The sequence below is a fragment of the Rhinatrema bivittatum genome, chromosome 5, assembly GCF_901001135.1.
Source record: "Rhinatrema bivittatum chromosome 5, aRhiBiv1.1, whole genome shotgun sequence".
Taxonomy (NCBI): domain Eukaryota; kingdom Metazoa; phylum Chordata; class Amphibia; order Gymnophiona; family Rhinatrematidae; genus Rhinatrema; species Rhinatrema bivittatum.
Window position 1 is genome coordinate 97828780 of NC_042619.1, and position 144179 is coordinate 97972958.

The 144179-nt window shown below is 43.9% G+C and overlaps 1 protein-coding gene across 2 annotated transcripts; it reads right to left on the minus strand.

Moving 5' to 3' along the window:
• Positions 1–219: 219 nt before the first annotated feature.
• HMGB1 (high mobility group box 1) lies at positions 220–60681 on the minus strand. Of its 2 annotated transcripts, none has more exons than XM_029602630.1 (5): positions 60556–60681; positions 57596–57758; positions 54774–54919; positions 19437–19611; positions 220–4950 (listed from the first exon to the last, which is right to left on the minus strand). In XM_029602630.1, exons 2-5 carry the CDS (start codon positions 57743–57745, stop codon positions 4783–4785), a joined length of 639 nt encoding a protein of 212 aa, XP_029458490.1. In that variant the 5' UTR covers positions 57746–57758; positions 60556–60681; the 3' UTR covers positions 220–4782. The 2 variants fall into 2 exon arrangements, with proteins under 2 accessions (XP_029458490.1, XP_029458488.1); XM_029602628.1 differs by having other exon boundaries at positions 60522–60648.
• Positions 60682–144179: the final 83498 nt, after the last annotated feature.

A 144179-nucleotide genomic window follows, 5' to 3' on the forward strand; every position in this document is an offset into this window, starting at 1 on the left:
AACTGTTCTACCCTTTCCTTTTTCATAAGGAACTTAACTTTACTCCCTAAACCCTGGGAAGCTAAAACAACACAAAGCTTCTGAGAAAAATTACCAAGCTGGGATACTCTCAAAGGGGTCCAGACAAAGTAAGTCAAATCATCACAGGACATTAAAAAAAAAAAAAAAAAAAAAGGCTTAGAGCCAAAATATAAACAAAACCATATTGAAAAGCAGTCCTTGGTGTTGCTGTTTATTTATTTATTTATTTTTTACACATTATAGGTATGAAGCAATTTTGAAATGCCAGTGTTGAATGGCTGTTGAAAACTAACATGCTTAGGGGGTCATTTTTCAAATCATGATGGTCCATTATTGTGGGCGTTAAGGCATTATTGCATGCGATAATACCCCAACGCACTCTATAACTACATCGCGAGTTGAAAATTCAAATTAGAGAAAGGGGAGGCGTTTGGGTGGGGTTTAGGCAGGGATAAGGAAAGTTAGGGGCTTGTAGCGCTGCAGGTGATGTGTCGCATGTTATTGCCCGCATTAGCGCATGCTATTTCATTGGCCCTGCGGGGGGGTGTTTGCGGGCGATAGTGTGCAGCGTGGCTGCAACCATGGTGGGTGAAAACGCATCGCCGGGATGCGGACACCTGCTCACTATCAACCCCCCGTTCCTTTTTTTCCCTTGGGAGATCATTTCGCTATTATAGCAAAATGATAAATCCTCCAGTTAGTTTGGATAGTGCATGGACACATTTGTTTATAAACTGGTATTGTACTAGTGACCCTACCTACCTGCTCCCATCTAAACTGATAAGGCCCAAAATGTTCCCTATTCAATTACATTTTTCCAAGATAAGAAATCTGCTTTTTAAATAAGACCCTTTATGTTTTTGTTAATATTCCCATCCTTATATAAAAGGGGTCATTTCTTTTTAAGGGGTAATGACTGTGATGTTTTCACTACTCATTTTCTTGCTTTATTTTAAACTGATATGAAAGACAGCATATGGGGTGAAAGAATACACATGGTTCAGTTAAAGAAACAGGCAGATGTTAAAATGAACATATTGGATATTTGTTTACAACCGTGGTGCAACAGTAAATATATGAAAGCTGAAGACTTGGCTACAATTTATCAAGAATTGGCTCAGCCTATTGCTTCAGTCTGAAAATCTTTGCTGTGGCACCAGTAAGGAAAATGAGAATGAAACAGAAAATGCAAGAAGCATAAAACAGTAAATTCCTTTTTTTTTCTTTTCTTTTCTTTTTTTTTTTTTAAAGAACATGCATAGAAATTTAATAAAACTGAATTTGTAATTCTAAGCTTTTACAGTGAATGGACCATTCTGAAAACCTTTTTTTGTTTTAACTTTCATCTTATGAGGTGCAGCAAAAATAGTATACAAACTGAAACAGGATTCTACCATCCTGTTGAGCACCATTGACACTAAATGGTAAATCATTGTGGTGAAGCACACCACAGCTTAATGTCTTTACATTTATACCAAAAACAAAACAAAAAAATCTCCAAAAAATAATGAAAGACATCACTAAAATGATATAGACCATAATATTTGCCTTTAGCAAATCAAGTAACTGCAATGGAATACAAAACACTGAATGATTCTTCCATCATCAGAAGACATTATCGAATTATGACAGGTTCTGAAAGAATTATCCTAAGACCCATTACATTTTTACTGAGCAGTAAATGAATGTGAAAGTGATTTAAAAAACAAACAAAAAAAAAAAAAAACCTGGACAATATAATCTGCAAATACAAAGTGATTTTTTGTTGCTGGAGACTTGCTTTGAAATACAAAGGGTCAGATTTAAAAACTGAGGTAACGGTGCTAAAAGCCCAGGTCAGTTTTGCCAAAGGCTCTCAGTTGCTATTACTTCTGTAAGGAAAGAAAATCCACAGCAAAAAAATTGCGGAAGCAAGATCTTCGGAAAAAGCGAAGGCACACTTACCCTCAAGAATTAAATTTAAGGATCGATCAACAATTTTAATTGCATTTTGCACCAATTTTGTTTGCACAATGGGAACCTAAAATCTGGAACAAAAGTTTACTTTTCTAATTTTAAAACAGAATATTAATATATAGGCTTTTTGCACTTTCATGCCTTGTTTGCCCAATCTTTAAATCTGATTTAAAGACTCTTTGTAACATTCATTTTTCTATTAGGCTAAACCTGATGATGTCCCTTTTAACCTTACATATTTTAACTTTGTAAACTTAAAAAAACTGTCTTTGTAAGTATATGACTTCCAAAAATCTAATTCTAAACACAATTGTATTATTAATTTCAATTGGATACAAGAATTCTTAAAATTTGGAAGTATAAAATCTTGAGCTCCTAAAATGTAAATTTAACTGGATTCCCCAATACAAAAAGAAAATATTACAAGACTTTTTGCAGTGCATATAGTAAAAATAGCAATTCAAATGATCAGATTGGATGGAGCCTTTCTTCCAAGGTACCAGCTTATCATTACAGCAGCACAGAGAAATGTATACTGCTATTTATGGGATGCAAGTCACAACAGCTTTTTCAGTGCAAGAACTCTTAAGTACAGTTCCCAACACACAGAAGCAATGAGTTGGATTTATAAGTTTTTCTCATGAACTCAGAATAGGACAAAACTCATATAAATCTGATCCAATGTTCCATTAAAAAAATGGATGCCTTTTTAAAATTCTAGTAACTGTGGTTTCAAAGTACAACAATTTCTGGCTGCAAAATTACAAGCATCTGTTGCATTCATGTCAAAACAAAACTGCAGAGCATTTTTAAGACCTAGTTTTTTTCATTAAAATGTTTTGAGGTTGTTCATTGTGAAAATCTTACATGCTTACAGATTAGTCCTGCTATGACTACAATTCCTTTACACATTTGACTTCAAATATGGGGTCAGGTACAATTTAATACTTTTATTCTGTTAGATTAAATGTTTTTTGTAATTACTAAGGATGTGCATTCATTTTTTTTTTCCATTTTTAGTGAGCACTAATTTTTTAGTAAACTACATTTAATTACTGCACACTACTGTGATTTAGTGCGCACTAAAATGAATAATAAAAATAAAATGAAAAATATTTTCCAGCTGCACACCATTGTAATTACTGTGTTTCTAGCCATTTTGATCCCTTTTGTTGTTCTCTCTATATATTTTTACTGGCATTTTATCCATCTTGGCACTATTCTGCTCTTTTCCTAAATCATGATTGTCTATTTCAGGAAGAACACCTGCTTCCCAGGGCACTGCTGCCTCTGATGATATCACTGTATATGAAGTGTTTGTTTTCTATTATTGCAGGGGAATCATTATTTCACGATGGACAGAAGCATTAACCTTATCCTTGTCTGAGGTCATGGTATTCCCCAATCTTGTAGCCCATTTCCTGTTTCAGCAGGCAGCTAATGCCATCCATTTCCAATATTATCATCTTTGTCAACTAGCATGCCAATATAGTCTAGATCTGCAATAATCTCTTGTTCCTTGCCTAATCTCCAAATAAGCATTTTCTTGCTGTGAAGTGCCATCTTCACATGCAAATAGGCCTTTGCCTCTCTGGAAAATCTGATACCGTGAACATTTTAATTCAAAAAAGGCATCACAAAAATAAAAATTACTCAAACCCTCTAAAACAGGATGATTCATGTTTTAAAGTTTGAAAGAGCTCTCCTTTAAACTCTAGGAAAGGCAGTTCAAACAGGACATATCACCACAACCTGCATACTGACCCTTACTGATGCCATGTTTTAGAAGCCTACAAAAAACTAAGGCAAAAAACAGGGTTATAGTTTTAGGATTTACAAAATGAATGTTCAGTAGATGTTTGCATAATTTGGGCTAAAAACCTGGTTAATTTGCATAGCTTGGTGATCGAGTAGCTGTTTTTTCACTGATGAATAAAATTTGAACCGATTCTATACCATTACAGAGATTTGAATCAGATCTCTCTCTCCCACCCAGATTTTATTATAAAATTTCAAAATTTTCTACAAGAAAATAATGGACTATGAGTTAGAATTAACAATTGTAGACTAGTCAGTATGTTTTTAGGGTCCCATATTGTTTTTTAAACACCTAGTTATGACAAGAAGTAAAATTTGTTTTCACCATGACTGTGCACATCTCTTTTCTTACCATAACTTTATTATGTTTGGATGTAGACCATAGATTTTGTTTGCTAATCATATAAAACATGAAATCTGTTAAATGAGATTCTAAATGGCATACAGATAATGCAAAGCTGAGAAATTCTCTCCACACACCCCCCCTCTGTTTCTAGCATTTACCCATTTTAAAAGGACAATAGTAAAAAAAAAAAAAAAAATTATATATATATATTTACTTAGAAGCATTCAGAATGTCAACAAAACAGCTGCAACTTGCATTTGCAATTACAGAGTGGTATTCAGTTAGACAACATTTGTTTTTTTAATGATGCAAATACAACTGAAGATGGAAACTTAACTATATTCTCATAACTAATTTGTGCTGTGCACCAACAAGAACCTGCTTAAACTTCCAAGCCAATTTACAACCCCCTTACTGTACCAGGCAAGTTTAGTGGCTACTGAAATACCACTAAAGAACAGGGCTACCTAAAGACACATTTGGTAGTGTGTTAACTATACAAAAAAAAAAATAAAAGACACTGTACAGTTTAAAAACAAATCTTACACAGCCTTACATTTCAAATTGTTTCTTTAAAAGGAGTGAATTGTGTACAGGGGGGTTAAATGCTTTATAGACAAGAAAAAAATGCTCTGAAAGACTTATTCATCATCTTCATCATCCTCATCTTCCTCTTCCTCTTCATCTTCCTCCTCCTCATCTTCTTCCTCTTCATCTTCCTCCTCTTCTTTCTTCTTGCTCTTCTCAGCCTTGGCAGCAACTTTTTTCACTGCATCAGGTTTTCCTTTTCCTCGGTATGCAGCAATATCCTAGAAAGCCAGAGAAGGATAATTTAAAGAGCTCTTCCTGATCTCTTGAGCATATCTATCACATGTATCCACTTTGGTTTTTAAATTACACTTTACATATGGAAGACCTTAAACTTGACCTGAAACTAAATAATATACAAGTTATTGGGTGCCAACATAATTCATATTTCATATTTTGAGGCATATTAACTATAAATAGAGCAGAGTAACATAAAGCCATGGGCTATTTGTAAGCTTATGCATTGTGGAACTAAAATTTTAATAAACCAGATTAACTTCAGCATTACAAGGAAAGTAAAGTAATATGTATTATAGGGTAGACAGTGCCACCTTCTGAATGAAATCTATGTTAGTTCTAGGGTCTCACTATTGAAGTATGTATTCAGATATGAAAAAAGAAGACTCAAGCAAGAATGCCCATGAACCAGATTCACTAGCCTTCCTTGAAGGATTGCTATTCAAAGAATTAAATGCTGACAGCTTTATATTACACTATTGTAATTCAATTCACAAAGTAATATTAAACATAAGAAGACATTTCCTTACCATTAGTCCTGCTACACCAGTCCAGCCATGACAAGTGGGTTATTGCCCCCTATCAGCAGATGGAATCAGACAACACTGATTTCTCCTATGACATCACAGCCCCTTCTTAGGAGGTGATGCTAGCAGTGAGCATGCAGTATCCTTCTGTCAAAGCTTAGGATGTGACCCCATCTATCAACAAGTAAATACAAATTCAGTTTCAACTATAAAACGGAGACATTTCTCTGTGACCTAACCAAAAAAAGGAAGAAATAAAAGAAATAATGAAAGAATAAAATAAATAAAAACTCAATAAGGACCAAGGTCCTCAACCAGCTGTCCAAAACAGAACAGTCTGAAATACAGACTCGTTTCCCAGGTCCTGGACTGGTATAGCAGAACTAATGGAAAGGAAATTAACAGGTAAGGAAATTTCTCCTTCCAGCTAATCCTGCTACACCAGCCCAGCCATGACAAGTGGGAAGTACCAAAGCTTCATCTTCCTGGGCAGTAGGAAGCGAGAGCTGCCCGAAGGACCCCTGCACCATGAGCCATATCTTCCTGTGCCAGTAATCCAGCTAATAATGCCTCACATAAGTGTGTAGGGAAGACCAAGTGACGATCCTTCGAATATTGGCCATCCACGCAAGAAAGCCGAATCAATCGTCTTTTATCCAGTGAGCCAGAGTTATCTTGGAGGCCTTATCACCTTTATGCGGGCCCCCGAAAAGGACAAACAATATGTCCGATTTGCAGAAGGCATTAGTGACCTCCAAGAACCTTAGGACAATCTTCTGCACGTCCAAACATCAGATCTCCGCTCCACACTTCTCCCGAGAGAAAGACCGCTATGAAATTGGCTGATTAATACAAAAAAGGTGGAATTCACCTTCGGGAGAAAGGATGGCACTAGCCTGAAAAACCACCACCTCCACCGAAATTGCTAGAAAAGCATCCTGGCAAAATAAAGCTTGAAGCTCCGAGACTCACCATGTGGAACACGCCACAACCAGAAAGGCAGTCTTCATTGACAAATCCTTCAAAGATCTCTGTTTCAAAGGCTCAAAGGGAGCCCCTGTGAGGGCTCTCAGCACTAGATTGAGGTCCTATAGGGGAACAATGGGCCGGAAGGGTGACAGTTACCATTTTATGCCCCTCAAGAAGCAGGGCACGTCGGGATAAGCTGCTATCGAGACACCCCCTATGGGACCCCGTTACCAAGAAATAGCTGCCACCTGCACCTTTAGAGAGTTCAGGGCCAGCCCTTTATCCAGACCAACTAGAAGAACAGCCAAAATACATGAAATATCAGCCCGCCGGGGAATCACTGACCTAGAAACGCAGAACTGCTTGAGCAAACGCCAAACTTGAATGTAAGCCAAGGAAGTGGACTATTTCCATGACTTCAACAGTGTAAATATCACCACCAAATAATACCCTTTTCTTGCTGAATTATCTCCATTCAAGGGTCAGGCTGTAAGAAAGAATGGAGCCGGATCCTCCATGACAACGGATCCCTGAGCCATGAGACCCCTCATCTTGGGAAGCCCTATGGGCCTCTCCACCTGAAGCTTCAATAGACTGATGTACCAAGGTCTACACAGCCAGAATGACCCAGTTGCTCACCACCTCTATGCATTGTAGCAGTATGCCCACAAGTGCTCACAGAAGGAAAATGTACAGGAACACCCCCTCTGGCCAGGGTTATACTAGGGTATTGATCCCCATCAACCCTTGCTCCCTTTGGCAGTTGAAGAAACAATCAGTCTTTGCCTTCTGTTGAGTTGCCATCAATTCCATCTGGGCACGGCCCTAACTGCCACAAATCCTGCAAAAGGCCCCTGAGCTCTGCTCCCATTCGCCAGGATCTAGCAGATTTCTACTGAGAAAATCATCCTTTACATAGTACTGGCCAGCTATATGAGCCGCTGAAAGTAGCTGTTTGTTCTTTTCCTCCATGGAAACAGTAATGAAGTCTCCGCAGAAACCCTACAACTCCTGGATTCCCCCCCCCCGGTTGATTCACCTACTCTACTGCAGTGGCATTGTCTGAAAGGATCCCCTGAAGCAGTGGGAGGAGCTGGAGAAGAACCAGGAAGATAGCCCTGGATTTCCAACTGACTGATGGACCACAAGGCTTCCTCTGGAGACCAACTCCCCTAGGCCACTTGATCCTGACAATGAACCCCCCCAACCCAAGAGACTCATGTCAGTCATGACCAAAACCCAGGACAGAGTGACTAGACTGACTCCCCTTCAACAAATTTGAGGGGACCATCCATCAGCAAAGTGACTGGCGCACTGCCTGACACAAGAGGCAAGCGAACCCTGTAGTCCTGCAACTGCAAGGACCAACACATCAGGAATGACACCTGGAGGGGATGCATATGGGCTCTGGCCCACGGCACCTTATCTACGGTTGCCACCATCAGAGCAAGCATGAGACACATGACTCCAGAAAAGATCAGATCTGACTGAGGATCTTGTGCACCTTCTCATCCATGTGAAACACCTTTACCTTCTGTTTGTCGAACCATGATCCAGATATTCCAGGGACTGCGTGGGCTGTAGCGTACTTTTGGCAAAACCGACAACCCAGTCCAAGTCTTCCAACAGTTGTACCACATATGTTGCGCACTCCATTTCCTTGTGAGACAGCACCTGTATTAACCAATCGTCGAAATATGGGTGGACCGCGATTCCCTCGTGCCATAGGGTCATCACCATCACTTTGGTAAATGTGTGCAGTGCAGTTGCCAGACTAAACAGTGAAGCTTAGAACTGAAAATGCTACTGCAACACAACGAACACAGGTATTCTCTCCCTGATGAACTGCACAAGAAAGGAACGCAGCGTTTCCATAAGAAAAAATGGTACCCACAGACTGTGGTTCATGCTTTCAGATATGTACAGGACAAAAGGACTGTCCTTCTTGGGCACAACGAAATGAATGGACTAAAATCGCAGCTCCGCTATAACGGAGGCACAGGTACCACTGTCCGCAAGAGCTGTAGCTTCAGCCACATCTCACATACTGCTTGCTGCTTGGCTGCAGTGAAACAAGGAGAAACCATAAAGATGTCTCATGCTGGACAATGCAAATCCAGAGCGTAACCTAAGCAAACAATCTCCAACACTCACTGGTCGGACATAATGTGGATTCACTCCCTGAAGAATTCCCGTAGGCATCCCCCAACAGGAGTAGGGAGAGCTTGAACCCACTGGACCTGAGGAAGAGGCTCTATCAGCTCCCACTGAAAAACCAGAGTTGCCCTTCTGTCTTCACGAAAGGACTGCCCCTGGCCTCTCGAACCAGAAAAGGCAGCTGAAGAGGCATGAAAAAACTGCCTATGTGGCAGGTATTGCCTTGAAACTCAAAAATGTCCCCAGTTTCTGCTGGTCCTATAAAAAGAGCAACCTCTGCAAATGCTGGGGCTTAGGATCTCCCAGACTCTTAACCAACTGGTCCAAATCCTCCCCAAACAATAGGAAACTTGCCGCGATGCGTTTGGACCAAGAGTCAGCTGCCCAATTACGCAAACCCAGGAGCTGGTGCACTGCAACTGACAGCCAAAAAGGTTGCGGCGGATTCCATCCTGGCCACCTCTTTTCTCTCTGGGAGTGTTGGATCCATCGCAAAAAGGTCCAGACCACCAGGGACAAATATATAGACATCTGAACTGCCATCACCAATGAAATAAACTTCTCAGAGGCAACTTCATCTTCCTATCCTATAGATCCTTGGGCGATGCGCCCCCTTCCACAGAATAGTGTCAGCCCCTGGTCAAGCTGTGACCAGAACATCCACGACCGGGATCTGGAAAAACTTCTGCACAGAGACTGAAGGAGTGGGTACAGCTGCTGCAGGAGATTAACCTGCCCTCAAGCCAGACTCAGACTCCCATACCGGAGTGTCCTGTGGCTTGGTCTCTTCCAGCAGGAGACAAGAAACCACTTGATCAAACAGGTAACAACTCAACCCAGTGAAACTTCCAGATCACAGAATCGTCTTCAGGACCAGAAGAAATCTCCCTTTCCTCCACAGATGCTGAACTATCGGCTTCCCCGGGCTCCTCAACCATCCCAGGATCCTCCTACGAGGACGCCGGTGCCTCAATACCCGGATACATCCTCTTAGCTGGCATGTGAGGAGACCCGGTGAAATTACTCCAGGCAACAGATACCCCCACAGGGCCCTGCCCCATCTTGGAGAAGGCACAAAAGGCCTAGTAGAAGCAAAGAAAACAAAATTTCTCTCCTGGGCACAAACCAGAGGCACTTTCTATCAGGGCCCCCCTCCTTTGGGTCCCCCCACAAGAACAAGCAAGGGGGTGAATCAAACTCCCCTCTGCTCCCTGTCCTCTCGCTGATATCCAGTACTGAACACTAGTGTGAATTCAAAATGGCCACTGACTCTGGTGCCTTCATAGTGGACCGTGTATCAGGGCCCTCCAGAGTCGGCGTGTCAAAAAGTCCAGTGGGCAACAAAGGGGGAACCACTCCTTCCCACCAAGGCCTCACACTGCCTCTCTCTTAACTGTGCACAGGCAAGCTTGGATATGCCAATAGGAACACTAAGCCTGTGCCTAGGGTGGCAAAATTCTAGGGGGCAGCAGACCACCTGAAAAAATTGTTGCCTACTAGTTCTGCTGAATATCACTCAGCAGGGAATGGCCTGCTTCCTGCTCCAAACCCTCCCCTTCCAGTGCAGAGAACAGAAAGGAAGAGATGAGGTTGGTAGGGACAAAGCAAAGAAAAACACTCTTCTCTCTTTTCCAGCCTTTCCTCTCCTGTACTATGCAGGAAACAAGAGGAGGGAGGTGAGGCCACAGTACATAGCAGGAAGCCAAGAAGATTCACTCTGCTCCCTAATCCTGCCCCTTTCCTTCCTGTCATTTATAGTCTTCAGAGGGGGTGGTGAGCTGGAGCAGAATGAGCTGAACAAAGAAGGCTGTGCCTTCTTTTTTCTGCTCTGTTGTCTGAAGAGGGAGTGGAAAGAGGGGGAGAACAATGCCTAGGGCAGCAAAATTCTAACTCTGTCATGGTGCAGCTCGGTGCACTGCAGGCCTCAGAGGCGAAACGCATGGCCCGGCCTCTCCATTGCACCATGTGGCTCTAAAGGCAGCGGCATGCACACAGAGCCCCTCCTTCCACAGTTGAAATACCAACCCCCGGTAGCTGTACTCTCTCTCCTGCTGGCTCCTGCTGACAGTCTGCACACACCAGCAGACTACTACTGACTACCATGAGCTTCTTTTTTATATTTCTTTTTTAAACCAGCAAGACCAAGCAGATGGGGGGGGGGGGGGGGGGGGGGGTTTGAGGAGGAGATACAAGCCCAAGACCAAATAAGGAGAAATTACTACTTATCAGATAATTTCTTTCCCTCTAATGAAAGCAGGCCAATCCTCACCAGTGGGTTATGAACCTCTGCCAGCAGATGGAGATGAAGTAAGAAGCTGACGTCACAGATATATAGTCCTGCCTGGATATCAGCCCGCCAGTATCCTCTGGAAAAGCCAAACTGTGGACAAACTAATTAAACTCAAATATGATTATTAAAAATCAACTACTCATGCTTCCAACCAATAGGGAACACTGAGGTCAGCCAAAAGAATAAACTTATTCACTAAATTGAGGGACTGAATAAGCCACTGAATAAGCCACTAAATTGAGCCACTGAATAAGCCACTAAATTGAGGGACTGAATAAGCCACTAAGATAAAAATGCAGCAGCCAAGGGTTGGTTGGGGATTGGCCTGCTCTCAGAGGGAAGGAAATTATCAGGTAAGTAGTAATTTCTACTCCCTCTACATTCAGGCAGACCAATCCCCACCAGAGGGATGTACCAAAGATTCTACCGAACAGGGTTGGAGGCTGCCTGTGGTCCAGTCAACACTGCCCATGCAAAACACTGTATCCTCTTGAGTCCGAACATCCAAGCAGTAATGCTTGGAAAGATGTGCACTGATGACCATGTCGCCGCTTGGCAAATCTTGACAGGAGACAATAATCAAAATTCCGCCCACGATAATGCCCGAGCCCTCGTGGAATGCAGTCTAACCTGCTTTGGCAAAGGAATCTCTACAGCCACATAGGTGGCCACAATGACCTCCTTAACCCAACAGGCTATAGTAGCCCACATCGCAGGAACACCTGGTTTGCTGCCACCATGGAGAACAAACAGGTGATCAGACTTCCGGACAGATATAGTAACTTCTAAGTACCCCAGCAAATGTCGATTGACATCCAAGGTATGCAATGGACGATATGATACTTTCATCTCTGTTCCCCTGTCCATGGTAAGCAGGGAAATGGACTGATCCAAATGAAACAAACTACTTTTGGCAAAAAAAAAAAAAAAAGAGAGGGCACAGTCCAAAGCTGTACCGATCCCGGAGTCATACGCAAAAAGGGTTCATGGCAAAAAAAGGGCCTGCAGTTCGAAAACCCGATGTGCAGAACAGATTGCCACCAGAAAAACTGTCTTCAAGGTAAGCAGCTGCAAGGGAAGACCACGCAGCAGCCGAAAAGTTGGACCTGCCAAGAATTCCAGAACTAGATTAAGGTCCCACAGAGGCAACGGAAGATGCAAAGGAAGGCGAAGAACTCCCTTCAAGAACTGGGACACATCGGGATAGGAAGAACAAGGCCCACCATTGACTCACTCCCTATAACAAGTGAGGGCTGGCACTTGAACCTTCAAGGTGTTAAAAGCCAGACCTTTACGCAATCCATTCTGTAAGAATTCCAAAACTAAAGGGAATAGCCAACTTGAGAGGCTGAGAACCTCACACTCAGTACCACACCAGGCCTCAAACTCTAACATATGCCAGACACAAAGAAAATTTCCTGGCCTTAAGCAAAGTGGAAATCATGGCAGGTAAATAACATTTCAACAACCTAGCCCTCTCAATGGCCAAACTGTAAGTCAAAATAGAGTCAGATCTTCGTGTAGAATGGGTCCCTGCCGCAACAGATCCTTCCGCGGTGGTAATCTGAGAAAACTACCTCTAGCAGTCTCTGCAGATTGGCATACCACAGCCTCTGGAGCCAATCCGGAACCACCAAAAGGATGGTGTCAGCTTGACTTGCAATCTTCCAAACAATCCTGCCTATTGGAAACTAGGGCGGGAAGGCATACAACAGGCTGCCCTTTGGCCACACCTGAAGGAGAGCTTTGATGCCCAGCGCTTTCGAGTCCCATCTGCGACTGAAAAACCGCAGAATTTTTGCATTGTCTGAGGCAGCCAGCAAGTCTTACGGATGGCCCCAAAGTTCCACAACAAGCTGAAAGGCTTCATCCACTAGTTCTCACTCTCCTTAGTCCGTGTTCCTCCTGCTGAGAAAGTTGGCTCTGACATTGTCCTTTCCAGTATGTGAAAGGCGGATATGCCTAGCAGATTTTGAAACTGGTAATGGCAACCCAGAATGGCAAACCATAGGAACAGTTGATGTTCCTGACGAATGGGAATATGCAGATATGCCTCCATCAGATCCAGAGTCGTGGCGTATTCCTCTGATTTGTACTATCATTATGACAGAGCGCAGTTTCCATTCAAAAATGAGTGACCCGCAAATGCAGATTAACTCCCTTGAAATCCAGGATGGGTCAAAAGGACCCCTCATTCTTGGGGTACAACAAACTAGAGAGAATAGTAGTCTGTATTTTGCTGCAATTCTGGAACAGGAATCACAGCCGTCAGGGCTAACAGTCTTCTCATTAAGCAGATTGAGAGGCTCCACTCCCAGAACCCGCATCTTTCTGAAGTCTTTTGGGGCGAAGGGGCTGAGACCTACTGAAGGGATGGGATCTCTGAGAAGAAGCTTCCCTATAAGGAAGAAATAGCCTATAGTCAAAGGAATGGCCACTTTCACAAAAGGGCCGAGAAGCTGGCTTCTTATTCTCTGGCAAAATGAGGGATCTGGGCTTCCTTCCATCTATTTGCCATCTTTTCCAACTCACTGCCCAACAAAAGGGAACCCTTGAAGGGCAACTCCTCAGGAGGCTGTGTGAACCAGGTCACATCCTGCATCAGCCAAGAAGGCAGCCCCAGGTTCTATCACTGAAAGGGCACCGCCAGTCTTGCAAAAGACACAAGGTAGCTTGAGCCACCAAGGCACAACAAGAAGTAATCTGCAAATTCATCGCCATAGCCTCAAAGGCTTGCTTAAAGATAGCCTCAATCATCCTATCCTGAGCATCCTTTAGAGCTGCCCCTCCTTCCACTGGGATGGCAGTTCACTTAGTAACCGAACACACTAATGCATCAACTTTTGGGAAACGCAACTGTTCTCTAGCCTGCGGATCCAAGGAGTATAAACCCGCCAAGGCGCGCCTCTCTTTAAAGGTCACCTCTGGGGCAATCCAGTCAAGGTCAATCAACTCTTGAATAGCCACTCCAAATGTCTTCAGAGTCTGAGAGATCAGACTCAGTAACTCATCTCTATGAAAGAAACAGAGAAGAGGTCTCTGTGACTCTAAATATGGGGGAATCTCCCCTTCCTTATCATCAGAATCATCCTGATCCACATCAACTTGAACATGGTAAGGATGTGCAGTGCCACGGCCTTTGCCCGTAGTGACAGATGCAGGGGAACTTCAAGCATGTGATCCTGATTTAGATGGTATTGCCAACTAAGGATGCCCCTGTAGAAAGGACTGTAATCCCTGGAAGAATTTGACCCAGGAAAAGGAAATGGCTCCATACCAGGTCCAACCACAACTAGTGCAGAGAAATGTGACATAGTCCAGTTTTAAATGTTCAAAATCAATCTTTGTATTTATAAATGAATGGCAACTCCACTGTTATATCTATACTTCAAGGGGTCGTATAGACATGACAACATTCATTTATAAATAAAAAGATTGATTTTGAACATTTAAAACTGGACTATGTCACATTTCTCTGCACTCGTTGTGGTTGAACTGTAATTGCTGAGTGCAGCTTTTGCTCTGTTTGCTCTTTTGGATTTGCCTCCATACCAGGTCCCACAAGCCCAAAACTGACATCTTGAGGGTGAGCCTCCCCTGAAGATGACTCAGTCAGTGGATCAACCAAAGAAAGGGACAACTTTGTCGTGTTGCCCTCAGTCCAATTCCCCTCGGACCAAGGGGATAGACCATCGTTGGCAAAATCAGGAGGCGGCAAATCTCCTTAAGCATCTAGGCAGTGCTGACAGAGGCTTGTAGAAAGCTCCAGCTATATCACCCTTATATAGCATGCAGCACAAATAGCTAGACGCTTTGATCTCTTTGCGCCTGCACAATGGTTAGTATGCGCTCCATACACAAGCATGCGGCAGGTACGCACTTAACTATGCCCAGTTATGTGTGTAGTAAAACACACAAAATGCGCTGAAATATGTGCACAGAAAATGCACAGGTAGGGACGCGCATAGAAAACACACAAGTACATGCATGCAAAATGAGCTCAGTGAAACGCCTAACTACGCGCACAATATATATACAAAGTACACACACAACAGGGGATACAGATTTAGGAGCACAGGCACGCACTGACGTCACACATAAAAACGTGCGAAGGAACTGCCACGGGTTACCATACGGCCCAGGAAGGAAACTCGAGAACAGGGCCTAGCCAAAAAGCTGCTCAACCCTTAATGTCTGAGCTTCCCCCACACTCACAAAACTCCCCAGAGGCGTGAGCGGGAGAAGCTGAATGCCAAGGAAAAAGGTGAAGCTACTTCCTACTGGGTCTAACTCCACTCTTCTTTTTTTTTTTTGAAATGGAACTTTACCTGAGCTCAACCCTCCCTGGCTGAAAGCAGGAATGGGTTTCCGGCTATGGGGGTAGAGGGCAAAAGCCTTCACCACTGAGCCTCTCTCGGTCTGCAACCGCTAATTATTTTATTTATTTATTTGTAAGTCCACACCAGAACAGGGCTACTGGACTAAGGCTCTCAACTGAGGGAAGAACCCGACAGTATCACCTTAGGGGGTAAGCGGTACTATATAAATCGGCCCGGTCTTCCGTTTTCTTCTATGTCTTTTTTTTTTTTTTTTAATAGGCAATCCCCAGTAAGGAAATGCATGTTCACCAGCTGCTAGAGACGGAGAATACTGGCAGACTCATGTCGGAGCACGATTATATATTCGTGATGTCAGCTTCTTACTCCGTCTCCATCTGCTGGCAGAGGTACATAACCCACTGGTGGGGCCTGGCCTGCATGAATGCAGAGGAAGAGAAAGTGATGAGAGGCAGTAGCAAAAAAAAAAAAAAAAAAAAAAAAGACTCTGGAGCAGGGAGAAACTTCCTCTGAGCCACGGAAACAAGGAAGTAACTTAGTTTTGGAGTAGGATCCTGAGACCCTGTCGTTCCTTTCCTTAAAATCAGTTGTTCCCGGTCCAAGTTCAACCCAACATCCTAACAAAGGGCTGGGAGCTGGTCAATGGGCTCACACTGCTGACGGGAACATTAGTGGCCTACCCTTGGGGTCTGGTCACAAATTTGTCATTTAGCTACTGTACCAACTCAGTCCTACCATCTCCTGGAGGCAGAAAATACTGGATTCTCACTGCTAGCACCACCTCCTAAGTAGTGGCTGTGATGTCACAGGAGAAATCAGTGTTTACCTCCATCTGCTGGATGGATTGGTATAGCAGGATAAGATGGAAACTTCAATTTAAGAGGCAACAGGATTTCCAAAACTTTTTTAAAGAATATTGGGAGAAGTAAATAGGTGGCATTTAAAAATGAGCATCCCAGTGATATTTTACTAAGATTATGAAGACTTGATATAATGTTAAACTTGAACTACTGGGTTTTGCTCCATGGCACAGAAAGCTTTGATTCAAGAATTTTGGAAAGGTTTTCCATTTAAGCATAGGTGTACTATGGATGCCATCAGCAGCTATGGTAATTTGTTTCCTTCTTGGGATCTGCCAGCACCTATAAAGGAATTTTTTAGGGGATGCAGCTCCTAGTCCCCTGACATAAGAAATATAGTTTTCCTCATGATACCGAGGCAAAACTTCACCATTGCTTCTACAGGAAAATATGCCAAATTGCCATTGAACATTATGTTCCTCACACTCCAGGGACCAAGCTGGGAAAACAATTTAACACACACAGGGTATTTTTAAAACATTATGTTTTAACGTTGTTCTGCTGGCTCTTGGTCTCTAGGCCGTGACATAAGGAACAATCTGCTATGGAGCTTTTTTAATGCTATTTTCATTGTAGGCACTATGGAGAAAACTGTCCCAAGTGTAGCAGACTTCTGCACATCTTAGTCAATAAATCAAGAACCAGCTTTTTGTGGTACACCTTGGCCCACTCTGCCTTTTCTGAAGATAGACACACTAACTCTACAGACTACTTGCAAAAAATACACTGCAACAATGTTGTATTACTATCCTATAATTAAATAGGCTATTTCATTTTTTCCTCCACAAGGCATAATATGAACCATGGAAAGGTTGCTATGATCAAAAGCCTTAAGATGGAAGTCATTTAATATTAATAAAAAGATTTACATTCACTCTTCTGGAGAGCTAAAACAGTATGACAAACACTAAGTTGTAAACCAACAATAGTCAAATTATGGTTAAACATGAAATCTGATGCAGCTAATTCTGTTTTCTTATTCACCTGTATAACTGAATTTTAAAAAACCTTTTTCTTTGTATATTTCATAAGTACACAAGTGTTAGCATGTATCCTGTATTAACTGAAATGTTTCAAAAACTAGCAAAGCTACAGTAATGTTTTCACTACTACTCAGCAATGTCACAAAATCCCTCACACTCAATCGAACTGATCCTTATTGGATATGTTGTCATAACTGATATCCTGAAAGTGGAATATAAATCAAATAAAAAGATACCCCACACACAGCAAGAAAAAAAACCTAGAAACCATGCTATAAAATATCATTTGTAGCACTGTTACAAAGTTAGCTTTCTCTGATATTTAGAGAATTGCAGATGACTTGCTCAAGTAATTTCAAGCATAAAATGTAAATAACTTTTTTTTTTTTTTTAACTGGTACAGAGTTGATCTTACTACTTGCAGCATGGGCTTTTGAAATGTTACACAGTGCATGTGCTGAAGTTACTGAAATCAAATAAAAAGCACAGGAAGATTCTTTCAGAAGCTAACAGACAGAACAATCTTATTCTTAATATTAGCTCCTGAAAAAAATTGAGCCTCACAATGCAATTTGCTGGTCAGGAATTGAACATTTAAAAAAAAAAAAAAAAAAAAAAAAAGAATAAGAATGTAACTAAAACTAACCAGACATGACCTTAAATTCATAGATGTTAACTTTTAAACTGGCACACATGTGAGCACGTTCATCAGCCCTCACCCAGGGACACGGCCATTTTGTAATACACATGCATATATGCACACATGTTATAAAAACTTGAACACGCACACATGTTCGTGGTTCTCCTAGTTTACCCAGGTAAGTGATAGGACTTCCAAACCATTCTTCTCCTGTTAGCTCTGACCCTTAAAACCCTGCTGATCTATTTATCTTTATTACTTACACATCCTCCTTAGCAGAAGTAAAGTCACGAGGCAGGGGACACCAGCACATGCCTGTGCGCTGAGTATCTGTGTGTTAATTTGAAGTTGAAATCCAGGAACACCCGTGCCCCTTTTTAGAACTTTTTATTTGTGTGCGCAGTGGGAGATAGGCACATACTCGGGCAGCTTTTAAAATCCACTCAGCGTGCGTCTGCCCAACATATTCGCATATCTCCCAGTTCTGATGAGTGTCGGACTTTTAAAATTTAACTTTTAGAGTAGCTAATTACAGGCAAACCAAACATCTCAAATTTTTTCAAAGTGACTCAATTTTAGAGGATCCATTTACAAGAAGCAAATTAAATCCAAATTTTAAATGGTCACATTTCTTATGGGACATTAATGAGAATGAAAGAAGGAAGAATTTAGCACAAAGTATAAACTTTAAAATACAACTGTGTACCCTGAAGAAGTGTGGCCACCAGCTCGATCACATGTGCTATTGACTTCTCTCAACAGGTTGTATAATCAGAGAAGCAAATGTTTCATTCCACTACGAATGTGCTGGGATACTGAGAAAAAAAGATTACTGTCACTTTGGGCTGGCCTGGTGGCTCAAGTGGCAGCACTGTGCAGCATCATATAGTGGGTCACTGACTCAATCCCCAAGTCAGGCTTTTCACTTTTGAAGTTGGCTGGAGATCCTGCACAGGCAGCATTTACAACTGCTGAAGGGAGAGGGTGTCATGGTCATCGCTCAAGGGTAATACCTGGAGGATGGATTCAGGGAGTATGATGGTAGGGTTCTGAAGGAACCCTGGTGGATGGTCTCCAGCCTTGGATTGTCACAATATAAAAACAAAGAAATGACAGCAGAAAAAGACCAAATAGTCCATCCAGTTTGCCCAGCAAGCTTAAGGTAGTAATTGCCAGTCTGTGCAGGTTACATTTCTCTTAAGGGTAGTAACTAGGGATGTGCACTTGTTTCATACGTTTCCCATTACATGTCAATTAGATGTGCATTCGTTTCATATGTGTCATACGTTTCAATTATATGCTTGTTTAGGAAACGTATGAAACGAATGCACATCCCTAGTAGCAACTGCCCTGCGCAGTTATCCCCAAGCATTATGATAACATAAAAATTGCAATGACCAGACTAAGTATGTTGGGGAGAAGGGAGTAAGTTAAAATAGGGAAAACATCCTGGTTAGTTGCAACTGAAGGCTTGTGGCGTCAGAGTGCAGCCCTTGTTCCGACTGAGCTGGATGTACAAAAGGAACAAAAGAAAACCAAACCTATCAGGACCACCCACTCCCCCACCCCCCAAAAAACCACCACTTTATGTCTATTCTAAAAAGTGCAAGGAGAAAAGAAGCCATTGTGAAAAAAAGACTCCATTACATAACAATATTCCTTGTGAATTTTATGATAGCATTATGCTGGACATTTTTTTTTTTTTACCTTTTCATATTTTTCTTTCAGTTTGGCAGCCTTCCTTTCATAAGGCAGTTTATCCTCTGAAGCAGTATTATTCCACATCTCACCTAGTTTCTTTGCAACATCACCAATAGTCAAACCAGGATGCTCTCCTTTGATTTTTGGACGAAAATCAGAGCAGAACAAGAAAAATGCAGAACTGAAAAGAAAAGTTGTAGTTATAAATTAAGACTCTACAATTTCAAAGCAGGTTTTTTGTGCACTCTATTAAAATAGTGAAAACACTGAACTCTCGGAAAGTTGTTTGTAAAATCATCAATTATTACAGTTGAGATGAACCAACATACATATGTAAAGAAATTATTATGGTCACTCAGTGTTATAGTACAGAATAGTTAATTCAATAGTGTAGAGATCAAATGCTTACTATAAGAATCTTTAACAGTAAATGGAATGGGGGGCCAGCCCAGTCACTTAAGTGGCAAGTGCTGCACATTGCCATGCAGAAAACCTGATTTGATTCCCAGGCCGACTGGGACTGCTGATCAGAGCTGGCATGAACTTTGTAGTGACAACAGGACTGTGAGCCAATACAAACTCAGACTGGTGGCCCCGTCCCCATACTAATTACAACACTCCTGCTGGTTCTGATCAGCAGCACCCCACACAACTCACATCTCAAGAATACCACTTGCAATTTATGACCTGTAGATTGAACTCCAGCCTGAAGTCAAAACAAAATATGGCATGTAAATACAAATCAAAAGATTCACAAGCATCAAAAAACTCAGTCTTAGACTATTGATACTCATGCAATCAACAGAGCATGAAAGGGCCTTCAGTACCCAAGAAGTGCACTGATATTTTGCATAGACCCTAAAATGACTTATAACAGGTTCTGTAATGAAACTCCATCCTGCAGAAAATGTACTTTCAAAATAAAAATTAGTTCAGTTTTTTTTGCTTATTCAACAAAGGAGCAAATTTTTATTTTGAAAGCAAATTTTCTGCAGGATGGAGTTTCATCACAGAATCTGTTGTAAGCCTGTTTCATGGAGGCTAGAGTCATTCAATCTCATCAGCCAGTGCCTCATACAAATAATTTTCATATGGTTAAATACTGTCTGAAATTGCAATGCTTGATTGTTCCTTCACTATTTGGTAAGTTACTTTATGAGTTTTCAGGATGTACTCCCTGTTCTGTGAATCTGAAGGACAAGTACAAGGACTGAAGTGGCCAAATCTTACATACTTTGAGTCATTTTATTTTGAACAAAAAAGTTAGAATGAACATATTTTTAGATGATACATTCAAAATTACAAAATATGTAAAGTGGAGCTGGGCCGGTGAATTAGTGACAAGTACTATGCACTACCATGCAGAGGGTCAGGCTTCTGCTCTCCAGGGGATGCTGTTTCAGGCAAAAGGTCTCCCAAAATAGCCACTGCCATTAGCAATGGTTACATGGAATAGACTTAGTTTTTGGGTACTTGCCAGGTTCTTATGGCCTGGATTGGCCACTGTTGGAAACAGGATGCTGGGCTTGATGGACCCTTGGTCTGACCCAGTATGGCATTTTCTTATGTTCTTAAAACACTGGCTTCAATTCTACAAAATTCCTGAGCTATGTAAATGGCCTAACTGGGCATATTTAACCTGCAGTATGTTTTTTTTTTTCCAGCATGAATAAAATTATTTAGGCTGGCTTAGGAGATCATTGGTTCTGTCCCATAGAAATTTACTCACAATATTTTACACTCCTCCATATTTTGCAGAATAAAAGCTATGAGTATGTGCAAAGCTATAAACCCTCAAAATAAAAATTAGTAAAGCTCTTTATGCCCCAATTTCAGGGCTTGATTCTGATGCTATCTGCCAAGCTGTTTTATATCCCAGTGTGAACTGTATCAGAGAGCACATAAAACTATCCAGTGGGTGCTGCAGGAGTTCTGAGCATTTCCAGAGAAGGAACAATTGTTCTCTTTCTGCATACTAAAGCACTAATCAGAGATCAAGTTTAACCTCTTTACTGCAAAGGTATTCGTTATCCCTATGGTCAATGTAATACAATAAATTTTATTGCAAAAAGTCACAACAACATTTTTATTCACATTTAGCTAGGTTCATTATATAGTGGAGTACCTTTTTATCCTGAAAGGTTAGGACTAAGGTCATTTTGGATAATGACAGTTTTCCTCTTTGCCAGGAACTATATCTCCTCAATGGACCCATTCTGATATGCCCTGTTTGGTATTTCTATAGCTCGCTCTACTGAAGCCCAGCTCCTCTCCCTCCTGTATGGCTCAATGTCTCAGACCAGCTATCTGAATTATGCTGGACTGGATCAGGCCATTAAAGAGGGAGGTGTGTACAGAGATTAGAACATAAGAAATTGCCATGCTGAGTCAGACCGAGGGTCCATCAAGCCTAGCATCCTGTTTCCAACATAGGCCAAACCAGGCCACTAGAAATCTGGCAAGTACCCAAACACCAAGAAGATCCCATACTACTGATGCCAGTAATAGCAGAGGCCATTCCCTAAGTCAACTTGATTCATAGCAGGTAATGGACTTCTCCTCCAAGAACTTATCCAAACCTTTTTTAAACCCAGTTACACTAACTGCACTAACCACATCCTCTGGCAACAAACTCCAGAGCTTAATTGTGCATTGAATGAAAAAGAATTTTCTCCGATTAGTCTTAAATGTGCTACTTGCTAACTTCATGGGAGTGCCCCCTAGTCCTATTATCCAAAAGTGTAAATAACCAATTCACATCTACTCATCCAGGACCTCTCAATATTTTAAAGACCTCTATCATAACCCCCTCTCCGCCCCACTCATCTCTTCTCCAAGCTAAACAGCCCTAACCTCTTCAGCCTTTCTTCACAGGGGAACTGTTCCATCCCCTTTATCATTTTGGGTGCCCTTCTCTGTACCTTCTCCATTGCAACTATATCTTTTTTGGGATGCGAAGACCAGAATTGTACACAGTATTCAAAGTGCGGTCTCACCATGGAGTGATGCAGAGACCTTATGACATTTTCTGTCTTATTAACCATTCCCTTCCTAAAAATTCCTAACATTGTTTGCTTTTTTGACTGCTGCAGCACAATGAGCCAGCGATTTCAAAGTATTATATACTATGATGCCTAGATCTTTTTCTTGGGTGGTAGTTCCTAATATGAAACCTAACATTGTGTAACTACAGCAAGGGTTACTTTTCCCTATATGCAACACCTTGCACTTGTCCACATTAAATTTCATCTGTCACTTGGATGCCCAATCTTCCAGTCTCGCAAGGTTCTCCTGTAATGTATCACAATCCGCTTGCGATTTAACTACTCTGAATAATTTTGTAACATCCGCAAATTTGATAACCTCATTCGTCGTATTCCTTTCCATGTCATTTATAAATATATTGAAAAGCACCAGTTCAAGTACAGATCCCTGAGGCACTCCACTGTTTACCTTTTCCACTGAGAAAATTGACCATTTAATCCTATTCTCCGTTTCCTGTCTTTTAACCAGTTTGTAATCCATGAAAGGACATCACCTCCTATCCCATGACTTTTTAGTTTTCTTAGAAGCCTCTCAAGGGGGACTTTGTCAAACGCCTTCTGAAAATCCAAATATACTGCATCTACCGGTTCACCTTTATCCACATATTAACCCCTTCAAAAAAATGAAGCAGATTTGTTATGCAAGACTTCCCTTGGGTAAATCCATGTTGCTTGTGTTCCAATAAACCATGTCTTTCTATATGCTCTATGATTTTGATCTTCAGAATAGTTTCCACTATTTTTCCCGGCATTGAAGTCAGGCTCACTGGTCTATAGTTTCCCGAATCGCCCCTGGAGCCCTTTTTAAATATTGGGATTACACTGGCCACCTTCCAGTCTTCAGGTATAATGGATGATTTTAATGATAAAATTTGTAACCTAACTAATAGATCAGAAATTCATTTTTTAGTTCTTTCAGTACCTTAGGATGCATACCATCCGGTCCAGATGAATTGCTACTCTTTAGTTTGTCAATCTGGCCTACCTCATCTTCCAGGTTCACAGTGATTTGTTTCAGTTCATCTAACTCATCAACCTTGAAAACCATCTCCGGAACTGGTATCTCCCCAACATCCTCATTAGTAAATACAGAAGGAACAAATTCGTTTAGTCTTTCTGCAATGGTGTTATCTTCCCTAAGAGCCCCTTTAATCCCATGGTCATCATATTCTTTTTTCGCCTCTCTTATCAATGTTTTACCCTTAACTTGACAATGCTATGCTTTTTCCTATTTTCTTCAGATGGATCCTTCTTCTAATTTTTTAAGGATTTTTTTGGGCTCTTTCACCTCACCTTTTAACCATGACAGTAATCGTTTTGCCTTCCTTCCACCTTTCTTAATGCATGGAATACATCTGAACTGCGCCCCTAGGATTGTATTTTTAAACAAACAACGTCCATGCCTGTTGAACACTTTTAACCTTTGCAGCTGCACCTTTCAGTTTTTTTCTATTTTCCTCATTTTATCAAAGTTTCCCTTTTTAAAGTTTAGTGTTAGAGCTGTAGATTTACTTATTTTCCCCCTTCCAGTTACTAGTTTAAATTTGATCATGTTATGATCACTATTGCCAAGTGGCCCCACCACCGTTACCACTCTCACCAAATCCTGTGTTCCACTAAGAATTAAATCTAAAATAGCTCCCTTTCTTGTTGGTTCTTGAACCAATTGCTCCATGAATCAGTCATTTATTACATCCAGGAACTTTTACCCTTAACTTGACAATGCTTATGCTTTTTCCTATTTTCTTTGTCTCTAGCAAGTCCTAATGTTACATTTACCCAGTCAATATTGGGTTAATTGAGAACTCCCATTATTATTGCACTGCCAAATTGATTAGCTTCCTTGATTTCTCTTAGCATTTCTTCATCTGTCTGACCATTTTGCCCAGGTGGACTAGTATACTCCTATCACTATATTCTTACCCAACACACATGGGATTTCTACCCATACAGATTCTACTGAGCATTTACTCTGTTGGATGATCTTTAACCTGTTGGACTCTATACCTCCCAGACATAAAGTGCAACACCCTCACCAAGTTGATCCTCCCTATTATTGCGATATAATTTGTACCCTGATATAGCACTGTCCCATTGGTTATCCTCCTTCCAAGTCTCTGTGATGCCAGTTATGTCAATCTCATCATTTACTGCTATACACTCTAACTCTCCCATCTTAGACTTCTGGCATTAGCATACAGATATTTCAAAGTGTGTTTTTTGTTTGTATTAACAACCTGCTTTTCATCCTCTGTGGCTGGCTCACTTGCAAGGGTTTCTTCGCCAAGGACCCATATTTTCGGATCAGGCGGATCACTTTTATCTCGCGGCGTGGCTTTTGAGTGACGGTGGTTGTGCCTGAAGGGTTATTCGGAGCCAGTTATTGTTACTCTTCTTCAGGCTAGACATCCTGTTACTTCCATTGCTTATTCCAGGGTGTGGAAGGTGTTTGAGTCCTGGTGTGGTCAGCAGAATTTAGATCCGCTGCTGATTTCTGTCCTGCACATTTTGTCCTTTTTACAGCAGGGCTTGTCTAAAGGTTTGGCTTATAGCTCACTTCGGGTCCAGGTCTCCGCCATGGGTTGCTCAGAGGGGAAGGTACAGGGCCGGCCTTTGGCCTCCCATTCTGATGTCATGCGTTTCTTGAAGGGCGTTAAGCATCTGCGTCCCCCTCTACGGAACGTGCGTCCAGAGTGGAATCTCAATTTTGTGTTGTGGGTTCTCTGTGAGGCTCCCTTTGAACCGTTGGGTGGTGCATCTTTAAAGGTCCTTACCTCGAAGACTGTCTTTTTGGTGGCTATTTGCTCGGCCAAGCAAATTTCAGAAGTACAAGCCCTGTCTTGTCATGACCCTTTCCTGCGGATCTCTACAGTCATGGTTTCTTTACACACGGTACCTTCGTTCCTTCCTAAAATGGTCTCTGCCTTTCATATTAATCAGACGGTGGAGTTGCCAGGGTTTCCGGACAGGTCTCGTGATCCTTCGAAGGGTAGGGATCTCCATCTCTTGGATGTTCTGTGCGCCCTGTTGCGCTATTTGAAGGTCACCAATTCTTTCAGATGGTCTGATCCTCTGTTTTGTTCGGTGGAGCTAAGAAGGGAAAAAGAAAGTGTCCACAGCTTCTTTGGCCCATTGGTTGAAGGAAACTATTACCTTGGTATATGTTTCTAAGGGCCGTGGGGTTCCTGTGGGTCTTAAAGCTCGTTCCACTTAGGTGTCATCATGGGTAGAGTGTCAGCTGGTGTCTCCCCAGGAGATATGTAGGGCTACAGTTTGGTCCTCACCTCACACTTTCACTAAGCATTACCGATTGGATGTACGCGCGCTGGGGCAGTGTCCTTTGAGAGTGTACTGAGAGAGGGTCTTTCAGGTCCCCGCCCAGTATAGGGGGGCTTTGGTACATACTACTTGTCTGGACTGATCTGGGTATGTTCAGCAAAGGAAAATTGGTTACCTGCTAATTTTCGTTCCTGTAATACCACAGATCATTCCAGAAGCCCACCTCAGTATTTATGCCGAAAGACTGCTTGTTCTGCTGATGGGCCTATGTACCCATTAGAAAGTGTTTCAAATTGTTTGTTTTTGTGGAGTTTTTAAAGTTTATTGGAGGTTGTATTTACTTCAGTTGGTGGCTATCCAGTTTAGGGGTATCCATCTCAGGGGATTTAGTGCGACCTGTTGTTAAATTATCTTGGCTTGTGTAGAGATCAATATTGAGGGACTGCAGTTGGCACTCTCGGATAATTAGTAGTGTCCCAAAGTTTTGTCCTCTGCCTCCATCTGCTGGTAGGGATGAATAAAGCAGAGCTGCTTACCTGTACTGCTTACCTGTAACAGGTGTTCTCCCAGGACAATAGGATGTAGTCCTCACATATGGGTGATGTCACTGGATGAAGCCCTATCACAGAAAACTTTTCTGTCACGGTTTCTAGAAAGCTTTGACTGGCACACTGAGCATGCCATTATCCCTGTGTCCACAGGGGTCTCTCTTCAGTCTCGTTTATAGCAAAAAGCGCGAGTGAAAAATAAAATAAGAAACGTTAGTGGACCCAACTCCTGCTGTCCTGGGAGAACACCTGTTACAGGTAAGCAACTCTGCTTTCTCCCAGGACAAGCAAGATGGTAGTCCTCACATATGGGTGATTAGCAAGCTACAGGCTGACTCGTATTATAACAAGCCAATAGTAGACAACTTGTGCGGAGACACAATAATTGGGGTGCTATTGGCAATGATGAGGCAGCCTGACTTCACAGCAGGTGGTTGTGGAAAGAGTTGGGGATTATCGTGGAAGAAAGCTTTTCAAGACAGGTTGGCCAAAGGCATAGTCCTGACAGATTTTCATTGCTAAGTAGTAGGGGGCTGCGAATGTGTGACAAGAGCTACAAGTCGCAGCCTAGGAAATAGTGGCAATTGGTACTGAACGATAGTGTGGTACCAATGTGGTCATGGCTGTTATAGAATATGCCTGCACTCACAGCTAGAGAGGAAGGCCTGGTGCATCATAGCCCACTAACTTTCAAAAAAAACAAAAACAAACCAACTTAAAACTTGGCTTTTCAAACAAGCCTTTCCTCATCCAAATGATCCCCCCGGAAATCAGGAAGATCCATCCCGGAACACTAATCGATACTGCTTCACGCTCACAAGGAAGTACGTGCTCCCTCAGTTCTATGTCATTCGTGCTCCATTCTCGCCCAGAATGGACTCTGCCATCTGGCTTGGTCTAGACTGAACATACTTTCTGACTTCCTCAATGCCTTATTATCATCGTATATTTATTCTCATTGCTTTAGTATATAATTTAATCTTACTATTTGTTTATCTTATAGGCTTTTTATCATTGCGTCTTTATTATCATATATGTTTTTCTCTTGATTTGATATTGTTTGAGTCATTCTAATCCTCACGTGGCTCACACCTTTTCAGTTGTCACTATTTACATTTATTTTTGATCCCTTATTCCCAGTTCCATGTCACCCTGTTCTATGTAATGCTATTAGCAACTTTTGTGTTTTCACGGTAAACCAATATGATATGTAAATTTTCTACATGAATGTCGGTATATAAAAGTCCAAAATAAATAAATAAATAATTTGATACAGTCTGCAAGTCAGCTGGAAAGAGTCTGTTTGCCCACTTGAACTCGCAGCTTGTCTTTTGTCAAAGAAGGAAAGAGTTAGGTGTAATTCCTATGGAGTGTAGTGCGGTCTAGATAGAATGCAAGTGCACTCTTACAGTCCAAGGAGTGGAAAACCCTCTTGCCCTGATGAGAGAGAGGCATTGGGAAAAAGTGGGCAGAGTATATTCTGAGTAAGGTGAGAGTCTGTGTCTACCTTAAGAAGAATATGGGGGTGAGTACGGACGACTACTCTGTCATGGAGGAATGCAGTGTCGGTTGAGTATGCAACAGGGCCTTGTAACTCAATGACTATGTTAGCAGAAGTGATGGCTACGAGGGAAAGAATTTCCCATGTTAAATGGTTAAAGTTATAAGAATGCAAAGGCTCAAACGGGGAACGTATGAGTTTGTAAGCATGAAATGTAGGCCCCATTCTGTAACCAGTGAACATAGAGGCGGCTTAATCAGTGGGTAACCCCTGGTAAGCCAACTCATAAGAGGTTGAACCGTTATTCGGGCATCCCCACTCCCAGGTGGTATGCTGAATTGGAACTGAGGTGTACCCATGCAGAGGATGTCTGAGAACCAGAATCCGAGGGTATGTTAGTTAGCATAAGAGAAAAGGAGTGGTGTAGAAAAAAGGGGCTAATACCCTTTTGTATGCGCCATGTGGTAAATCATGCCATTTCGAATGGTAGGATTTACGGGTGGAAGGCTATTGTGACACTACCAGTACCTGAGAACATCAGTGAGTCTGTGATATGAGACTGACCTGTGAGCAGGCGAATTGGGTACTGGAGTGATAGGTTGAGAAGTATGGGAAAGCATACCTGTCGCGCTCAGGACGTGGGTCTGAGAAACAGTGAACCCCGTCCTGTTGTAGCATAATGAGAGTTTTGGCTACAAGAGGCATCGAAAGAGACACATATAAGAGGCCTTTGTTGCATAGCGAGCAAAGGCGCCCATGGGAGTGCATTCTGATATATGTGTAGAGAGTACAATCTGTCCACCATATGGTTCGATTCGGACGCAGAGGGCAAGGTCGGTTGACCTCAGTGCTAGAAGATTTTGCTGGCTATACATGAAGTCAGAGACCATTCGAGAGGGTGGAAACATCTATGGAGAAGGTCTGCTAGTGCGTTTGATAAGTCTGTTAGATAAGTGGCCCGGGAATGCATGGAGTGTGCAAGGGCCAAAGGCTAGAGCTGCGCAGCTCCCTGACAGAGCAGCTAAGAGTTTGTGCGTGCTTGTGTGTTGGAATACCACATTGTCGCTATGCTGTTTGTCTGTATGCACAAAGTTTGTGTCAGAGGCAGTATTTTAAGGCATAAAAGGCATAACTAATGGCTCGAAGCTCCAGGAAGTTGAAGTGAAACTCTGTATGGAGCGGAATAGACGCATATTGGGTTGGGAAGATGTGGTTTCGAACTCTTCAACCCTAAGTGAATGCGACCATGACCAGAATCATCTGAGGATTTGGTTCTGGATTGGTAATATGGATCAGGGACGAAAGCAGTTGAACAGCTTAGAGCCACTGATATTTGAAAATCCACTGAATCTTACTCATAGCTAGTCTGGGCATATGAGTGAAGTGGATAGTGAAAAACCCCGTGGCCATCAATGAAAGAATTGAGGGGCTGAGGCTATGTTGCATGCATGCAGAGATGTGTAGGAATTTGACAGGATGTCTGCACGGTTGTTGGGCAGGAAGTTCGTTGCGACTGTAGTGCCCAGAACTGCTCCATATGGGATTTATGGTAGTTAAACAGAAATCCCAGGCAAATGTAGATTTATAGTGAGTCTTGGAGAATGTAGAGCTCCTTGCTTGGATGGACTCCTATTAGGCAGTTGTCCATGCAAGGAAAAGCATGAATGATGTTTTGCTCCGTAGAGAAACAGCAGTCACTGCTAGGCATTTGGTGAAATACACAAGTTGTCGAAGCTAGTGCGAACGGCAGAAAAGAAAATTGGTTCTTACCTATAATTTTCGTTCCTGTATACCACTCCTGGGTTTTGCCCACCCTCTAGCAGATGGAGACAGATGTTTACCAAATAAACTCCACCTTATCTAGGATGGTGCCACCTACAGTCTGGCAGTATTACTTAATGTCAAAGCAGAATGGATCAAAAAACCCCAAACTATATACAGTAACCTAAAACCTTAAACTGGCTCATTAACCCCCAAATGAGAACAGAACCCGTGCTACTCAGGAAAAAAATCAGATTGATCTGCCGATAAAAGAAAACAAATACTGAAAACGGAGCGGACTCTCCATTTTCTTCAAGTGCCAAGTGGGCGGGACTCTGGACTGATCTGTGGTACTATAGGAACGAAAATTATCAGGTAAGAACCAATTTTCTTTTCCCTGGATGTACCCGGATCAGTCCAGACTTCTGGGACGTACCAGAGCTTCACTTACTTGGGATAGGATCTGGAGAGGCCCGCTCTCAGCACACCTTCCCCAAATTCTCCTGTCCCTGATGCCCGAACATCCAGCCGGTAATGTCTGGCAAAGGTACGTAATGACTTCCATGTAGCCGCTCTGCAAATCTCCTCTGGAGAAATCTGTTGACATTCCGCCCAGGATGCGGCTTGAGAACGAGTAGAATGAGCCCGAAGACCCACTGGCAAGGACCGACCGCCCAATAAATAAGCAGAATTTATGGTCTCTTTTAGCCAATGAGCTATTGTGGTCTTAAGAAGCCATGTTACCCCTTTTTGGCCCACTCCATAGCACAAAGATGATCCGAGACCCAAAAAAAGTTGGTAATTTCGAGGTAGCGCATCAAAGCCCTACGAACATCCAGCTTCCGTAGATCCTTATAAAAAGGATCCGACCTAACCAGGTCGGAGAAGGACGGAAGTTCTACCGACTGATTTAAATGGAAGGATGACACCACCTTGGGAAGAAAGGAAGGAACCGTTCGCAAAGAAACTCCAGAATCCGAAATTCTCAAAAAAGGCTCCCTACATGATAAGGCCTGAATCTCCGACAGCCTACGCGCGGACGCAATCGCCACCAGAAACACCACTTTCAACATGAGGTCCTTCAAAGTTGCGCTTCGCAAAGGTTCAAAGGGCGCCGCACTCAAGGCTTTAAGAACCAAGTTCAGATTCCAAGATGGACACGATTGTCTCACCGGCGGACGCAAATGCTTCGCCCCCCCCCCCGAAGAAAACGAGACACATCTGGTTGTGCCGCCAAAGCCACACCTTAAATGTTATCGTGTAAACAATCGAGCGCTGCCACCTGCACTCTCAAGGAACTAAACGATAACCTCTTTGCCAACCCAACCTGAAGGAAACTCAAACTATCTGGTACGCCCGCTCGAGTAGGAACAATTTCCCTGGCAAGATACCAAGCCTCAAAGACCTTCCAGATTCATACATAAGACAAAGAAGTAGAAACTTTATGTGACCGCAATAACGTAGCCACCACAGCATCAGAGTACCCTCTGGACTTCAGCCGCTTCCTCTCAAAAGTCATGCTGCTAGACAAAAGCGCTCGACCTGGTCGAAACAAACAGGCCTCTGATGAAGCAAGTTCGGCAGGTCTGGAAACCTTAAGGGACCCTTGATGGCTAGATTGACCAGATCCGCAAACCATGGATGACGTGGCCACTCAGGAGCTATCAGAACCACCTCCATCGGATTTAATTCTATTCGGCGAAGAACCCTGCCTATTAGAGGCCAAGGTGGAAACACATAAAGCAGAACATCTGTCGGCCAGAGGAGTACCAGGGCATCTATGCCCTCCGCTCCCGTGTCTCTGTGACAAGCAAAGAAACGGGGAGCCTTGGAATTCTTGAACGTCGCCATCAGATCCATGCAAGGCGTGCTCCATTGGGCACAGATTTGAAAGGCTTCATCCGCGAGTTCCCACTCCCCCGGATCTAGACAATGTCGACTGAGGAAGTCCGCATGGACGTTGTCCACCCTGGCAATGTGAGAAGCCGCTATGCTAAGTTCTGCTCCGTCCATGTGATCAACAGACGAGCTTCCAAAGCCACTGGTTGACTCCTGGTTCTGCCCTGACGGTTGATGTAAGCCATCATGGTCGCATTGTCGGAGAAGACTCTGACCAACTTGCCTCTGAGAAGCGGAAGAAAAGCCTGCAGTGCCAATCTCACCGCTCTGGTCTCCATTGATGGACCATCAGGCCTCCTCCTGGGACCACTGCCCCTGCACAGACTTCCACAGACAAACCACCCCCCACCTGGACAGGCTGGAATCCGTAGTCACCACCATCCAGTCCAGGACTACCAAGGGGACTCCACGTTGTAAGTTGTCCGGGAGTAGCCACCAATCCAGGCTGGACCGAGCAGACTCCATCAGAGGTAAAGGGAGCTGAAACTGCTCGGAAACCGGATTCCATCAGGATTTGTAAGGGCCGCATATGAGTGAAGGCCCATGGAACCAATTCCAGGGTTGAGGTCATGGATCCCAGGACTTGCAAGTAATCCCAGTCCTTCGGAGGATTCTTGGACAACAAGGCTCGTACCTAACCCTGTAGTTTGACCATACATTCCTCCGTTAGGGACACTTTTTCCTGTCGAGTGTCGAACAAAGCTCCCAAAAATTCCAATGTCTGGGAAGGTACTAGCCGACTTTTGGACATGTTGACTACCCAGTCGAGGGTTCTCAACAATTGACATACTCGGTTTATCGCCTCCTGGCAAAGCACCTCCAATTTCGCTCGAATCAGCCAATCGTCCAGGTATGGATGTACTAAGAACCCTTCCTTTCATAGTTGCACTGCCACCACCACCACCATAATCTTGGTGAACGTCCTGGGTGCGGTGGCAAGACCGAACGGCAGAGCCTGAAATTGGTAGTGATGCCCCAATACGGAGAACCTAAGGAACCTCTGATGATCAGTTCGGATCCCGATGTGTAAATACGTCTCAGTGAGATCTAGGGATGCAAGAAATTCCCCCTGTCGGACCGACGCAATGACGGATCATAAGGTCTCCATGCGGAAGTGGGGAATCCGAAGGCACCTGTTGACCCGCTTTAAGTCGAGAATGGGTCGGAAAGTTCCCTCTTTCTTGGGCACCATGAAGTAAATGGAGTAGCAGCCCCTTCGAAGCTCCGCCAGAGGGACCGGAACAATGGTGCAGAAGTCGAGAAGATGCTGCAGCATCTCCTTTACTGCATGGCACTTTGTTGCATAACTGCATGGAGAGACCAGAAATCGATGGCGGGGCCGGCATGCAAAATCTAACGCGTAACCGTGTCTTATCACTGAGAGCACCCAATGATCCAAAGTGATTTTGGCCCACTCCTCATAAAACAGAGACAATCTGCCTCCCACCACGGGAACAGAGGAATGGACTGACACCATATCATTGTGAAGGCTTTCCACCCTGCGTGTTCTGGCAGTTGCCAGGTCTACCGAAACATTGCCCCCGAAAGAACAGAGTACGCCTACTGCCTGTTGGCATTGTGTCGAAAGGAAGAAACAGACCCCTGAGAAGTCCGACCTCCTCTAAATCGAGACCTTGCAGAAAAAGAACCTCTCGACTTTGGCCTATCTTCTGGCAAACGATGCAGCTTATTCTCACCCAGGGACTGAATCAGGTCCTCCAGCTCTTTCCCAAAGAGCAGCTTGCCCTTGAATGGCAAAGAGCCCAGTTGAGATTTAGATGAAACATCTGCCGCCCAGTTTCAAAACCACAACAGACACCGCGCTGACTCGGCCATACCATGGTTCTGGCAGACGTGCAAAGTAAATCGTAAAAGGCATCCGCACTATAGGCAATCACCGCCTCAAGTCGCCCCGCCTGGAGAGCTTCCTCCTGAGATAGCGACTCGTTAGCCAGCAGTTGCTGTACCCAACGAAGACCTGCCCTCAAAGAAAAATTGCTACACATCGCAGCACGGATCCCAAGCATGGAGACTTCGAAGATCTTCTTAAGCTGAATCTCCAGCTTGCGATCCTGCAAGTCCTTAAGGGTCGTCCCACCGGTGACCGGAATGGTGGTCTTCTTCATGACAGCAGAGACCGCTGCATCCACTTTGGGGACTCTTAAAAGATCCAAAGCCTCCTCTGGCAGAGGATATAGCTTATCCATCGCCTTAGCCAACTTAAGGCCCAAGTCCAGAGTGTTCCATTCCTCGAAGAGCAAATCCGTGGCCGAAAAATGAAACTGGAAGGAAGGAGGTGGTCCCCGCAGGCCCAACACCACAGGGTCCGTAGACCCTAGTCAAGACTCTTCCTAGGGAAGCTGAATACCTAATTCCCCTAGAATAACTGGAATGAGAGGACCCAGTTCTTCTCTCCGAAAGAAACGGGCCACCTTCGGGTCGTCTCCATCTGCCCCATGGGACCCCCCGCAGACCTCCCTGCAGCTGGTCGGCCTGCCCCTCACTCCCCCCCCCCCCCTCGGGGGCTGGGAAGGCACTCCCGATCTTCCTGATCCTCCAACTCGGAGGGGGAATCCGGACCAGCCAGAGGTGTCCGCAGACTGAAAGGCCGCTGTCCAGACGAATGCCCCGGGGCCTGGGTGGCCTTAGCCCGCTTCTTAGGCCTGGGCTGGGAGTCCATGATGAGGGGCCTCTTATTACCCGCCTTCTGGGCCTTAAAGGCCCTATGCATCAAAGCAATAAAATCTAAAGAAAAAGAAGACTGAGGATGAATCCTCCGAATCCCCTCCGGGGACCTCCCCAGCACCATGTGATCCAAGCCCCGAGGGTCTGTCCCCCTCAGGGACCTTCCGTTGCGGCGATAAATTCGGCGGGAGATCCTCCTCCCCATGCACTGCCCACGCTGCCGAAGTCTCTGACACCAGCGGATCCAAAATGGTGCCCGCTCCCGACACTGCTGACCCCAGCAAATCCAAAATGGTGCCCGTTCCCATGTTTCACGGGAACGGGTCGGGAGATTGGGGCTGCAGCTCCCCGAAAGCTCCGGTGACCGTCTGGACCCGAACAACGACCCTCCCCAGGTCGTGGAGGCTCCCTCTCCCTCTGAGAGGCAACTAGAACAAAGACCGTCTCGTGCGCAGCAGGCCCGACATGTGGACCACTGCGGCACTGCCAACGAAAAACTACAAAACTTCTAAAATACTGTTCAAACCCTCTGAAAATGCGGCAAAGCGGCGCAAGAGTACCCCCAACGCGATCGGAAGGGAAAGGAGAGTCGAGTCAGAAAAAGGAAATTACCACTTAAAATCAGAAAACAAAACTTGCCCGATAGCCTCCGGGTCCTGGACCTACTGGGGGGAGTGAGCCGGGCTCCCTGGTGTCACCCCCAGTACCTGTTTGAGCTGGCAATCGGGTCCTCTACCCTGTACATAGCTGCCTCTGAAACCATAGGGGATGGTCCCCTCAGGACCTAACAACCCCCTGGGAGGCGGAAGACTGTCACCTGCAGGAAAACTCTGCGGTCGCAGATAGCCTTCTTTCCTTTTGTCTCTATATATATATATTTTTTTTTTTTTTTTTAAAGTACCTGATTAAACTAACACTGTCTTGAAATCTAAACTAGGCCCTAGCACAGACTGTAGGTTTTGCACCTCCACCATCTGCTGGAGACAGAAGAATACTGCCAGACTGTAGGTGGCACCATCCTAGATAAGGCGGAGTTTGTTTGGTAAAATTCTGTCTCCATCTGCTCAAGAGTCTGGACTGATCCGGGTACGTACAGGGAACTTGGTATTGGAATGTTGTGACTTACTATGAAGCACATAGAAAGACTAGAGGAGAGAGGTAACCCACTTACTGCTGTAAGGGAAGCACGGTGACAAGAGACACCTTTTTACTTGTCCCTTCTGAAGAAAGTTGTTGACATTTCTGAGGTCCAGGCTGGGCAGAGAGCATCTGCTTTCTGTTGAAAGAAGGAATAGTGGGATTAAACACCCCCCCCCCCCCCGCCTTGTAGCGTCCAGGAAACTGTACCCCGAGCTCTGGTATTAAGTGCGATGACTACTCTGATATCTGGCAAGATTGAGAGACCAGGAGGCTGTCCAACTGGCGGAACTGATGTAATCTGGATATCAGTTGGCTTCACGCGGGAGAGTGAGCGGTAAAAGTCTTACCCGCATCTCTGTCTGCTATGCAAGAAAACATCGAGAGCTGTTTCCAGGTCTCAAGGTGGACTTGCAATTGAGGTAGTGACTGCTGGATCTTGTGTCTAGCAGATTAGCTAATGTGTCTGAGACTTCGGGCTGTAATTAGGAACCAGAAGCCAGAGTATTATCGAGTACGGAGTCCCGTTTCTGGCAACGGGAGGACATCTCGATGCAATCCCAAATTATTGGTAGAGAGGTTCTCTTGGTGTTGTGTCAAACATAGCTGGCAATAGCGATATGTGACACCAATACGGTTCTTGGAGGAGAATACAACCTAGAACCTTCCGAAACCATGTGGCCCGAGTTAGCGACCAGGTCTCTATGGGATTGTTGCTGAAGCGGGATTAGAGTACTTACCGTCCTTCATGGTGGAGCGCAGAAGGACGAGTCAGTGAATATCGATGGCTTCGGTGTTAGTGGATTTCGGGAGGCATCGAGGATGGCCTGAGGGACGTAAACGTCCAGCTCAACTCTGTAAGCTGGTATGGTAGCACAGCAACAGAGGAGACAGGCTAGGCGTTACTGGCAGTTCCACATTATTTTGTGGTGGCTCAGTACCCGGCACCGTTATCGGTGGGGAACGCCTCGGGTGCAGAGGAGCACAGGACTCGTGCACAGCTGGGCCCGCTTCGCAACTGGCACAATGGATACTGATGCCAGTGCAGAATACGTATCCCTCGGAGCTCGGCCCGGTCATTCTCCAGCACAGAGTAAGATGCCACTGATGTCCTGGATTGCGTCAGTGGCAGACGGTCATCATGCCGGTGACGATGATTGCCACGGTGCTTGGTCTAGTCTTTCCCCAGCGCCGAGGTGGATGCCCTCGCTGTCTCCGATAGCGACGGATTGTCCCCATGCCAGCACTGCTCCTGGTAATGTCTAGTGCCCTAGGATTATACTGGGCTTTGGTTAAGAACCCGAAGTATAGAGCGTTTTGTTTAGTCGAGGGCATTGGGTTTAGGTGCTCCGGTAGTATTGATGGTATCTATGGCGGCATTGAAGGTGGCATCAAGGGTATTGTCAATGGCACGGACAAAGCACCGATAACATTTACGGAATCACCGATGGTGTCGACAAAATAGATGGTGGCATCAACGGAATTCATGGAGGAATCAGTGGCATCAATGAAAACACGATGGCATCGACAGAATCGATGTGGACATCGATGGAACTGAACGGAGCATCGATGGAATCGATAGAGGCATGGATGGCCTCGACAGCGGCCTTTGCGGCAACAGTAACTGTGGACATCCCTATCCCTCTAGCCCCAATAACCCGGTGGAGGATCGCAGAGGGACACTCGCAGGCTTTGTGGGGCTAAGGATGAAAAACATAGGGAGAAGGGAGGCCGCAATTCGGTTGGTAAGCTGGGGAAACCGTTAGTGAGGTGACAGGAACCGACCGAAAAACAGGGCATAGTACTCACCGAGCATCGATTAAATGTACGCAAAGGGAGACCCGTGTAGGGAAAAATTATTTGTGAAGTAAAACTTCAAGTATTTCCGTGAGGAAAAGTTGTGAGAAATCTCTCACAGAGCTCCTGAATGTGACGCAAACTGCAGCACGGAAAAAAACAGACTGAAGGGAGACCCATGTGGCCACAGGGTCAATGGCATTTATTTATTTAGTGTTTTTATTATACCGGCATTCATGACAGGTATCACATCATGCCGGTTTACATTTAACAGGGTGTGAAAAATACAGAGAAATAGAAATAACTATAACAAGTGCATGGTTAGAAAAATTGCAGTTACAATAAAACAGGGAAGTGCACAAATGGGAGCAGAAGAGAAAGTAGGAGTTTAACTGAGAGCAAATTATTTACAATGTTGCAAATTATTTACAATGTAGTAGAAATTAATGTAGTGAAGGAGATTGTTAACAGTGTGTTGGTAATGTCTGATAGTAAATGGCTGGTAAGGTAAGGATCAGTTGAGGTCTGGAAACGCTTTCTTAAAAAGCCATGTTTTCAGCCTTTTCCTGAACGTCGGTAGGCACGGTTCCTGTCGCAGTTCGGATGGGATGGAGTTCCATAATGGTGGTCCTGCTGTTGAGAAGGCTCTGTCTTTGAGGGATTTGTGTTGAAAGGTTTTGGCATGTGGAACACGAAGTGATTCTTTATAAGACTCTCTGATGGGTCTGGAGGAGGTATGTTTTTTGAAAGGAATTTTTTAAGTTGAGCGGCGCGTGGTGATGGATGACTTTGTAAATGGTAGTGATGGACTTGTAAATGATTCTGTAGTGAATTGGCAACCAATGTAGGTCTTTGAGGATTGGGGAGATGTGGTCAATTCTCCTAGAGTTAGTCAGAATTCTGGCTGCTGTATTCTGCACCATCTGTAGAGGTTTGGTATGAGATGCAGGGAGACCTAATAAAATAGAGTTACAATAATCTATTTTAGAGAAGATTATTGCTTGTAAAATTATTCTGAAGTCCTGAGAGTGAAAGAGTGGCTTAATTCTTTTAAGGACATGTAATTTGTGAAAGCAATCCTTGGTAGTTCGGTTGATGAATGCTTTTAGGTTAAGACGGTTATCAATGATAGCTCCTAAGTCTCTTACGTGAGAGGTTTGAAGGTTGGCTGGTGGGTTTGAGGTAATGTTGTTGTTTTCCGGGGATATAAGCAGGAATTCAGTTTTTGAAGCATTGAGAATTAAGTTTAGACTGGTAAGGAGGTGTTATTAATGGATTCTTTTACAGGGATCACGATCTGTACATCGTCTGCGTATAGGAAGTGTTTCAGGTTCAGTTTAGTTAGCAGAGTGGGAGAAGGTAAACATTAAAGAGCGTGAGTGAAAGGGAGGAGCCCTGCGGAACCCCTAGAGAGGATGGATAATAGTGAGATTCTTTATTGTGAATTTTGACCTTGTATCCTCTGTTCCCCAGGAAGATTTTGAACCAAGCCAGTGCTGTGCCTGTAACGCCGATGTTTGCCAGCTGATTTAGGAGGATGGGCATGCTCAGTGCTGGGCATGCTCAGTGTTGCCAGTCAAAGCTTTCTAGAAACTTTGACAGAAAGGTTTTCCGTGACAGGGCTCTGTCCAGTGAAGTCACCCATATGTGAGGACTTCCATCCTGCTTGTCCTGTGAGAATCTCCACTTGTCTGGACTGATCTGTGGTATTACAGGAACGAAAATTAGCAGGTAAGAACCAATTTTCTTCTATCTTCTGCCTAAGAGCGGTGGTTGTTGAGCCCGCAGTTTTGGGGGCTACCAGATGGTATGCATCCTAGGGTACTGAAGAAACTCAAAAATGAAATTTCTGATCTATTAGTTAAAATTTGTAAACTATTATTAAAATCATCCATTGTACCTGAAGACTGGAGGGTGGCCAATGTAACCCCAATATTTAAAAAGGGATCCAAGGGCGATCCTGGTAACTATAGACCAGTGAGCCTGACTTCAGTGCAGGGAAAAATAATGGAAACTATTCTAAAAGATCAAAATCATACAGCATATAGAAAGACATGGTTTAATGGAACATAAGCAACATGGATTTACCCAAGGGAAGTCTTGCCTAATAAATCTGCTTCATTTTTTTTGAAGGGGTTAATAAACATGTGGATAAAGGCGAACCGGTAGATATAGTGTATATGGATTTTCAGAAGGCGTTTGACAAAGGTCCCTCATGATAGGCTTCTAAGAAAATTAAAAAGTCATGGGATAGGAGGCGATGTCCTTTCGTGGATTACAAACTGGTTAAAAGACAGGAAACAGAGAGTAGGATTAAATGGTCAATTTTCTCAGTGGAAAAGGGTAAACAGTGGAGTGCCTCGGGGATCTATACTTGGACCATATATATATGATCTGGAAAGGAATACGACGAAATGGTTAATAAAACGGAAAATGTCATAATGCCTCTGTATCGCTCCATGGTGAGACCACACCTTGAATACTGTGTACAATTCTGGTCTCCGCATCTCAAAAAAAGATTAGTTGCGATGGAGAAGGTACAGAGAAGGGCAACCAAAATGATAAAGGGGATGGAACACCCCCCAAATGAGGAAAGGCTGAAGAGGTTAGGGCTGTTCAGCTTGGAGAAGAGACGGCTGAGGGAGGATATGATAGAGGTCTTTAAGATTATGAGAGGTCTTGATTGAGTAAATGTGAATCGGTTATTTACACTTTCGATTAATAGGAGGACTAGGGAGTTTCCATGAAGTTAGCAAATAGCACATTTAAGACTAATTGGAGAAAATTCTTTTTTACTCAACGCACAATTAAGCTCTGGAATTTGTTGCCAGAGGATGTGGTTAGTGCAGTTAGTGTAACTGGGTTCAAAAAAGGTTTGGATAAGTTCTTGGAGGAGAAGACCATTAACTGCTATTATCAGTAACATGGGATCTTCTCCGTGTTTGGGTAATTGCCAGGTTCTTGTGGCCTGGTTTGGCCTCTGTTGGAAATAGGATGCTGGGCTTGATGGACCCTTGGTCTGACCCAGCATGGCAATTTCTCATGTTCTTAGTTTCTTGGTGTATTTTTTAAAAAGTTACTCTCTTTTACATGTTACGTTGCTTACGGCCTTCAAAAATACGACATGAATTTTAAAAATCATAAAAACTACTGTCCAGCATGAAAGCTGAGTTTCTTACCTGTAACAGGTGTTCTCCCAGGACAGCAGGATGTAGTCCTCACATATGGGTGACATCATCAGGCCCTATTATCAGGAGCCCTATTACGGAACATTTTTGTCAAAGTTTCTAGAAACTTTGACTGGCATACTGAGCATGCCCAGCATGCCATGATCCCTGAGTCCACAGGGGTCTCCCTTCAGTCTCGTTTGTAGCAAAAAGCGCAAGCACAAAAATAAAATAATAAAAGTAAGCAAACCCAACTCCGTGGGATGGTGGGTGGGTTTCGTGTGAATTACATCCTGCTGTCGTGGGAGAACACCTGTTACAGGTAAGCAACTCTGCTTTCTTCCAGGACAAGCAGGTTGGTAGTCCTCACATATGGGTGATTAGCAAGCTACAGGCCCAACTCATATTACAACAGGCCAATAGCAGACAACTCGTGCAGCAGGCACAATAATTGGGGTGCTATTGGCAATGAGGCAGCCTGAAATCACAGCAGGTGGTTGTGCAAGGAGTTGGGAATTATACTGGAACAAAGTTTTTCAAGACAGATTGGCCAAAGGCAGAGTCTTGACGGACTTCCTTATCTAAGCAGTAGAGGGCTGCGAATGTGTGAAGAGAGCTCCATGTCGCAGCCTAGCAAATGTCAACAATTGGTACTGAACGATAGTGTGCTACCGATGTTGCCATGGCCCTTACAAAATGTGCCTGCACTCACCCCTGGAGAGGAAGGCCTGCTTCCTCATAGCAGAATTCGATACAGTCTGCTAGCCAGTTGGAGAGAGTTTGTTTGCCCACTGGAACTCGCAGCTTGTCTTTGTCAAAGAAGCAAAGAGTTGGGTGGATTTCCTGTGGCGTGCAGTGCGGTCTAGATAGAATGCAAGTGTACGCTTACAGTCCAAGGTGTGCAAAATCTCTCTCACCCTGGTGAGAGAGATGTCTTGAGAAAGAGTGGGCAGACTATAGTGAGAGGCTGTGTCCACCTTAAGAAGAAATTTAGGGTGAGTACGAAGGACCACTCGATCACGGAGGAACCTAGTGTCAGGTGAGTATGCAACAAGGGCTTATAACTCACTGACCCTTTTAGCAGAGGTGATGGCTACGAGGAAAATAATTTTCCATGTTAGAATTTTAATGTTATAGGAATGTGAAGGCTCGAACGGGGAACGCATGAGCCTTGTAAGCACTACATTTAGGCCCCATTCCGTAATCGGTGATCGTAGAGGAGGCTTAAGTTGTAGAAAACCCATGATAAGCCGACTCATAAAGGGTTGAGCCGGTAACAAAGCATCCCCTACTCCCTGGTGGTACGCTGAGATGGAACTGAAGTGTACCCATGCGGAGGATGACTGGGGACCAGGATCCAAAAGGTATCCTAGATAGCCTAAAGAGATGGAGTGAGGAAGGAAAAAGGGGCTAATACCTTTTTGTACACGCCATTTGGTAAATCTTGCCGATTTCTAATGGTAAGATTTATATGTGGAAGGTTTTCGTGAAGCTACAAGTACCTGAGAATATCAGTGAGTCTGTGTTATGAGGTTGACCTGTGGGCAGGCGAATTGGTTTCTGGAGTAATAGGTTGAGAAGTATGGGGAAACATACTTGTCAAGGCCAGTACGGAGTTATGAGAATCACTGAAAACCTGTCATGCTGTAGGTTCACGAGAATTTTGGTTATGAGCGGTATCGGAAGAGACACATATAGGAGGCCTTTGTTGCAAGGGTGAGCAAAGGTGTCCATGGCTAACGCATTTCGAAGCCTGTGTAGGGAGCAGAATCTGTCCATTCTGTGGTTCGACTCGGACGCAAGAGGTCGATAGTTGGTTGTCCTCAGCGCTAGAAGATTTTACTCACTACACATGGATTCAGAGACCACTTGTGGGGATAGAGACAGCGATTGAGATGGTTTGTTAGTATGTTCGGTATGCCTGTTAGATAAGTGGCCCAGAGATGCATGGAGTGTGGAAGGGCCCAGGCCCTGAACTGCGCGGCTTCCTGGCAGAGCAGATAAGAGCCTGTGCGTCCCTGTTTGTTCAAGTTCCACATTGCCACTATGTTGTCTGTCTGCATCCATAACGTTTTGTTTGAGAGGCAGTGTTTGAAGGCATAAAGGGCATAACGCATGGCTCGAAGCTCCAGGAAGTTGAACTGAGACTTTTCATGGAGTGGCGTTGACACCTTTTGGGTTTGGAGGGTGTTGATACGAGCTCTCCAACCCAAGTTGGATGCGACCATGGCTAAGTTCATCTGAGGATTTGGTTACTGGATCGTTGATATGGATCAGGGACGAAAGCGGTTGAATGGCTTAGAGCCAACTGAAATCTTAAAATCCACTGAGTTTTGCTCATGGCTAGTCTGGCCATAGGAGTGATGTGGATCATGGAAACCATGTGGCCCAGCAATGGAAGAATTGATGGGCTGAGGCTATGTTGCATACGCACAGAGATGTGGACAATTTGATAGGATGTCTGTGCGGTCGTTGGGCAGGAAGGCCGTTGCGACTGTAGTGCCCAGATCTGCTCCATATGGGATTTATGGTAGTTGATCAGAATTCCCAGCCAAATGTAGTAGATTTATAGTGAGTCTTAGAGAATTTAGAGCTCCTTGTTTGGATTGACTCCTTATTGGGCAGTCATCCAGGTAAGGAAACGCGTGAATGCTGCCGTTCTTTGTAGATGAGCGGTAGTCACTGCTAGGCATTTGGTGAAAAACACAAGCTTTCGATACTAGTTCGAATGGCAGAACTTAGTATTGAAAATGTTATTGACACACTATGAAGTGAATAGAAAGCCCAGAGAATAGAGGCAACCCCCTTGTAGTAAGGAAAGCATGGTACCGAGAGACACCATTTTGAACTTTTCTTTCTGAAGAAATTTGTTGAGACTTCTGAGGTCCAGGATGGGCAGAAGTCACCTGTTTTCTTTGAAAGTAGGAAATAGCGGATTAAAATCCTCTGCTTTGTTGCATCTGGGGAACGGTATCCCAAGTCCTGGTCCTCAGTGGGATGGACCATTCTGTTCTCTGGCAAGGTTGAAAAATCCAGGAGCCTGCACGACTGGCAGAGCTGGTGTGATCTGGATATCAGTTGGTCTCACGCGGGAGCGGTAAAAGGTCCTTCTAGCATCCCTCTTTGCTGTGCAAGAAACATAGAGAGCTGTCGCAGGGTCTCGCGTTGGTCTTGCAATTGAGCCACTGTCTGCTGGACCTTGTACACGAAGAGATTATCTACGGTGTATGGCAGATCACCTAGTTTATCTTTGACGTCGGGCGATAAATCAGGGGCCATAAGCCAGGTTCATCATCTAGCACTGAGGCCTGTTGCTGGCAACGGGAGGACGTTTCGAAGCAATCACATGTTGCTCGAATTTCATGTGGATGGCAGAGAGGTTCCCTTGGAGTTGTGTCAAATATAGCTGGTAAATAGCAATATAGTTCTTGGAAGAAGTTACGACCTAGACCCTCCCGAAAACTTCTGGTCCTTTTTATTGACCAGGTCGAAAGGGATGGTTTACTTAGGTCTCAATGGGATCGGTGCCGAAGCGGGATTAGAGTGCCCATAGCCGTTCGAGGATCCTGGGATAGGTATAGGGGTCTGTGGAGGACCAGAAGGACGAGTCAGCGTCGGTGCCACAACGGTGTGAATATCGACAGCTCCGGTGTTAGTAGATTCCGGAAGGCATCGAGGACAGCCTGATGGAAGAGGACTTCCAGCTCCTCCCTGGAAGCTGGTATAAGAAGCGCAGCTATAGCGGGAGACACGCTAGGCGTTACTGGCACTTTCACATGAATCTGTAGTGGCTCAGTACCCGACACCGATGTCTGTAGGGAATGCCTCAGTGCAGAGGAGCATGGAGACTCTTGTACCCAGGCCCGCTTCACAACTGGCTCAATGGACATTGATGCCGGTGTGGTATCAGTGCCGGCACCAAACGTGGAACCATGTCGGTGCCTGCGACGATGATTCCCTCGATGCTCGGCCCGGTCATTCTCCAGCACCAAGGAAAATGCCCTCACTGTCCCAGGTGGCATTGGTGACGGACGGTCACCATGCCTCTACTACTCCTGGCATTGTTTCTCGCCAAAGAACTGCACGGGGCTCTGGTTTGAGAACCCGAAGTATGGAGCATTTTCTTTAGTCGATGGCATCGACAGCCTGGCGGCATCGACGGCGACCGCACCGGGAACCGTGGATGTCCCAATCCCTCTAGCCCCGATGAACCTGGTGGGAGATCACAGTAAGGATACTCGCAGGCATCGTGGGGCGGACCGAGGGTGATAGACATAGGGAGAAAGAGGACCGCAATTCGGTTGGTAACCCGGGGGAACAGATAGTGAGGTGACAGGAACCAACCGAAGAACAGGGCATAGTACTCACCGAGTGTCGATGAAATGTACACGAAGGGAGACCCGTGTAGGGAAATTATTTGTGAAGTAAAACTTCAAGTGTTTCCGTGAGGAAAAGTTGTGAGAAAAATCTCAGAGCTCCTAAACACGAGGCAAACTGCAGCGTAGAAAAAAAAAGACTGAAGGGAGACCCCTGTGGACACAGGGATCATGGCATGCTGGGCATGCTCAGTGTGCCAGTTAAAGTGGTCCGTAATAGGGCTCCGCCTGATGACATCACCCATATGTGAGGACTACCATCCTGCTTGTCCTGGGAGAAAATATATGTAAGCGAGATTATGTTTTAAAATTTCACAATTATTGTAACACAAAATTGTCCGTTTCTCAAAAACCTTACGTGATGTACAAATTTCGAAGTAATATCTGTGATCAGCATAAAAAAAATCTATTTGGAACACCAAAAAGCCTGAAAGAAACAAAAACTTTGTTTACCAGTGAATAGAAGGAAGTGCAAAGTGGCATTGTAAGACTCAGAGGTAAAGGGGGGGGGGGGGGAGGAATATGCAGAGGCGGATGAGGAAAACGTGAAATTGTTTAACAAATATTTCTGTTCAGTGTTCACTGCCTAGTGCAGGACCACATTAAACGAACACAAATAAGATAAACCTCAATCGATTTTCAGAACAGTGTGTTCATGAGGAGCTATCTAATAAGACGATGGGGCCAGATGAATACATAAGAGGGTACTGAAGGAGCTTAGAGAAGTCCTTGCAACTCCGTTGGCTTATCTTTTCAAAGCTTCAGGAGTAGTTCCAGAGGACTAGAGGGAGCGGATGTGGTTCCTATTCATTAAAATGGAAGTAAAGGAGAGGCTGGGAACTACAGGCTGGTTAGTCTGACTTTTGTGATGAGCAAACTAAAGGAATCACTGCTAAACAGAGGATAGTGCAATTTTTCAAATCCAATGGATTGCAAGATCCAAGGCATCATGGTTTTACCAGAGATAAATCTTGCCAGACAAATCTGATCAATTTCTTTGATTAGGTGACCAGAGAACTGGATCAATTAAGAGCCCTAGATGTAGTGAACTTGGATTTCAACAAGGCCTTTGACACGGTTCCGCACAGAAGACATATACTGAGTGCCTTTGGTATGGATCTTAGAGTGACTGATTGGGAGGTGACAAAGGGTAATGATAAATGGAGTTCTCTCTGAGAAGGGGATTGTTACTAGTGGTGTGCCTCAGGAATCGATCCTTTTCAACATTTGTGAGCAACACAATGGAAGGATTGTCAGGAAAGGTTTGTTTTTTTGCCGATGATACCAAAATCTGTAACAGGGTGGACAGCTATGAAGGTGTAGAAAACAAAGAGGGATCTAGCGAAGTTCAAGAAATAGTCTAAGGTCTGGCAGCTAAGATTTAATGCTAAAAAATGTAGAGTGATACATTTAAGATGAAAAACCCCAAGGGAAAGATACTGTATTGGAGATGAAATTCTTAGTACAAAGGAAGAGCGGGATCTGGGGGTAATTGTATCTGATGATCTTAAGGTGACCAAACAGGTGGATAAAGTGAAGGTAAAAGCCAAAAAAAAAAAAAAAAAGATGCTTGACTGCATAGGGAAAGGAATGGTCAGCAGAAAAAGGGAGGCGATATTGTCCTTGTATAGTTCCCTGATGAGACCTCACTTGGAATACTATGTACAATTCTGGAGACCGCACCTTCACAATGATAGAAGGTGGTTACTAAAATGGTCAGTGGGCTTCGTCTAAAGCATATGGAGATAGAGTTAAAGATCTAAACATTTATACCCTAGAGGAAAAGCAAGATAGGGGAGATATTTTAGAGATATTCAAATATTTCAAAGATTTCCATGCACAGGAGGTGAGCCTTTTTCAACAGAAGGGAGACTCTAGAATGAGGGGTCATGTGATAAAGTTCAAATGGGATAGACTCAGGAGTAATCTTAGGAAATATTTCTTTACAGAGATGGTGGTGGATGCAAGAAACAGCCTCCCAGTGGAAGTAGCGGAGACAAAAACAGTTTCTGAATTCAAGAAAGCATGGGATAAATACAAGAGATCTCTAAAGTGATGAGAATTATATCGCTAAATTAACTGGATGGATGGCCAGACTAACCAGCCTGTAGTTCTGTTTCTTCCATCATGTTTCTATTATAAACTTACTATATGAAAATTGGTTCTTACCTGCTAATTTTCATTCCTGTAATACCACAGATCAGTCCAGAAAAGCGGGTTGTGTATCCCTACCAGCAGGTGCAGTCAGAGAACAATTAGAACTTTGGGCACTGCTACATAACGAGAGGGTCACCTGCAGTCACACAGTATTGACCTATACCCAAGCCCATGCTAACAGAACTAAGTAACGAAGGGTAGCACCCAACCAAATTTCCGGACTACCACTTCGTCACTGGCAAAAAACCAGATCAATCAACTGCTAAAAACTGCTCTATGAATCATGTCTGCAAAAAAGGAGCTTCAACAATTAAAAAAAAAAAAAAAAAAACTTAAGCAGGTTCTGACCAAGACAGTCTTTCAGTATCTGAAGAAAGGGGTGGGCCTCTGGACCGATCTGTGGTATTACAGGAATGAAAATTAGCAGGTAAGAACCAATTTTCATTTCCTGAACATACCCAGATCAGTCCAGAAAAGTGGGATGTACCCAAGCCACCCTACACTGGGCGAGAACCCGAAAGACCCGCACGAAGAACACTCTCCCCAAAGCATGGTTCATCAGAAGCCTTGACGTCCAATCGGTAATGTTTCGTAAAAGTGTGAATAGACGACCACACCGCCACCCTACAGATCTCCTGAGGCAACAGTAACTGACACTCTGCACAGGAGAAAGCCTGAGCCCTAGTGGAATGAGCTCTGAGACCCAAAGGCCCCTGACGCCCTCAGGCTATGTATGCCGCACAAATGGCTTCCTTAATCCACCGAGATATGGTCGCCTTTGACGTTATGTCCCCCTTCTTTGGGCCACCAAAGAGAATGAACAAATGATCAGAACGTCTGAAGTCATTAGTAACCTCCAGATAATGTAATAAGGCTTGCCGCACATCCAAAAGATGAAGGTCTCTATTCTGAGAAGACTCCCGGGACCAGTTAGGGAACCCCAGAAGCTCCACAGTTTGATTGACTTGAAAGGCTGAAACCACCTTAGGGACAAAGGACAGAACCGTACGTAACGATACCCGATAGTCGTAAATCTGAAGAAAAGGATCCCGACAAGACAGTGCCTGCAACTCTGAGATCAGACGGGCCGAGCAAATGGCCACCAAAAACACCGTTTTCAAAGTCAGATCTTTCAGGGAAACTCCACGAAGAGGCTCGAAAGGAGTGCCACATAGAACTCGCAGGTCTAAATTCAAACTCCAATCCGGACACACCGAACGGATGGGAGGGCGCAAATGTTTGACCCCCTTAAGAAAGAGCAATATCCGGATGCACTGCCAGCGAACAGCCATCAAAATTTCCCCGCAAGGCACCTAGAGCTGCAACTTGTACACGAAGGGAATTGAACGCCAAGCCCTTAGAGAGGCCCTGTTGCAGAAAATCAAGCACCTGAGAAACAAGCACCACTAAAAGGGTCGCAGGAACGCTGATGACACCACGTCTCAAACTCTAACATAGGCCACAGAGGTGGCTGGACGGATCACCTGTAAGAGGGTGGAAATGACTTGTTCTGAATAACCCCACAAGTGTAAACGTCACCTCTCAAAAGCAAGGCCGCGAGAGAGAAGCGATCCTGCCGATCCGAAAATATGGGCCCCTGATGGAGCAGAAGCGTTAGATGAGCCAGCTGAAGTGGAATCTCTAGAGCCATGCGTACCAGATCCGCAAACTACGGACGACGTGGCCACTCCAGCGCCATCAGAATCACTCTTTCTGGGTGCCACTCTATGCGACGGAGAAGCTAACCTATGAGGGGCCAGGGCGGGAAGGCATACAGCAGAATCCCCGTGGGCCAAAGAACACACGAGAGTGTCTATGCCCACCGAGCCCTGTTCTCGGCGACGGCTGAAAAAACAAACTGTTTTTGCGTTCGCCTGAGTTGCCATCAGATCCAGCTCTGGCGCAAATGAGATTCCAACCTCGAGAGATAGTTCCCATTCCCCTGGGTCTAGTTGCTGATGGCTGAGATAATCGGCTTGCACATTCTCTACTCCGGCAATATGGGATAAAGAAATAAAGAAATTGCCATGCTGGGTCAGACCAAGGGTCCATCAAGCCCAGCATCCTGTTTCCAAGAGGCCAAACCAGGCCACAAGAACCTGGCAATTACCCAAACACTAAGAAGATCGCATGCTACGGATGCAATTAATAGCAGTGGCTATTCCCTAAGTATATTTGATTAATAGCAGTTAATGGACTTCTCCTCCAAGAACTTATCCAAACCTTTTTTGAACCCAGCTACACTAACTGCACTAACCACATCTTCTGGCAACAAATTCCAGAGCTTTATTGTGCATTGAGTGAAAAAGAATTTTCTCCGATTAGACTTAAATGTGCTACTTGCTAACTTCATGGAATGCCCCCTAATCCTTCTATTATTCGCAAGTGTAAATAACCGATTCACATCTACTCGTTCAAGACCTCGATCATATCCCCCCTCAACCATCTTTTCCAAGCTGAACAGCCCTAACCTCTTCAGCCTTTCCTCATAGGTGAGTTGTTCCATCCCCTTTATCATTTTGGTTGCCCTTCTCTGTACCTTCTCCATCGCAACTATATCTTTTTTGAGATGCGGCGACCAGAATTGTACACAGTATTCTAGGTGTGGTCTCACCATGGAGAGATATAGAGGCATTATGACATTTTCCGTTTTATTAACCATTCCCTTCCTAATAATTCCTAACATTCTGTTTGCGGCAATGCCCTCGAGATGGCGCTCCGCCCAGGCGAACAGAAGACTTGCCTCCAGTGCTACGGTGAGACTTCGAGTCCTGCCTTGCCGGTTGATGTACACCACCATTGTCGCATTATCCAAGAAGACTCGCACCATTCTGCCCTGAATCCAGGGAAGAAATGCCCGCAGGGCCAGACGTACAGCCCTGGTCTTGAGCCGGTTTATGGACCAGGATCTTTCCATCGCCGACCAGAGCCCTTGGGCGGACCTGTCTGCACACACCACCCCCCAACCTGAGAGGCAGGCATCGGTGGAGATTATCAGCCAATTCGGAGTGTCCAAATCCACCCTCCGTTCCAGATTGTCCAGTGACAGCCACCATGACAGACTGGCTCTGGATTCCGGAAGTAGAGGCATTGGTAGATGGAATTGCTCCGACACCGGGTTTCAGCGAGACAAAAGCGCACACTGTAAAGGTCTTAAGTGAGCAAATGCCCAAGGAACCAAGTCCAAGGTTGAAGCCATGGAGCCCAGGACCTGAAGATGATGCCACACTGTGGGATTGTTCCTTTGAAGAAGGGAATGTATTTGTTCCTGCAACTTCCCTATTCGGTCTGCCGCTGGAAACACTTTGCCCAGCAAGGTATGGAATTGTGCTCCGAGATAAATCAACTTCTGAGTGGATTCCAAGTGACTCTTCTGCACATTGATTACCCAACCTAGGGATGGCAATGTGAATATCACCATGTGCACTGATCTCTCGCAGTCCCCCCGAGACTTCGCACGAATCAACCAGTCGTCCAAGATTCCCTCCTGAAGAAGGCAGGTCGCCGCCACCACACCACCACCTTGGTGAACGTGCGAGGAGCTGTTGAGAGATCAAATGGGAGAGCTCGAAATTGGAAGTGTCGTCCCAAGACCTTGAACTGCAGAAACCTCTGGTGATTCAGCTGAATCGGAATGTGTAAATACGCCTCCGTGAGGTCCAGAGAAGCAAGCAACTCCCCTTTTTGAACCGCGGCCATCACTGTCCTCAGGGTTTCCATACGAAAGCGAGGAACCCGAAGGCAACGGTTCACCTTCTGCAGATCGAGGATGGGCCCTTCTTCTTGGGGACCACAAAGTACACAGAGTACCAACCTCGTCCCTGTTGAGCCTCTGGAACTGGGATAATAGTTTTGAGCTCGAGAAGTCGTTGTACAGTCACCCAGACCGCCTCTCGCTTGACACTTGAGGCCACTCGGGATTCCACAAAAATCTCCCGGACCGGGCGCGAGAACTCCAGTGCATACCCGCTTTGATCACTTCTAAGACCCAGTGGTTTGATGTAATTTTTGCCCATTCCATGGGTGCTCGTGGCTTCATTTTTATTACTTCCTGCACCAAGATGTCCCGAATCTCTTCCAGGCCGGCGACCCCCTCGAAAGGACTGCTGGCGCCCCGAAGCAGGTTGAGAAGCAGGAGGTGCAGAGTATCTACCCGCTCTGAAGCGGCGAGAGTCCCGAAACCTAGCTCAAGGAGGGAAGACTTTCTTAGAAGATCTTTTATCTTCCGGCAACTGATTGCCCTTGGATTCGGCAAGAGCTTTACTAGCTTATCCAGATCCTCTCCAAACAGGAGCTTGCCCTTAAAGGGTAGATTACAAAGCTGGGACTTGGAGGACAAATCCGCTGCCCAATTTCGCAGCCAGAGAAGACGCCGCGCTGACACCAAGGACACCATACCTCTTGCCGAGGTCCTCACCAGATCTTACAAAGCATCTGCAACATAAGCGATGCCTGCTTCTAGGCGGGCGGACTGCAGAGCCCCCCTGTCACCCGTACCGGCCCCAGCAGCTGACTCCTGGACCCAACACAGACAGACCCTCTGCATGAGGCTACACCGCCCGAAGGCTTAGCGCGGCAACCTCGAATGCTCGCTTCAATTGGATCTTCAGCTTGCGGTCCTGCATATCCTTAAGGGCAGCTGCCCCAGCAACTGGGATAGTGGTCTTTTTCATGACTGCCGAGACCGCAGCGTCCACCTTTGGAATCTTCAGTAAATCCAGAACATCAGACAATAACGGGTACAGTTTCGCAATAGCTCTGCCCAACTTCAAGTCGAAATCCGGAGTCTCCCACTCCCAGGTCACTAGTTTGCGATCCTTCTTAGGCAGAGGAAAAGATGTTGTGGGACCCCTATTGCTGTCGAGGATTGGACTGACGCCCTCATTGTCACACTCCAGAACTTCAAGGACCTGGGGAATAAGGGGTCTTAACGCATCCCGCTTGAACAAATGCACCACGCTGGGGTCATCCCCCTCCGCAGGAGGGTTATTGGCTCATCCGGGTCATCAGTATCCACATCAGCCGGATCCGGCCGCGGATCCGGGTCTGCCACCCCTACTACCCCAGAAGCCGGTGTCGCCCCAGACCCCGGGATCAGATCTCGTGTACCTTGGGGAGAATCCCCTGTGGGGTGAGCCTGATCAGAGAGGCGCTGACGAGGGTCCGTACCCAGACCTCTTTTCTCAGGCAGGTCCGAACCTGCCCCTAGGAGACCGGGACGCTTTACCGCCGATCAAGCCTGGTGCATAAGGAGTACAAAATCTGGGGAAAACCCCTCCGGGTCCCCCTCCCTCACTGGAGAGTCAGCTGGGGTGGTATCATCAGTTCCCCCGGTGAGGTCTTCCTTCACCGGGGGGTAGAACAGGCAGAGAATCCTTTTCCCGCAAAGCCGAAGGCGAGACAGACGTTCCCTCCCCGAGGGAGGAGGCAAGAAACCCTGAAGAGCCATCTAACCCCGGGGAACACGCTGTGCATAAGGAGGCTGCATCTAACGCCTGGCCGCATAAACCACACGCGCGGCAGGCCTGCAATTCTGTTTTCGGTCCCATCCGCAGCAGCGCGCCAATAGTCTGAAGTGAAATAGAAAAGGGCGAGAATAAAAAAAAGAAACGCTCAGAGCCACGACACGGAGAAAATTTCAGTCAGGCAGGACCAGAAAAACAAACTTTTCGTGCTGCGGGCTAAGAGACTACCGGCTGAGGAGAAAAAAATGCGCGCAGCCATGCCGCGGGAAAGGAGCCTGTCTATACTGAAATCGCAAGGCCCCCAGCAGGGAAGCGGCAAGTAAATGAGGCACAAGGAGAAAAACTCACCCTTGACCTCAGAAAATGACCCGGAGCCCCGGGAGCTGAGGGGAACACTGCCGAGAGCTTCCCCAGCCGGCCTTAAAAGACCCGGTTCCTCCTGCACCTCTCCTTACCTCAGCACTGAAGACTGTCAGTCAGCCACAGTGAAAACTGCTTTTTTTTTTTTTTTTAATTAAACTTTACCAAGACACAGAGAAAAGCTGTTGCAGGAGACAAGGGAGCAGCTGTAGCAGAGACAGTGGCGAGTATCCAGGAGTCCCCTGGTCATCAGACACCAAACTGTGGCGCGCGAAACCCTGATAGGAATATCAATTCCCCGGACACCTGACTTCTACTGAGGGATGGCCCACGAAGGTGCCTAACACCTCAAGAAGCGACCGTAAACTAAAATATTAAATTCAAACTAACTAAATAAAAAATATAACTAAAGACTGCAGGAGTGCATCTGTACCACCTGCTGGAGTCAGAAAAATACTGAGTGACTGCATGTGGCACTCTTGTTATGTAGCAGTGCCCAAAGTTCTAATTGTTCTCTGACTCCACCTGCTGGAAGGGATACACAACCCACTTTTCTGGACTGATCTGGGTATGTTCAGGAACTACCACATCCCTAGGAATCCTGTCCTATATTTCCCCTTTTCGCAGCATTTCAAAAAAGTCCAAATATATTGCTCTCCCCTTCCCGTAGTCAGCAAACTGCAGAGGACTCCTCCATCCTCATTCAGCAGGCAAACCCCAAAGGGGGATCCTCCAGCCCTCAGAGTGATTTGCAGTGTCTTATGTGGCCCTTCCCTTGAAAGGTTTGGGGACTCCTGTGTCCTAGGGCAGCACTCTCAATGAAAAGTGACTGAACAGCAAAGCACTGAGATACAAGCAATATTTTCTGAAACTAGACCAAATGACATACAGAAATGTATGGAAACTTTCTTGCACAAAATAAGGTATCAAGCTCCATGTTACTGAAATCACATCTATATAATCAGCATATATGGATAGATAATCATGTTTCCATAGAGTTCTTAAGTTAATGATATTAAACAAAAATATATACTTACCAAGATCTTGTATTTTCTGCTTTAAGTTCCTTTACTCGGTTTGGCTTCATCTGTTTGATCATCTTGCTTCTTTACTTACTTTCTTCTCTTCTGGCCACTGTTCAGTTCCCTGGCATGCCCTTATTTCCTTTTTTTTCAGTTCTCCCTTTTTGATCTCTCTCTCGCTGCTATTTTTCTTCTCTCCATTCCTAAATCTATCACCCTTACCCTTACAATCCCTTCCTGGGGTTCCTCAGAGAATCCTCCTTCTACCCATTCGCATCTTTCTATTTGTCCCCTTCCTAGGATCCTGTGTGTCCTCCCTCCCATCCCTTGCATTTTTTCCCTCTGCTTCCCAGGGACCTCTCCCTAAAACCACAGAGTTAAGAAACTGAATTTTTGCATAGCCATAACAATCCTGCCTACCCCGTCCTCCCTTCTCTGTGCTCATCTCCCTCCTTTGGCCTGATTGCTCAGCTAGCACTCCAGCAAAAAAATGCTAGCTTTTAAAATTTCTGTCATTGCTGTGATAATCAAGGTAGCATGGAGAAGCACAGGAAATGAGCAGGACACACTCTGAACATATAATGCCAGCCACAAGGACGGAAATGTATATTACATGATAGTCTAAGGGCCAGTTTAAAAATTTAAGTGTATAAGAGTAGGAGCTTCTTTTAATTATAATTATATACCTCAGAGTATTTCAACCTAGCCCTTTTCTGGATTCTGTTTTTAAGATGTCTCCTTAAATTTAACAAAAATTAAAAAAAGCAAAAAAAAAAACCAAACAAACCACCATCTGAATCTGTGTCATGGTATTCTGAATATTAGATATGTTTAGATCTTTACTTAAATTGTGGGATGTATTTTGTCTGCTGCTCAGCTGCAACTATTTAAGACAGACAAAACTGCAGAAAACTAATCATTTTTATATCCTATTAATAAACATCTACTTTTCTGCAATTTTCTCTGCTGCTACACAGCCACCAATATTTGACGTTCATCCTGCAATTTAGGAAGGATCCTAGGCTTTTCACAGTCATTTTTCTGAGCATGTATACACCTAAGTGTGGTTTAAGGACGCCAAATCAGAACTTGTGTCATTTTACTAAAAAATAAAATAAACAAATAAATAAACAAACTGTACTTACGGTGGCCTCTTTGGAGCATTGGGATCCTTAAACTTCTTTTTTGTTTCCCCTTTGGGTGGTATATAAGACTTCATTTCTCTCTCATAACGCAATTTGTCAGCCTTTGCCATATCCTCAAATTTCCCTTTCTCTTTAGCAGACATGGTCTAAAAAAAACATAAGCAGAGGGATGGTAACTTTCAAACTGACATGCATGCGCACATGGATGCATCTATTTTATAACATGCACGCATATTATAAAGTCCGCTACCCGCGCGCATGATTTTATATCGATACGTGCATGTGAATGCTGTCTTGCATGCATAAATGGAGGAACTTAGATGTACGTGGTGACTCATTAGGGCCAGTTTCCCTCTTCTTTCCCAGTTCGCCCCTGTAAAGGAGCGGACTTCCTAAGTCCCCTATCTAACCTGCCTCCCTTTTACCCTACTAGCCCCGACCCCTAAAACTTCACTGACTACCCTAATTTTTTTTTATTTTACTACTTACCCGCAGTCCATAGCAGCATCAACTTATGGGGTCGTCGGATCCCAGCGCATGCTTGTGTGCGACCGATTTAATGGCGCTGTCCCAGCCCATCTATGCCCCCACCCCACCCCTTTTTATGAAATGCTTTCTGATGCGCGTACCAGGAGATATGCGCATAACTGCGGGCTTCTTAAAATCCGCACTGCCCAGTCATGCGCATAGTGCTTTTAAAATTCACCCAAAAATGTTTACTATTCTTAAAATTTGTATGTGTTTTCATCATATGCAAGAGTTTCTGAGGTTTATTATAACTTTTGCACGTCAGCATTTTAAAATATACGAATCCAGTGTATGGATTTAGACCTGCTTTTATTAAAAAAACAGGACCCAAGTCACAGAAAACTAAAACCAATGATGTGTGGTCTGCCTTGTGAGGCTGTCAGATGGCATGAGCAGGCAAGCAACTAAAGTCTGATACAATGCAAATTAAGTGTAAAAAATATCAAGTGGAGAATCTGGGAATATTCGAACTTCAACACGGGAAAGCATCAGAATCTGAAAAGGTTAAAACCCATAAAATATCTCAACCTGGTAAACTCAAGAGTCATCCAAGTTAAAACAGCTATCACCGAACATGGATATTTAGCACTAAATCAGTATTTCCCAACCAGAGTGTCATGGTACACTGGTGTACTTTCAGACTTGAGCAGGTATGCCATGGAAAAGCCACCACTGCATGATGCTAGGATATAGGCCAGCACCTGAGCTCTGCTCTCAGTATTTCCAGCAACAAGAGTCACTAGCTGTGGCTCAAACATGGAAAAGCTTCTTTCTGAGAATATATGTAATCATGCATGCCTCTTCTTCCTATCTACAAGAGCTTGAGTGTGGTAATTAATGGGCAGCATTCAAGGCATGAACAGTCAGGCCCCACTTTGTGCAGCTCACACTGCACCTCATCTTTCCTCCTCCTGAGCTTACTCCTTTGAGTCCTTCCAGCCTCTGCCTTATCCCAAGGCTGAAAAAGGGAGAGTGTGCACCAAGTGCTGAATGTGACTCATTCCAAGTGTTGGAAGTGGCAGCAATGGAAAAGCTCTGGCAGCCACATGCAACAGCCAAGGTAACTGAGCTCACTGCTTGTATCACACAGACTTCTCCCTTTTTCTGCACTTTATATTGGGTGGAGCTGGTCCACTGTGACAGGTTCATATATGTCTCAGCTGCCTCTCCTTTTGTTTTAAAATTCGGAAGACTGGTGGGGCATTCTAGCTCTTCTTTTGATCATGAGTCTTCTCCAGTTCTGCCCTGCTTGCTCTATGGAGATTAGTGTGCCACATGTGTTTGTAAATGTGGTGAGCCTTGGATTTGAAAAGTTTGGGATACACTGGAATAAACCCTGACAAAATTTATGAATCTTGAGTATAGAATGCATAGTGCTATACTTGAATGCCATTCACTTGCAGAGAATGGTGAGTGCCCATGCAAGTGTTTTTAGAATGAAAAGGGAGTTGCCAATCTGAGTTGTACTACTGTAGGGGCAGAGGTAACACTCCCATAGTTGATACAATTGAATTGTTAAAAAAGCCATATGAGGCCATGATAATTATTGGCATTCTTGCCAATAGCATTAATACAATCAAAACAGATATTTTCAATATAGCTAAATAGTTTAGACTGTGCAGTATATCTGTTCAAATTTTTACCATGTACTACATATATGTTTATTATTTTAGGGTAACTGAACATGCATGCAGTAATGCTAGACCTATTTAGTCCACATAAGTTGATATTTTTAACCAGAATAAAAATAAATTCATATGTTGCCTACCTGCCAAAAGACTTACTTGCTTAACCACAGGTTGTTTATTGGGACTGGAGCTTTGTAACAGTTCCCACTCACCCAAAATCACATGGGAGATATGTATTTTTTTAGAATAGCAATACTAGTTAAAATGATTCTTCAAATTATCAGCATGTTAATTTCTTGGCTCTTATTGCTCAATTTGAATCTTGTACCTATGTTTCCTTATTTTGTCCAATGTTTTAATACAAGTACCTTTGTTTGGAATAAAAAAAAAGTCTTGACTGATCATAGCAATTTTAAGAAATCATCTTGATATATTCCACCCTTGACTTGTATGTAATAGTGATGCCTGCATACCATTCTGAGAAGAATTAGCACAGCACCTATCCATTTTACTTGTATTCATAATGGTGGGAGTGGCTGTAGTGAAGCCTTCAAAATCTTCATACTTATGTCCTTAGAAATAAAAATCTGAAGGGTTTTTTAGGCAACAGTTAATACTGCTATTTAACTGCAATTGATATTTAAAGTTAATAAAACCAAATCTTACCTTCCATCTTTCTGAACATTTTTTGGAGAACTCTGAGAAGTTCACAGAAGCATCAGGGTGTTTCTTTTTGTGCTCCTCTCTACAGGTTTGCACAAAGTAGGCATATGAGGACATTTTACCTCTTGGCTTCTTAGGATCACCTTTACCCATCTTGGATGACTTTCTAAATGTACAAAAAGAAAGTATGTCTAGTTGTTTAATAAAAAATGTTCCCTACAATCACCTTAATCTATAGATTAGCATTTGATATGTCTTTGAAAAAGCCATCCAATTTACAGAAGGATAAACACTGCAACAGCAGCCCTCAACTGGATGCAGTGAGTCAGAGGGTAAACAGACAAAAGGGAAGGACATTAAAGATTAAGAAACATTTCTGTCTGGATAGCATTTAATCAGACTATATTGAAAATCTACAAACTGATACAAGGGACTTAAAGAAAAATAATATAATTATGTGAAAGTGATAATTATTCATGCCATTCTCTCACCAAAGTACCTCTAATTTAATATGTAGCGTGGACAGGGCCTAAATTATGCTATCAGTTTCACATATTTAAAAAAATGACTGAAACTAGTGAGGAGACCGCATAAAAAAGGGCTTAGTTTGTATAAAAGGTTGTTGACACGGGCAGGGTTTCTGGGATGGATAGTTAGAAATCACTCGCAAACTTTGCTTCTGCACGTTGAAGGACAGCAAATTCTGTCAGAGACGGATTGCCAAAGCTCAGGGCTTCTTATCGCCTGGCTTTTGAACAAAAAAAAAAAAAGACAGACAGACCACATAGGATTTCTGCTTTCTGACTAAACACGTCCGCTTTTATTTTTATTTTGTAATAAACAGCACTGGGATAAGCACGCAAAACCCCTCTTACTCCCGAAGTGACTTTTCAGTGGGGAGCGGAGATGTTCCCGAGTTTTGGCATTGCTCAAGTCAGCACTTCGTGCAAGTTCCACACTCCAACCTAAATCGTTATCCCCCAGGAGATAAAGAAGCCTCTTTGACAATCAAGATTTATTTTATTGAATGTTAATTTAAATCAGAAGCCTGCTGCAGTTTGACCAGTTTCCTTTAATTTGTACTTTCAATTCAAAAAAGTTCCCAAAAATCAAATTCGAGACGAACATACGCCTTGACAAATGTCATTTTTATGATTAAATTTGCTTACTGAAACTTGTCACTAAAATGTTTCATCCAGAAAAATACAGAACTTCATTTCTGTCATAAATCCTCCCTCAAAAAAAACTTTCTGGCAACATTTTTTAAAGTTGGATTGTTTCCTAACGTAGTACAAATTCACCATCCAAAAAATTAATAAAGCTTTAAAATGGCACTTATAACTTATGCCATATTCGTAATCTTCATTAAAACAAATGTTATTTAAAAAAAAAAAGGAGGAAAAAGAGCCTGATAAGTCTTTATTGCGCTCCCCTTCTAACAACAGACAGGATTGCTATTGGGTTTAATGTAGCAATGGCGCAGATCCTTGCCAGAAAGGAGGTCAACAACAACGGCGATATTTCTTCTTCCATTTTGTGAAGAATGGCTTCCTGATGAAAGAAAGTCCCTCTGAAATGGGTCTCGCCGCCGCTGTGTGTCGGTGCGAAGCGGCGGGCGGGAGCAGGAGACCAGCGGCCCGCAGCTCCGGACCTTGCACTGTGCGGCACATATATTGTGGAGCGGGGTTTGCTATAATACAGAGGAGAGGACTTCGGTGGAAATGTGCTGTTAGACATAGTCACATAGAGGAGAAGGGAGCGCGGCACCGACGCACACAGCAGTAGCTTGGAATGGCCGCTGCTCGTCTTCCTTGCCGCGCGCGCGCGCTCCCCAGTCAAGCTCAGAACATGGCTCCTCTCCCTTTGTGTTGGCTGAGCGCGCGCCCGGGCCCGCGTGCCCGCCACAGCCATTAAAGCACACACCAGGCGCCGGACAGAGGCAAAACGACGGCGGATAGGGCGAAGGCGCGTGCTTGCTCGCGCGCGCACTGGCACCACTTCCCCCCCCCTCCTCTGTCCGCCACCAGCACAGCCATTACACACACAGCTAACAGAACAGACTATGGGAGCCTTACCCGCCGCTCTCCCAACCGCCACTCCGACTCGGGAGGAAGCCGCAGCCGCGAAAAAACCCCACCATTCAGTCGCCGGGAGGTGGGACCACCGCCCCGCGCTCTTAAAAAAGCCACCCGGGGCCGATAAAGCGGGGAAAAGGCGGTTTGAAAAAGTTGCGGGGAACTGCGCGCTCCCTGTAAATGTCTCAGCGCTTGCCTTGTTTTCTCCATAGACTCCCATAGTCAGCCATATTACAGCAAGCGCAGCTTCTGAGGTAATTTATGTTTCCTCCACCAACACGCCCTAAATTTTCACCTAAACCTCCAAAGAGCTCTGTTTCGGAAGGGATATTTCATATTTTACAGACATACTTTTTTTCCCCCTATTTTTCATCCGGAATCTGCTGCTCTCAGTCTTCTCCCGCACCTGAAGTGTGAGAGCCGCTCAGATGCGAATCCAATGGCTTTTCCCCGCAGCAGCGGCAGCAGCAATGTATTGTAATGTAGGCAGCTTATTTATAACGCGATTTCCCCACTCACACACATTTTCTATCACATACAGAATAAAATCACCCAAGGTCCAGAACCGTATTGTAGAGGCATTTCCCGTTCAAAATATCTGTTTTTATTTTTAAATTCGACGAGTTTAAAAACTAATGTTCATCCCGGTTTTCTCTCTTCTATCCATGTATAACGATGGCTTTAGTAATTGAAGAGATTTTTTTTATATGTCTATACACGCAATTTTCTCGCCGTCCCTAATTTGCTTTTGTGTAAATTAGTTTCTTCCTCGCTATTTCTTTCCTTATTATTGTTAATATTTCTTTTTGAAAATTGTTTTATGCCTTTTCACTTTCTGTCTGCTCAATACTTACCCACTTTCAGGCACGCTACCGTGTTGAGACTTACCCAATGCTGTCTCTATGTAGCTCAATGTACTGCAATGGCTGAGAGCGGGATCGATACGCAGCCTCTTCACTCTCCCGAGCTGTAACATTACTCTCAACGGAGCTTGCCCCCCATTGGCTACCGCCGTCTCATTTGCCGTTCCGATTCGAGAACTGAGTTCCATTGTCCTGACCAGAGGCTGCCCCAGATTGGCTTTCATTTGGCAAACGTCATCCCAGATTAAAATAGCGCGTAAATATAAAAACATTCTGAAAGGAAGGTTGAAGCGGGATGCAGCTGTAAGGCAGAGTTATAGTGTTTGCAAGTGAAGTCTATTATAGGCTATACAAGGCAGAATTGGAAGCTCTGAAATGTGGGCTTTGCCTTCTCCAATGGTTTTAACGTTTAGATGCGTAACCTACAGTCTCACTGTTTACAACCATTGACAAACTTGATGCCCCCCCACTCCCAAGTTTATGGGCATCTGACTACAAAGTCGTTTGGATAGTCATTGCAATTCGTTATATCCATCTATTTGCGGAACTATGTTTATTAAGCTTGTCTTTTAATTGAATAGTCATTTCATGTAAAGTATAATTAGTTTCTCCTCTATTCTGTAGCTTCAGAATGTAGCTGTAACTTGTCTTCAATTATTTGTCACTGACAAAACAGGCGATGATAAACACTAGAAGAGAAGACATATAGTTTCATACGGTGGTATAGCCAGATCCCACAAGTCAACACCTGCATCCTGAGACGTCCCCTTTCCCCCGCTCCCCCTCCCCTTCGTGATAAGCATCTGAAAGGGCTTATTAAAAAAAAAAAAACAAAACCGAGTCTCCAGCAAAATCTGCAGCTTTGCTGAAACTCCGGTTTAGTTCCGAAAGCTACTTGCAAGCGGAGAGAGTGCTGAACTATGTTAATTTTAACTGCGTTATTTGAGTCAGGGCAGAACGATAGTGAAAGGAATATTTGTTACATAGTAACTGTCCATTTTCTGCTATCTCGAAAATAATAAGCCCGTCCCTCGGACTTAGTCTAAGAATTGTATTGTACAAGTGACGCTGCATATTACGCGTTTCATAGTAGATATATTCAGACAGTATTAAAATCAGCATTTTGTAAAATATCTTCTAAATTAGTGCCTTATCTGTCAGTCTGACTGAAACTATCTCAAGTTTGAATTAATAGCTTTCTAAAACACTGCTGCTCCTGGTATGCTGGCGTATCAGTGATTACCATCCCCGGACACTGGCCGCTTGACATATTTTCATTTCTATTAATCCCCTATACATCTCCCGAGTCAAAATAGAAAGAGACCTAATTTTTCTGATAAGTCTAACCTGTCAAGTTTATTCAGTACCCTACACTCAACGTATGAGTACTTTTCTCTATAAGTATCCTGCATTAAAACAGACTGCCCTGCTTTCGTAATTGAGTTCATTTTTGGACATTCTTGTTTGGCAAATAGCATGCTAATTTTTTTTTCAAGGTTTTCATATTTCTTAAGGTTTTCATATATTTTAGACTATAGGTCCTAATTGATTGCCTAGTTCCAAAACCAAATGGAAACAGCTTATGTTAAAGATTGGCGCTTGACACACACAACCAGCAACTTTATTAAATCTAACGAAAGCAACAATGCAGTTAATGTATTTAATATCGAGTTTTCTGGAATAATACTTTTAAAGTTCACTACATTTGCCTAATTTCAGATATATCTGCAAGTTCGATTTTTTTTTTCGTTTTTACTCCAGCATATGCAAATAATAGGAAAAGTACAGTACTGGAGAAACAACTTAAATGCTATATAAGAATGTCATTTGTTTGTGTATAATCTTTTCTTTTAAAAAAATGACAATGTTTGTATTTAATAACTAGCTCAGTTTTTCGAGGCTCTTACTTCTTTGCACCTTATCTTGCACAAATACAACTCCGTACACCTTTTTTCTTTTCTCATTTTGGCCGGCCACCTAAGACATCCATAGCTCCATACTAGCTTCCCATAAACTTTCCTTGAAGAGGAGCTTATAAAAGCAGTGGCAGTGAGAGTAGGTGCACGTCCCGAGCTGGCATTTAATTTTCTTCCTTGCCATACCTGTTTAAGGATCACGTGACTTAGAGTTGCCATGAGCTGTGCATTTCTGAGACCTCATTGGGCAAGTTAAGTCATCAGTTTCCTTCATCTGGTCCTCCAAGATTCATCGTGAGGTACATGTTGCTGAGAGAGCAGTACCGTCTCTATTTTTGCCATGACAGGGAAAGAAAATTGCTCCTATATATTATAATAGGAATTGTGCTGCTGTGGCAAGGGTCCTTACCAGAGATACTCCTACTCTGGGCAGGAATAAATATATTTATGATTTGGGATCTGAGCAGCAAAAAGAAATTACAAAGTGTATGCACCACCCCAAATATCTTTTTTAAGCTGCAATACATTTTTTCTCTACCTCGCATATTTTTAAAATAGACTCTTTTATGATAATTGTTAGTTGGCATAACCCAAATTTCTTTAAATACCCTTCAGAAAGTCTGGGTTGAATCAACCCCCACTATTTTTCAATTAATAGGCCTGATAATGTAGAGATTTGTGCAGAGAGGAAAACTTTGAAACCACATTTTGATTCTCCTATCCATTATTCACTGTGCAATCTTGAGTTTGTCAAGCATCTTAGAGCTTAAAAATAAATTGTAAGCTTTAGGGTTCAGGGCATTTTAACCACATAGATTATCTTGTGCAGTGCTGAGTACACTGGTAGCACTATGTAAATATATTATTTTAATTACAATACATTCAGTAGGGATGGATACTTACCAAACAATTTTTTTCAGGGACTGAATTTTACAAACATCTTAATATAGTAATATTGTAATGATGAGAGATAAAGATCAAATGGTCCATTTAGTCTGCCCAGCAATTTGCTTATGGTAATAACTGCCACTCTGTACAGGTTACCCCATTCATTCTATTAAGGATAGTAACTGTAACTCCACAGAGGTTACCGCCATGCATTCTGTTACGGGTAGTAACTACTGCTTTGAGTTAGTTACCCCCGTGTATTCTGTTAAAGTTAGTAATTGCCACTCCATACAGGTTACCCCCATGCATTCTGTAAAGGATAGTAGCTGCCGCTCTGTGCAAGTTACCCCAATGCAGAAACATTTTACCATCCCTTTCTTTAAGTCTTTAAGGATCTGCAGTGTTTGTCCCTTGCCCTTTTGAATTCATTAAGAGGTGAATCTTAAGACCCATGTATGGGCGCACAAATGCACACATTTTCCAGCTCACGCACATGGATGCAGTGATTTTGTAAGATACGCACTTGTATATATATGCCTGTTATAAAATCGGCTGTATGCGCATACATGTGTGCACGATTTTATATTGGCACATGCAAATGTCACCTCGCTTATGTAAGCGGGGGGGATTTTAGTAGGTACGCACACCAACACAATTACCTGTTTCCCCAATAAACGAGAGGACTTCCTAAACCCTCTAGCTAACTTGCCTCCCTTTTACCCTATTAGCCCTGACCCTTAAAATCCTGCTGAATAGCCTAGTTTTTTTGTTGCACAATTTACACGCCGTCCATAGCAGAAGTAAAGTTACGCGGTAGGGGACCATGGCTCGCGCTGACTTCATTTTACAAACTCGGCCTGCCCATGCCCCACCCCTTTTTTTATATTTTGTGATTTGTGTGCAGGTTTTAAAATCCGTGCTGCGCATCCCAGGCTGAGTCACGCGTAGGGGTTTTAAAATGTACCAGTAAGTGTTCTTGTCTTCACTACCTCTTCTGGGAAGGCATTCCAGGCATCCACCACCCTCTCCTTGAAGAAATATTTCCTGGTATTGGTTTTGAGTTGTTCCCCCTGGAATTTCATATTGAGACCCCTAATTCTTAGAGATGTGAATCGTGTGATCGATCGTCTTAACGATCGATTTTGGCTGGGGGGGGAGGGAATCGGATCGTTGCGGTTTTGTTTTTTTAAATATCGTGTAAATCGTAAATCGGGGGAGGGCGGGAAAACCGGCACACTAAAACAACCCTAAAACCCACCCGACCCTTTAAAATAAATCCCCCACCCTCCCGAACCCCCCCAAAATGTCTTAAATTACCTGGGGTCCAATGGGGGGGTCCCGGTGTGATCTTCCACTCTCGGGCCACGGGTGCGTTGATAGAAATGGCGCCGGCGCTACCTTTCATATGACAGGGCAAAGGTAACACCGGCGCCATTTTGGTTCCTGTCCCCCGACGTCACGAGCGTAGGAGATCGCTCCCGGACCCCCCCTCTGGACTCCCAGGGACTTTTGGCCAGCGGGGGTCCGGGAACGACCTCCTGCACTCGAATCGTGTTGCCGTATTGCAAAATGGCGCCGGCCATATGGCCGGCACCATTTTGCAATACGGCAATATGGCCATACGGCCGGCACCATTTTGCAATATGGCCCGAGTATTGCAAAATGGCGCCGACCGTATGGCCATTTTGCAATACGGCAACACGATTTGAGTGCAGGTTGTTCCCGGACCCCCGCTGGACTTTTGGCAAGTCTTGTGGGGGTCAGGAGGCCCCCCAAGCTGGCCAAAAGTCCCTGGGGGTCCAGCGTAGGAGATCGCTCCCGGACCCCCGCTGGACCCCCAGGGACTTTTGGCCAGCTTGGGGGGCCTCCTGACCCCCACAAGACTTGCCAAAAGTCCAGCGGGGGTCCGGGAACAACCTGCACTCAAATCGTGTTGCCGTATTGCAAAATGGCCATACGGTCGGCGCCATTTTGCAATACTCAGGCCATATTGCAAAATGGTGCCGGCCGTATGGCCATATTGCCGTATTGCAAAATGGTGCCGGCCATATGGCCGGCGCCATTTTGCAATACGGCAACACGATTCGAGTGCAGGAGGTCGTTCCCGGACCCCCGCTGGCCAAAAGTCCCTGGGAGTCCAGAGGGGGGGTCCGGGAACGACCTCCTGCACTCGAATCGTGTTGCCGTATTGCAAAATGGCGCCGGCCATATGGCCGGCGCCATTTTGCAATACGGCAATATGGCCATACGGCCGGCACCATTTTGCAATATGGCCCGAGTATTGCAAAATGGCGCCGACCGTATGGCCATTTTGCAATACGGCAACACGATTTGAGTGCAGGTTGTTCCCGGACCCCCGCTGGACTTTTGGCAAGTCTTGTGGGGGTCAGGAGGCCCCCCAAGCTGGCCAAAAGTCCCTGGGGGTCCAGCGGGGGTCCGGGAGCGATCTCCTACGCTCCTGACGTCGGGGGACAGGAACCAAAATGGCGCCGGCGCTACCTTTGCCCTGTCATATGACAGGGCAAAGGTAGCGCTGGCGCCATTTCTATCAATGCACCCGTGGCCCGAGAGTGGAAGATCACACCGGGACCCCCCCACTGGACCCCAGGTAATTTAAGACATTTTGGGGGGGTTCGGGAGGGTGGGGGATTTATTTTAAAGGGTCGGGGTGGGTTTTAGTGTGCCGGTTTCCTGCCCTCCCCCTTCCCCTCCCCCTTCCCCCGATTTACGATTTTTGACGATAAATCGGGGGAATTCCTAGTATATATCGCCTCTAATGATTTTTGACGATTTAAAATATATCGGACAATATTTTAAATCATCAAAAAACGATTCACATCCCTACTAATTCTACTGTTTCATTTCAAGCAGAAAAGGTTTGATGTTTGTGCATTGTTAATACCTGTCAGGAATCTGGAAGTCTGTATCATATCTCCCCTGCACCTCCTCTCTTCCAGGGTATACATATTTAGATCCTTCAGCCTCTCCTCGTAGGTCTTCTGAAATAGACCCCCACTCCATTTTGGCTACCTTACTTTCGACTGCTTTCATCCTGTCTGTACTCTTTTTGCAATATGGTCTCCAGAACTGAACACAGTACTCCAGGTGAGGCCTCACCAAGGATCTGTACAAGGGCATTATCACTTCCCTTTTCCTGCTAGTTATACCTCTCTCTATGCAACCCAGCATCTTTCTGGCTTTAACTACTGCTTTGCCACATTACTTCACCACCTTTTGGTCACCAGACATAATCATCCCCAAGGTCCCTCTCCTGGTTCATGCATGTTAATCTTTCACCCCTCATCAGATACAGCTCTTTTCGGTTACTGCATGCCGATGTATTTCTTGGCATTGAAACCCAGCTACCAAGACTTCAACCACTCTTCAAGCTTTCTTAAACCACTTTTCATTTTCTCTTCTCTTTCAGATGTGTCCACTCTGTTGCAGATCTTAGCATCAGCCACAAAAAGGCACATTTTTCCTTCTGACCCCTCTGCAAGGTTGTTCACAAAGATATTGAACAGAACTAGTCCTAAAACCAATCCTTGAGGCACTCCACTTAACACCATTCTTTCATCAGAGCGGGTTCCATTTACCATTACATGTTGTTTCCTGTCAGTTAACCAGTTAGTAATCCACTCCACCACCTTAGTGCTAGGGTTGCCAACTTACTCCAGATTTTCAGGAAAGGTTGATCCAGTCCTGGTTTTACCCCATTGCATGCTGGGACTTATTCTGATTTCCCTATTACATTTCCTAAAAAAAAAAAAAAGCAAGACTTGCATGCAGGGGAGTAAAACCAGGACTGGATCAAACTGCCCTGAAAATTTGGAGCCAGTTGGTAACCCTACTTGGCACCCACACCCAAGCTTCTCATTGTATTCACGAGCTTCCTATGTGGGACCATATATAAAAAAAAAGCTTTGTTGAAATCCAAGTAAATCACATCGAGCGCTCTTCCTTGGAAATTGGAGTGAGATGACAACCAACACTGGGCCCCAACTTTTACAGTCCGGGGGAACGGATACGCAGACATTAGGGGAAAAGCATAGGATTGCTTCTACGGCCAAGTCCTAAAGCAAAGCATGTTCAAGCAGCATTGTCTGAATTATCAAGAAGACTGCTCACCCCATAAAAATGCTGCTAGCAGTAATTTTGTTATAGGTTTGACAGTTGCTTGGTTTTGACTGTAAATATTACTACCATTAATATAAAATTTGAGGTAACCTGCACAGACCTGGATTGGCCACTGTTAGAAACAGGATACTGGGCTTGATGGTCCTTTCATCTGACCCAGTATGGCAAATCTTATATTCAGCCGTGGGCAGGACCAAAAGGTATGAGTTAGTGTGCCCTCTGCAACTTTATTTATATTCAGTCTTTTGTGACACTTCACAGCAGATTACATTCAAATACTCTACATATTCCCTGTCCTCAGAAGTCTTACAATTCAGGTTTGTACCAGAAGCAATGGAAGGTGAAGTGACTTGCCCAAGGTCACAAGGAGTATCAGCCGGATTTGATCCCTGGCTTTACATTTTATGCACCTGTCTGATTGTGTCATTTTAGCTTTCTAGGCTCTACTTTGAGATGTAAATGCTCTGCACAAAACTTGTACTGTGTGTCCCTTAAAGACATAGTCTCTGTTAACTCATTCTGGTGAAACATTTCTCCATCTTAAATTCTGTAAGGTTAATGTCCAGTTCACTTTTCCACTTGGTTAGCAGTTCCTCATATAAATTACTCCGGGCCAAAGCCTGCAGAGCTTTATGTATTCCAGAGAGAGTGGATCTTTCTATTTATTCTAATGTGAAAAATTGCTCTGACCATCTAGGGATTCAACAGAATGTCTTAGCTGCAGGTACGTATGGAAATCCTTATTCTAAAAGTTGTTCTGGTCTCTTAGGTTTTGAAAGGGTTTATTGTAATCCACTGAGATCTGTCGATTGGTGGGCTATAAATTTAATAAATAAATAAATAGATAAAATGACTCTCTCCTCCTTAAGGGCCGTCCATAAATTACTTCACACTATTTAGGCAAGAAATCAACCACACCCCACCCCCCTCTCGTCACACTTCATCACAAATCTCCAAACCTTTCTATTATTATGTCATAAATTTAGACACACACCTTCCCCCATTATAGTAAGCTGCAATACTAAACTGCAAATTATCAATCCATGTTTTACTCAAGCAAAATAGCATTAGTACTGTACACAGTTTAGGCATTCATCACACACTGCAGTCAGTTTGTATAATAATTAAATCTCTTCAGTGTTGCAAAATCAAATAGCTAAGACACTGAACTGTTTTGTTGCAAGAATTATTCAACCTGCCATGGCAATGAAAAGTGATCTGCCATTGTAGAAACAGGGATGCTGCTGACAGAAACATCGTTTCCTAGAACAGATAGTCCATGTAGATCTAGATCGTCTTCATCTTGCCAATCCACACTCTCTACATTCTCTGCATGTGCAATGATCACCATCAGCTCATGTTGTTGATGGGCAGCCACTCTCAGTGGTCTGACAATTTTGATTGGCCTTGCCTGATGTTTGGCTTCACAGCATCACCATAGAAGCAAAATATTGATGACATGCCTTGCATATCCTATCACTCTATATTCTATTCATGTAATTGGGGTGCACAAATGCATTGGCCCCCAGGCACCAGAGACCTTTGCACCATGATAGCAAAGTAATCTTATGACTTTTACTTTTTGACGACACAATATGTTCACTCCCCCTACCTCCTCGTCACAAAAGTAGTAACCCCTTCCCCCCCATCGGAGCATGACATCATTTATAGACGGCCTCTTAGTTATACGTAAGGTCTGACTTATTCCTTTCTGTAATCATGTTTCAAAAGCTTTGCCTTGATCTCCCCAGTATGAAATCTGGGTTTCCACTGATTGAAAGATATAGGGTGATGTTTTGTTTCCTCTGGAAAACCTTAGTTGTATTTTTGAGAAAATCTCAGTGGTGAGATAGGAGCGTGCAGTCTTTTCCATGAAGCCTTCAACTAGTTTGTTACAGTGGGTCTTAGCTGTGAGGGCGGAGAGAAGGAAGGAAGTGGATCCCAGCAGTTTGTTGATGATCTTATGAAGTTTTCTAGGTGAGTTCTCAGCTTGATCGATAGTTCTTGAATAATAGGCTCTCTTTGCTTCCATAGTAGCCTTGCAGTAGGTAATCTGATGCTGTTTACATTTGATCGTCTGGATGGGATTTTGATTTGTGCCACCTCCGTTCCAGCTTCCTGCTGGTTCTTTTTAGTACTTTTATGTTACGATTCTGCTTGTGAGCTAGTCTCACAAGCAGCCTCTTACCTCTCCATTGCCGACACTACTGAAGTTCTCTCACGGCCTGGAGGCCGCCGCCGCCTGCTTTCCCGCGGCCTGGAGGCCACCGCCTTCATCGCTGCCCTCGTCAGCCCGAGTGACATTCCTTCGCAACCCGAAGGCCGCCGCTAGTTCCGCCGCTGCCCGTGGCAGGGAACCACCACTGTTCAGGCCTCTATGTGGCCTAGAGATCACCGACCGTCTTCCTCCATGCGGCGGGCCAGCCGTCGCTGATGTCCTTCTTCACGGCCTGGAGGCTGCTGCAGTCTCTGCCGCTTACCTTGCGTCCTGGGCGCTGCCTCCTCTGGCTCTTTGCGGCTAGGCCACCGACTGCTCTTCTCTTCAGCGGCCTGGAGGCCGCCCCGAAGCTCCTCGCCACGTGGCCAGGAGGCCGCCATTGCCGGGCCCTCCTCCACGGCCTGGAGGCCGCTTCTGACATCCTCTTCTGTGGCCAGGAGGCCGCCCTGAAGCTCCTCTTCATGCGACCTGGAGGCCACTATCATCTTCCTGCTTCGTGGAAGGAAGCTGCCGTCATCAAGCCTTGCTTCTCCTTCACTGCAGGTTGCTAGTCTCTCTCTCTCAGTGTTGCCAGGTTTTCACGAAAGAACAAGCCCAAAAAAAGCCCAAAACATGTGAGATTGAAACTTTTTATTTTTTATAGCATTTAACGCCCTCACATACTCATTCCCCTCTCCCCTCCCTCCAAGCACATCTCTGGCCCCCCCACACTCTCATTCCCCCCTCCCTACCCCCTCTGAGCACATCTCTGGCCCCCACATACTCATTCCCCCCCTCCCTACCCCCTCCGAGCACATCTCTGGCCCCCACATTCTCATTCCCCCCTCCCTAACCCCTCCAAGCACATCTCTGGCCCCCACATACTCATTCCCCCCCTCCCTACCCCCTCCGAGCACATCTCTGGCCCCCACATACTCATTCCCCCCCTCCCTACCCCCTCCGAGCACATCTCTGGCCCCTACATTCTCATTCCCCCCTCCCTAACCCCTCCAAGCACATCTCTGGCCCCCCCACACTCTCATTCCCCCCCTCCCTACCCCCTCCGAGCACATCTCTGGCCCCCACATACTCATTCCCCCCCCCCCCCCACCCCCTCCGAGCACATCTCTGGCCCCTACATTCTCATTCCCCCCTCCCTAACCCCTCCCAGCACATCTCTGGCCCCCCCACACTCTCATTCCCCCCTCCCTACCCCCTCCGAGCACATCTCTGGCCCCCACATTCTCATTCCCCACTCCCATCATACTAATTCCTCCCCTCCTGATACCTGGCTGTAGCTGCACAGTCTGAAGATCCCTTTGCTGTTGCTTGCTGCTGCACTGCTGTGCTGCTGTGCTGCTGGCCTTCCCATTCCAGGTCTGCCCACATGCGATGCTGTGCTGGCTGGGTCTGCCCACAAAATGTGTCATGTGCATCAACAAGACTTGCAGCTCTGCTCTGATTGGCTTACTGCTGCAATATAGAGCTAGGGTGCGCCTGCTATGGACAGGCTTCATCGCAGCAGCAGCCAATCACTGTACCATGATTCAGAGCACAAGTCCCGCCCAACAAGCCCAAAAATATGCGACAGGCAGAAAAAATAGCCCAATTAAAAGCAACCCGCAAATCAGAAAAAAACCCCGCGAATGACTACAAAAAGAAGCCCAATCTCGCGGTAAATAAGCGAGGTTGGCAACACTGCTCTCTCTCTCTTACAATCCAGGCATTAGTTTGTAAGCCCTCTGGGGATAGGGAAAATACCTACAGTACTTGAATGTAAACCGATGTGATGTGTCAAATCGAATGTCGGTATATAAAAATAAATAAATAAATGTTAATCGGACTATTCTTGTCCTCTCTTCTGGCATGGCTTTCTGGGATGGTAGGAGTGGGTGTATTTATAAATGCACAAGAAGGTGGTCTTAACTGTTGTGGAAAGGTCGAGCGTTCAGGAGTAGTATCAGTATCTTGTGAGGATTGACTTATATGTGGGGTGCGCTGTCCTGGTTTTAGTTATTCCCTGGTAGGTGAATGAGAGATCTTTGGTGATTTGTTATCTGTGTGGTTTAGGCTCACAATCTGGAGAGTATTCGCCTTGTCCAGTGATTCTGATATTTGGTGATATTGTGGTGGATACTGGGGTAACTTATGGTGAGTGGTACATGTTGGTGCTATGGAAGGGTCTGGCAGGGTGCAGATAGTGTGAAGCAGATTATGTGAAGCAGGAGAGAGGCGGTCAGGTCAAGTGTTTATCCCAATGCCAGCCTGCTGAGTGGTAGGTAGAGTTTAGGCCTTATCTTCTGTTCTGAGCGAGGGTGAAGGTTTATTTGTCAGATCCCAAAGGAGAGTTAGATAATCATGGAGCATCTAGGTTTCAAAGGTGACAAGGCTTCTCCGCTGGTGGGGAAACACCCGAGGGGTGAGGAGATGAAGCCCTGGCCTGGCCCCAGTCCTGGAGCTGCTGCATTTAGTCCTCTTTGTCATGGACTGGGCTTGACTTCCACGTAGCTCTGGTGCAGCTGAGCACCCCAGGAGATGATTTCCCTCAGAAGGGATGCAAAGATGGAACCCTGGCCTGGTCCTAGTCCTGGTACCACTGCACTCATCCTTCGTCATTCTGGTCTGTGCTCTGCCTACCCATAGCTCTGGTACATTCTTTAAGAAGCTGGGCATCCTGGGGGGATAACATCCCTCAGAGGATACAGGGAGATGAAGCCCTGGCTTGGTCCCAGAGCCACTGCACTCACCCCTCTTTGTCTCAGGCTGGGCTCTGTAAAAAAGGGAGGTGCTATTACTAGGTGATTTCAGTCCGCTGGATGTTGATTGGAACATCCTGGCTATGGTGTCATATGGAAGCAGGGAGATCCTGGATTGTATGCAGGAAGAACTGTTCCTGCAACTGGTCACAGATCCTGTATGTGAGGGGGGTGATACTGAACCATGTGCATACAAATGGGGAGCATATTTCTGATGTCTTAGTGCACAGGTAGCCAGCTCCAATCCTCAAGAGCCACAAACAGGCCAGGTTTTCAGCATATCCACAATTAATATGTATGAGATATATTTGCATACAGTAGAGGCAGTACATGTAAATCTATCTCATTAATATTCATTTTGGATTTCCTGAAAACAAAGCTTGTTTGTGGCTCTCGAGGGCTGCAGCTGGCCACTCCTGTCAAAACGGGTGATCACTTGAGATCTAGTGATCACCAGATGATGTGGCTCAGTATCAGAATACAGGCAGTGATGGTTTATTCAAAAGGAAGGTCCTGAACTTCAGGAAAACTAACTTTGTTAACATGAGAGTGTTATGACTGTCGGCCGGCTGTGGCTATCGCCGCGTACCTCCGGGCTCTCAAGATTCCTCATGGCGGCTGGGATGCCGCTGACCCACACGCCGTCTCCGGGCTTTCCTAGGCGCGTACGTGTGCCTCCAAGCCTCCCTTTAATGTCCCAATGGCGGGAACCTCAGGGACGTCCCCGACTGATGTCATCACAAATTTGGGATTTATAAGCACCTCCCTTGGCCTACACTAACCGACTTGGCAACGAGTTCCTTCGCCTCACTGGTGCTTGTTCCTGTTTCTCCAGACCCATGGGTCCTGCCTTGGATCTCCGTCTGCTGATCTGGACTCTGGCTCAAGTACCCGCTCCTCGGGGGCCTGCTTGTGCTTCCTACAGGATACCTGGTCTCCAGGCTTCCCCACTCCACAGGGTAGCTCCTGCACTCCTCACCAGAGGTCCTGCCTGCTCGCTTCTCCGCTCCTCAAGGTTGCCTCAAGCACTGCCTATCAGAGATATCATCTCTATGCTTTCCTGCTCCTCGGGGCAGTCTCTACGTCACTTTATCTGAGACTTGATTCTACACTTCCCCGCTCCTCGGGGCAGTATCGACATCTTGCACCAGTGGCTTACTCTACGCTTCCCCGCTCCTCGGAGCAGCCTACGTCACTACATCAGAGACTTGTCTCTGCACTTCCCCGCTCCTGGGGGCAGCCTCTATGTCATCACACCAGAGACTCTGTTGCTACGCTGTCCCGCCCCTCGGAACAGTCTCTGCATCACTCCTCCAGAAGTTCCTGTCTTCGCGCTCCCCACTCCTCGGGGCCTGCCTAGCGCTCCTCTGACTTGGAGGTTCCTGCTCTGGTATACTGTCTCTTCAGTCCTGCCTAAGTACTGTGACTACTCTGAACTGTGCCTCTTCGCCCCACTCCTCGGGACGCCTCACAGTATATCTCAGCGCAGGTACCTGCGATCACGTGGCAGTGATGCAGGACGTTCTCACTCTACTGAACTACAGTCGTGTCCCCTGCTGCAGCTGACCTCGTCTCCTGATGGTGAGGACCTGTGGGGCTCCACCCCTCAGGTAGTATCAACCTCCACCTCGGGCCAAGGGTCCACGAAGCCCACAAATCCTAATAGAGAGAGTATCTCAAAACATCATTAACTGGATGGGATACCGTAAGCTAGAGGAAGCAGAAGAGCTGCAGACAAATTTGAAAGGAGATAATAGTGTTGTAAGGGCAACAAACCATTTTTAAGGTAAATAAATAAAAGTAAGAGGAAAAAGAGGCCACTATGGTTTTTTTTAAAGACGTGTCTGATAAGGTAAGGGAAAAAAAGGATAGTGTTCCTAAACTATGAATGATTGCAGAAGGAAGACAGGTAAAAATCTAAAGAGGCTAAGAGAAACTGGGAAAATAATCAGGAGGTGCAAATGAAAGAAAAAATAGTTAATATGGTAAAAGAGGGTAACAAGGCTGTCTATTACTGATATATTAGTGACAGGAGGAAGTTAAAAAAATTGGATTATAAGATTCAGAAGTGAAGTGGGGGAATATGTAGAGGCTGACGAGGAGAAAGCAGAATTGCTCAACAAATATTTCTGTTCGCTATTCACTGAGGATGGGCTTGGAACAGGATCACAGAAAACTGCCACAAATAGGAAGAGTTTTCCGAAGACCATTAGCAAGGAGCTAGCAAAACTAAAAGTAAATAAAGCAATCGGGCTGGATGAGATACATCTAAGGATATCAAGGGAAGTTAGAGGGCTTCTGGCAGCTATGCCATTTTAACATTTTTACCGATTTAGAATCAGGAGGGGTTCTAAAGGACTGGAGACAAGCAGGTGTGATTCTTCACAAACGTGGAAGTAAGGAGGACACTGAGAACTGCAGGCTGGTTAGTCTGATCTCGGTGTTAAGAAAATTAATGGAATTGCTGCTAAGATTGAGGATAGTGCAATTTCTGGAATCCAGTGGATTATAGGATCCAAGATAGCATAGTTTCATCAGAGGCAGATCTTGTCAGATTAATCCAATCAGTTTCTTTGACTGGGTGACCAGAGAGTTAGGTCAGCATGGAACGCTAGATTTGTAGGTACATTTTAAAAGTCCAGTGTGCACCAAATCTGGGAGATACGCACCTAAGTTGGGCTGGCGTGCGCCGAACAGATTTTATAAGCCGCCCGTGTACGCACGCATCTCCCACGGTGCACACAAAAAGTTTACAAAAAGGGGGTGAGGCGTGATCTGGGCGGGGCATGGGTGTGTTGGGGCCTGGCCAAGAGATGAGCACATAAATACATATGCACACTGGTGTGTGCCGTGGTCCCCTGCCGCGTAACTTTACTTCTGCTATGGAGGTGTGTAAGTTTTAAAATAAAAAAATGTAGGCAAGTCACTGTGGTTTTAAGGGTCAGGGCTAACAGGGGGGGAAGGGAGGCTAATAAAATAGTGGGGTTTGGAAGTCCTAACTGGGAAAATGGGGAATGGTGACGGCCCGCATCTCAAAAAAGATATAATTGCGATGGAGAAGGTACAGAGAAGGGCTACCAAAATGATAAGGAGAATGGAACAACTCCCCTATGAGGAAAGACTAAAGAGGTTAGGACTTTTCAGCTTGGAGAAGAGACGACTGAGGGGGGATATGATAGAGGTGTTTAAAATCATGAGAGGTCTAGAACGGGTAGATGTGAATCGGTTATTTACTCTTTCGGATAGTAGAAGGACTAGGGGACACTCCATGAAGTTAGCATGGGGCACATTTAAAACTAATCCGAGAAAGTTCTTTTTTACTCAACGCACAATTAAACTCTGGAATTTGTTGCCAGAGAATGTGGTTCGTGCAGTTAGTATAGCTGTGTTTAAAAAAGGATTGGATAAGTTCTTGGAGGAGAAGTCCATTACCTGCTATTAAGTTCACTTAGAGAATAGCCACTGCCATTAGCAATGGTTACATGGAATAGACTTAGTTTTTGGGTACTTGCCAGGTTCTTATGGCCTGGATTGGCCACTGTTGGAAACAGGATGCTGGGCTTGATGGACCCTTGGTCTGACCCAGTATGGCATTTTCTTATGTTCTTATGTTCTTGTAAAATTTCCCCACTTACGCAGTAGTAGATACAGGATTTGTGTGCACACATGCACATCCATTTAAAAATGAGCGCACATGTACGCACATCCAGGCTTTTTTATAACATGCGGTACATATGCATGAATGTTATAGAATGACCATGCCCCTGAGCGTGGGCCGACGAACTTGTGCGCTCATGCATCTGTTTAAAAGTTACCGTCATAGTGTATTTGGATTTCACCAACTCTTTCGATATACTGAGTGCCAGTATGGGCCAGTATGGGCCCTAAAATGACTGACTGGGTTAGAAACTGGTTGAGTGGGAGGAGACAGAGCAGTAGCATATAGAGTTCACTTCGAGGAAAGGGGATTACCAGAAGCATGCCACAGGAATTTGTATTTAGTTCCGGTTCTTTTCAACATTTTTGTCAGTAATATTGCAAAATATTGCCTGTTTACAAAATATTTCCTTTTGCATTATGATACCAAAATCTGCAACATGGTAGATACCATGGAAAGTTTGGAAAATACTAGGAAGGATCTAGTGAAGTTTGGGGAATGGTCTAGAGCAGGGGGGAGGTACCAACCAATCTGATTTTTAGGGTACACACAATGAATATGCATGAGAGCTATTTGTATGCACCGACTTCTCATGCATATTTATTGTCGATATCCTGAAAACCAGAGAGGTTAGAAAACAGCTATTTTTATAAAGTTAAAATATTATATTTATTTAATACCCAAATCCATGCAAATATGTCACAGCATTTCAGAAACTTTGCCCCAGAATTATCTAATGTTTACTGCAGGATACTGCCGCAGGAAACTGTGGGACTATGATTATATAACACAACTCATTGACGATTACTAGCTGCTGTCCTAAATCAGTAATTAAGTTTCTAAGGATGCACTAATTTTTTAGTGCAGAAAATTTTGAGTTTGAAGTTTAGAGGATATTCTAAGGATGGCCAACTCCAGTCCTCAAGAGCCACAAATAGTTCTGATTTTCAGGATATCCACAATGAAAATGCATCAGATAGATTTGCATACACGGTCTCTGTTTTTTGCAAATTATCTTATGTATATTCATTGTAGATATACTGAAAACCAGTCCTTTTTGTGACTTTTGAGGACTGGAGTTAGCCACCCCTGTTCTAAGTCCATTAGCTGAGGGATAGAGTACGACAAGTAGAGCAAAATGATTTTAAAGAAAAACTAATTTCTGTTCCAAGGTGTAGAGAACCTTGTGTAGGAACAAGGGGAGATTCCCACAGCCTGGAGGCAGAAATTCAGTCTGACTCCAGCCTTTCTTCAAACATAATCTTTATTGACAGTTTCAATCATATACACAACAGTTGACTGCCTTTACCTTCAGACAGTTTGTACTACTTCGTGTCAGCTCAGTGTTTGGACAGTGTTACGTTACAGGAGCTGCCTGCCTTTAGGAGACCTGGACCTAGTCTGGTTATCCCTGCCTGGATTCCAGCTCTTATTTCCCAGTCTCTGGTTATGCCCGGTGAGCCCCACTTGCCCTGCAGAATCTCGCCCATAGAGCATACTCTCATTAAGGCATTTAAGGTGGACCAGGTGTCTAGCCTGGTCCTACACAGGTAAATAAGGGAACACTAGGAGCACTGCCTCACATACCCCTCCCCTCAGCTTGGACCCATTGGGCCAAGTGTCCCTACTCCCTTCTGAATCCCACCCAGGAAAATCCAAGACATTCTAGGTCCCCTTCTTCTGGCTTCCCACCAGCTATTCTTGGGAACAGGGACATGCTCACCCTCATCTCTTAGAGTTACCTTCGAGAATGTCACAACCACCACCCAGTGTGCTGTTCATGCAGTACACATCCCCAGTACTTTAACTAAGTATTTTGCTGGCTATGGATTCAAATTCCACCTCAATGGAGCTTTATTTATTTATTTATTTATTTAGGATTTTTATATACCGACATTCTCGATATAAAATATCGAATCAGGTCGGTTTCCATATAACAAAACTGTCGCTGGTAAGGCGTTACATTAAACATTGAACATTAAACAAGGGTAAGGCGTTACATTTAAACATTAAACAGAGTTTAGAACAAAAGAATGTAAATCATTAAATAATAAATATAAAATATAAAAAATAGATAGCAATAATTCGTCCAATAACATGAGTAAATGATAAGACTAATTATAAATAATTGGTAGGTAAGGTAGGAACGTACTGTTTGGGTATACAAGTGACTGTGGTCACTGTTGGTGGGCACATCTTTATGTCGGTGGGCACAGCTTTATGAACTGACTGGGGAGCCACAAGTGCTGGTTCCTCTATAACCAACTGTGCCCGCTTCTTGGCATCTGGTATCTCTGATGTAGAGCCCCTTCTTGGCTACTCCGCAGCCTCACTCGCTGGGGTCTCCACAGCGCCATCCTCTTGGCTCTCATGGATTCTTCCTCTGTATACTCTGGCTATTCGTCCTTGCTGGTCGCTGGCTCTTCTGTAGCCTTACTCACTGGGGTCTCTGCATCACCATCCTCTGGGCTCTCATGGCATCTCTCGCTTGTCTTTCCATTTCCTCTCTCTTTGGACCTCTCACAGGAGTTGTCTCTGGACTCCCGGTAGTGTTTGGGCACACTACGGTGTCTTCTTCAGGACCTCTTGTAGTGCCAAATTCCATCTTCTCAATACTGCCCCCTCTTGGCAGTCTATTTTGCCGTCCCCAGGTCTCTATGACCCCTCTCTAGGGGTTCTTCACAGCCCCCTTCTCTGGGCTTCTCATGGGAGCATTTTCTGGACTCCCAGTAGTGTTTGGGGGCCCACCTGTAGCACCACTCTTAGAACATAAGAACATAAGAAATTGCCATGCTGGGTCAGACCAAGGGACCATCAAGCCCAGCATCCTGTTTCCAACAGAGGCCAAACCAGGCCACAAGAACCTGGCAATTACTCAAACACTAAGAAGATCACATGCTACTGATGCAATTAATAGCAGTGGCTATTCCCTAAGTAAACTTGATTAATAGCCGTTAATGGACTTTTCCTCCAAGAAGTTATCCAAACCTTTTTTGAACCCAGCTACACTAACTGCACTAACCACATCCTCTGGCAACAAATTCCAGAGCGTTATTGTGCGTGAGTGAAAAAGAATTTTCTCCGGTTAGTCTTAAATGTGTTACTTGCTAACTTCATGGAATGCCCCCTAGTCCTTCTATTATTCGAAAGTGTAAATAACCAATTCACATCTACTCGTTCAAGACCTCTCATGATCTTAAAAACCTTTATCATACCCCCCCTCAGCCGTCTCTTCTCCAAGCTGAACAGCCCTAACCTCTTCAGCCTTTCCTCATAGGGGAGCTGTTCCATCCCCTTTATCATTTTGGTTGCCCTTCTCTGTTGCCATGACTCAGTCAGCTCCCTGGATCCCTCTGCCAGCCACTTATACAGTTCCTCCATGAGCTGTTGATACTCCTTGTCCAGCCAGTCTAGGCATTCACTCTCTTGCTTGGCCTGGACTCTTGGGAGTGGGTTCCGTTGCTTGATTACCCTGGTTGGCCTTTCCAGCTGCCAAACCTCAAGCCTCAGGTTCTTCCTCTGGCCTGGCTCTTGGGACTGGGGAACTCTCAGTACACAGAAATACATGCTGTTTTTCCTTCCAGCCCTCTGGCTACTTTTGCTTCGCCGGTTGCTGCAGTACCCTGACTGCTCCACTCCAGGTTTTCCTCTGGCTGCACACATTTCCTTCAAAGTGGCTTGCTTGCTGGAAGAGGGCCCTGCCCTATTTTCATTCACTGCACTCACAGCTCACTCTGGCAGCTTTTCCAGGGCCACACCCTGTTCAGCACAGCCTTGCTACACCAGTGTTCCTTTCTCTTTTTTTTCAAGGCAAAAAAAGTATAAAAAAAAAAAAAGCCTGCATAACCAGCAATAACTAAATCACTTTTAATTCCCTATCTACCTCCAGCCAGGCTTCTCCCGTTAGCCAGTACAAACCTACCACTTCCTGGCTGTCCCAGCAACCCGGCCCACTCACAGTTTTCTCTCTACTTGAAACTTTTAAACTTTGGGGGGGTTTTTTTCTTCAGTGCAGCCGCCGAGCCACACCCTTTCACACAAGCCATCATGCTCTGTGCACGCCTGAGCTCTGTACTTTGTTTTAGAGCCACAGGCCCCCCTGTGTTCGGTACTACATTTAGAACCACAGATCCTCTTCACAACTCTTTCTTTACTCCAAACGGACACTTTCTTGGAGGCTAGGTTGTTTGTTTGTTTTTTTTATGTGCAAAGCTTTAGAAAAATCCCACACATGACGCCATATGTGGGAACAAGTGGTGATTCCCACAGGCCTAGGGGCAGAAATTCAGTCTGACTCCAGCCTTTCTTAAAACATAATATTTATTCACAGCTTCAATCATATACACAACAGTAGACTGTCTCTGCCTTCAGACAGTGTACTCTCTCTACTCAGACAGGCCGATGCAATATCTGCTCACGTAAAACATGAGCACTCGCTCTCTTAGCGCGTGCCCAGCCACCTCTCCTGTGCGCGTGATGCATCATTTAAATGAGTGGTTGCTCTAAAAAAAAGACATGCTAGGGATAGATTGTTCGTCCCTAGTGCGTCCATGGCATCGAGCGCCCAGGAGAAATGACCGAGTGCCAGTTAGGAAAACGGATGCTCAACTAATGAGCGTTCGTTTTCTTAAACTGCTCACAGCCACGGGTTAGGAAAACAATGGGTGTCCACTTCCTTAACCTGACCAATGGCAACATTTTTTTTCATGCTGCTTCCTGTGGTTCCTCCTACTTAGTATTGGGATGATACTAAGTAGGAGGAACCAAAGAAAAGCAGTATTTTGGGCTTTTTTTTGTGGCTTTGTGGGGAGTTATTTTTAGACGGCTTGGAGCATGTAAAGACTTCATTTTTCTGTGTTAAAATGTGCGTATCGCGCGCACAGTGATTTTTTGCACGTGATGAACGCTTTTAGCTATGCACTGTTTTGGACGCATGTTTTGGATGTGATAATCCCCATATGGCCGAATTTTAAATCCCCTGTGTGTGTAAGAAACAGGGGTTACAAGCATGGGTGGGCCTTGCGCGCGCCACGCACATTTTCAAAGGGGGCCAGCCACACGTGTAATCCCTGTTACGCGCCGAAGTGCCGGACCCAGATAAAGAGGCAGTCTGAGGGGCGGGGCTGGAGGCGGCCAGGACAGCAGCCATTAGTAGCCAGCTAGCGCGTGTAAATTACTTCTGCTCCAGAGGAGCAGCAACTAACAAAATAAAAAAAAGAAGTAAGGTAGGTTAGGTTTAGCGGGTGGGGAGGAAAAGGGGAAGGAGGGTTAGGCAGGGGGTTAGGGAAGTTCCCTCCCAGTCTGCCCCTTAATTGGAGCGGAGTGGGAGGGAACTGGGAAAGTGCCGATTGCGTCTCTGCACGTACTTGCAAAAGTACACCCTCCCCTTGCACACGCCGCACGCACATGCGCGCCAGTGGCGTAGCCAGAAATTAATTTTTTGGCTGGGCCCAAGGTTAACATGGGTGGGCACTAAACGAAGTCTGAGCCATGGAATTCATATTCTTATTGATAAATACTTTCACACACACACCTGACAATAGATTTCTAAATAATCTGCCTCAGCTCTTATACTTTTAATATTTTAAACTCAATGACTTCAAGCAGCTACCAATGCTAATCCTTTTATATATAGTTATGGAACCATTTCAATTATACTTAAAGAGATCTCAAGTGGCAGTATCCCATAACTTACAAAGAACCATATACTAGTCTACTATAAAGACAAATATCTCATCATACATCACAGTATTCTGTGAGATGTTTTAAAACCCTCTGGAATGTTGTACCAAAATATTTAGTCAAATCAATATTGTAAAATAAAATTTTTTTTATAGGAAACGGGACTGCATCAGCAAGCCTGTGACGACATGCTCAGTACCTTACCGAGCCGTCCGGTCTTTTCAATCATTTGCAGCCCGTCATATACCATCCGGTGCTTTTTAACAAAATAATGATATGGATATTTGTATCAATATGTAAATCTGTACTTTCTGTAAATCTCGTAGTATTAATGATGACTCTTAGCCCGGTGTTTAAGTGAAAGTGTTTTGACGTAGACATTGCGTCCTGGTTGGAACAGACTCTTTCTCGTGACATTCTTGACTCCTGATGAAGCAGCCGAGTGGCTGCGAAACACGGCCGCTGTCAAGAACACTGGATGGTGTTTCGTTGAATCCTAAGAGTCATCATTAATACTACGAGATTTACAGAAAGTACAGATTTACATATTGATACAAGGCGAGCACTGGTTCCTCTAAACAGTCTGTAATAAGAACTCACAATAGCTGTATATGAAATGGCTTCTAGAGTAGAAGAGAGTCTGTAAAGGATTCTAGGAACATGGGGCTTCATGGAGCGAGTACCAGTTCCTGTCTGCAATCTTACCAATATAACTCTCGATCTCCGTACCTGCGATACTTGTTGCAGAGCTTTTTTGCCATCAGCCCTGCTCTTTGGAATCATCTTCCAGATTTTCTTTGATTGTTTGATGACATAAAGGTATTTTGCTATTCTTTTAAACAGCCGTTTCATAATGTAACTTTAATATGTTTAACTGTTTGTTTTATTGTTTAAAATTGTATTGATTGCTTTATTTGCATAATTTATTTATTGTAATCTGCTTAGTAATGATACTTATAATAAATGAACTATAAAAGACTTTAAATAAATAAATAAATAAATAAATAAATAAATACATTTTTCTGCCAGAAGTTAAATATGAAGAAAATAATGTGAATAGATTTCTTACCAAAGAACATTAAAATAGTTATCAGGTGTGTGAAACATTTATCAAATATTGACCTCTTTTGCAGAAGGATCTTGTTCAATATGTTTACATTGGCGATAAACCTCTAATGAGATATGGAGGTGCTAGGCCTCTTCTATTAGGAGCATATTGGTTTATAGATTTTGTGGAGCTGCTGGAAAGAAATGTGTAGACAGGGTGCTATTTGAAAGGAATGCTTGCATGAGGAAGATGCAGTGAAATCGAGAAAATGACAGCAGGTAAAAAATGATCAGGCCCGTTTAGTCTGCCATTATCTTTTCTTGCTGTAGTATTTCAGAGCCTATTTGATCTCTGACTTTACCTTCACTTCTTTACAACTAAGAATCCTCTATACTTATCCCATTCTTTCTGTTTTTGCTTTCACCACCGCCACTGGAATGCTGTTTCATGTATATATTTTCTATATATTAAATCTGAATCTAACTTCCTTAAGCCTCATGTCAAAGCCCCTCAGTTCTAGAACTTCATTTTCACTGAAAAATGCCTGCTGCCTCTGCATTGTATATAACTTTGAGGTATTAGAATGTGTTTATCATATTCCCCCATTCCCTTTCTTCTAGGTCAGGGGTAGGCAATTCCGGTCCCGGAGTGCCACAAACAAGTCCAGTTTTCAGGACATCTTCTAGGAATGTGCATGAGATATATTGGCATTCAGTGGAAGCAGTGCAAACCAAAAGACCTCATGTATATTCTTTGTGGATATCCTGAAAATCAGACCTCTGGGTAGGCGCTAATTTCTGAAAGCAAAATGTGCGGCTTGGCTGCACATTTTGTTTTCTGAATCGCGCAGGAATACCTAATAGGGCCATCAACATGCATGTGCATTTGCATATTGTGGGCTCTATTAGGTTCGGCGGGTTGGACGCACGTTTTCGGCCCCTTACTGAATAAGGGGTAACGCTAGCGCGTCAAAAACGTGCATCCAATGGTGGGTTAACAGTGCGCTCCATCGGAGCGCACTGTTAACCCGCCATTGGATGTGAGAGGAGAGGGAGAGGGGTGTGAGAGAGGAGTGAGAGGAAAGGGAGAGGGGTGTGAGAGAGGAGTGGGGGTGTGAGAGGAGGGAAGGGGGTGTGGAAGAGTGGAGGGGGATGGTGAGAGAGCAGGGAGAGGGGTGTGAGAGAGGGGGGTGAGAGAGAGAGCAGGGGGGTGAGCAGGAGGGTGCGAGAGAGAGCATGGGAGGTGAGAGAGCAGGGGGGGATGCTTGAGTATGGGTGCCAGAGAGAGGGAGCCTATTTGAAGAGATTGTGAAGGAGTGTGTATGTGTGTGAGAGATTGGGAGCTGGTGTGTATGAAAAAGGGATCGTGTGTATGTGAGGGTGCTAGCCTGTGTGAAGGGATTGTGTGTGTGTATGAGAGAGAGACTGTGTGAAGGGATTGTGTATGTGAGACAGAGCTGGTGTGAAGGGGTGCATAAGAGAGAGACATAGGTAGCTTGTGTGAGGATGTATGCATGAAAGAGAAAGGGAACTTGTGTGGGTGTGTATGCAAGAGAGAGGGCCCTGTATGAGGGGATGTGTGTGTGCGTGAAAGAGTGAGGGAGCCTGTATGTGTACTAGAGAGAGGGAGCAAGTGTGTGAGAGAGGGTGGGACAGAGGGAGCCTGTGTGAGGGGCAGTATTGAGAATGGGGTCAAACTCTGGGATTAGCAATAGAGTGGAAGGGGTTGAGCCTAGAGGTGGAGGGGAGAGATACTGGCAGGTGGAGGAGTTGGGGCCTGAGAGGGCAAAGTGGCCAGGGGAGTAGGGAGAGCGAGTGTGAGGGACACTCTTACAGTGAATTTCTAGGGAAATTCTGCTCAAAATATTTAAAATTCTGCATCTCTAAGTAATAACTTTTTTCTGCATTAATTTAAAATGTAATTACTTAAAGACTGTCATGTCTGCAGAATTTTGCAGAATTTAAAATTTTTTGCGCAGAATTCCCCCAGGAGTAACATGTGATTGAGGTGAGGGATTCTGCTGGCATATAGTTTCTGTGTAGGGCTCTATAGCAGCCAGGCTTGTTTCATTTTCCTAATAGAAGTATTGGAGTTTTAAGGCCTGGTGTAATATTTTCAGTATTGCCTTTTTTTTGGTAAGGTGGTTACTGTTTGAGTGCTGGAAGTTGGTGCTGTTCTGGTATGGGAGGTTTATTATTTATATAATTTATTTTCAGAGAGAGTACTCTTATTTTTCCCTTGTGTCATTCTTAACAATAAAAGTAATATGGAGCCTTCTTTTCTATTTCCGCCGTAAATTGTAATGAACGTGTGTCATGCATGTGAGAGACATCTGTTAGGTATGTCCCGACCGAAAAAGTTTGAGAACCTCTGCTCTAGACTGTCTCTACTTTGTCTGTATCCTTTTAGATATACAATCTCCAGAATTTGACACGAATCTACAGGTGAGGTCTTGCAAATGATTCATACAATCATTATCTTTTTTTTTTTCTAATGGTAATTCTTCTCCCTATGTACCCTCAAATTTCTCTGGTTGTTATCACAGTATGTCCATATGCAAAACTTTCATGTGCTGAGTCACCCATGAGTAAGATTTTCCTAACTTATTCTGTTCCTTACTCCCTGCCATCTTCCATCCCATTCATTCCCCTTTATTTGTTTCCCTGTTGTCTTCTCCTTCTTTATTCATTCATCTCCTCTTCCCATCACTCAACCCCCCAAATAATGAAAATCCAGAATCTGCCATTCTCCTTCAGTCCAGCCAGCAAGTTTTGAAAATGATAACCACATCAGAGCTGTGAGGATAGACAGAATTGTGAGAGATACTGGTGTTGGGAACAACGGGTTTAAGCTTCTGCTTTCAAATGTGAAGCGGAGGAGGAGTTGTCAGGAACAGGTTGGAAAAGCAGGGGTGATTTGATGGACTGAAGAATCCCAAGGGCAGACAGCCAGATGCAATAACTGTGCATTTAAACTGTGCACTGGAATTCAGAGCAGTTTATTAATGCATGGATTAAATGTTTTAGGTTTTTTTTAACTTCCTCTGCGGTAAGCTGTAGTAATAATAATGCATCAAGAGTTGAAAAGTGTTAGGATTTGCTGCACTCACCCGGTTTAAAGGTGGCAGGAATGCCACTGGATCCAGCTGTCATGTTGTCGTGACCGGCCTTCTCATAGGCATGTGTACATATGCGTGTATAATATGCGCACAGTGGCAGGAAGACCCTGAGCATCTCCTGATGACATCAATTTCCTGACCTATATAAACCCAGGTCCCACAGCAATTCCTTGCCACGGCAACAGGTCTCCTGATGTGCCTTGCTCATCAGTGCATGTTTTGTCTGTTCCTGTGTTCCTGCTTTGTTCTGTGTTCTGATGTTCCTGTGTTCCAGTCCTGCCTTTTGTCTCCTGTCTTGTTCCTGAGTTTATGCCTTGCCTCATCCTTGCCTTGCCGGGTCCTGTTCCTGTCTTTGCCATTCCTCAGTCTTGTATTGTATTGTCTTGTCTTTCCCTCCCTCCCTCGGCCTGACTTCCTGGATTCTGACCTTAACTCTGGACTTTGACTATTCTTGTCTGCTGCCTGCTCTGACCTATGGCCTGCCTTCTGATTCTCGTTGTCTGCTGCCTGCCCCTGACCTCTGCCCAGCTTTTGCACTCTTGATCTTACCTGGAGCTGACCTGCTTTGTTGCATCTCTGCCTTTGCACTGCAGTTTAGTGTTATGTGAAGACTGCCAGTCATAAGCACACAATAAGGCAAAACAACACACAATAAGCTTCCCGACAAACAAAAGCACAGCAGGAACTTGAGGATTGGCAGAAACCCAGGTGGCAGCAGCAGTTAGCTCCCTCGCTCTGCAGTGAGATGCTTGGCTTCAGCTGTGCAGACAGGGGATCCTCAGCAGCCACACGCCAGCAAGCAGCAGATCAGGTCTACTCCCATCTGTCCGCCATGGGGAGGGTGTGAGTGCACCTGTGCAAGCTCCCCAGCTGTGGAACTAACTGCAGTGAACATAGTGATACTGGGACGGAGTGGAGAGGCATAGGTGAAGGCATGAGTCAAACTTATGTGATCCCCCCTCCCTTGGTCTGGACTATGAATTACCCCTGTACTTGAGGAGGGGAGTACCATATGAAAAATTACATTTACTAATATGATTTATGTTCAGGTTCGTAGCCTGAGTGGGGAATGAGACAGAGTCCTGGTCACTTTGATACCACAATTCTGTGCCCTTCCCAAACAACTTCTCACTTGTGGCACCACAGACCAGATACAATCATCACATCAGAATAAAACAGTGATTAACCCTTTTACTAGTATTGTGAAAGTAGACAATAAATCCAACCAGAACATTAAATGGGAAAAGTACAGTAGTGAAGTACATAGTTTTCAAAAATTGTCTTTACCCCTGAGTACACAAAAAGGAAGGGGGAGAAATAGATCCACCCCAATATCACCAGTTTATAAAGGGTGCACCCTGTCCCAACCACAAAAGAGTGAGGGGGAAAAAAAACCCAAGAAAATGAAGAAGTCCCTCCTGATGGTGGAGCTGGTTAGATGACAAACCAAATAGATGAGCACTGCAGTGTGTGAAAGGTCTCTTTCTCTGGGAAGTGTCCCCAAATAGCTTACTTGGAACTAAACAGAAAGCTGGTCTGGTTTCAGTCTCTTGCAGAAAGACCACGGTTCATCAGCTTCTCTTTCCCAGCACTATCTCGTGCGGTTGTACCTGCTAGCAAGGGCTCATGCTTGACTTTGGCTAAAAGGCTGAAACAGTTAAAATGAGGTACTGAACTTGTGACACAAGGCAAGGAAATAAACCTTCTTCTTCCTCTGCTAAGATACTTTATGTGCAAAGTTTAGATTACTTAACTCAGTTTCTTAGGAGGGTGATCCACCCATGTACTCCTGGGCCTGGATATCTCTGGAAAGGAAGTCTCTCAGCTCCTGGCTCCTCTGTCCCTTGTTGGGATTTTACATGTAGTTTGCCTATGAAGCAAGAATAGCTATCTGACTCTGTATTTTCCTCAGGGCGCAGACTTCTGTCTCTCCCTCTCGATAATTAGCTCTTCAGGAGAATAACTGATTGCAGGGTTTCTGGATGCATTCTTGTCTTCCTGGCTCCTAGCTCCAAATCCTGTCTGTCCCTGACCTGTACACACAGACACAGCCAGCCAAATTGTGTCTTTTCTACCTTAAATGGTCTCCCAGAATTCCTTTGGCTTCCTCCTCTGTTGGCTATTTAGTGCTGTTCTCTGAACAGGCTAAATAGTACAGCCCTTTCCCCCAACTTGTTAGCACCGTGAGTGCTGGATGCTGGTTCTTGTAGAATATTTGTCATTCACAGGAGAGCACAGGGGTTTTTGACATATTTTTATATTCCTCCCCCTTGGCTGTGGAGGCTTGCAGTCTCTGCAGGGTAACCCCTTTTTGACAGGTCCAAAACACATCACTCAAATCCAAACACAGCTTGGTCCACATCGTAAGGCTCCAACACATGAAAAGCTCGTGGGGGCAGGAACCTGGTTTATAAGTAGCTTGCTACACTTATATGTTTTTCCTTAGAAGTGGTGCTTTCTGCCAAAAGATGGCTGTCAGCTCTCTCCTGGATATCAGCTCCCTGATCCTTGTGGGGGAATGAGCAGAAAGGCAGTGTCTGTGTAGAATTTCCTGGTGTAGTGCCGGTTTCCCAGTAGTGAAATCTTTACTCCATCTCTGACCAGGAGTAAAGTTTCCAGCACTTAGAAAAACCAGAGTTAGGTCAGTGCATCTCTCTGCATTGTGGAGGAACTGCTTAATGTCCTCTTTTGCATGGGATTTCCATGTGAGGGCGTTAAGTGGGACTCACATTTTTAAATGTATATTTTGTGAGTGTAAAACTCCTTCCTGCTTCAGCAGTAAGATTTACATGCACAAAATATGAGTTCAAGTGCAGGCAAAACTGTGCGTTCCACTGAATGTACCTTATTGCATCAGCCTGGAAGGGAGGGAGAGATGTAAGGGGATCTTTGGTGGCTTTCAGTTTGTGTTCTGGCAGCCACACTAGTGGCTTTGTCCAGGACTTCTTCATATACTCATACATGTACACTTTATCAAATCTTACTGGATTATATTCACCCCCCAATTGATTTGAGTGAATATCGTGGGATATACAAGTTTGCTGAATAAGTAACTGTCCTAAAAGGAGATATTTATTGTTTTGAAATTCATTGAGTCTCAAAAAAAAAAAGATATTCGGGGTGTGCAGGAGGAGGGGAATCACCATAGAAGTTGCATCAGAGCTCTTCACTCCGCCCACAAACCAGCCCACAAATAGTTATTCACCCACATGCTCCTTTTATTCACTTTCCAGAGTCTAGGACTGGAATATCTCTGTAATAACTCTTGTCACAGCTGCATAGCTCTCATGCTAAGGAAGACCAATCGACTGCCAGCATGGTTTAATGATGAGATAGAGACGGCAGTTAAAGCTAAAAGGGCATCATTCAAAAAATGGAAATTATACCCAAGTGATGAAAATAGGCAAGCCCTGGCAAGTTAGATGTACAACTGTAGAAAGACAGGCCAAGAAAGAATTTGAAAAGAAGCTTAAGTAATAATAAAAACTTTTTCAAATACATTTGAAGCAAACAGCGTGTGAGAGCATCAGCTGGACCGCTAGATGACCAAGGAACAAAAGGGGGTGCTCAAGAGGGACAAGCAAATAAAAAACTGAATGACTTCTTTGCTTCTGTCTTCACTGAGGAGGATGTTGGGAACATACCCACATCTGAAGCATTCTTTAAAGCTGGAGATTCTGAGCAACTAAAACAATAATGGACGACGTATTCGTAATAGATCAGATTGACAAAGTAAAGAAGAGTAACAAGAGTAAAGATGGCATCCACTCCAGACTTCTCAAAGGACTAAACATGAAATTGCTAACCCATTACTCCCACATTATATCCCGTTAATCTTGTTTCAATGCCTCACTCCCTTCCTGCCTACATACTCCTCCTTCCCTCCACCACTCAGTCTTACTCTCATAGCTACCTTATGCCCTATGCTACCACCACGCCTTATCCACTATGCAGCTGCATAATGACACTTCATTAAACGTATTTTGATATTACGCATACAGTCGCCCCAGTTGTTGTTCCCCTATTTATATATATTATGTTACTCTATGATGAAGCATTTCACTATATATTATTGTTGAACTGTTGACCTGTTCTATGTTTATTGCTCAATGTTCTATGTTCGATGTAACGCCATAGCCGCGACAGTTATGTTCAATTGTAAACCGATATGATTTGATATCTTTGTTCAAGAATGTCGGTATAGAAAAATTCGAAATAAATAAGTAAATAAATAAATAACCTGTTAACCTATTATTTAAAACAGCCACAATTCCTGAAGACTGGAAGGTGGCCAACGTGATGCTGATTTTTAAAAAGGGGTCCAAGGATGATCTGGGAAATTATAGACTGGAGAGCCTGATGTTTGTGCTGGGCAAAAGGGTAGAAACCATTCTTAAAAACAAAATCACTGGCCATATAGATAGTCTAATGGGGAAGAGAAAGCAAAAAAATAATTGTGGCTTAAACCTGTGCCACAAGTACAAGTGGAATAATATAGGCAAAAGTAAAGAAAAGATACGTGAAACATTTATCAAGGTGTACAAAAATAATAGATACTTCACATATCTTTCCTTTAATTTCTGGTGAGACTATTGCCTTACGCGTTCCCCTTCATCTTGTGATGTGCTTTGGCCCCTCCCGATGCTGTTCTCGAAACTCGGCCCATGTCGGGAGACTGCTAACTTTCTCTATGTTTAAATTTCTCATCATTATTCTATTGAATAAATAAATGCTTCTTGTGAACAGCATAACTTTTGTGGACAGTGAACTATATACCTTTGCCTATATTATTCCACTTAATGGGGAAGAGTCCACATGGTTTTAGCAAAGGTAAATCTTGCCTTACCAATCTTTTAGATTTTTTTGAACATGTAAATAAACATGTAGATAAGGGTGAGTTGGTTGATATAGTGTATTTGGGTTTTCAGAAGGCATTTGACAAAGTCCCCCATGAGATACTCTCTAGAAATTACAAAGTCATGGGATAGGAGGCAGTGACCTATTGTGGTTCGTAACTGGTTAAAAGACAAGATTCAGAGGGTAGGACTAAATCGTCAATTTTCCAAATGGAGAAAGCTCATTAGTGGAGTACCACAGGGATCTGTATTAGGACCTGTGCTGTTTAACATATTCATAGATGATCTGGAAAAGGGAACGACAACTAAGGTGAGCAGATTTGTAGATGTCAAAATTATTCAGTTGTTAAAACAGCAGCAGATGGGGGAAGGAAAGGTGTCTGAAAAAAATACTGTGCAAAGGCGATGGTGGTTGGCAAACAAAGGGAGGCTCATTATATTTGAGCCATGGGTGCTTTGGGGCTGGGAGCATCCAGGAAAGATTGGAACAGGGCATAGCCCATTTCTGATGGGCTATGAAGTGCTTTTAGTTGCTCACTTGGGTGGATATATGGTGGGGGTTCACTATGAATGTGGTAACACTTGGGTGGATATATGGTGGGGGTTCACTATGAATGTGGATGGAATCCATGACCCCATAAAGCAGAAGAAGTTGATTACTGTATTTAAGAAACATAATGCCCATATTGTTATGATATAAGAAACTAACTTAACAGATATGTAACATGCCAAACTTAAACGAGAGTGGGTAGGGCAATGCTTTTATTCATCTTTCTCTAGACAACAGCAAGAGGTGTCTGTGCTGGTCCACAAACAACTTCCCTTTCAGATGGAACATTAAATTCAGGATGAATAGGGCAGATTTATTGTGGTGTTTGGCACTCTTACATAAGAACATAAGGACATAAGAAATTGCCATGCTGGGTCAGACCAAGAGTCCATCAAGTCCAGCATCCTGTTTCCAACAGAGGCCAAACCAGGCCACAAGAACCTGGCAATTACCCAAACACCAAGAAGATCCCATGCTACTGATGCAATTAATAGCAGTAGCTATTCCCTAAGTAAACTTGATTAATAGCAGTTAATGGACTTCTCCTCCAAGAACTTATCCAAACCTTTTATGAACCCAGCTACACTAACTGCACTAACCACATCCCCTGGCAACAAATTCCAGAGCTTAATTGTGCGTTGAGTGAAAAAGAATTTTCTCTGATTAATCTTAAATGTACTACTTGCTAACTTCATGGAATGCCCCCTAGTCCTTCTATTATCCGAAAGTGTAAATCAGGGGTCCCCAACCACAGGTCCGCAGACCGGGACCAGGACCGGGCCGTTGGGGTTTTTTTGCCGGTCCGCGGCACCGCTCTCCCCGGCTACCGTTCATTGGCTGCCGCTGCTGCGGGGAGGCGGGCGAGGCTGGAGACCCGCCTCCTCCAACCCCAAAAGGGAGGAGGCACGACCTGAAAAGCAAGATCAGCAGAGCTGTGGTGGAGCTCACGTCACCACGGCCCGAAGAAAACAGTCGCGTCTAAACGTGCAGATGCTCCTCCTCCTTTCTGCCCACATGGCCCCGGAAGAAAAATGTTGCTGGAGCCGCACAGGCAGGAAGGAGGTGGAGCATCAACTGCGTGCAGAAGAGGAGCAGCGCGGCCCGAGAAGACCAGGGCCGCTGCAGAGCCCATCCTGCAGTGGCCCGTGAAGAGGAGGCCCAGAGGTGAGAGAGAGGCTGAGGGTTTGTAGAGTGTGTATGTGTGCATGTATGAGATGAGTTGATAGACTGTGTGTGGGAGTGAAGATCTGAATGTTTGCAGAGACAGCATGTCAGAGCCTCTGTGTGTGTGAGAGAGGCAACATGTGACAGTGAGAGCCTGTGCTTGAGCAAGACAGCATGTGGGAGTGAGAGAGAGCCTGTGTGTGTGAGACTCAGACAGCATGTGCCAGTGAGAGACTGTGTGTATGAATGATTGTATGAGAGAGAGCATGTGAGAGTGAGAGCCTGGGTGTGTGTGAGAGAGAGAGAAAGCATGTGAGAATGAGAACCTGACTGTGTGTTTGAGGGAAGAAGACAGATGGAGAGAAAAGAAATAGAAAAAAAGGCAATATAAAAGGAATTGGCAAAAAAATAAGAAAGGGAAGGTGGGGGAAAAAAAGCCTGTGACCAACCAATTAGAAAACTAAGATCAGACAGCAGATGTAAAAAAAAAAATAAAAAATTACTTTTTACTGATTGGCACATGTAATCTTTGGGAATGTGCAAGAGTAGCACTTTCTCTATGCAGATCTCACAATGTACGAGATCAGCATGGAGGAACTGGAAACCCATGGGGCCTGCACAGAGGAGGCAGCAGAATGGGCTTCAGTGCCAGTAGCAGCAATCAGCACCTCCCCAACAGCCATGCGGCAGTGACAGTGGCAGCAGAGGAATGAGAGAGGCTCTGAAGTTGAGAGGGAGCCAGTGAGAGTGAGAGCATGAGTGTGTATGAGAAAATCCAGGGGAGTAAGAGTGTGTGTGTGTGTGTGTGTGGGGGGGGGGGTATTGGGGAGAGAGTGTCTCACACCCTGAGAGTGTGTCAGTATCTGTGAAAGCGAGAGGTTATGGTTGGGTATAAGAGCATGAATGTGTATGTATGTGACAGTGTATGTGTGAGAGAGAATGGACATGTGAGTATGTGAGAGAGAGAGAGGATAACCTCCTAATCCTCGACAATATCAGGGTGACTGGAAATCAAGAGCTCCCATGTATGGACAGCAGGGGCTTTTTAAAATCCTTATTAGTTTTAATTATTGTTTTATTCGATGTATGTGCTGTTTTGGAATATTTTATTGGTTTTTGGGAAATTGTAAAAAATGTATATGATTTTAAATAATAGAAATTCTATTTATCAGTAGTTTTAAAATATTCTTTTATTATGGTTTTACTATTATAACTAATGCTTTATGTTTCTTGATTTTGTTTTATGAGGAATGGTAGTTCTGTTTTTCCATTGTTAATACACAGAGTCTGGCTTCTTGGGGTTTCCATTTCAGTTTTTTCTAATTTGTGCTCCTTTATTTTGTATTCTGTATTTGGTGAGGGTCTGTCTCTGCTCTGTGAGTATGACCAAATTGACCATGAGAGATTCTGCTAGCATGTAGTATCTGTATAGGGATCTATAGCAATTGGGTTTGTTTTGTTTCCTCAGTAGGTGGTGTATTGTTATCCTAGGACCCAGTGTAATATTTACCCTTGCTTATTCACAGGTAGGGTTTTTGTTGTTTGAGTCCTTGGTGTTATTACTGTTATGTTACGATGGGATTGCAGTATAGATTTTGAGTGTCTTTTTTTGTGGGATTTTGTGTTAGTTCACAATGTGTCTGGCAGTGGAAGGTGTTTGTGCTGCTGTTACTGTGAGGTGACACCAGAATTTGAAAATATCTTTCAGTATGATGAGCTGTAAGGGAAACATCCAAGCTCCATTGTTTGGGTGAATTTCAGTGGATGCACAGAGTTAGAGAACTGGAGGTGCAGAATTTATAAATGTCATAATTAAATAAGTATGTACTAAAATCCAACCCTATCCATAATCCTGCCCCCATATGACTAAAGCCCCGCCCCTGCCCCACCCCCACCCCGCCCTGTCGGGCCATGGAAAAATGGTCTTGCTTGGAGCCGGTCCCTGGTGCAAAAAAGGTTGTGAACCACTGGTATAAATAACCGATTCACATCTACTCGTTAAAGACCTCTCATGATCTTAAAGACCTCTATCATATCCCCCCTCAGCCGTCTCTTCTCCAAGCTGAACAGCCCTAACCTCTTCAGCCTTTCCTCATAGGGGAGCTGTTCCATCTGTTTAATATTTTGGTTGCCCTTCTCTGTACCTTCTCCATCGCAACTATATCTTTTTTGAGATGCAGCGACCAGAATTGTACACAGTATTCAAGGTGCGGTCTCAACATGGAGCGATACAGAGGCATTATGACATTTTCCGTTTTCAGTTGTAAGCTAGCCCTCTGTAATGTATATGGCCCAAATGCTTATTCTCACACATTTTTTCACAGATCTAATAGCAGGGCTGCTAGACCCCAGAGTGTGACCTGATAATGGGAGGGGATTGTAACATAGTAGCGAATAGATATGAAGATCATAAGCCTTCCCTTGAAAACAAAAAAAGGAGATGAGAGCAGGGGAGAGAATTTTGTGTGTCAGCAGTGGGGCTTAATTGATGTGTGGTGTGGTTTGCACCCAGGGGAGTAGGGTATACTTTTTTCTCAAACCCTCACAATAGCTACTCCAGACTAGATTATATATATTTTACCAAGCTTATTAGTGCCTCTATTGGAGCTATTTCAGTTTCAGACCATGCGCCGGTTGAAATTAAAATTGAGCTGGGAATGGCTGAATCCTGAGCATTCAATTGGAGGATGAGTCCAAATTTATATCACGAATTGAAATTTCAGCAATACATGGCTCTTAATCAGTCCCCTCAAATTTCAGCCATGCTATTATGGGAGGCAGGCAAGTCAGTAATGCAAGGGCGCATTATAAGCCTATTATGCTAAGAAAAATAAAATACCAGATGCTGAAATTATGAGGCTCACAGGAGAATTACAGAAGGCCCAAAGCAGGCACCAGGCCACGCTATCTGATTCACATAAGAACTTACTGGCTCAGTCATGGGTGGCATTGACTGACTTACTGTTTCAGAGGGCGCAGAAGTCCTTAACTTACTTTAAATATCAGCTGTATAAATACGGCAATAAGGCCAGTAAACTGTTGGCAAATCTAGTTAGAGTAAGAGGTCACTGTTCTGTGATTCTGGGCATTAAAGATGCAGCTGGGATTCTTCATCACTCAGCTCAGGGGACTGAGGCTAGAGTTCTACAATTTTATCATGCTTTGTGCAACAAGCATCCTGAAGATACAAGCATGCGAGACAAATATTTTTACAGATTTCTGCTGGTCAATTGTTTCAAACGAACAGTTAATGGGATTGGATTCCCCTATAGTTGATAGTGAGGTATATAAAGCAAAACAGAATCTGAAACTGGGCAAGGCAGCGGGATTGGATGGCCTAGATTCTGAATATTACAAAATCTTGAAGTTTTCTGCTCATGCTGGGGGAAGGAATGGTGTCTGAAAAACAGCAGCGGATTGTGAGGCTCTGCAGAGACTGAGCAACTGAATGGCAGATGAATTTAATGTGAAAAAGTGCAGTGATGAACATAGGGAAAAATAATTCCAGCTGCAGGTATACAATGCTGGGTTCTGTAGTGGGAGTCGCTACCGAGGTAAAGGACTTTGGAGTCTTTGTAGACAATAAGTTGAAATTATCCAAGATGGCCGTGGCAGAGCAGTTCGCGTGAGCTTCGTCTGTTTTCTTTCTATTGGAACGATTTTGCCTGTCTGTAATGCTGCATACAGCTTGGAAGCACCGGGCAAGGGAGGGAACTTACCCTGCAGTCTCTTCTGACCTCTCAGCTTCTAGTCTGATGGACGCCCACGTCATACGCAGGACTCGATTGGGAGTGTTGTCCTTGGAAGTGGAGGCTGGAGAGGCTCTGCCGGCTTCCCCTCTGGACCTGTCGACCTCTTTTTCTCTGATCCTGAGGGTTCCTATGGTGAACCCAGTTGCCTCCAGGGACCCAGATGTGCTGTCAGGAGGGGCATTTGCCGATGTCACTGATGCCCCGCAATCCCGAGCAGGGTCAGACCGTTCAGAAAGCAATGGAGGAGACGCCGGTGAAAGCCCCGATGTGGGTTGTGCTGGCTCACTGATGGAGGGAACTGCCGCTCTGTGCAGGTTATCCCAATGCTTTCTGTTAAGGATAGTAACTACCGCTCCATGCAGGTTACTCCCATGAATCCCTTTCTTTGTCTTTAGGGATCTGCACTGTTTGTCCCATGCTCTTTTGAATTCATTAACTGTTCTCATCTTCACCTCATCTTATGGGAAGGCATTCCAGGCATCCACCTGGAGTATTGTGCAGTTCTGGTCGCCCCCAACTAAAAAAAAAGACATAGTGAACATGGAAAAGGTAGAGAGAAGAGTGACAAAAATGATAAAAAGGTTGGAACAGCTCTCCTATGATGAAAGACTATGCAGGTTAGTAGGGTTATGCATTCGTTTCGAATGAATTAGGAAATGTCAACAAAATTGCCTAATTCGTCCTGTTCAGGAGACCCGAATCCCGAACCGGAGTTTTTCCCGAACTTCGGGAAAAAATTTGTTTTCGGGTTAGCGCGGGGAGGAGGGGCACATTTATTAAAAAAAGAAAAAAACCCAAACCCAAACCCAACCCAACCATTCAAATTTACTTAATTACAACCCCCCCCCCCCACTATCCCGACCACCACCCCAAGACTTACTGAAAGCCCTGGTAGTCCAGCAGGGGTTCCGGGAGCGATTTTTCACTCTCGGGCTGTTGGGCCTGCCAGGAATCAAAATGGCACCGGTGGCCCTTTGCCCTTACCATGTGACAGGGGCTACTGATGCCAATCATTGGCCCCCGTCACATGGTAGGAGTAATGGACAGCGGGGCGGCCCAGGACAGCGCCATTCCTCGCTGCCGGCGCACAAGTTACTTCAGATTACTTCAGAAAAATTTAAAAATGAGTTTTAGAGGGTGGGGAGGAGAGGGGAAGGGGAAGGGAGGTTAGGGTAGGGGGTAGGAAAGTTCCCTCCCAGTCCGCTCCTAAATTGGAGCGGACTGGGAGGGATCTAGGGAAGGCCCCAGTGCGTCCCTGTGCAAATGTTGATAAAATCAACCCTCCCGGCACGCGCATGTTATAAAATTGCGCGTCCATGTGACGCGTGCATGTATTTTTTAAAAATCTACCCCTTTGAGAAGGAATTCCCAGTGTCAATTTAGGTTTAAGGGAGGAAAATAGTGTGTGTGACATTTTCACAAGTATGTACTGTATTTTATTCTTTGGCCACCTGTGCAAAAGAGCATGTGCAAAGTATTGGAGAAAAAATGAAGAAAAGCTGCTAGAAGTGCCAAAGTCAAAGAAACCACATCTCTAGTTATAACTTTGCTACCAACTCCTTTCTTTCCCATCATGACCCCCATAATTATACTCTCTCCTCTGTTATCCCCTCCCTATAGTTCGATATATCTACAATCATATGTATCTACCTAGAACGCTCTACATCATATCTCACCAAGATTTCTTGTTACAATGTACCCAGTTATGTTCTGTTTTATGTAAACAGTTGTAATACCAGCTAACAGTTATGAAAATTGCTCCCATCTCCCCTCCCACCTAAGCTGCTTGTTATAATATAATCAATTTTTGCTCTGTTTTATGTAATAAGTTGTTTGTTCTGTAAACCGTTGTGAAGGCTTGCTCCAAACAACGGTATATAAAAACCGACAAATAAATAAAATAAATAAATACATATTTTACATTAATTTCAAAGAGAAGCTACCTGCATTGTTTCTTTTGAGAAAGTAGCAGAAAGTATGTGTGCTTAAAGCTCCCTTTACTATACAGCTTCATGGGCTGTTTGAAAATTGCTCCTATACTGCATACACCTATTCATTCTCTTGCACACACATCCTACAGTCGTAATCACACAAAGCCTTACACACAGCATGGCAGATCAAGGGTCGATTCTGTGACCTTTTTTTGAAATTGTGTGGTACATTTGCATAGAGTTGCTTATTAAATAACATCATTTATTTTAGAAAAAGTATTTTTCCAGCCTTTGTTATATATTTGGATAATTTATTTTTTTGTGGGGAGGGGGCAAGGATCTTAATGATCACAGCAGGAAAAGTAGGGATGATAATAATAGGGATCAGAAATACAGAGCAGTGGAGGAGGAGGATCCTCTTCCCTACCTGGCAGATCCTCTTTCTCAACTCACCCCCCCCTTCCCGCCACACACACACACTCTCAAGCCTGACACTAATTCCCACTCTCTCATACCAACATGTGGAACCCCCTCACACCTGGTCACCCTTGTCTCAGATGATCCCCTCACCCCCAAATTGTTCCTTCCTTTCCCCCATCCTTTCATTTCCCCTTAGGTGAACCACCCCCACCTTTGGCCATCCAATCCCCCATTTTACCACTGATTCCTCCTCTCTAACCCCCCTCCCACTAAGCCGATCCCTTCTCCCCAATGGTCAAGTTTAGTAGTAAATATGGACAAATATCATTATCTAATGGACAGGTCCCTAAAAAAAAATAATTAGCCAGGATCTCTTCACTTCCTTCTTCAGGGAGTGAGCAATAAAGGATTGGATTTCTTATTGGGATTTGATGGGTTCTTCCAGATGCCCCAAAATAGCTACTGTTGAAGTTAGATTGCTGGGTTCAATGGACCATTGGTCTGCCTCAGCATGGCATTTATGTTCTTGATCCAACAGTGAAATAGAGCAGCGGTGCCCAGGGCCTCCTCTTCCTTCTGCTGATGGAGAGCTGACTTGTAGCTTGAACTGCAAGAGTCACCATAATGCAACATGTTTCAAATTGTGAGTCAAGACTGAGAAAGGAGAGAAGGACATGGCCCATGGCACTCCCACTCTCCTATTTTTGTTGCCAACCAAGTGGGGAGTTGAGCAGGGAGTGGAGGGGATTCCATGGGGGATCCAGCAAGTGTGTGGTAGGAGTTGGATTTTGCAGCCCTTGGTACAGGAGCTCAGGAACCTGATCAAAGCACACATTAAAAACAATCATGCAGGACTATTCCTGGCACATATGGGACTCCACAACAGTCACATATTGCAGCACTACATACTTTATGCACTAGCGCTCTACACATTCACTTCAACACACATTACCCTGTTAATCATGTCAATATTCAGTACATCTACAACATATACATCACCTTATACACAACTACATCTAACGTCAGTGGTGCACATCAAAGTTCCTAAAGGTGTTACAGTATGTTCTAAAGGCTGTCAAAGATCGGTTGGCCAAAAAAATGTTTCTCATTCAAACAGACAGTCAAGTAGTAACATTCTATGTGAATAAGCAGGAGGGTACAGGATCATATCTTCTGTCAGGAAGCTGACCAGATATGAGCCTGGACCACCTCTCAAGGGATAGTTTTAAGGATCACATATCTGGCAGGCAAAGAGAATGTCCTGGAAGACTGATTAAGTCAGATGCTGTAAACTCATGAAGGGTCCCTTGGACAGGGAAGTAGCAAATCAGATATTTTTTGAAAGCTTTCAGGATATCCACAGTTAATATGCATGAGCTACATTTGTATTCAGTAGAGGCAATTCATGCAAATCCTTTGTGGATATCCTGGAAACCAGGCCTGTTTGTGGTTCTTGAGGACTGGTATTGGCCACCCCTGGAATATTGCTCGTTCCAACATCAGGACACTAGCACTCACAGCCTGGATAGTGAGAGGGTAGCATTGAATTCCCTTAACCTATTTAAGGATGTGTCTTGAATTATTCTGGCTTATAGAAAGGATTTCACAAGGAAATCATATGGTTTTAAATGGAGGAGGTTTGCCTTCTGGTGTGAGGGAAAGGCCCTAGACTAGGAGTGGCCAATTCTGGTCCTCAAGAGCCTCAAACAGTCCCTGATTTGCAGGATATTCTTAATGAATATATATGATGGATATTTCCATACAGTGTTTCAAACATATGCAAATCTATCTCATACATATTCATTATGGATATCCTGAAAACCAGACTTGTTTGTAACTCTTGAGGACCGGAGTTGGCCACCCCTGCCCTAGATCCTGTCTTCTATTCCATATAAAAATTGCTTGAAAACCTTCTACATCTTTCAAAGTCTGGTTCTTTAGGGTTCATTTAGTGCAGATGGTGCTTATCACCAGCACGTAGCTTTTAGTTGTCAGATTTATGCAGGGCTTGTTATAGTGAAACATCCCATCAAGGCTTCTGCTGGGTCTTGGAACCTCAGCTTGGTACTTGCCCAGTTGTTGAATGCTCCCTTTGAGCCATTATACACTTGTGAGCTAAAGAACCTTGCCTGGAAGGTCATGTTTTTGGTGGCAGATACTTTGGCACACAATTGGTGAGCTCCAGGCCCTAGTGACTTATCCACCTTACACTAAGAATTTTCATAATAGAGTGGTTCTGCACATGCATGCTGCCTAAGGTAGTGTCTAATTTCCATCTTAACTAGTCAATTGTCTACCAACATTTTCCCTCAGGTCATAGGCCCACAAAGGTGAACCAGCCTTGCACAGTTTGTATTGGAAAAGAACCTTAGTTTTCTCTCTGGAGTGACTGATGACTTTAGACATTCCAGCACATTTTTGTTTCTTTTGACCCCAACCAACCTGGAAATGCCATTGCCAAGCTCTCTCCTTTGGATAGAAGATAGTATTTTTTCTCTTATGCCCAGGCAGGTCTGACTGTGGATGGGCATGTCACGGCTCATAATGTTAGCGCTATAGCGACGTTGGTGGCCCATCTGAGATCAGGCTCCATGGAAGAAATTCGCAAGGTGGCAACGTGGAACTCAATCCACACATTCACATTTAAATACTGTTTTAAAGACTTTCAACATGACAGTAGGTTTGGTCAGTCTACCCTGCAGAGTGTATTTGAGGATTAGAATCCAACTTTATTGCTCCAAGGCCTGTAATTATTCTTTCCAGGTTTCTCCATTAAAAAAGAAAATAACAAAAATGGTTTGTTGCCACCACAAATATTTCTGCCTGTTAACACACTTTTTTCCTGATTGTATTTTCTCCCATTTTCATTAGGGGCTGCCTGTAGTTAGGGATCTGCTAGTCCTTGGAGAAAGCGAAAGTTGCTTACCTGTAAAATGTGTTCTCTAAGCACAGCAGGATTTAAGCCCTCATATAATTCACCTGTTTCCCACTGGAAATGGATCCTGTATTTAATTTTAGCTGTTTTATGAACTTAAAGGGCCCTGCGTGACGTCCGTCTCTTACCACATTGCTTATTTCAAATTGCTTTCCCAGTATCGGTACTCTGGTTTTATTTGATAGTTTCATTCCATCAATACTCTTTTGCAATGAGCATTACTGTACAGACAAACTTAGTAGCTGTTTTTGTAAGCCCTGCTAACTCATCTTGATTGCTTATCAGAATAATGTCAGCTGACCAACCCACAGCGTGTTTCACCATTTTCTCTATATTAGTTGCTATCTGTCTCCAAAGTTCCCTCAGTTTTACAAACATATGCACCAATGTACTTATATGACTTTTACATTTAGGGCATACATTGCCATTCCACAGCCTCATTTTATGTCCTTATTCCCTCCTGATATAGACCCCGTGCAACACTTTAAACTGTATTTCTCTTACATGAGCATTTGTTACCATTTTATATATAATATCAAATGATGTTGTCACATCTTCTACATCAATCTCCTTCTTTAGATTTGTTGCCCAATGTCCTGCTAATTAAGACAGATATCTTCATATTTCCCCCACCCATTTAGAGGAGATACCCAGATTGATATTTCATTTTTACTTATTAATATTTTCCAGAAGATATCACCAATATCCATTCTTTAATGGCTTCCAGATTCCTGGATATCAAGGTATCCATGCACAGGAGGCCAGCCTCTTTCATCAGACAGGAGGTTCTGGAATGAAAGGTCATGGGATGAGGGTAAAAGTGGGTAAATTCAGGAGTAATCTAAGGAAATATTTCTTTACAAAAAGCAAGGTGGATGCATGGAACAGTGTCTCAGTGGCAGTGGAGAAGTCAAGGACAGTATCTGAATTCAAGAAAGTTTGGGACAGGCACAAAGGATCTCTGGGGGACTAGCAGGGGTTATAGAGTTGATTGACTGGTGAATGGGCAAACTAAATAGACCATATAGTCTTTTTCTGCTGTCACATTTTTATGTTTGTAGAGTATGTCAAAAGCTTCTAGAAGCTCATCAGCCTGACTCAAGCAGAGCTGTCTCTTTTGTATGGAAGTAATGTTCCCTTGAAGCGGGTGACTTACACCAAAACATTATCTATGTTGGGAATGACACCAATGAATTAGTGTTTTTCATCTTACTCACCCCGGCAATAGTCTCCCTTTTACCAGTCTCATTGGGAAGTACATTTTTGTGTTGTTTTCCAAATATAATAGGAAATGAATATTTTAATTTTCTGAATGCAACAAATGCATTTTTGCTAGAAATGCTCTGAGTTTACACTTCCAGCAATAGAAGGGTACTTACCTCTAGTGATGAAAGTGCAAACTAAGTAATGGTCAGATGCTGTGCTGGGCCTTGCCAAGAGAAGGTACTTACAGACCCTGAATCCTGGCAGGGATTTTAGGTCTTGGCAAGATGGGGGGAGTGTCTTGGCAGGGTTGGGAATGTGGGGGGCTCCTAGTGTACATTGTGAAGGGGGGATGGGAGGGCCTGGGCTCTGTATTAGATTTTAATCTGAGGAAGAGATTTATGGGGGGGGGGGGGGGAGGCAGGGAGGGATGGCTTGCATCGAGCCTGGGACATTTTTTATATTTATGAGATGTGGGGTGGGGGGAGAGAGGAAATCAGGCCATAGCCACCTTTAGTTTTTTTTTAAATTCCAAAAGCACTACTTACCCGGTACCTTTTGAAGATATCCAGATAAGTAGCAAATTATCTGGCCACACAAGGCTGGATAACTTAGCAGGATATATGTCAAACTAGTGGACAAAGTGAAGGATCTTGGTATATGGCTTGATCCAGAACTGAACTTCAAAAAACACATAGCCATGAAAGTCAAAGAAGGCTTCAACAAACTACTAATTCTGAAACGCTTAAAACCACTCCTAAATCAACCTAAATTTAGAACCATACTACAATCCCTGATTTTTACGAGCCTCGATTACTGCAATTCGCTGATGTTAGGCCTACCCAAATCAATCACACGACTGCTTCAAATATTACAGAACATGGCAGCGAGAATTCTAACCGGCCAAAAAAAAATCTGACCTGTCTGTAACCCTCTAAGACTGGAAGTGACTACCACTGCCATAGAGATGAGAGATATTTGGAGGCAATGCATGTACATTTCTCTCATGCATATTTATTGTGGATAGCTTGAAACCGTGACTGGCTGGGTTTATCCTGAGGACTGGATTGAGAACCACTGGTTTAGAAAAGTGAAGAATCGATATTATGAAGATCAACATTTTCCTTTGATCTTGAACTATAGATTTGTTCATGTTAAGTGAATGTAACCATTACATAACCGAAACCAGTGTTGAAAAAAACCCTCAAGTTACTGAAATGTATTTAATTAAAGAATCAATTTGCATTAGGTGTATGAATCTTAATCACAATGACTTTCTTTATTAGCTATGGTTTTGGAATCCTGTGAAGTAATTCACTTTTACATTAGAAAACATTCTAAGCTTAATTTCACTAATTGTAGGATGATGCCGTAGAAAAGTGGCTCTCAATCGAGTCCTCAGGGCACACCTAGCCAGTTGGGTTTTCAGAATATCTACAATGAATATGCATTAGAAAGATCTGCATACATTGGAGGCAATGTATGCAAATATATCTCACGCATATTCATTGTGAATATCCTGAAAGCCCGACTGGCTAGGTGTGCCCCAAGGACTGGGTTGAGAACCACTGCTCTAGAAGACTGTGATTTAATGAATGCTATAGAGCACCCAGAACTCTTAATTTCTTTATATATTCTGTGCATTTTTCCACAATACATAACATTCCTCTAACAAAAACTTTTTGTTAACAGATTTCTTTTTATTTTCCTACAGACTAGTTTATCCAATAATTGTATTACTTTTATTACAGGAGCTGTATTTACATCTAACCAATAAGGTCAGATGTAGTGGGCTACCGTCAGCAGCAGAAGGACTAGAAAGGGTTGTAGATTAAAAAGGCCCAAATCAAAAATGTAATCTAATCTCTCGTTATACGGAAAATCATTTAATGTTATTTTGCTTCAATTAAATTTACTTTTAGAGACCTAAATTAATTTACAGAATAGAGATTCACCATAATGGAATTGTGTGTAAAGAAAAAAATTAAAAAAAGAACATGAAAGTAGCAAAAAGATTCAAAAGTGACTGATAAAATAACTAGAAATATTTTTCTACATTAATTTATATCCTGTGGGCAGTACTTTTTATTATACAATGTAAAGGCATGTATGCTAAGGCTTCCTTAAAAGACCGGGACCAGGAATTTAGCTTGGTCCACCTTAAGATAGCCCACAAGGAAATCTTGGTTGCAGGCTTTTCTCCTGGTGAAAAGAATAAAGGCTTAGGTCCAAGGAGGAATAGGGAGGCCCTGGGGATGAAGAGAAGATAGTTCCTACAAGTTTGCCCTGATCGTGAGTCCTGTAACATGATTTGTACTGTTGAGGTATGCAAACTGCTTTTGTTAATATTTCTTTGCACTGTAAATAAAAGCACTTCTCTGTGAAGTAAGGTTGAAGTCCAAACTGCTCTGTTCTTCAGCCCTATGAAACCTCAAGACCACTCACATGGTATCACATACAGGAGCGCTATGGAGGGACCTCCCTGGATTTACATTGGAATGTTTCACCAGGTTTTTAATGGAAGCTAAAAGGAAAATAGGTTTTGATATATGGAATCTTGATAAACATAAAAAATTGGCAGGAACATATGTCTTCCACATAGGGCCGGATTTTCAAAAGGTTACGTGCGCCGGGCCTATTTTAAAAGGGCCCGGCGACACACGTAAAGCCCCGGGACACGTGCAAGTCCCAGGGCTTACAGAAAGGGGCGAGGCATGGGCGGTCCAGGGGTGGGGCAGGGTCAGGCTCCCGGCACAGCGGCCATATTTGCCGGGGGGAGGTAGGGGAAGGGAAGGTGAGGTGGTGGGGTAGGGAAGTTCCCTCCGAGGCCGTTCCGATTTTGGAGCAGCCTGGGAGGGAACAGGGGAAGGCTGCGCAGCTAGGTGCACGCAAGGTGCACCCCCTTGTGCGCGCCGTCCCCGGATTTTATAACTTGCGTGCACAAGTTATAAAATCGGGTGTACATGTGCGCACGCCGGGTATTGCGTACACATGTACGTCCACACACAACCTTTTAAAATCTACCCCATATTGTGGAATTTCTGAAAAGTATAGCTATTTGAACAAGTATAGCTATTTGAACATTTTCAGTTGACCACAGATATTAAGGGGGTAAATTCATAACTGCCCACATTGCTGCAAAGACAACTATCTGTGAATTTTGCACTAACTTTCAAGGTGAAAGTATGCACACTCACTTTGAAAATTATCCCAGGAAAACTACCCACACACATTCACACCTGCTAATTTGTACAAGGTGTTTTTCCAAGCAAAATGTGCACATACTTTTGAAAATTCAAAAGCACTGCCTAATTGCAAACCCCTCCCCAACCCCGCCATCGAAAATTCCTCTTCGTAGTGTAGTACAGAGCTGCATATAGTGGCACTGTGCATATAGGTTTACTCGCACACAGGGCAATTTTCTAAAAGCCCATTTCCACAGGTAAGGCAGTGATTTCTCCATAGAAATGGCATTGAAAATTACCTTCTCCATGTGCAAGTTTTAATATTCTGATTTGAGATAGCAACAGAATATGCAGTAAATGCCTAAATACTATTTAAAAAATGTTTATTATAAATCAAGCATGAAATTTGATTAGAAGTCTGTGAAGCTGTCAAAAAAGAGTAGTACAGAGTTGTTTGTTGAATTCCCCATATGCTTCATGACTGTTGATGGTTTGACTGTGACTGAAGCTTAATGTTCTGCTTGCATCGTATTCATTTCTTCACGGTCCTTTTTCTGTCAGGTTTACATCTCTTTAGTGATCATTGAACTTGGTTGAGCATATGGTGTAACCACAAAATATCTAAATAAAAAAAAGAATAAAGTAATCACTGCTTTTATGCTAGGTCAGCATATTAACTATTGATTTTCAGGAAAAAATAAATTATCTAAATACTGGTTGGATGCGTGAAGAACCAAAATGTGGCACAAGTAAGCAGGACATAATGTAGTATTTTGCACCGTAGTTCTGCAGTTTGACATGCTTCAGCTTGATCATCCTGAGAAAATGTATACTAGTCTATGTTTGATAAGGCATGTCTGTGCTGTGAAGTGCTGTATCTACAGGCAAAAAAACTGTCTGTGCTTCAAATATGCACTGCAGAAGTCAGTTCTGTGATGTAATAAAAAGGGAGGAGCAAGCCAGTCCTCTCTACAAGGGCCTGGTTAAGACGGCTTACCCGTGGCAGATGTAGACATAGGTAACACAGGCACTTGATTTGGGTGCAAAATCATGAAGGTGCCCATAAACTGCACCTTTCACCCCCTCTTCCATTTCTCTCTATTTTCCAAGGGCAGGGAAACCCTTGTCTTAAGTCCTCTGCCCATCGTCTTAAATGCAGCCCTGCCACTTAGAATAACGTGTTCATTTCTGGTGTTGTCAGCAGAACATAGGAAACTATGTGGACAGGAAAACTACACTACATGGTGACAGAATTGTTAAGTCATGCTGTCAGTTAAAAGCTGTGAGGAATGAGTCCATTGTGCCTGTTTTAAAGCAGCAGTGTTAGCAATAGAATTACTTAAATAAAAAAAATGTGCTATGTAAATGAAAGGTTTGTTATATATGTCTAGTGGAAATAAACATACAATGAAAAAAACATTTCCGTGGCTTTGTAATAATTTTTAATTGCTGTGGGAATATAAGTGTTTCTAGCTTTTGAAATCTCCTTCTGCTTAGCTCTTAGAACAACCATTCCAATCCTAAGAAGATCAAGATGCTGCTGTCCTGATTCTTACTAATATCCCCTGCACACAGTACACTGATACACAAAGCATGAAGGTAGTGCCAGTTGCTGCAGAATGGATCCAGAGAAAGGGATATTTATGGGGGTATGACCATTTCATTTCAATTTCATTTTATTAAAATTTATTAATTGCCTATCACAAAAAAGGTCTAGGCAATAGCAAAACATAATATAATGTAAATCACATACATTACAAAAAATTAGACATACCATTAATCTTTATCAAGATAGTGGTAATACAGACATTAGTCAGCAAAATTTCATTATTAGTTATTTAGACCAAATCATGAACATATTTTAGGACAGAGACCATTTTCCATACACATCCTAATAATTCATTAGAGAACGCTGAAAGCATGTTGACATAGGAAATCTTTTAATAGACATCTACATTTTTTTAGATTATCTAATGTTTGCAATTCAAAAGGGAGGCGATTCCACAAAGCTGGAGCAGCTACGGAAAATGATGTTTCTCTTGTAGAGAAAAGACGTGGTAGTTGAACAGAAGGGATTTCAAGCAAACCAAGTTGGGAGGATCTCAACCCTCGAGTAGGTTTATAAATACACAGTAGCGCATTGGACCAAGGTGGTGAATCTGAACTAAGTAATTTATATGTTATCATAGCAATTTTAAACTCAATTCGAACAGAAATAGGTAACCAATTCAGACTACGTAACACTGGTAATATGTGTTCAAAACGTTTGATGTTAGAGACAAGCCTAGCTACAGCATTAAGTAATATCTGGATTGGTTGAGAAATTTTAGGCGATCCTATTAAAAGACTATTACAATAGTCTATGTGAGGAAAAATCATAGAACGTACAACAGTGTGCAAGTCTTGCTCATAAAGTAGGTGCCACAATCCCGAAATAAGGCGGGATTTAAAAAACCCAGATTTTACCAATGCACTGATTTGGGGTTTAAATGATAAGGTGGCATCTAACAAAACTCCAAGTCTTTTAATTGGTTTATCCATCAAGCGACCATATAGAGTTGAAGATGATCAATTGTTTTCTGCCAAGGAGTTTGAACTTTAATGTAAAACTGTATGTTGTCAGCATAAATTTTAAACCCTTCGGTGATGGTAATCAACAATTTAGCAATGGGGGCAAGATATAGATTGAAAATAATTGCTGGTAATGCAGATCCTTGTGGAACTCCTGGTTTTAGTGGTTGTGGCGAAGTAAGCTACTGATTAAATTTGAAAAACTGAGAGCGACCACTGAGATAATAACTGAACCAAGCGAGAACCACTCCAGATATATCACATTCATGAAGGCATAATAATAATATGTCATGATTGACCGTATCAAAGGCCGAAGATATGTCTAAAGAGACCATGCTTTTTTTTCCTCACTGAAAAGTATAAAAATATAAGTGAATGAGGTTTGGAAGGAGAAAACAATAATAACCAATAAGCAAAAAGCGGAACAATAGGAGACCAGGGTTCAAGTCCTGCTGTCGCTCCTTGTGACATTGGGCAAGTCACTTTACCTCCATTGCCTCAGGTACAAAACTTAGATTGTAAGCCCTCTGGGGATAGGGAAATACCTACAGTACCTGAATGTAAACCGGTGTGATATCTCGATTGAGATCGAATGCCAGTATATAAAAATAATAAATAAATAAATAAATAGGGCCAATAAATAGTTGTTAGTATTTTGAAAACTAGATTAAATTGCTGCTTAGACTTGTTCAGTAGGGAGCTAAAAAAATCACAGGGCAATGTAACACTTTTTAGGATTCACCAAGGAAATTACCAGAGTGGGCCACACAATTTTTCAGCCTGGTGAGGAAGGGGAGGACATGGTAGGTACTGAAACTGAGAAGTTAGTTTTGTACTCTTAATAGACCACCTTTCTATATTAACCAAAGTAGTTTACAATAAGTACATTAAAAAAATGTTGCTATAAATACCATAGATTAGGCATAGGCAGTGGAATGGGGAAGGCACTCGGGGTGAAGGCCCAACCAATCTTTTACCCCATATAGCATCAGGAACTAGGGAGCTTGGTGGGTGGAGGCAAGGGTAGAGACTGGTTTGTTTGCCCCCACCCAACCAAAAAAGTGTTCTGCTCCTGAAGTTAGGTATGTGTATTTGTAACCCACTATTAGTTACAAAATGGTATTGCCTAGTACTTCTTTCTGTTCAGTGGCATAAGTTTGATTTGGAGGTTACCTTCCCCCATCTGAGGAGTTTGTCAGTGTTGACCAGGCTCAAACTACACACAAGATGTAGGGAGATGGTGACAGGAGAGGATATCCCCTGTTCTCTTCCCTGTGTTTATTCCCCTCCATCTTATACTCCAAGAACATAATAAAGATGGACAAGAAAAGTATTGGGAGTGGGAACTATGACTGATGGAGCTTACTGTGCTACATAAGCAGATGGGTAACCTTATGAAGTATGATGCAGCTATCTTCAACATCCCTGTAAATCCAAACCCCTACATGACTTGGACACTCCTCATCTGACTACAATTGCTCAGGAGGGGGAAATTCAGACCCAGCATGGCTACCGTATCGAGCCATCGTAAAGAATCTGGTAAACCAGTATTGATCTACAAGCAATTTGTGAAGAATTACTCCTTATCCACTCAGTCCTGCACTAAGATGGCAGATGTGTGTCCTGAGAGGAAGGAACAAACTTTTTTGTTAATACCTGAAGTAAAGTACATAAGTGGCACTAATGAAACACTGCATGTGCTGCAGCTAGCGATTTGCATGTAAAGAAGAGCCATGATTAATTTCTTTTGTGTGGAGAATAAGCAGATTTTTGGTTTTAATATAGCTTTTATAATAAAGTAACTGTTTTTAGACCAGCAAGAGGTGTATGTCCAGTAATTAAGCTGAGAATTCAGCTTTGTTGTTCTGTATTATTTTTTAAAACTTTTTATTCATATAACAGGCATACCATAACATAATGAATCTTACATTACATTCAAAATATAAAGAATATGGAGTGTCAAGCAGAAATCACATTAATATGTAGGCAGAGATATCCATGGAATGAGCATTATCATCAAACCACTTCTCCCTTAGAAATTACAACAGATCAACTACTCCAGAAGTCTGAAGCTTGCTCCTCCATATACTTCCAGTACAGACCCCAAATTCTATCATATAAGGCTACTTTCTTTCGAAGAGAGGTCAACTTCTCAGTTACTGCTATGTCATGCACTTGTTTATACCAGTGACCAATTGAAGGGTCTAATTTCCAGTGCGGTGCAATTGTGAAGTGGGCTGCATGAAGTGGTTGATCACACAGTTGGCGCTGATAGCCACTCAAGTCAAAATCCCTAAAAGATATACCACTAGCTGAAGACACATACACCAACCAAGAATGACTAATTCTAGATTCAATCCTTCTGCAGAAGTCTTTTAGAGATGTACAAGTTCAACAAGCATGGATGTATGACCCCCACATCACCATAGCCTCTCCAGCACAGACTAGATGATTGAGGAGAGAAAGCAAATGTTGCTTACCTGATGTAACAGGTGTTCTCACAGGACAGCAGGATGTTAGTCCTCACAAATGGGTGACATCGAGGATGGAGCCCACCACGGAAAACTTCTGTCAAAGTTTAAACAGAACTTTGACTGGCCCCCACTGGGCATGCCCAGCAAGGCACTGACCCTGCAGCCAGCAGGGGTCTCCCTTCAGTCTGATTATCAAAGCTACAGGCAGTGCCTAAAAAAGTAAAAACTAAAACGAACCCAACACCGCGGGGTGGCGGGCGGGTTTCGTGAGGACTAACATCCTGCTGTCCTGTGAGAACACCTGTTACATCAGGTAAGCAACATTTGCTTTCTCACAGGACAAGCAGGATGGTTGTCCTCACAAATGGGTGAGTACCGAGCTGAGGATGTCCTGGCTTGCACCAAATGCACCCAACGACGTGCAACAGGCAACGTAACTGGGGTGGAATTTGGGAAAGGGAAAGGGCATCCGCACCCTACCGGGTAGGTGGAAGGGTGTTGGTACATCAGGTTGGAAAAAGGTTACGCAAGACAGACTGGCCGAAGATGGAGTCCTGTCTTCCAGCCTTGTCCAAACAATAATGGGCTGCAAAAGTATGGAGAGAACTCCAGGTTGCAGCTTTGCAGATGTCAGGAAGCGGCACCGATCGAAGGTGTGCCACTGACGTCGCCATGGCCCTCACAGAGTGTGCTTTAACACGGTCTTGAAAAGGAATGCCAGCTTGCTCATAGCAAAAAGAAATGCAGTCCGCCAACCAGGAAGAAAGAGCCTGCTTACCCACAGGTTGTCCCAACTTATTAGGATGGAAAGAGACGAATAATTGAGTGCTCTTCCTGTGGGAAACTGTACGGTCTAGGTAAAAAGCTAGAGCCCGTTTACAGTCTAGGGTATGCAGGGTCTGCTCTCCAGAGTTTGAGTGGGGCCTGGGAAAAAAGATAGGTAGTACGATAGATTGATTGATATGAAACTCCGAAACTACCTTAGGTAAAAATTTAGGGTGAGTGTGGAGTACCGCCCGGTCCTGCAGGAGCTTAGTGTAAGGCGGATAGGTAACTAGGGCCTGTAATTCACTAACCCTGCGAGCTGAAGTAACAGCCAAAAGGAATAACACTTTCCAAGTGAGATGTTTCAAGTCACAGGAGTGCAGAGGTTCGAAAGGAGGTTTCATTAGACGACCAAGAACCAGGTTAAGGTCCCAGGATGGGGCCGGAGGACGCAAGGGTGGCTTTAGATGGAGTAAGCCCTTAAGAAAGCGTGTTACTAGGGGTTGCACTGAAATAGGATTACCCCCAATACCCTTATGGAAGGCGGCTACCGCACTGACATGCATTCTGATAGAAGAGGTTTTAAGACCTGATTCAGAGAGATGCCATAAATAGTCCAAGAATTTGGAGATTGGACAGGAAAGGGGATCAAGGGACTGAGAAGTGCACCATGATGTGTACCTTTTCCATTTGTATGAGTAAGACTTTCTTGTGGAAGGCTTTCGTGAAGCTATCAGGACTCGAGAAACGGAATCCGAAAGGTTAAATGGTTGAAGGACTAACCTTTCAACATCCATGCCATCAGGGACAAGGCTTGGAGGTTGGGATGGAGGAGGCATCCGTCGTTTTGAGTGAGCAGATGCGGGTCCTTTCCCAGAGGAATGTGCCTGCGGATGGAGAGATCCTGGAGTATTGGAAACCATACTTGGCGTGGCCAGTAAGGTGCTATCAGGATCATGGTTCCTCCGTCCTGGCGTAGCTTCACGAGAGTCTTTGACACAAGAGGGAGTGGAGGGAATGCATAGAGCAGACCGGTTGTCCACTTGAGGGAGAATGCATCCCTCGGCCGAGAGTGCTGGCTCCGAATGAGAGAGCAGTAAGCATCCACTTTGTGGTTCTGAGGGGACGCAAAGAGGTCTATGCGGGGAGAACCCCACTTGTGAAACAGAGAGGTCGCTACCAGAGGATCGAGTGACCACTCGTGTGGGTGGAAGACACGGCTCAGCTGGTCTGCCAATACATTGTCTACTCCCGGCAGGTAAGTGGCCCTGAGGTACATGGAGTGGGAGAGGGCTTCCGCCCAGATCTGCGCAGCTTCCTGACACAGAAGGAAGGAGCCTGTGCCTCCCTGCTTGTTTATGTACCACATGGCCACTTGGTTGTCCGTCTGGATTAAGATTATCTGATGAAAGAGATGATCTTTGAAAGTGCGGAGCGCATAGCGGATTGCTCGAAGTTCCAGGAAATTGATCTGGTGTTCGGCTTCCTCTTCGGACCATAACCCTTGGGTTTGAAAGACGTCCACATGGGCTCCCCAACCGATGTGAGAAGCGTCGGTGGTTAGGATTACTTGCGGATCCGGTGGAAGAAAAGGTAAGCCCTGAAGGAGGTTGACCTGAGTCGTCCACCAGGTTAAGGATAGGCGCAGCGCTTGTGTGACTGTGACTATGGAGGACAGAGGCTGAAAAGCTTGAATCCATTGGTGTCGTAGAGTCCATTGTGTTACTCTCATGGCTAGTCGGGTCATGGGAGTGACTTGAACCGAGGATGCCATGTTTCCTAGGAGAATGAGGAACTGGCGAGCCGTGGCAGTGTTCTGAGACTGGAGCTGGCGAGCCAGGGACATTAGGGTGTGGACCCTCTGAAGAGGAAGGTAAGCCTTTGCCTGTAAGGTGTCCAAGTCTGCCCCAATGAAGGATAAGGTTTCAGACGGGACTAAGCAAGATTTCTCGTAATTGACAAGAAACCCTAAGGAAAGGAGTGTTTGAATTGTCAATTTTAGGGAGGATTGAGCTATCTGTTGGGTGGAGGCCCTGATTAGCCAATCGTCCAGGTAGGGGTAGACATGGACACCTTCCTTTCTTAAGAATGCTGCTACCACTACGAGACATTTGGTAAAGACTCGTGGGGCAGAAGCCAGACCGAAAGGTAGGACACGGTATTGATAATGGTCGTGGCCTACGAGAAACCGCAGATATTTGTGATGGGATTGTGTGATCGCAATGTGGGTATAAGCGTCCTTGAGGTCGAGAGAGCACAGCCAATCCCCTCTTTGTAGCAGAGGGAGCAGCGCGCCTAGGGTTACCATTTTGAACTTCTCTTTTTGAAGGTATTGTTTGAGGGCTCGAAGGTCCAAAATGGGACGTAGTCCCCCTGATTTCTTTGGTATTAGGAAGTATCTGGAATAGAATCCCTTGCCTCGTTGAGAGGGAGGAACGGGTTCTATAGCATTTGATTGCAGAAGAAGAGACACTTCCTGTTGTAATTGAGGCAAATGGGTGGATAGACTCCACGCTTGAAGAGGCGGGGAGTCTGCCGGAAGAGTTATGAAGTTGAGGTGGTAACCCTGTGCGATAATTGTTAGCACCCACTGATCTGAGGTGATCTGCAATCAAGGTTGTAGAAAATGGTACAGTCGACCTCCTACAGGAATGTCTGGAAGAGGGGTTTGGCATGTGTTCTCTACAGGGGAGTCAAAGGCCAACCGCAGGCCCAGGAGGAGGGGCTACAGTAGGCCTTTGTTTCCTAGGCTGACGCGGCTGAGGCCTAGTAGAGGATCGAGCTGGACGAGGCCTGGCCGATGGAGGATAGTAACGGCGTGGCCGAAAGAACGACTTTTTAGAGTCCTTCTTAAGTGGTTGTTTGGAGGAAACCTCAGACGGAACAGAAGAAAGTTGTTTCAACGTCTCGTGGTGATCTTTCAATTCAGCTACTATTTGCTGAATTTGTTCTCCAAACAAATTGTCCCCTAAGCAGGGTAAATCCGCTAAACGATCCTGGACCTCTGGGCGAAGGTTGGATGACTTTAACCAAGCCCAACGTCTGGCCGAGATGGCAGTAGCTGAAACCTTTGTGGAGGCATCGAAGATGTCATAAGCCATTCTGATCTCGTGCTTCCCCGCTTCAAACCCTTTGTTAAGAAGGGCCTGAAGCTGTGGCTGGTATTGGTCAGGTAATGTGTCAGCAAAATCTTGCATCTGTTTAAGGATGGCTCTGTTATATTGCGTCATGTAGAGTTGATATGAGGCTATGCGAGAAATCAGCATAGCTCCATGGTACACTTTCCGTCCCACACTGTCTAGGAATTTATTGTCCTTGACCGGCGGAGTGGAGGAGTGTGGCTTGAGACGCTTGGCTTTTCTTTGTGCGGACTCCACCACAACAGAGCGATGATCCAGTTGAGGCTTTTGAAAAGCCTGGTGCTGACTGGACGAGGTATGTGGAGTCAGCCTTCTTGTTAACTGGTGATACAGATGAAGGAGATTCCCAGTTTTTCTTTAAGAGATCGAGAAACACCTGGTGAATGGGGATGGAAGCGATGATTTTTGGAGCGTCCAAAAATTGAAGCAGTTCCATCATCTGGTGTCTGTCATCGGTCTCAGATTGCAGCTGAAAAGGTACAATTTCGGACATCTCCTTAACAAAATTAATAAAGGAGAGATCCTCTGGAGGAGATCTTTTTCTACTCTCTGTAGGAGAAGGCGGTGATGGTAAATCTGTGTCAGAAGATGTATCATCACCCAGGTATCATAGGGATCACTTGGGGGTTGAAGCCCCGATGGACCTGGTTGAGGATCCGAAGGCATCGAAGGAAACCTTGGAGGAACCGGTGGTACAATCGGTACTGGGAACGGCATCGAGGGTTTCGGTGCTGCCGATGGAGTCGGTGCCGGTCTTGGAACCGATTGAGCCAAAGGATAAATCAGTGGAGATATACGAGAAGGCACCGATGGGACCACCCCAGAAGGGGGAATCAGGAACGGTGTTTCTCCCGCCGATGAAAATCCAGTCGGAGACGATGGCGCTGTCGGTGCTACTGGAATTATCGATGGGAGGGCATGTACAAGTGCCTCCATACGTTGTAGTAGCGGTGCCAGCACTTCCACCAAAGGTTCGGTGGTCGGTTCCTTCCTCGGTGGCGGAGTCGGTGCCGGGGTCGATGCCGGTGACGGAATCGGTGCCGGAGACGGTGCCAATGGAGGTTGGAATCTTTGCATCGCTTTCTCGATGGCCTCCTGGACCAGCCGGTCCAGTTCTGCCCGGAGACCAGGGGTAACAATACCCGGCTCGACGGGAGAGGGAGGCTGAGGCAGAGCCGGAGGGACCACCGTAACCGGTGGGATCACGGCTCCCACACCCCGAGAGGGTGAGGGTTTCCTCGATGCCTGCGAACGAGACGTGGACGGTGCCAAGTCTGAACGAGGCCTCTTAGTCGGTGGCTCGGCTTTTTCAGAGGTCAATGACTGTGGATCCTCGACAGGCCGAGACTTGTGCCGTCGGTGGCGATGCTTGTCCTTCCGGTCTCCTCGCCCATCCGGGGAGGGGACAGGAGTCGACGGCCGAGAAGTCATCGATGGTGGACGGTCACCGGAGGGTTGACGATGGTGGTGCAACTTCGACGGTGCTGGTTCCGATGACGTCGATGCTATCGATGGCGTTGGGGTGGGTGCATGGAAGAGGAGCCCCATCTTCTCCATCCTGGCTTTGCGACCCTTAGGTGTCATTAGGGCACATTTGGTACAAGTCAGGACATCATGCTCACTACCCAAACACAAAACACAAACCCTATGGGGGTCTGTGATTGACATAGTCCGGATACAATCCGGGCATCGACGGAACCCCGTCGCCATGGCTTAAGGCCAAATTTAGTCGCGGGCTCGGTAATTGCCAACAGGCCTCGAGGGCCAAATTCGACGGTAGTCGAAGAAAAAAGGCAAAAAACTTACCGGTTTCCGCGGAGGTGACAAAAATTTGTCGAAGGGAGACCCCTGAGGGGCAAATTTTCTTCGGAAAGAAAAATACCGAATTCCTGTCAGGAACGTGGTAAGAGAGCTCCTTTCACCGCGTGGCAACTGCTGCGTGGAAAAAAGAAGACTGAAGGGAGACCCCTGCTGGCTGCAGGGTCAGTGCCTTGCTGGGCATGCCCAGTGGGGGCCAGTCAAAGTTCTGTTTAAACTTTGACAGAAGTTTTCCGTGGTGGGCTCCATCCTCGATGTCACCCATTTGTGAGGACAACCATCCTGCTTGTCCTGTGAGAATTTAACATACCTCTTCGCTTGACTTTTCAACTGCATGTAGAAAAATGTATGTATTTTCTTTCAAATTTTATCCCAGTCCCTCTCTGTTAGTGCAATCCTAAATCTTCATTCCAGAAGCCAACTAGCACATTCAGGAATTCCTGTTCCTTGTAGGATAACGTAATAGCTCAGTACCAAGGAGAGATGATCTTACATCCCTCCTCTGCCACCAGCAGCACTTATTGTACTCGTATCCAAGTCGATATCCCCTCTGAACTGGATAAATGTGTCCTAATTTGGTCAAAGACATCCCTGGTTCTATCCCTCACAGTATACTATATCTTCAGGATATCAAAAGTATGTCAGCCTTTCTCTTCCCACAATTACCTAGAAATCTTAGTCCCACATTCCACCAGTCATCTATTTCAGGATGAAATGTAGCTAAAGAGTTGCTAGGATTTTCTTTCAGTACTGTTAGCTGCATATGAGTGCTCAAGAGAATAGCCAACTGTTTGCAGAGCAGGCACCAAATCTTGACTGCCTGGGTTATGATTGTCTGGACCTTAGCACGCACCGAACTAGCAGAGAGGATGGCAGGAATAATAAGCGTGGGAGCTCAAGGACTTCAGCTGTGCCAGGGAGCGCCATGTCTGCATATAATCTTTGTTCAGCCATGTTGGTAAACATGCCAGTCTTGAGGCTCAGTACTAGTCTAAAAAAGTAGGAAGCATCATGCTCTCTCACTCTTCATATGCCGTAGGGTACTCAGCTTTAATCTGGGAGATCTGCCCTGCCAAATGAATCTGGATATAGGCCCATTGAGATTTGCCAAGAATTGCATAGGCAAGTTTATGGTAAGGTGCTGGAATAAGTACATCTTCAGGATCCCAATCTTTCTCGACCAAGAAACCAGAAGTCCAGACCATTGCTGCATGTCGTCTAGAATCATATTGTACACACGCACATAATTGGTTTTATAAATATCTGACCAGTGTTTTGGCACAAAGACAACCAGATACTTAATAAGCACCTCATCAATCATTTTAAAGTGGGATATGTATGCCAGCAAAGAACTCATTTCGGCTCCCCCTTATATAAAAAAAAAAAAAAAAGCTCAGATTTCTGATAATTAATTTTGTATTCAGACCCTGTACTGTATTCCTCCAGAACTCTCAGTAGCCTGGGGGCAGGGTTTTTAAATCTGAGTCAGGAATATTAGTACATTGCATATGGCGAGATCTTGTGTCTTTTTTCCATTGAACGTGAATCCTGAGATTTCCGCAACTGAGCAAATCGCCTGAGCCAGGACTTTAAATGACAGATCAATCAGTAAGGGAAACAAAGGCTATCCCGCCTCGTGCCCAGTTTGATCTTAAAGGAACTCAACAGTGACACATTCATGAGCTCCTTAGCCATAAGATGCATATATAGTGCCTGAATCAAATCTATAAATACAATATCAAAAAAGAAGCACCAATTCAACCTATCAAAGGCTATCTTTTCATCCGATGCCACCAAAAAGCCCGGAGTCCTATATCTCTGTGCCAAAGAAATAAGATGAAAGGCTTGTCTAGTGTTAGTTGATGAAAGATGTCCCTTGACAAACCCCATTTGGTCCTCCTTAAGCAATCGAAGAATAATACCTTCAAGTCTCAACTGTAGTATCTTGGCCATAATTTTTAATTCTGCATTTAAAAGGGATATGGGCCGATAGAAGCCAGGATCTAATCCATCCCTTCCTTCTGCATGAGCACAATAGTTGCATCAGGATAGATGGAAGGAAGGAAGGATGTTCTTTTTTTTTTATTTTATATTTATGCATTTTCCAAAAGCAAACAGAAAAGGTATTTCAGGTTTACCTCATTACAAGAATATTAAATTACATTCTCAATAATCATATCATTCCCCCGATCATACCATATTCTTATTATTTAAACAGGAAGGTATATAAGATTCCAATTTTAAACCGGAACATTACATCAAAAATATGAAAAAAGTAAAAGAAAGTAACCCTATTCCAACTTATCCTGAGTTGGCTGAATTTGTGTGGTACCCATTCCTTGATTATCTATGAAAAACCTTAATTGTGATGGCTCGAAAAAAAGATAACGTACATTATTCAAATATATCAGACATTTACATGGGTATCTAACTGACATTATCACCCCCATATTCTTAACTTCTTGAATCATATCAAGAAATTTTTTCCTTCGGATTTGGGTAGACCTAGTAAGGTCTGGAAAAACCCAAATCTTACTTCCCAGGTATAATTTATTCCTATTACGAAAGAACAAATTCAATATAAAGTCTCTGTCCATGGATAAGACAAAGGTCACCAGTAAGGTGCCTCGATATTCAATCTGTTCCTCTTCTGATGTTTCCAAAAATGAAGTTAAGTTTATATCTGCTCCCAATACTGGTTCTGATACATTCCTCTTATCTTTCTCTTTTGTTGTTACAAAGTAGATATTTGAAATAGATGGCAAATTTTCTTTAGAGACTTGTAATATTTCAACCAGATATTTCTTAAATTGTTCTCGAGGAGATATTAATTTAATTTTAGGAAAATTTAAAACCCGTAGGTTATGATATCTGGTAGAATTCTCTAAGTTCTCAATCTTCTTCATAACAACATTTTCTTCTTGTATCGTCTTCATTTGCATTTCTTGAATCGAGGAAGATTTACTTTCTAGTTCTTTTATTTTTATCTCGTGAATCTCCAACCTTGGCTCTATCTCTTGTATTTTATTTTGAGATTTGTTTATAACCTGTATCAAGAGGCTATTGAATTTTGTATCGTCATTAAGGCTTCCCATACTGTTCCCAGTGTAATTTCCTGTGGTTTAATCATTCTCTGGGATGGTATCTCTCTCATTCCTCCATCCTGACAAATTGCTGTGATCTTTGTAGATCCATTTGCAGGTTCCTCATCACTCTTTAAGTTGTTAATGGAGGCTATCATCCTTCCTTCTACGCCTCCATTTTTAGCACTCTCTGTTGATAACTCAGGAACAGCCTCTACTACTGACCTGGACTCCAAAATATTGGGGTCCAGATTCCAGCTCTGTACCTGGATATGGGTGCTCGTAGGTGGTGATGGAGTCACAGGAGCCCCAGGGCTAAGTGATGTTTGAATGTCTAAGGGAGTCTGAATGTGTTCCTCAGACTTCCCAGCAGATGCTCCTGGGGTTGATACTAAGGTTGGAGCAAAGAACCCATCTATAGTTGTTTGAGAGGGCATGGGCATGGTAGCTGCAGAGGACGCTAACCTCACCCTATCCTTTCGTTTAGTATGAGGCATGTATTTTAGGAAAAGGAGGGTTCCCTGCTATACTTTCTATTAATTCAATTTTAGGAATTTTGTATACAGTGGAGGCAAGTAGAGAGGTAAGGTGGAGGTGAAGGAGAGGACCAGCGTAAGCAGTTTACCTGTAAATTTTGAACTCTGGGGGTAAGGCTGCTTCCTAGCCCCGATGGCGCAGACTTGACTTCCAGTCCCTGACGTCATCGGGGAGGGTCCCCGAGTGAGGGCCTTCAAAAACGGAAGCGTAGTGGTGCGCAGTCGACATCGGCGGGCCGCCTAAGCCGCAGCTTTGTCTGAATTTACGAAAAAGTTTCTTTTTGGATTTGGAGCTAGTTACAAGAACTTCTTCCACCTAAACGTGAGTAGGATGGATGTTCTTTCAAGTATTCAAATGTAGTTGCAAGTGGGAGTGCCAATTCTGAAAGAAATTTCTTATAAAAATCCATGTAGAAGCCATTGGGTCCCAGGCATCTATTGGCCAGTAGAAGCTTAACCATCTTACACATTTCTTCAAATGAAATGGGTGTCGTAAGCTTCTCATTTTGTTCGGAGGTGAATTTGGGAAGGTTTATTTTCTCCAGATAGGTGGCTACGTTCTCCAGCGTACACAACTAACTCCCTGTATATAGATTCTCATAATAGGACCTGAAGATATTTATATCTTGGAGATGACTGGACACTCGCCCATCCAGGGTATGAATATTAGTAATCTGGGTACCTCCAGCTCTCCTCTTTAACAGGTTAGCCAGTAATTTACTAGCCTTGGTACTGTATTCATAGAATTATTGACACAGGAAACATATGGCTTTATCAGTCTAGTCAGTTTGCAGCACTTCCAACTCCTGCCGACAGATTATCACTTTTCTCCAAATCTTTTTAGAGTGACTACACTTGTGCAGTTGTTTTAGCCTGGCAATCTCTCTTTCTAATAAATCTCCTAGCTAATCTGACCTACTTAAGGTGGCTAGTGAACCCTATAATGTTTTGTATTATTTTAAATCCACCCTTGGTGAGTATACAATGCTCTTTGACCTTATAGATGAACCCTGACCTTTCTGCCTGCAGTAATGGGATAAACCCAAGGTAGAACATGACATTTTCAGGAGCAGAACATAGAACATTCACAACTTTGCATGAACCATTGTGTTGGTATACTGGCATTCTAGGACACTGGGGGATAACTGGGACATCATAAAACTAGAAGGTTCTACCTGGAGTAATTTTGCTTCTGTATAATACTTAAATCATTGGTATGCCAACCAGATATGTACTTTATGTTTCACTTAAGAAGGCATTTCATATTTAATTTAAAAACTTATATTCTGAAAAGGGTCACGTGATGCTGTGAGGGAGAGTGGATGCATCGCCTGATCTCTCTGAGGACCCTCTCCTCTCTTATTCATTTTTTTAAAGCATCTTCGGTTTTCTGCCTGCATTGTCTTTGCAGTGTCTGATTCCTCTTGATTCTGTGGAGCAGTGGGTTTTGGATACCTGCAAAAAATCTTCTGATATGGCCACTAAAGCCGCAAAAAAGGAGAAAAAGAAGGCGAAAGGTGGCGATTCCAAGATGGCCGATGTGCCAGATCCCGCTCCTGCTTCTGACAACTTGGACCAGACGAGCTCCGATGTAGCTGCAGCAGGGCTTGCTGTGCTGGAAGGCAAATTTCTCCAGCTGCCTACTCAACTTTCTGGGTGCTCACACAGTTAACAGATCTACAGCAGCAACTGCAAACCACAGAGCAAATAATCTCAGATATACAAGATTCAACTGCCTCCCTGCTAGTTAACATGATGCAGTTAAAATCTCAATGTGACTCCTTACAATACAAGGTGGATAACCTTGAAAACTGATCATGTAGGAATAATTTGAGGCTAATAGGGATCCCCGAGTCTATGCCTGAACAGGATATGGGGTCCTGCTTGAAGATCTGGCTTAAACAGGCCTTGCAGTTGGAATACCCTCATGGTGTTCTCAGGATCGAGAGCCCATCGCCTAGGATCTGTAACCTTTGGAGAACACAGTAAATCCAGACCTGGGGCAGTCATATTTCGGGTCCTTAACTTTGCGCATAAACTTGCCATTTTGAGGGCATACCGCCGCCAGAAAACCCTATCTTTTGATGGGGGCAAAGTTTTACTATTTCAGGATTACTCTGCAGCGATTGCCTTAAAGAGGAAGCCATTTGCTCTGGTTTGTTCTCAAATGGACAGCCTGAACATCAGATCTGCGTTACTCTTCCCTGCCAATCTAAAAGTTTTTTTTTATAATGGGAGACTACTTTCTTTGACTTTGCTGCAGCATCCCAAGATTTTTTGCAAGGGCTTAGTGCTGATTCTAGCTGAACTTCTTTCTTACTTTTTGTAATTTTTCTCCACTCTTCATATGGTTGACCTCTATTTTTTAGCAACCCAGTTAATTCAGTTTGGACGTCTGTGGTTAGAGGGGAGGGCCCTCACCGCACAAATGATATGCCTGCACTGGCTTATTTGTGTCTTATTTTCGTTGACCATTGGGGTGCAAGGTTTTTGGTTTTTTTTCCTTCACTCACTGTAGGCTTTCTTGTGGTTTTTTACTCTTGGGGGTTCGCTGCTGAGGAGGCATGTATCTTGCATTGGGATTGTATTATTTTTTTACATGTTCTTTACTATTTTACTTCCTATGTTATGCACTTTATCATAAGTAAAGGGTACTTTTTTCTATGGTAGACTAACTGTATAGTATATATTGGTTGCTTTATGGGGGTGGTGGGTCTAAGCTGGGGGACCTATCACTTAACTGTCAGGGCTTCTTTTTCAGTACTCCATGGTGACTCTTTGATGTTTTACCTGGAATATGTCTAGTATAGGCTCAGTTACTAAATGCTACAAAGTTTTACAGGCTATGCATAGGTCAAAAGTGGATATAGCTATGCTGCAAGAGGCAAAGCCGAACATCAGAAAGTACAGAAACATTGGGCAGGAAAGATTTTCTCTGCTCCTTCTACTCATCATTAAGCGGGTGTAGCCATCCTCTTTCATAAGATGCTGGTGTATAATGTGATGCAAAAACACAAGAAGAGGACCTATTCAGCAAATAAATTAGTTTATTCATATATATCAATAACCTATCTAGCACACTCATCCATCATATATACACACCCATATAAAATCAATGTTCATCAGTAAACATGAAGTATACTGTATACAATGTATATAATAATGTAATTATACAGTGTAAATATTCAAACCAAATTTTTCGATGCTTAACAATTTATGTAAAGTGCTAATATTATATAAAGTGCTAATATTGTAAAACAGACTGATGTTAGTCCAAAAAGTCCAACAAAGATCTTCGTTTCGCCAGATTTATCTCAAAGGCTTCTTCAGGGATGGACTTAAACATAGAAAAACAACCAACACATGTTCCCAAAAATATTCTCCTAGTTCTTTTCAACAGGTGTCTTTATGAATGTCATCAACTCTCGGAGAGCCTTCAAACAGAATACTTATACGATCAATCACCATTATTCATATCGTGTCCCAACAGGGAATACGTCATCTTCGAAAATCTAAGTAAAGATTAATAAAAATATATAATAGCCATCTCATCCACGGACAGGTACCTAGTTAACATGCAAAAGACCAAAAGATTTCTACTTCTTTACTACCTACATACTCAGAATCCCGGTCACAGACCCATTACATCACACTAATGTTAAATTCTACAAGTCATTACAACTCAAAAATCCAAAATCGGGGCAACCTACAATACCTTCAGAGCTCTTCAGCAATTTGCTCACACAGTCAATCCCGATTATTCATGCCAAGACCCAACAGAGAGTTCACCATGTATAACAAAAAAATGTCTAATTGGTCGGATCTTTTCCCAATAAAGCAACATTCCCACGTTCACTATCGAAAAATACCATACCTTCAAAAGTTCTTCAGATGCATAATTATACGATCAATTTAGAATATTTCATGACACATCCTTTCCTGAAAAAGATTCACCATCTATAACATATAACATCAAATAATCAAACAATTTCCTGGTAAACTAGCGAATATACATCTACTCACCAACACGATCCTTCAACGAACACCTACCCGGAAGTGACGTCTACTTCATGTTTGAAAAAGAGCGTAATGGACGTACATCTCCCCTTCCTTTATATATATTCCCGGCAATCACTCTATTGTGGAACCAGAGGGCAGATACCTTTTCCTGAGGACTGAGCTCTTTGGTAAACAAATTTTATTAGGCAATATTTAAGCCCCTAATGTTTATTCCCAGTCTTTTTTCAATAAAATCTTTCATATTATTTTTTCATACTCATATTTGCAAATCATCTTTGGTAGGTATTTTAATAGTGTATTTGACAGTGCTATTGACAGACAGCTGGCCAGACTCACTTCCAGTGCAGATCTTACTCTCGGTCTCCCTTATCTTTGTAAAAATCTAGACTTGATAGATGTCTGGAGAGCCTTACATCCTCTGGAGGAAGACTACACTCATATTTCTAGAGCACATGGGTCAAAATCTCACTTGTATTACTTATTAGTGAGTAAGATGTACTTTTCTAAGGTGGTAAGCTCCACTACTGGTACTCTTGCCATATCAGACCATGCCCCGGTGTGGTTAGATATTGAAGGCATTTCACTTTACCACTCAACCAGTGCTGGAAATTGCCCTCTTATCTTTATTATGATACTGCTTTTCTTACCTATCTTAGATATAAATGGATAGAGTATGCTCATTTTAATGTTGAGCATTAATCTGACCTAGTCCTTTATTGGGAGGAGGCCAAAGTTGTATTGCATGGGGAAGTGATACCATACCTGGCTAAAAGGAAGAGGGAGATCGCTAGTGGAATCTTGCATTTGGAAAAACAATTACATACAGCTAAGAAACAATATTGTCAGAATCCTTCTTCCTCAAATCATACCTGATTCTATACTGCTCAAAGTGCCTTGAATAGGCTCATTCATCAGAAACCGAATTAAGAGTTTGCTTTATTATAAATATAAACTCTTTCAATATGGGAACAGGGCAGGGAAACTTCTGGCTAAGCTGGTACGTTCTTGGGAAGGTAGGACCCATAGTTTAGCTTTAAAAGATAGTACAGGTCAAGTGAAACATTCCTCTAAGAATATAGGGATCTATATAGTGCGAAACCCTGTGAGCTCTCCTCTATACATGCCTATCTAACGAAAACTATGCTCCCTTCTGTGGCAGCGGAGAATTTGCAACATTTAAACACTCCAATTTCTCCTTCAGAAATGGTACTGGCAATTAAGTCTTCTCCCTTTCTAAATCTCCTGGTCCAGATGGCTTACCCAATGAATTTTATAAAATTTTATCTGATGCTGTTTGTCTGCCTCTGGGTAAACTTTTTGAAATCCTCTCCGATCAGACATTTATGGGTTGGACCACTAATAAAGTTACTATAGTGGTCCTACCGTAGCCAGAGCAGGATCCCACTTTACCTAACTCATACTGACCTAGCTCACTTTTGAATTGTGATATCAAACTTTTGGCAAAAATTATGGCAGATCTTTTGTCTTCTTTTTTGCCTTAATCGATTGCCTATGCAGGTGGAGTTTGTCAGGGGCAGACAGGCAATGGTAAATGTCCAAAGGGTTTTGGCATCCATGGATCTTTCCCTCCAAAAGAATTTAAATTCTCTATTAGTTAGTTCTGATGTGGATAAAGCATTTGACAGGCTTAATTGGTTATTTCTCTTTGAGGGTCTCAAAAAGTATGGTTTCCATGGCCAATGTATCTCCTTTCTTATTACACTTTGTTCCAATCCACAAGCTGCCATTTTTGTCAATGGGGAATCTGCTAGGGAATTTGGCCTATCTAGGGGAATGCGCCAAGGGTGCCCCTTATCACTGCTACTCTTCGTGCTTTCTCTAGACTCCCTTTTAAGTTCTTCAGAGGGTATTCAGGGGACGTACAACCTTTAAACTGGCAACTTTTGCTGATGAACTTATTGATTCATGTTACAGACCCCGTTAGGTTTTTAGTGACAGCCTTACAGGAAATTTCAGAGATGGCCCCTCTCGCTGGTTTTAAGCTAAACCTAGATAAATCTGAGGCTATGGTGATTGGCTCCTGGGATGTTGCTGTTTGTGGGGATGGGTTTCCTCTTAAAGAGGCTGGCGATCAAATTAAATACTTAGGTGTATGGCTTCCCTGGAACATTGCCACTCTTTATTCTTTTAATATTTCCCATTTACAAGACAGAACTGAGAAATCAATATCTACTTGGTTACATTTACCTCTGTCCTTTCTAGGCCACATCCATTTGCTCAAAATGACTATTCTTCCCCATTGGTTATATGTTTTGGGGATTTTACCTATATCTCTCTCTGGATCTACTGTTAAAAGGCTGTATGGAGCATTTTGACATTTTCTTTGGCGGGGTAAAAGACCGAGGTTGGCGCTGCAGGTTATGATGAAACCTATTCAGAAAGGTTGTTTCCCCCTTCACAAAACGTGGAAGTGGATTCTATCCAGTTCTTCTTTGCATTCCTGTTCATCTCTTTTTTTACCAATTCGGGGTAATGTGAGCTTTCTTCCAGCTCTGGGCCTTTCTCATTTTCATGTCTGGGAACTTAAGGGGTTAATTTTTTTCAGTCAGTTGTTTCAAACAAATGGGTCTATTATGTCTCTTCCTGATATATGTACTCAATTTCATTTGTCTTCAAATTACCTTTTCTTATATTATCCTCAAGTGCACCATTATGCCAAAACCCTCAATATTTCTGATCTCCAAAATCCAAATTGGCAATTTCTCCTGGGCTGGTTTGACTTGGAGGAACCTATTCGTCATTCTTTTTCTTTTTTCTACACGACCTTGGTGAATAAGTTTACGAATTGGTCCTTGGACGATGCATGGGCTAAGTGGCCACAAGAGGTGAGAATTAAATTCCAGATTATGTTGCTTTTCGGCTGTCCGCTCTGTCACTTGCAATACCTTAATGAGAGAAACAAGATATTATTTAGGGCTTTTTTTTATATCATTGTTTTTTTTTTTTTATCATTGTTGGATATAAAAGTCAGTATAGACTGTATATCTCACAAAATCAAGCTCATCTATGTAAACTCACCAACACAGATATATTTCTCAAATGTAATCAGGGAATTGCTCACCTGGGTCATTCTTTGTGGGATTGTGCAAGAGTTCAACATTTCTGGAAAAAAGCCTCTCTCTATGTCAGTGCTATATAAGCAATTCTGGTCGCCGCATCTCAAAAAAGATATAATTGCGATGGAGAAGGTACAGAGAAGGGCTACCAAAATGATAAAGGGAATGGAACAGCTCCCCTATGAGGAAAGACTAAAGAGGTTAGGACTTTTCAGCTTGGAGAAGAGACGGCTGAGGGGGGATATGATAGAGGTGTTTAAAATCATGAGATGTCTAGAACGGGTAGATGTGAATCGTTTTTTTACTCTTTCGGATAATAGAAAGACTAGGGGGCTCTCCATGAAGTTAGCATGTGGCATATTTAAAACTAATCGGAGAAAGTTCTTTTTCACTCAACGTACAATTAAACTCTGGAATTTGTTGCCAGAGGATATGGCTAGTGCAGTTAGTATAGCTGTGTTTAAAATAGGATTGGATAAGTTCTTGGACGAGAAGTCCATTACCTGCTATTAATTAAGTTGACTTAGATAATAACCACCGCTATTACTAGCAACGGTAACATGGAATAGACTTAGTTTTTGGGTACTTGCCAGGTTCTTATGGCCTGGATTGGCCACTGTTGGAAACAGGATGCTGGGCTTGATGGACCCTTGGTCTGACCCAGTATGGCATGTTCTTATGTTCTTCTTATGTTCTTAAATTTGCTTACCGTAAACGGTGTTTCCATAAATAGCAGATGATTTAGCCATGCTCTATGGGAGCGCGTCGCGATCCTGGTAGGCGGAGCTTCCCTCAGTGAGTCACAGAGTTTTGAACTCTGTGCAGCTGCGCGGTGTGTTCCTGCGCGAATCAGCCATCTCCTCCTCAGTCTCTTTGTATCCAAGAATTAATAAATTAGCAATTGCATTTTTTTTTTTTTTTAACTGTCTAGGGAGGAGGGCGGGAACGCATGGCTAAATCATCTGCTATCTATGGAAACACCGTTTATGGTAAGCAAACTTGCTTTTTCCTGTTGATAGCAGGCTGATTTAACCATGCTGTATGGGAGTCCCAAGCTATAGATGGTGTCCACCTTTGTTTGTAGTGGTGTAGGACATCCATCTCTATAATGGTAGACAGTCTTATCATTGTTGGAGGTTGGACAAGACTGCTGAACACAGTGCAGCATCTGAGGTGGATTGTTGCTGTAGGCAGTAGTGCAACGTAAATGTATGTAAGGAGGACCATGTTGCAGCCTTGCAAATATCTATTAATGGAACTCTTTTGAGATGTGCCACCAATACTGCCGTGGTTCTAATTTGATATGCTCGAGGTTTAGTGTCCAATTTTAGGGAACATTTGTTATAACAGAATTGGATGCATTGGGATAACCAGCTGGCAATCTTTCTTTTGGAGACTGGCTGTCCCAGAGCATTAGGATTGAAAGAAAGGAAGAGCTGTGATGGTCTAGACTGCGATTCAGTTCTCTGTTTATAGTAAGCCAGAGCTCGTTTGCAATCAAGTGAATGCAACTGCTGATCTCTATCGTGGAGATGTGGTTTTAGTTTGAAGATTGGTAGAGTGATCGTTTGATTCAAATGGAACGCAGAGACTATTTTCGGTAAAAAGGTTTGGTGAGGTCGAAATATGACTGTCGTGGAAGAATTCCAGATATGGAGGATAGTGAACTAGAGCTTGTAGTTCGCTGACTCTCCTTGCTGATGTAACCGCCATCAAGAACACTGTTTTCCATGTCAAATATTTAATGTATGAAGTGTCTAGAGGTTCGAAGGGAGACAGCATTAACTGCTCCAGAACAATATTTAAGTCCCAGGGAACTAGAGGTTTCATTGTTGGTGGACGGAGGTGGAGTAACCCACGCTTGAATCTGGAAATTAGGGGGTGATGTGAAATTGGAAGCCCCTTGTCCGTGTGGTGGAATGCAGCAATCACACTGACATGGACCCTCACAGATGCAGTAGCGAGACCGGAGTGGTAAAGGTGGTGTAGATAGTGAAGTAACTCTGCCACCTTTGTGGAGAAAGGATCAAGTTTCTGGTGAGCGCACCACTGTGAATAACAGTGCCATTTACCTTTATAATTACGTCTGGTAGAAGCTTTTCTGGAAGAGATGAGTACATCCTCAACTGGAGGATGACTCAAGGTGACTTAATATTTGCCTTTCAATCTCCACGCCGTTAGGTGAAGGGAGTGGTACATTGGGTGGAGAAGATTGCCTCTTTCCTGCATTAGAAAGTTTGGGTGGGATCCCAGAGGAATCATGGGGGCTATGGATAGCTGGAGTAGATATGCATACCACGGTTGTCTTGGCCACGCTGGAGCTATCAAAATCATGTCCGATACGTCTTGTATACATTTTTGGATTGTCCTGGAAATTAGCGGAATTGGAGGGTAAGTGTAAAGGAGACCCTCCGTCCATGGAATGAGAAACGCATCTGGCGCATAACGAAGCGGGCTGGGATAAATTGAACAAAAGCAGAGAACTTGTTGATTGTCCTCTGTCGCAAACAATTCGAGTGTGGGGTAGCCCCATTCGCGAAAGAGAGATATTGCCACTTCTCGATTGAGCATCTATTCTTGTGGATGGAAAATCCTGCTGAGGCGGTCCACTGTGGTATTGTCTAATCCCGGCAAGTAGGTTGCCTGGAGGGACATATTCATGGACTCCGCCCAATGAAGTATGCGGAGGGCTTCCTGGCAAAGAGTCCATGAACCTGACCCGCCTTCTTTGTTTATGAAAAACATGGCAACTTGTTTGTCCGTATAAATCATGAGTCGTCTCCCTACTACTTGAGCTGAGAAGGTTTGGAGTGCTTTTCATATTGCTCGAAGTTCGAGGAGATTTATGTGTAGTGTCGATTCCCTGGGGGGACCATAACCCTTGAGTTTTTAAGGTGGTTAGGTGTGCTTCCCAGCCCTTTCGGGAGGCATCCGTGGTGAGAATCAGTTGATAAGGAGGCGTCCTGAATGGGGAACTCATGGAGAGATTGGCATGGGAGAGCCACCATTGAATGTCCAACTTCATTGGTGCAGTAATGTGGACCTTTTTGGATAAAGACTGTTTGTACTGGCACCACTGACATTTTAGGCCCCACTGCAGTTGTCGCACATGGAGTCTTGTGTGAGGGACTACATGGATTGAAGCCACCATGTGGCCGAGTAGTTGGAGAACACGTCATGCAGAGGAGCATGTTTGCCTTTGCATATGTTGTGCTAGATTCGAGAGGGTGAGAGATCTGTCCCGAGGCAAGTACGCTCTGTTGTGTACGGTGTGTATCACTGCTCCAATAAACCACAGTAGCTGTGTGGGTTAGAGATGGGATTTCTCGTAATTGATGATGAATCCCAAATCATGGAGACATTGCAATGTGTTGGCTGTATGGGTCTTGAGCATAGTTGGGTCTGAGGCTACTAGAAGCCAGTCGTCTCGGTAAGGAAAAATTTGGATTGACTTTTGTCTGAGATGAGCCACCACCACCGCTAGGCACTTTGTGAATACTCTGGGTGCCGAGGAAAGGCCAAACGGAAGGACCTTGTATTGGTAATGCATGTTCTGGACCCGGAAACATAGGAAATGCCAGGAGGACGGGTGCATGGGAATGTGCGAGTAAGCATCCTTCAGATCGATGGAACACATCCAATCATTTTGTTGTAGGAGAGGTAGAATGTTTTTGAGAGAGGTAATTTTGAATTTCTCCTTTTGGATATGTTTGTTCAGGTCTCGAAGATCGAGAATGGGCTGAAGGCCTCCTGATTTCTTGGGAATGAGGAAGTATTGGGAGTAGAATCCTTGATCCTTTTGATGAGATGGAAGGAGCTGAATGGATTCGTTTAGAAGGAGTTCTGAGACCTCCATTTCTAATGAGGGTATCTGATGTTGGAAGCTGTGCAGAGGTGGTTATATGCGGCAGAGGGGGATTGGTTAGGAAATTCAATTGATAACTTCCTTTATAATTTGTAGGACCCAACGATCTGAAGTGATGGATTCCCAATGCTTGTGGAAGAATTGTAAGCATCCCCCAACTGGTAGCGGTGAGGATGGTGTCGCTGCTCTAAAAAAGAAGGAGGCTGTTTCTGTGGGGGCGCTGTAGCCTGTTTAGAAGGACGCTGCTGTCGGGAACACTGATGCGGGAGCGAAGAAGATCTTGATGGCGTGAATGGTTGTATTCTGAATGAAGGATAAGAACGAAATTGGCCCCTTGGGTACGTTCTACGGCAATATGAGGGGTTATATCTTTTTGATGAAGAATGGTAATCAGTTGGTGAAGTTAAAGAGAGTACCGCTAAGTTCTGTTCCTTTAACTTTGAAACCATCTCTGCAAATTGGTCTCCAAATAGATTTTGAGGTTTGCAGGAGAGATCTGTCAGCTTTTCATGGATATAATCCCATATGGCGCTAGCTCGCAACCAAGCTATGTGACGAGCTGCAATTGCTGCTGACAAGGTCCTGGCAGATGTTTCGAAGTTTTCGTAAATGGAACGTAAGAAATGATGCAAGCCTTCCTCTAAATCCGTGAAGGGTTGCGGTAATGAATTGTCATCTGCAAGGCAGAGTGGTCGAAACTTTTGTAGAGACTCAAATAAGTACTGAGTCATATAAAATTGGTGAGCACTTATTTTTGATGACAGCATCACAGCGTGATAAGACTTTCGGCCAAACTTGTCCAGATATCTGTTGTCTTTACCTGGCGGAGTGTTAGCATGCAATTTTGGACGCTTTGCCTTGGACATCGCAGATTCAACAACAATTGAGTTATGAGGAAGCTGAGCTGAGTTATAAATTGCTGAGTTCCGCATACAGAGTTTTAAGTCCGTTTTCCTAGATGTGGAAGGGGTGGGAAAAGGAGCTTCCCACATCTTTTCTAGAACTCCTTGTAGAACTGCATGTGGTGGTAACGCAGTGGGCTCATGTGACATGTCAAAAATGTTAAGAATACAGAGTGTCTCTGTACGTGGGTCAGATACTTTCCCTGTCTCTACATCGAGGAGTACCCCCACCTTCTCAATAAATTTAGAGTAGAAGAGAACCTCCAGTGGAAAATAGGGTTCTGGTAAGGTGTCCGGTGGGTCGGACGGCATGCTCGTGGAGGAAGAGGGAGACGAGGCCGATGTAATTGGCCATTCCGGGCTATAGGGGTGATCCGAGCCTGGAGATTCGGGAATATCCTCTCCTGTTGGAGGTGCAGGAATCTTTTCTGTAGGAGAAGTTGGTGGTAGAGAATCCTTTGGTGGATAATGTGGTACTTCCATGGATTATATATCTTCAAAAAAGGTAGATAACGCCTGAGATATTGTAGACATAGCCTTTGATGCTAGTGCGCCTCGTGGCATTATAGTCTGACTCTTTTTTAGAAGACGAGTGGGGATGCGGAATGTCTTGAGAATGAAGACCTGCAGTATGTTTTATTGAAGGACCAGGCTTCAATCTTTTAGGAGAAGGTGGATGCAAGGCCGGAGAATGGCTTCTCCGTTTGGAGACGGAAGACATGTTGGAATATATAGAGACCGCACTGTTGGAGCTCGCCCTGGATGAAGGAGAAGGAGGGGTCAGAGAAAAACTCTACATCCACATCTGTAAGGGTTGCTTGGGAATGAGACGAGCGGCCAGAATGTACAGATGATGTATCTGGTTTCCCTTTATACCCATGGTATGTCTTCATTTTGTGTTTTTTTGGAACGCACATGTGCTGTAGGGTCCGCATGCGTTGATGGCGCCGGAGAGTGCGTGGTATGCGTCGATGGCGTCGTAGATGGCGCAACATGCTTCGATGGCTTCCTAGATGGCTCTGTATGCTTCGAAGGTGTCGTGAACGGCGCAGTTTGCTTCAAAGGCATCGTGGACGGCGCAGTCTGCTTCAAAGGCATCGTGGACGGCGCAGTCTGCTTCATGGGAGTTGTGGACGACTTAATACACTTCAATTGCATCGTAGACGGCGCATGCGTCGTATGTGATGAGTGTCTGTCATGCGCCATGTGCTTCGAACCGGACGATGCCTTAGGCCGCGAAACACCGGGGACAGGTCCCAGTGCCTCGGACGACGCAGATGGTTTTTTAATGGGAGCAGGGGGAGCGATCCTCGACCCCTGGTGAGATTTCTTGGGCTCTGTAGGCAAAGAGTACCTGGGCCCAACTACTGGTAAGATTTGCGGCTTCTCCCGTGGTCCCAGGAAGGAGGCCCTTTTTTGATGCACTGTCGATGGTGTCTTCACCCGGTCAGGCGAAGATTGCACGGATGGCGTCGGGGCATAAGAGCCGGATGATTTCATCCGTTCAATTCGCTCCACGTGATGTCAGCGCGCTCGGGGGGACATTCATCAGCAATCATGACAAGATCCCTGGTCGTGATCGGGCCCAAGGCACAACCAACAATAATTATGTTAATCCGTGAGGGACATAATCTTCCCGCATTGGCAATATTTAAACCCTGACGGTTTTGGTGCCATTGTACAGGGAAAAAAAACCTCGAAAAAATTGAATTTGAAAAAAATCACTGAGAGAAAAAAGCCCACGGAGATGGCTGATTTGCACGTGAACACACCGTGTAGCTGCATAGAGTTCAAAACTCTGTGACTCACTGAGGGAAGCTCCGCCTACCAGGATCGCGACGCGCTCCAATACAGCATGACTAAATCAGCCTGCTATCGACAGGAAAGTGATCTCTACCTATTTCACCTCAGACAACATTGGTATATTTTCTATGTCCTTTTCTGGGACTTCGCTACAAAAACTGTGGATCAATAAAGTTTTCATTTTGGCAACCACTACTATCCTTTGGGTATGGAGACAACCAGATGAGCTGTCCATAAATCTCTGGCGCAACAGCATTCATAATTTGTTAATTATGGAAGTCTATGTGCACAAACACTCTTCCTTGTTTCAGCTTAAGAAGAGAATAGATGATTGGATGCCTTACATCATGTCTCTATCGCACACAGCTCAGAGCTACATCTTGAATGATATAGATTACTAATTGTCGCTGGATAGCATATGTTCATGCCTTCTGAGCAGCAGGGTGGGGGGATTGGATATATGGGGGAGGGCATTGGGAGGGAGCAGGTTCACTATCTTGAAAAATGTTAAACATTGTCAGGACAGGTGGCATGTATCAGGTACAATATGTACCATAAGTATTAGGCTGTTTCTGTTTTTTCCTGTATAATGTCAATAAACAGATTTATGATAAAAAATTTATATTCTGCCTTTTCCAACAACCAGATTCCAATGCATGAAATAAACAATAAAAACAAACAATCTACCAATACAGTGTTATAAGAAGAATATTTTGCCTCCACTTCTTTTCTGTCAAAAGAATGATCCAGCCACCATTTGTTAACTTAAAGAATGCAATGCAACAAAACAGAAGTTTAGAAAGGCTTTCTGGTTAAGAGAGGCCCAGAGATCTCTGGCTGTTGTCAGACATAGCCACAGCCCTTCTAGTCTTGCACCTGCATCCTTTTCTTGTTTTCTGTAGTACTGAGAGACTAAGCACCAGAAGAAACAGGAACTATACGCACTAACACCACAAACGAGGCAGGCCCACAGTTATGATTCACCATGGCCAGCTGATGCAGCAAGCTAAATTAATATTAAACTTTCACTGCCTTGTTTTTACTGTTCATTTACTAGGCGGTGTTGGTTTGAAAACCCCTTAAAATGCAAATAGTGCATTTGGTCCAGTCACGTGGGAGTTCTGGTTTTGATCCTGGGTCCAGCTTCTGCTGTTTGGGCCACCAGAAGGGAGATATCCTAAATTATTTCCTAAAATCAGCAACTTCTAGAAAGTCATATGTACAGTTCATATGTATTGGCTTCTTGAATGAGCTAAAGTCTGTGGTCTCTTGCTGAGAATTGTCACTGCAATGGTCAGGCTAGATGAAAAGAGGGAGCAGGTTAAAAAAACAGAGGGAAAATTAACCCTGGATAATGCCACATGAAGACTTATGGTGCTGTGGCCCTAGCTTGAGTTTATTCTAATTAACCTGGAATCCTAAAAGGAGGAGGAAAGTGACCAAAAAAATATGGATTACATCTATTGATTAAAAGAAATAGGTAAAATGTATTTGTACCTATGAAGTTCTCCTTTAAAAAAATCCTGTTTTGAAGTAGTTGTGCCATGCATGAGATATGGTAGATGAGAGGGCCAGAAGTTCTATTTATGTGTGCTGCTATGTTTCTGTCTTATTCATTTCATAGAACTGAAAAAATTGAACAGAAGGATGGTCACAGATCAACTGCTCACGAAGCTAAGAAGGAGAAAGGATTGAGAGCTTGGTTTACCCCATGGCATGCGCCTTTAATTTCATTGTTTAGATATCAAGGTTCCAAATGTAAAAAACAGTGCACCAGGTTTCTACTGATGTTTGTACGTTTACTACAAATAACATCATGCTGGCTTTTATAAGGTGCAGTCTACTAGGGTGCCATACCATAGGTTACAAAAAATGTGATACAGAGTAATAAGCAATCAACAGCTGGGGCCATGCACCAGAGAGAGAACCCTGATACATGGCCCCGACTGTGGACTGCTACTGCAGTGACAAGGTTATGTGAGTTAGGACAGGATATAAAATGGAAGAAAAATTCCCAAGTGATTCAAATTAACTTTTAGGGAATTGTAACCAGTCCTGAATTTGCCAACAGGTATACTAGGACTGTGCCTAGGGTGGTAAGTGTCTGGGGGCAAGGGACTGGCTAAAGATTTATTCACTTCTAGCTGCTCTGAATCTAATTCAGCAGGGAATAGTCTCTGCTTCCTGCTTTAGTCCATCCCCTGCAGAGGAGAGGAGGATGTGATACAGGAACAGACAAAGCAGAGCAAAGAAAAGCTGCTCTGCTCCCAAATCCAGCCCCTTCCTTCCTGTTCTGTAGTGGGATGGTGAAGGGATGACAGCATCAACAGTGCCTAGAGGTGATAAAAACTTGGCAGTAGAAGAGGACCGGAAGGCTCATCTGCATACTGCCCCCAGCACCCCCCCCGGGAGAAGAGTCCAGAGGTCACCGCAAGCGATCCAGGGATTGAATTCCACAGCCCCAGCTTCCAGAGGCCCCACACCCTTTGCAGTAGAAGAGGACTGGAAGCGCGCGCTGTTAGGTGTGCGAATCTCAAACCCTTCAATTAACTGAGTGAAGATCAATTTAATGGTGGTTAAAGAGGACTGGTAAGTATAGCTTTGGGAAATCTTTGAACTTCTAAAAGTTTGGAGAAAGGTGAAATAGAGAGATATATTCTTTAGAGTTTGTGTGTATTTGAGGTAATATTTTTGGTATTTGTATAACCAATGTATAACCAATTGTATAACCAATATAACCAATGTGTATTTGAGGTAACCAATTAAACAACTACTCTCCAGCCTAAACCTGATTCTAAACTCCAGCAAAACAGAGCTGCTACTAATCTCACACAACCCGAACAACCACCCACCTAATCCGGCACAAACCACATCTTTAAACATGGAGCTCTCTGCAGACGTCAGGAATTTAGGAACTTGGCTTGACAATCAACTTAACCTTAAAAAATTCATAAACACAACCACCAGGGATTGCTTCTTTAAACTACAGGTCCTAAAGAAACTAAAGCCACTCCTTCACTTCAATGACTTTCGCCTTGTTCTTCAATCCATTATTTTTTCGAAACTTGATTACTGCAACTCAATCTTACTGGGCCTCCCCTCCAACAGCATCAAACCCCTACAGATGGTACAAAACGCCGCAGCCAGAATCCTAACTAACACTAATAGAAGAGACCATATTACCCCCATCTTGAGCAACCTCCACTGGCTACCCATCAAACAGAGAATCATATATAAAACCTTAACCATTATCCATAAAGCAATTCATAACGTCGCACCTATATCTCTACAAACTCAACTTCGCCTACACTCATCGGCCAGACCCATCAGAAGTGCCTACAAAGGCACATTAGTCGCAGCTCCCGCCAAATCAACGCTAAGAAAAAGAGCACTATCCACTGCGGGACCACATCAATGGAATGCGCTCCCACCAGACATAAGACTCGAACCCAATCTACCAGAGTTCAAAAAAAGGTTAAAAACCTGGCTCTTCAGGCAAGCGTTCCAATTCCCAGAGTGTAACTAGGCACCTCCTCCTGTCTTTCAGATCCAACCATTGCAAGGTGTCACTAACACATTGACACTTAATTTCATACACGGACTTGGTTATTCGCAATAGCTATTTAACAGTCATCCTTTTCATATTATATTATTTAACCGATTACTTGCAGACTATATACGCTACTAAAGTTCCTTGTAAAATGTGAACACACACACTCAGCTCAAAACACGAATAATGTTATAATAATAATATTTGTTTGTTAAATACTATTGTTACTTTCACTGTTCCTTGTAATAATGTTCAATGGTTGATTGTTATTGTTCAATGTTCTATGTAAAAAACCCCAGTCTAACCTCCCAGACCAGGGCAACCTTTTCGTTACTTGTAAACCGGATTGATTTGTATTGCATACAGGAATTCCGGTATATAAAAATTAAAAATAAATAAAATAAATAAATAATAAGCAAGCCAGAGATAGTTAATTCTAGTGTCTGTCTTTCCCACCCACTCAACCCTTGATTTTTACGCAAGAGACACTCTCATTAAAAATCAATCAGGGTCTTATTTAAATCATACTATTGTACCAGCCCTTATTGAAAGTTTAATCATTCCCTTGTAGGACATTAGCTGATTAATTAGTAAATTCACCTGTAAATCTAAAGTACTCTAATTCCAACTCCCTTAGTATCCTAAACTTAACTAGGAACTCAATAAAACTAAGATGAAGGCAGCAATCCAACAGCAAGAGGGGGGCTTTCCAGTCTTTTGCATTGAGTGTCACATGTATGATTTTTTAACCTGCCAGTGAGAGATTGTATGTGTGCACTCTGTGCAAAGAGCTCCTGGCTCTCAGGGAACAAATCCGATCTCTGGAGGCTAGAGTAGCAGACATGGAGGAGCTGAGGAAGACAGAGGTACATTGATGAGACTTTCAGGGACATAGTAGCCAAGTCCCAAACCCAGTCTGGCAGCCCCAGTACTGCCTTGGATCAAAAAGATCTCCCTGTAGAACATCACCCTGATGTAGCAGGAAGTGATCCTGTAACAAGGACCTGCTCTCCAGGTGATGTATTGTCCTCTCGCATTGAGGACAAGTCTCCCAGGGCTACTGCCCAGGAGGGAAGGGTTAGGCCGGCCATCATAGTTGGTGATTCAATTATTAGAAATGTAGATAGCAGGGTGGCTGGTGGATGTGAGGACCGCCTGGTAACTTGCCTACCTGGTGCAAAGGTGGCAGACCTCACGCATCACCTAGATAGGATTACAGACAGTGCTGGGGAGGATCCGGCTGTTGTGGTACATGTGGGCACCAACGACATAGGAAAATGTGGGAGAGAGGTTCTGGAAGCCAAATTTAGGATTTCAGGTAGAAAGCTGAAATCCAGAACCTCCAGGGTGGCATTCTCTGAAATCCTTCCTGTTCCAAGTGCAGGTCCTCAGAGGCAGGCAGAGCTCCAGAGTTTCAATGCATGGATGAGACGATGGTGCATGGAAGAGGGATTCAGTTTTGTAAGGAACTGGGGAAACTTTTCCAAAAGGATGGACTCCACCTTAACCAGAGTGGAACCAAGCTGCTGGCACTAACTTTTAAAAATGAGATTGTTCTGGTTTTAAAAGCTGCTCTAAGGGGAAAGCAGACAGTCACTCAGCAGTGCATGGTTCGGAGCAATGTATCCTTGAAGGATACTAATGAAACAGGAGAGTTAGGGCATCCCAACAGAGAGGTTCCAATAAAAGCCAACGTAGTCCATGTGCCTATATGTAAAAAATCACAGAAGCTATTGATTTCCAAATTATCCCCAATAACTGAAAAGCAGGTTCTTAATACAAACAAAAAACACACTTTGAAATGTCTGTATGCCAATGCCAGAAGTCAAATGTAAGATGGGAGAGAGAGTGTATAGCATTAAATGATGAGACTGACATAATTGGCATCACAGAGACTTGGTGGAAGGAGGATAACCAATGGGACAGTGCTATATCAGGGTACAAATTATATTGCAATGATAGGGAGGATCAACTTGGTGGGGGTGTGGCACTTTTTGTCCAGGAGGGTATAGATTCCAAACAGGGTAAAGATCATAAATGCTCAGTAGAATCTATATAGATAGAAATCCCATGTGTGTTGGGTAAGAGTATAGTGATACGAGTATACTACAGTTCACCTGGACAAAATGGTCAGACAGATGATGAAATGCTAAGAGAAATCAGGGAGTTAATAGAGATGTCGATTCAAACAGATTTCAACAAGAGGAACGTTGTTAGTTTACTTTGCTCTGGAATATGATAGAAACCTAGTATTGAAATATTTTTTTTAGCAACAAGATGGCTCATTATCACAGACAACAGATTTGGATATATCCGGATATTGTTTGCCCTACACAAGAGCATAGGAAAAGGTTTATTTTGATGAGAACAGAAGTTATAGATAGAGGGGCTAGTATGATACTTAGGTATCCTTGCCAGATGTCTAGTAAAATTTCATAATGAAAAATGTATTTCTAGAACCAGAACAATTAAGGGTTTTTTTGGATGGGAAGATTTGAGGTGTGTAGCTGGGGAAAAATAGTATGGAAGTATCTTATGTGTGGGTAATTCCAATGTTAATACAGCTGAAGTCCCCCCTGTGCCCTAGTAATACAAAAGGAAGGCAATTTTCAAACAGGCCACATAAAGCAGTTAGCCAAAATGCACAGAAGTTATACCAAATTTCAAACCAAATTTGTTATGTGCATAATCTGTTTTGAAAATTACTTAAAATAATGCACACAAACTCATCCAAAGTAACATTTGTTGTTTTGCAGAGCATAACTAATACATATTAATTTACCTGTGTACTTTTAAAATCAAAAGTATATACATAATCCCCAACTCTGCCCCTCCAGAATGCCCATCTTTTATGTGCATAAAATTATGCTTGAATTTGGGATATGTACTTATTAATCATATAAACGCCAACCAATTTTAATACAAGCCATTTACTCCCGTAAGTTTGTGCTTTATTCATGTAAATGGCATTGAAAATTACCCCCAAAGTGGTTAAAATAAGAGGGAACACATAAAAAAAAATAGTGGTCTTCCTTATAAACCATATGGGGATAGACAAGATCTAAACTTATGTACTTGAGGAAAGGCGGAATAGAGCTATGACAGATACATTTAAACACCTCCAAAATTTTCATGTACAGGAGGAGGGGCTCATTCAAAGGAAAGAAGGCTCTGGAATGAGGGGTTGAAGTTGAGTAAAAGGGGGTAAATTCAGGAGTAATCAAAGTAAATTTTCTTTAAAGAGAAGGTGGTAGATGCATGGAACTGCCTCTCTGGAGGTAGAGACCAGGACAGTATCTGAAGTCAAAAAAGCATGGGATAAACACAAAAGGTCTCTGACGGAGTGGTAGGGATTGCAAAGTTAAATAGTTGGTATGGATGGACAGACTATATAGGCCGCATAGTCTTTTTATACTATCATATTTATCAGTTTCTATGATAGAAACAGTAAATGTAATTACCGTATAAGGTACAGAAAAGACAAAAATGAGGACAATTCCCTGATTTTGGTGCTGGTCCATGTTGTTCCTAGTCAGATTATGTTTTCAGCCTGAAGGAAGGATACAAAATATTTTGCTGCTGTTTCTCCTCTTTCCCCCAGGACTACATAAAGGTTTTCCTGCTCATTTTTTTGTAATTGGAATCCACTTCCTGATCTGTATCTGCATAGTACAGGAGAAAATGCATTTTGGTTTCTTGAATGTTGAATTTGAGTGGGGTACAAAGGTTCTTAAATAAATAAATATTTCTCTAGTATTGCACTGCATGCAGAGTCTGGCTCTTTGAGGGTTTCTGATTCAGCTTTTTATCATCATCATCATTTATTTATTCCATACTTTTCAAGATAGAGAGCTCAAAGTGTACTAAGGAAAGTCAAAGTTTACCCTTTTGTCTACTTGTTTCTAATTAGCAGTCACTTATTCTGTAATTTGGTGATGGTGAGTTCTGCATGTGTGTGCAAGAGGCGAGATGTTCTGGTAGCATATAATTTCTACATAAAGGTTTGTAGTAGCCCAACTTGTTCTGTTTTCCAATCTACATCTCCCAATAGGAGAAATGTGTATTAGTGTTGATTGCCCCCCCTCCCAGGAGGGGAAGAAAAAGCATGCTACTATTTAAGTGAACTGCAACAAAAAATAAAAGGGCAATGCAGCTGTGTAGCATGAGACACTAACCTGGGAAAGCCAAAGCAAGACTGAAAAGATTGCCAGACTCTTTAATGCGAAGGTCTGTTGAATAGATGATAGATTCAGGTAGGGGACTTGTATGTTACAGTCCCCTGACTACTGTTGTTAACTTAGATCGTAACTTTCAAACCGGCACGTGTGCGCACATTTGTCAGCCAGTTCCCAGGCCATTTTATAACATACGCATGCATGTTATAAAATAACCTGGTTGTGCGCACGTGTGCCAAGTATTTAGTGGGCGTGTGCATGTGCATGCAAATCCCACTTCTACAGCATAAATCAGGGTATTTTAAAAGGGGCGCACGCCAATGCCATTCCCAGTTTTACCAGTTTGCTCCCACTTTGCCCTGGTCCAATAGTCTTCACTCCCTCCAGTTAGCCCAGACCCTTAAATCCTTGCAGATCTATCTAGTTTCTGTTTAAGTTAAAATTTAACAGTATCCACAGCAGAAGTAAAGATATGCAGCAAGAGGCCTTGGCGTGCACTAGGTCTTATCAGTATTTATGTGCACATTTTCAGTTTATGCTTATTTACGCTGTGGTAAATAAGCACATATCTCAGCGGATTTTAAAAGCCACTTGGTGTGCATGAGCCCAGCTTTTAAATTTCACCTATTAGAGTGAAATATCACTTTAAAAACAAACAACGGCAAAGTACTAAGTTATAGAACTTTGACTGAAAGAGTCTTAAATTGCAGAATTCTGACTGAAAGGGAGATTTGTGAGAGAAATGTACTGAAAAGACAGTGCTATCAAACAAACAGATTCTCACCCTGAGAGATAAGGGGAGGCAGAACCTTTGGGTACCTGGCTCAGAGCAAAAAAAAAAAACCCAAATCATCAAAACACACCAAATGGGCTAGGCAGGATGGAAGAACTTGTACTATCTCTTTCCATAATCGTGCCTGGGTCTGGCTGAGAAGAGGTGGATCCTCTAGGACGGGTAACAGCAAATAAATGGTCATGGGTTTAGCTGAGCTGGAATCAGTGAAAGCTAAGCTTACTAAAAGCCTGAATTGCTGAGCAATGAGCAAGTCATGAGCCTAATGGAGATGTAAACCTAAGCAAAGGAAACCTCTCCCACAAAGGAAGAAAAGCCTGAGGCCAGCAGTGGATCTAGAGGTGGAACTGGTCCCCCAAGGAGTCACGGATCTCAATGGTGGATCCAGAGGCAATGTCAGGTTCACCCAGGAGAACTGGGACCCAGTGGCAGATCCAAAATCAGGATCGGACCCCTCAGTAGGGTGCAGATCCCAGCTGTGGACTGGGAGGCAGTCAGATCTCGCTGAAGGGAATGGACCTCAGTGGCAAATATGGAGGTAGAACTGGATCATCCAGGCGGGTGTGGACCCCAGCGGTAGATCAAGAGGCACCGTTGGGTTCCCCCAGGAGGACAAGGACCCCAGTGGCAGATCCGCAAGTGGATTTGGGTCCTCTAGGAAGATACATACCTGTCAGTAGAGCAGAAGTGGAACACAGAAGATGGTAGCAGTTTAGACACAACAGACCCCCTTCCCCCATGATCACTGTTTGAATCCAATTCCCCAAAACGCCTTGCCGTTGAAACAGAAAGCAATATTTCAATTGCATCAACAGTATCAAGACTTATTGGTTAAAGGGTAGTAACTGCCAAACCAGCAAGTTACTCCATGCACTCTTCTTCTTCATTTCCATCCTTTAGCCTTTAGGGATCCACCATATTTATCCCATGCAGTTTTGAATTCTTTCACTGTTTTGGTTTTCAACACTTCCTCCGGAAGGGCATTCCAAGCATTCACCACCCTCTCCATGAAGAAATATTTTCTGACGTTGGTTTGAGATGTCCTCCCTGGAGTTTCATTTCATGACCCCTAGTTCTACTGATTTCTTTCCAATGGAAAAGGTTTGATATATGTACATCATTAAAACCTTTTAGGTATCTGAAGGTCTGTATCATATCACCCCTGTGCCTCCTCTCTTCTAGGGTGAACATATTCATATCCTTCAGTCTCTACCCATAGGTTTTCTGATACTGACCACACTCCATTTTGGTAGCCCTTTCTCTAGACCACCTCCCCATCCTGTCTCTATCCGTCTTGAGATAAGGGGTCCAGAACTGAACACAGTACTCCAGGTGAAGCCTTACCACCTCCATTTTCTTAATGGTCATTCCTCTCTCTATGCAGCCCAGCATTCTTCTGGCTTTAGCTATCGCCTTGTCACATTGTTTTGCCATCTTCAGTTTATCAGACACTATCCACCCCAAGGTCCCTCTCCCATTTTGTGCACATTAGTCTTTCACTGTCCATCATACATAAAGCTCTTTTGGATTGCCATATCCCAGATGCATGGCTCTGCACTTTTTGGCATTAAATCCCAGCTTACATAGAAACATAGAAAATGATGGCAGAAAAAGACCAATCGGCCCATCTAGTCTGCCCAGCAAGGTTCCACACTTATTTTCCCATACAGTTACCAACAAA

Bases quoted from the DNA above. Each gene is read 5' to 3' on its own strand.
- HMGB1 (XM_029602628.1), bottom strand. From the start codon at position 60,643: ATGTTACAGCTCGGGAGAGTGAAGAGGCTGCGTATCGATCCCGCTCTC. The intron at 54,920-57,595 runs GTAAGATTTGGT...TGTTTTTTTTAG, and splicing joins AATGTTCAGAAAGATGGAAG to ACCATGTCTGCTAAAGAGAA. The intron at 4,951-19,436 runs GTAAAAAAAAAA...CTGGCTTTCTAG, and splicing joins TGAAAGAAAAATATGAAAAG to GATATTGCTGCATACCGAGG.